Raw genomic sequence first — 142,219 nt, 5'->3', positions numbered from 1 at the left:
AAAACATAACACATAGGTTAGCTCGCCTCCTGGGCGGGACCCTGGACCGACTGGGCCGTCAACAAGACGATAACCACGCCCCGGTCGGTCACAGGGCCCTCACGCCCTAACTGGCCTTAGGCCGCTTAAGCCCCACCGCTGTGTGCGGACCGGGAGCACATGGCCCAACATACGTCATAGGTGTGGATGTGTGCAGGCCGCCACACTGGGGTGCGGCCACGGCTTCCACAAACACCTCCCGAACCTACCTCCTTGCTCGGAGCTGACCCCTGCCCTTTTCGCTAGGGGTCACCCCAGACTCCTGGGGAGTGAACCCATCCCGGGGCCCCTCATCTCAAGGTGGACTCCTCCACCCAACCCAGGAGCGCCAGAGACCAGAGCCCTGGCAATGCGCATCAGGGACACGCTGGTCACCCCGAGCTCGAAGGAGAGGGTCTCCTCCTGGAGACCCCACTAGGTCCGGGAGTGCCGCAGTTCACCACCAGGAGCGACCTGCAACACATCACACACACACACACACACAGATGACACACAACACATAACGCGCACTGCTCTGCCTGTTAAACCCCCTTTACCCAGGGGGGAGGAGACCCCTTCTTAGCCTGAGGAGACACCCTGCCGCTAACACCCCAGGCATCCTCTGCCTACTTAAAGGGGTACAGGGGCTCCTACCTGCTCAGGGGTCCCTCCCAACAGGACAGGTCTCCCAACGGAGCAGTGCCTTCTGAGCCACATTCTGTGGCTCAGGAACCCCATAGCTCCCCCCCAAAAACATATTTAGGGGGGGCCCCTCCGGGGAATAACAAAACAAAAACACAGACAACATATACGCACCTTAAGATGCCCTCCGTGCCACACCCAGTGGCACGGGACCTCTAATGGGCCCCTCCCCACACACAGTGAAGTGCAAGAGAGGAATTACATAAAACAAAGCACGCTACACTCTAGGACAAAATGAACACGCAAAGACAGAACACAAACAAACGGACAGGACCCACCGATGCGCGCGCTCTGCGGAGTGCGACGCGCCCACTCCAGCTCTCTCTCTCACCGTTTTCACCACGGGATCCGTAGATCTTTGGAGAGAGAGAGCTATGCGCGAGCGGCTTGCGCGCCACGCCCACAGCGACGCGTCCCTCTGGCTCGCAGTCGCTCACCCCCGTCACCGCTGGATATCGGGTGAGCGAGGCGACAGGAGCAGAGAGAATCGCGTCTCACGCGTTCTAGCGCGCAGCACGCATCGGTGGACCCGTCTACATACACACACAAAAACCACCAGCGAAACACACACCACGGCATACTCACACACTCGCTCACGTCCGCGTCGTTAATAAAACACAACACAACGTACATACACACACACATACAGACGATAACGAACAACGGACGTGCGCAATGTGAGGCACCGATAGTTTCGCTGGGCGAGAGCGGAGTCTACCTGTGCCCAGCTCAAGTCACCGCCGTGTGACTTACGGGTTTAAACACAAACATTTAAACACGGCGGGACGAGTGGGGACAGACTCAACACTCTCTCAGACAATACACGACAAACACACAGCACGTAGACAAACACTTACCACGAGACATGACCACGAACGAAGGAGAAAGCAAAGGAGACTGGCGGCTTCCAAAGGGTGGCTGGTTATTCTGTGACGGGCAGGTGTGAGCAACTAAAAAGGAAGCGATCACGCCAAGTCTCAGGGAAAGAGGATGGTTTAATAGAAAGTGTGCAAACCCAAACCCGTGCATGGTTCCAGATTAAGGAAATAATAACCAGCAGTCAACTGGTACAAAGACAAGACATATATAGACGAACAAACGACCCTCAGGTGAGACGGATCACGGGTCCCGCCCACCTGAGGGACGAACATCACGTGACCAAAAACAGGACCGCTGCCGCTGTAACCGGGGGCGACCGGTAGGGGGCCCCCCCACAACGTGACAAATATTAAATGCTAAAAATTTGTAAGACCTGTTTTGTTGTTTATATGGATTTCTGTTCATCCAGTAAACTAGTTTTTTTTTCACCTCCATATTTTGCATTAACATCAGCATAAAAGGATTTTCCTCTGACTAAACCATTAATCACATTATTTCTGGTACACCACCAAAACAATAACAAGCAGATATTAATACTGGACTGTGGAGCAGTACTTAAAATTTTGAGTTCTGTAGATAAAATTTATTGTCATCTATATATTTAAAGAGTACAGCTGAAGTCGTTTTGCCTCTGAAATTCAAATTCAGCAAATTGTAGCCAGATCAAAAAGACATTTATATTAATTGCAAAATAAAGTTTGAAGTTAAAATACAATTTAAAGCACTGGACTAATCAATTTTTCAAACCAAATAATATTTCCCAGAAGCGCAGAAGGTTTAAAGGATTACAAATTGAAATTTAGGTAGCCTAATAATTAATTTAAATGAAATAGTTATGAGAAACTGGATTAGCACTTGGATAATAATGTAGAATAATAAATGTAAAAATAACAAACACTGTAGACGTGAGAAAAAGCTGTAAAACAACAATAAAGGCATGAATTGGGAAAGCTTTGGGTGATCCAGCTGATCACAGCTCACCACAAATGTAGGAAAGCTATAGATGGATTTTCACAAATTTCTATAGCTTAAATTTGTCACAATTGAAGCTGAAATTATGTTTGACAAAACGAGAGATCCATGACGTGAATTTGTGTAAAAAAATGACTAAGTATGCTGGAAGCACCATTATGTTTCTTATATGCAAAAAGTTAAAACCCCAACACAATGTATTACCGTACGGTTTTACCAAAGCAGGCTCCTCCGTATTTCTTTGTAATATTTTTATGATACTGTAGAAAAGCTTTGGCCATGATGAACTTGCAGTTTTACAAAGTGCACTTATGGAACCCCACTGATACTGAAAATTAATGGGGTTAATGGTAATACTCTTAACCCTGCCTGATCTTTTATTCTCTGCTCTTTTGCAGTGCTGTCTGCTGGTTTGTGTGGCCAGTGAGAACAAGAAAAGAGCAAGAAAAGACATGCTGATTCCAGATAACCATGTGTGCCTTTTTTGTTTTAAGAGCAGGTGACATCATACTAACAGTGCTAGTTTTCTTTCATTGCAACTAAAAGCTTACCTGGAAGAGTCCAGCAGTTATATAAAAGAACCAAGAACCATATAAAATAAACAGAATTATTATACAAACTATGTATATATTTATTGTAACAAAATACTATTGATATATAAAGTCAAGTTTAAGATGTTGCTTAACACAAAAAACAATTTAAAAATGAACATGTTATATGTGAGTCTCAGAAGCAATGTTAATGACAAAAAACTTTGAGACTTTTATTTGTTTACTTTTATTATTAAAATGATTTTAATATGTTCAATTACATAAATACATATGTTTAAATACATAGTTTAAATACCGCATAACCCTATGATGATATATGTGAGATGCTTTGCTTTCCACACCAAGGTCAAATTTAGTTCAGCTCACACACCTCCATATCTCCATGCAGTTGTCATATGTTGGGAAGAATCCAGCTTCGTCACCAGGGGGCGCACTATCTATACATTATAGCGATTAACCGTTAAGTTCATGACACTTTCTCTCCATGTGCCTCAATACATTAATGTTGCAAAGAACGTGTGAAAAATACTGCACACGTAATAAAATGAATACACACTAACATTGGTCATATGAAAATATATAGCCAATATTCTACCTAGCAAAAAGCTAATGTATAAGATATGCATGTATTGTCTATTCACATTTTTCTCACCAAGAAATTTGGATAAATAAAGATAAATAAATCAACATTTGTTGATGAATACTTCAATTCAACTCTGTGTTGAACAGAGATGGGCAGTATTGTAATTACATGTAAAATGTTTTAAATTAGATTTTGAGCATTTGGTATTTGTAAAAAAAAAAAAAAGTAAACGTGCCGTATTTGTCAATTGTGATTTTTACACCGCAATCGAAATTTGTCCTCTGCTTTTAACCCATCTGTGCAGTTAGAACACACACACACACACACTAATGATTACTAGGGGGCTGTGGATCACACGTGCCCAGAGCGGTGGGCAGCCCTAGCCTGGCGCCCGGGGAGCAGTTGGGGTTAGGTGCCTTGCTCAAGGGCACCTCAGTCACATTTGTATTGAACTGGAATGAAAAATAATATCAAGATACTTTTGATATCAATCCATTTGTATTTAAAATACTAAATATATAAACATGCATTGATACATGGTTTATAGTTCTAATGATTCTGTTCTAAAACCTTCTGAGTCCAAACCTAAAATGGCTGATACTAACCGTATTTTCAGTTATCACACAATTGTTTTACTTGTGCATTGAATGTAAAAAACAACAATGTATTTTGCTGTAATCAAATTAAAAATCAGTGTTTCACTATTTATTTTTATTTATCTGTTAAGGATGAATTTGTAATTCGTATCAATGGCACTGAATACAAGCATTCTGGCTGTACTGTTTTGACAAGCTGCCATATACAACCATTATGTTTTTTTAATTATTAAATAGGAGCTATTGTGGGAAGGGCAGGATGTATCGCCTCTCATTACCTGCAACCACACTTAGCCACCTTCATCTCCTCATAAAAGTGTCTCACGGTGATGATGCCGTTCTCTTGGTACATGACAGTTAAGGGGTCCAGCTTTGTTGGAACACAACATGCTTTGTTTGCCTTTTTGGGGTTGCTCAGGTTCACCAGGGTTTGGATGATTGCATGTTTGGATGGGCTGACATCATCTGTTAGGGGGTAATCACACACCCCTTTGCATTCATAGGCTTCGTACTCAGGTGGTGCCACAAACCACTGGTCCCATCCAATATCCTTGAAATTCACCCTCAGCGAGGTTCTTTGGCAGAAGTTCTTCTGTGTGTTCCTCCTCTTCCTGGAATGCAGGTCCAGCTCTTCCTCACTGTCATAGTCCTCCGTAGGACCTGTCCTCAACAAAAACGTCTCCTCTTCATGGGAGATAATTTCCTTTAACTCATTCTTGGCTTTCGACTTCCTGCTCTCAAGGTCATCCGAAAAGACGATAAGAACAGGAGAGGTGTCATCTTCCAAATTCAGGCTAATGTCATAAAACCCTCCTTTTGATGACCCACAGCCCCAACTTTCTATCTCAACCTCGAGCTCACCTGCTCCGTACCTTGACTGAAGCCATTTTAGGACTGCACCTGTAACTTTGAAGGCTTCCCAAGTGCTTCCTGTGTTATTCATGTCCTTTCTGTCCAGGAAGAGTCGTCTCTTTGGGTTCTGTATCTGTTCTACATCAAAAATGTAAATGGAAGTGAAAATGTCTTCACAGGCTGTCTGCCCTCTGTCCAACAGTACAAAGAGCCGCAGTTGCACCATGGTGATTTCCTCATAGTTAGGGATGGAGACATTGAATTGCAGCCTGTGTTTAGTTTTGTTGACGCTAACAAAGGACTGGGTTGCTTCTGCAAACAAAAGAGGAAAGATTTTTCCAGTTTCAGTTTAATTTAACCAATTCTAATTGATTCTGTTTTCAAAGTGTAAGGAACTAAGAAATGTGTGTTAGTGAGGTGAGAGAATGTAAAACTGTGAATAAATTGACTGTGAATAAATTGGAGATGGATGGAGACACTGGCCTAAGTAACTTTTTTTCAAGTCAGTACCATAATGATTTTAAGATTTTAAGACTTTTAGAATCAAAGTTAGCTTGTTTTCTCCCAAATGCACTTCATGGTGTGTGCTTAAGATGCTACTGAAGTGGCCTTACCTTGTATGATGAAACTTCGAATGACATTGGAGCGTGGAACAGAAGACTTGTCCGAAGCATATTTGTTATACAGCTCCATCATAAAAGGAGAAGGCTGAACTTTCCTCTGTTCCTGTGGAACCGCTGACAAGTTCAGCATCTTCAGAAGGTCTTCCTTCATGGAGCCCACAAAGCCCTCCAACCTGGACCCCAAGCTGTTCTCATCCTCCAGGTCATCCATGCTTTCCTGCTTACTAACCTTACGTATTGATTTCCCCTCACTAGAACTAGCCACCCAGAGGCATAGGTGAAGCAGCAAACACTGAAATCCCTGCATTGTGTTATGGTCTCTCACAATATTATGTGACTGTTCCACGTTTTGGTTGAGATTGGGATTCTGAGAGCACTCAGTTCACTCCCATACACTAGAGTAAACAGCACACACTGTCGACAACCAAAATAGTAGCTTGACTATTCTTATCGGGGCCATTGATGTCAGGCTTCAAGCTTTGTTATCATTAGGGCGCTTGCAGTTAATGAAGTTTCTGTAAACAGTTGACTGACTGTGGGGGCTAATGAGTGAGACTCTGAGAATGCAAGGGCACCCAAGAATGTGCATCTTTCTGCGGGGTGGGGTCAGATTTTTAGGCTGTTAGCTGTAGACTCTAGGATTTGAACCTTAGCAAGTTCTCCGTGGTGACCTTTACACTGCAGGGCACGTTCATATTGACAGAAAAAGAAAAAAAATTACTGAGGCTCAAGTTGTAATTACATTAATATCAAATTGATAAAAAATAAATGTTGTGAATATTGAGATTTTTTTCCCTGTTTGGTTGATTTCACGGTTGGGGTTAACAGTAGGGTCAGTGGGTTTAAGGACATTGGCCCATGCACTGTCACTCTGCTTTGTGGTTTGTCTCTCAAACAACTCATTAGGTTTTGACTAGGAGAGGAATGCTGCAGTGGGGACGTCCAAATGTAGGAACTGCACCAATAAACTGAACTGGTCACAGTGAAACACACTGCTGCAGTGGAACACAGGACACTCCACAGGACACACTGTACTTTTCTTATAATGGTACAGCATGTATGGGATGAGGAAAATACTCTTTATTTGTATTAGGCTACTGTTAAACGAGAATTAGAAATGGAAGATAAAAATCTATGGAGTTCATGATATTTAGCTTACTTTTGGTCTGACAAACTGCTGCCTTTGGCCCTTCAGTGTCTTTTAAGAGGCAAAAGCAAATACTAGAACATTGTACTAGAGCGGCTGGGGCTTTCACAAAAGAAAAGGTGAACGTGTTCTGCCTGCTGGAGGACTAGCTCTGAAGAGTTCATGGAAAATGCTGTAGGGGGCAGCAAAGCTTCATGAGCTTGGTAATTCATGAACTCCAGGTAATCTGAACGTGTTGAATGTGTTTACCATTAGACCCAGCCCTTGGTATATCTGTTATCTTTGCATTCAGTTTTTAATGATCTCTTAACTATCTATAATATTTTGCCAAATAAAAACTTGCAAAATGTTGGGTTATTTACATGTATTCATTTGAATATTGCTTTTCATTCTATAACAATATTAGAGAAACAGATTAAGATGCTAAATAATGTTTGATTTACAACCTTTAACAGATATTTCCTGCTTCTAATCAGACACTGCTGCAATTCCTATATGTTTTTGGACTACAGGAACACATTGTAGTCCAAAACTATTTGCTATACAATTTTAAACTATTACGAAATTGTATAGCATATTATAGTGTTGTCTGTTATTAAACTCATTTCCAATAGGAGTTTGGAGGAGTACTCAACTGTTGAGCATACTACACGACTTTATACAACACGATAAAAACACAGGCTGTGGTCTCTCATCCGAAGCTTCATTAAAGTTTGAGGTTCTGAGGTCTTGATGGAGGGTGCTGAGTGTGACATTAAGTGCTGCATTCCACGATCCTTCCAGACTGAATTATGTCTCTGAATTATGTCTCTGAAACCATGCAGCTGACTGCATATCTTGTCTTTATGCCTTAGGCCTGCATTTCCATCCTCTCTTGGACAAAATCTATATGGGCCTGTCTTAAGTGCCTTATCGACAAGCACAGGTTTCCACAGCCATGCTGGGGTAGACTTTCAGCACCATGTTCCTGCTGGTGTCCAGAAACAGCACAGCCAATGGACTCATCTTGTCAGCAACACAGCATGGCTCAGGGACTCCAGGAACTATCCCCACCGCCCTCACAATGCTCTGTATGGTGGCGTGATTGGAGGGATGAACAACCTGGAGAGGCCATAGAAAGGGATAAGAGACAGGGGATTATTCACAGAGAAGAAGGTTTACTAGCATAAACCTTGAACAGGAAAAAAGAAGGAAAGTATAAGCATTGTTTCAAATGTAGGACTGTAGGACAGTAATGGTGACAGTTGTTATGTACATTTATTCCCTGCGTTTCCCACCAAGTTTTCCACTTTTGTTGAATGGTATGGATTTCTGGACAAAGGTTAAGCTCAGCTGCAGATTAAGTTACGCTAATAGTGAGAAATTTGCCTTCACTGAGGCCTACACTCAGAACCCCTGGCCACATATTTGACAGGAAATCATTATTCGCTGCATGCTTAGTCCATAGTCTGACCTTGGACATGGGAAATCCACATGTTCCTCCACAGTAGAAGGCATCAAACGCTTTTGGGGCCAGTATCCACTCACTCCAGCCTATGTCAGCAAAGTCCACTCTCAGGTAGCGTCTGGCGCACGCTCGAGGCTCACTCCACTGCTTACGCCTGGCCTTCTTCATGGTCCTCTCGTCAAAGCTCAGTTCTTGAGACCTGCTCCATTTTATCTCCTGACCCTGCCTCTCACCCTGATTCTTGGATGAGGGTTTGGCTTTCAGCGCAAAATACGTATTGTACCAAAGCTCCTTGTTTTTCAGATCGCCATGCTGGACATCAGGGAGAAGGTTATTCTGTAAGGGGTCTGTGTTTCTTCTGATCCTGGAGCTTGGGGTGGGAATAGGTGGTTTGGTTATCCTCTCCTCTCCCACAGGAAAAGGGCTGTACCTCTGCAAGCCCATGGCAATGCTGTTTGGCTCAGTGATGGCTAAGTCATTGGCATACACAAGAATGTAGGGTAAACCGTGGAGAAAGAAGTGCTCGTGCCGCCACTGGTGACGTTCGCTGATATGAAGCTCTGCAGAAATAAAGAGCTCATTTCGAGTGCGGGCCTGCTGGACAAATGAGGACACATCTATAACCTGCCAAGGCCCTTTTCTGTGTGGAGATAATGTGATATTGCCCAAATAAAAGGGGGAAGCCATGTTTTGTGATGCTCCTTGAAGAACGAGCTGAAGGTGTTGGATGCGACATGAGGATCCTCGGGCACGTCGACAGCTCCAGGGCCGCTGACGGCCATGTTGGTCAAGGAAGTGAAGGCTTGCTGATAGGATCACCTCTGACTCAGGGATGGAAGTTAGGTTGAAATAAAACAGGACCTTGTTGTTAAAGAACTCTGCAGGGAAACATTTAAAAAGTAGAAAGATGGTTTGAGGCAAAATGATCAAGCAAACCAATCAATTTAGTTTACACATAGGTTTCACAGTTCACAGGAGTTTATGGAAGAAAGTTAACTTTACAATAATACCTCCTCCAGGCAATAGACATCTGAATACCATCTCATTCCATTCCCTTGTGTGTAATTAAAGGTGAAATGTTTTTTTTTCTATGTTGTATAATGATTATATTATATTATTATAATGACTTGTTTAGTTGTGTTTTTTTCTAAATGTCACATATTTACATCATGTTAACGTCTTGAAGAAAATATATTGCTCATATTAAGTAAAACTTGAAAGAATAAACACGTCTTGCGTCAGTATCAAAGAGTATGACAAATTATGCCTGCAGATTCTATGTGCATTTATATGAGGCTTACCCTCAGCACTTGATGTCATGTTTTTCCCATAATTTTACATTGCATCCAACATTACAGCCAGCTCAAATATATTAATTTAACTCAGATTTATCTGAAAATGTTAACATCAAAACATACTTTAAGGAAAACATATAGCTAAACCATTTTTTTAATCCAGCGACAATTCACAATTAACATCTGGTTGCTGAAAATTCTGTCAAAATGTTTTTTAAATATACATTTTTAAATTTAAGTAATTTGCTATGAAATATTACCCGAGACAGCTTTGAAGCTCCTGACGGTATTTTCATCCACGTGACCGTACTTCTCTTTGCTGAATTTTTCATAAATTTTAAACATATTAATTGACATCATGTTCTGTACAGCGGTATCTGAGTTCCGATGAACCGACATCCGTGTGAGACCTTGTTTAAACGAGTCCACCGCTTTAATTTGATCGATATCCAATAGTAGAAGAACTTGTATCGCATAAATGAGGAAAAGTGCCATGTTACAGTTCCATCAGATGTTTCCAGTGAAATAGAAAAAAGTGAAGAAAATATTTTTAAAGTACCTAGGTAAGCGAATCCTTTGCGTATTATTGCTCAGTCTCGCGCGTAATGTTGTAGACGTAACTGCTTACACTTGTTTCTTCATACTACTGCAGACCAGGACGTAAAACATCTACAGCAATGACAGATGGTGACGTTCACGGCGACCAGCCAACAAGAGGATAGACCGTGTTTCTTCCCGAGACCACAATGGTAATTCAGTTAAGATCTCCTCAAATATCACTTCAGTAACGGTTACTGTAACGTTTGGCTAATAAAAAATAAAAATGAGGACTTTAAGAAGACTTTAATTTTTTGTGAGACGGTGTTTTACGCAACTTTATGGTTAGGATGAAGAAAGGTAGATTCTCCTACAAATTAGCGTGGTGAGAAAGGTCATAACATACGGAATAAAATAAGGAATAATGACCAAAGAAACATCAAAGCACCAACCGCTTACCACACGTGCTATAACGTCCTGATTCTGTGGTTTTTTTCCATCGAAGACTACAATCTTTATCCAAGGCAAACACGCAAAACTCACTGACGTTATCTGCCTTGTGACTTAGTTGGCATAAACAAACACAGAGACAAGAGAAAAACATCCATCTAACCGTGAAAGAAAAGTCAGCAGGTTAGATAAAAAAGGATAGTAAACATTTACACAGTTCAACAAACACAGTTCATAATCGTTTCTTTCTTTGACATGTTGATGACAGTCTTGTGATGACTGCTGAATGAGTCAGGGATGCTTTGCAGTAGACTCAGGATTAGTTACATGTTTTTAATCGGGAACTTGTGGTGCATCAAATCATAACTAATTACATTCAATAATGAAGAGACAGTTCTGGGTTAAGCATGGTGCTTCCACCAGCTGATCTAGTTTCCTCTGTTCTCCCATTGAGAACTTCCAGTCACTTACAGAAATGTCATTTCATTTATTTTGTTTTGCCTTACCCAGCGCTAACATGTGATTCTTAATGGCACCAAGTCTCAAAGCGAGAATGAGCTATGGTGCCAAGAGAGTTTTGTTGATGTCAGTTCTACATTTACAAATGTAAAGATTAAATGCTCTGAACCTAATTAAATTCAAAACTTATTTTATAGCACTGCTCACAACAGATGTCACAAAGCAATTTTACAGAAAGTAGCTTTACAGAGAATCCGCATCCAGTCCCCTGTGTGCAAACCAATGGTGACAGTGATGAGGAAAAACTCCAAATTAATGTGTACCATGAGACTCTAGGGTTCTATGATCCATATTACTTCAAATGCAAATGAATCCAGATACATGTGCCATAGACCAAAACAGATGCTAAAACCAGGAATACACATTCACATCTTTGTTCCATATGCTCAGTCAAGGCAACTAAAAGCATTCAGCTTGTAAAAACTAAATCTCAGGTATCTATTCCAGTGGTCATTCTTACCCAGCCTTATACAAGGCTCTGTTTATCTTGGTAAAGTAATCGTGGGGAGGAATGCGGGAATGGAAAGATGACAAGCCTGATTTTGGATTTAGATATTTACAGTAATAAATCCCTGACAAAATAAGATAAACCAGTCAGTCTTGTCTGCTTTGTCTGAAAATGACAAATATATCATATTCCTTCAGATCAGAATCTATTTGAGTTCCAAACCAAGACCATTTTGCTTCTTTCATCCCTTGTGACATTATTATATCAGTCATTTTTAGTGTGCAGGCGAGGACTTTGACCTTTTCTTCATTCTCCAGATATTTTTGCCTGGGGTGTTCATCTGAACCCAAAGACAGTGTGGACCATGTTGCTTTTGGATACTTACCAACCTCCGTCTTGACTGGTTTTCTTATTGCTGGCTCTGATTAAATGACCATTTTGACTGATTCGGTCATGGATATCCAAGGCCCATGAAAACCACTGTTAACTATGTTGTCCATGCCAAAATGTCCATACGCAGCTCACACAACGCTTGTCAGGGTTTGGCTCTCACCTCACACTCTCCGTGCAGTTCGCGTCAGGGTCTGGCTGGGAGATGGTCGCTTCTGACAGCTCTCATCTGCCAGAAATATCCGGCTGTCTGTCGCATTTGAATATGGCGGTTGGCCATGCCAACAGTGTAGTGAACTGACCAGAAAAGAAGCTGAAAAAGAATGATTTTTTGTCTCTAAGTTGGCATTAACGAAGGTCACAGAGCCATTTCAGGTACTGACTCTTGAGATTAGCTCTTTAGCTCTTTAGTTGAGAGGCAACACATTTTGAGTATTTTTTTTACTGGTTTGCTTGCTGAGATTGCTCAGCTCCGCATGCTATCAGCACTGGAGAGGAAAAGTGGATCATCCATCATCAGGATTTAGACGTTTGGGCTCCATAACAAAGGTACGGAGGTGCACTCAGCAGTCAAAGCCTCGTGGCACACTATGCGCAACATGCATATACAGAAACCCAACAAAATTCCCAACCATTTTCAAGCCATCTTTAAAATTCCCACTTTCCTAAATTGCATTTCCAAACACTTTTTTTACCTACTACAGGAAAGTAGCAATTATTCTGTCATACTCACAATTTTGCACATTACTGACAAAGTTTAACTACACATACCTTGAGGTAAATGTTGGATCCATTCAAGAAGGTTTTCCATTGACATGATTGTGATTTATGTGTTGCAGATGTCAGAAGATTTAAATTGTTTGGGTTCTGCATATCTTCAAAACCAGCTGAGGAGAAGACTAGTGAAGGAGATGTACATTTACGTGACTAACATTAGAACCTTCTCACATATCTCCTAGTCCGACTTCAACCAAGAAACCTGATTTAATCATGGAAAACAATAATGAATGCTTTCCAGATTTCTCAAAACACCAAATCTGTATTTAAATCAAACCTGAACATCACTATATTCTCATTGTTTTGGATTGCTTTTTGAGAACAAATTTTATGTTAAGCTTGAAAGTTGGTGAGCTTTACCTTAGATCCAACATCTCTGATCTGATTTAAACAGTAGTATCCAAACAGAGGCATTATTACCATTAGAGTAGCGTGCTCTACAGACGTGGTGTGTTTAGTTATGAAACAGCTGCATCTTCAAGCCCATCTGGCTCTGTTTCTTGTGAGCCATGGCAAATTAGAGGCCTTCAGCTTACTGGCTGCTCATATGTTTATCTGTGTGCTGACTAGAGGGGAGAAGAATTGGTCATAGGCTGCTGTACTCCATCCTCACAGTTATCAATCACTTCAAGGGCTCCTGAACAGGAGAGCCATTTCCCCATCATCGTTCCTTCAGCTACACCATTACCATCTACATAATGTACCAAATGTCCTGACAACTGGCACCACTCTCCCCCTCAGTGCAGCTCTGAACATAAATCAACCCTCTCTGGGCCAAAGCGAGAAGTGATTTCTTCCTTTATCCCTATCGCTAGTCATTCAGTCTTGGCAGGATACTATAATACTCACCATCAGGGAACTACACAGGTGATGTGAGGTTTTAATGTACCAAAATTAACATTTGGTATTTTTCATTTTCATTATTCGTCATCTGTAAGACAGACTGTCAGACCATGGGAATTGTCAGAAAGAGTAAATTGTCAAAATTATGTAATTATATAAACAAATTATGTAAACAATTTCACTTGTGCTTCAACCAGTATATTTGCTGGGATGAAAGTCAATAAAGGTCAGGGCTGTGGATGGCGTTGTGTCTCAAATGCTAACTTTCTTTCATCTTTGCTGGAAATAATATTTACATGCTCATGCACCGATGCTAAGCCTACAATTTACTGTATAAACCATACAATATTTTTAGTTTTGCCCCTCCATTCAGCTTCTGAATTTTATATATTCATGGTATATTAAAATAATACAATTATTTCAACTTGCTTTTAACATGTTCAGATTTGCCTAGGGAAGCAGTAATGTACGGTTTATGATGCAACTGTTCTAGCGATTAGAGAGTACCTCCAACAAGAATCAAAAGTGTCTCACTTCCTGTCTCTCTGACTTCACCTCAGACAGCTGAAGGCAGTCAGACACACAGAAGCAGGCCACTTTGATCTCTGGTCTACTGCCATTCAGCATGAGTTTCCATTAGTTTCTTTCTACAAAGCTGACATCTGATTCTGCTTCTTTACATCATACACAGTCCCACAACTGCAACTAATTCAGTTTTTATTGATCAGTATATCTGTGTATAACAGCAGCAAAAGACATGTGGATTTGTCATTTCTGGCAAGAGTTGTAAATTCCTTACTATTCTTGCATAATGCACACCTTGATTGAAATAACTTTTGGGCAAGCTTTTAAAGAAATACTTGGGAATGGGAATACATTTCTATTTTAATATTTTATAAATCATTTAATATTTTTGTTGTTTTGTTGATGTGACGGCAGCTGATCATTGATGGCTTGACTTCTTTATGATTTTTGAATTGAACTTACATTTAAGTTGAAGAAGTGCACAAATATGTTTGTGGGGCCTCATATCTGTGGCTCATATCTGTGGCTTAGACTGTGCATGTGTGCACACGGCTTTATTCACGTCCTTCTTCATCCTGCTTTACCTCAAACTCATTTCTGGCTTAAAATGAATTGTTATTGCCAGGAATGACTGTGTCATCTGTGGACGAATCCTTAACATAAAATCTGTGGAAACAGAGTGTACGGACTCACTGCTGTATTTGCCATTAGACCGAAATGTCTAATATATTGCCTGTATAAGCCTGTATCCTTCACATTTAACAAAAGACTCAAGGCTGCAGCACAACTGACTCAACTAACACAAAACTGTATTAGTCAACGGAGACATTTTTATAAACTACACTTCAATACTCATCATTATCCAGCTGACTATTGTCAAAACCAGGAGGCCTCAATTTAGTACTTATAGGCCACCTTATTTTTATTGGTTGTGCTGGGATTACATTTTAAAAAACTGCATTTTCATCGGTCCCACAGATCAACCCTGAAGTGTTTACCTAGGTAATGAAATATGATGGTTCAGTGCAGAAAAATAAGGCTTTGCAAGTGTTGGGGAGGGCTGTTGTTGATAAAGGCTTGGACGTGTGTCTGTGTGGCAAACTGTAATCACGCTGGCGCTGTTACACAGCAGGGAGTAACTGTGTGGATTTAAATACTACAAAATCTACTCACTTAAAGGGAAACTATAAGAGGGAAAGAAGTAATGTAAATGTGTATTGCCTGAGATGGCCTTACCAGCAATCATAATGAACGTAATGAATGTAATTTAATATATAAGTTGTATTAAGATAAGTTCTAATGGATCATATCTAGGGTTGGGTATCTTTTGGCAGAACCAAACCTGTTCTCTGTGTCCTTGCGAAGCACATTAAACTGTAGGTGAAGCTAATGTTGTAAAGAACAAGTGCAAAGCTGTTTGGAGACTCTGGTCAGCTGTGATGGAGCCATATGCTGTTCCCACACATTGGGTCAGTAAAATCTGATCTGCAGCAGGTTGAGTCTCTGCAGCTGATATATTTGATTATCAGTACATCAGGGATTAAGCAGACATAAGGGTCAGGTTCCCAAAGCCAGGGTTGGTCATTTGACTGCAAATGAAATACAGTCCTAGTCTTTATTTGCACATGGATACCCCCCTCCCCCCAGGAAGATATTATCTTATTTTCAAAGATTTCCATTCTTGTCTGTATGGGGGTAACGTGCCATGCCTGTGATTATTTAAACAGTGCTAGTGTTTCATCAGTATGATGATGATAATGTTTGTGCTTATGCAGTCGTTAGGTTCATTGACTTTATAAGCCAAAGTCTAGTAAGTTGTCCATTCCCTGAAACAACCATGGGCTGCTTTATTTCATCATGAAATTTTTATGTCTGGAAAAATAACAAAATGGTAACCTGAGTGCTTCATTTTGTTTTTTAGGAGGGGTGGTATTTTAACAAAAGGCTTGTTGTTACTAAATCAACGTTAATTTGTGACTTGGCACAGGTCCGCTTTAAGGAAGTTTGTAGTTAAAGGATATTTCACATAGCTGTCTAGTGTCCCTTACAGATCCTATACATACAGTCGAAATGACCTCATAGATAGCAGAGAAAGCTGGAAGAACTCATTGAGAAGGACGGCACAGTGTGCACTTTCAGTGTTTAGCTTTTTTAAGGAGATTGGCGCAAAGCTAATGGTGAAGTATAGTCAGCCCTTTGTCCAGACATTATTGCATCCAGTAAGTTGCTCTGAACCCAAAGTCCTGATGAATCGTTCAGAGAATTCCTCAGCCAACTAAGGTACAGCACGTTTATATTGGGGGTAGAGTCTGACTCCAGCAAATCCCCAGAAAGACCAAGAATAAGACGAAAAATTCTGACAACCGGTGGTCGCAAGGAAATGTTATTCCAAGACGTTTACCGCACAGGCACCCTTTGTTGGAATGGAGAATGGAGAAAATTTTAACCATGTGGGGAACTGGAATGGGCTTTTACTTCTGATCAAGCATTACATCTATGGTAGTTTGGCATATTAATATACTAAGTTACTCAAATATAACCATTTATTGTTAGAAGGTGACTGAATAACAATTCTTCAGTAGGGTTTGTCTGCTACAGAGATATGTGATAAGTGAATCACAGGATCAATTATTTCACTCTGTTCAGCACTATAAAGATTCTTAATTGAGGCAGACACAGAGAGAGAGAAAGACCCATAAATGCTTACAGCACAGCTGGCTTTGAACCTTAATCATTGCAGTGGTAAACCTGGGTACTACTGGGACATACCCTGCATTTTTATAAGATTCCAGATCCCTTGAAAATGACCCTTAAAAATGTCAGAAATGTTCTATTTTTTGTTAGGCTTTCAGATGAATTGAATATTATTACCCCTGTCTCGATAAAAAAAAAGTCACTTTTAATGGATGATTGTTATGTTATGTTACTAAATTGTAGTAAAGGAAATTCAGTTTGAAAGGTTTTAAAATTCAATCTAGTTAGAATTAGAGCAGTTGTTGTTATTGCAGATTTCCCAATACCTGACAAGTTTTCAATGGAGAGTGAGAAACTAAGGATGACAGGTCCAAAAGCAGAAGGACTGTGTGGGATACCCAACAGAACCAAATTTCAAATGCATGACTACACATGCTTTTTAGGCCAAGCCACCAATCCTCTCCTTTCATCCTGTAGAGCAATGGAGCTGGATGTTCATTGTTTATTGTGAAAGTTGGTCATGTATAACAAAAAAGAGCCACATACTCTGTCAAGAAGCATGCATGAACAAAGTTCCTCAAACATCTCAGCTCCTGGGAGTTAGAGTGACAATAATATGCCCACATTTACCTTTTCTTTACTTGATCTCTCTGGACCCTATCTTCAGCTAAAGTATTAGCATTCACTGTGTTTTTAAATGGTTCTGACAGTCATGGATCCAAAGGTGAAACATCTTGCCCAAATTTCAAAATATGGACGAGGTGGGCTTGTCACCGACTGAAGACTAAAATGAGATACACTAGGGTGACCATATTTTCATTTAGGAAAACAAGGAGTGGTGGGGGGGGGGGGGGGGGGGGTGCGTCCGACACATATACCATGGCATACACTCACTTAACATAGGCCCACGCAATCCTACAATAACATGATATTTACAGTTGGTTTATTGAAAATGCTTATCAGTGAAAGTCAACAACAAAAACTCAAATAACAAATGATAGTCCAATGAAGGTAATTTAAAAACCAGGACATTTCCTCACTTTAAAAAATGTGAAATGTGAAATATGGACATGTCCTGGGAAACACGGACGTTTGGTCACCCTAAGATACGCAAAAGAACTGCAGCTGGTGAAACCTTGGTGTAAACAAATGACTTCACTCATTTGATAAATTGGGGTAAAAGGCGATCCACATTACTTTCAGTGTTAGGACTCACAATGGCTGGCGGCTAGACTACGAAGTCTATATTCGGCGAGACTCAAGATTGTTTTAGTAGTTAAAACAATTACTGGCATCACATAATGGCACAGATTTTTATGATGTGTTTTAGGCTAGAATACATTATTCAGATACAAAGCAGCCTTTTAAATTAAATCAAAATGAACAAAAATGTGATGGACAAATATACCTTATAAGATATTTAAGACCATTGCCTATAGACCTTTAATTGTGCATGACTGGACAATCAGTTGCTCCAAGTTGTGAGTGATGCCTTTAACCTTGAGCCCCCTCCCCACCCCTTACATCTCACTGCTGATTTGTCTTTGTCAATGGGATTTTATGTTTATGATACCCGAACAAATGTTTCTTTGTTGCTTTGTTTGCAGTAAATGTCGTCTATGCAGACTGTTCTGCACACTATACTGGCACTATAAAATGTGAAATTAATTAATTTGGGCAGGAGTGGATTTCAGGAGTGTGAAATCCTTAAGAAGCAGGCCAGAAAGACTGCAGAGGTCAAAAAGGTGAGTGATGATTAGATCTAGGAAGGTGAGTGATGATTAGATCTAGTAAGGACATACAATGTAACCATATATGTAACCATGTAACCATGTGCATATATAGAAATAGAAATGTTGAATTTGCAGACCTCTCCAGTAACCTAATGGTGTGATACTAAAATACTAATCAGGGGTCACCAACCTTTTTGAAACTGGAAGCTACTTCTTGGGTACCAATTATTGCGGAGGGCTACCAGATTAATACGCATCAATCGAACGAAAAGTTGTTGAGCAGGGAAGGGGGGGTGACGGAGTGGCGAACGAAAGTTGTTGACGGTTTGCATGTGCGAGTGTCAATTGCTAAGTGGGAAGACCGCTAGCAACCGCGGACGATATATAATAGTAGCAAAAACATAAACGATGCAGGGCTTTGGTGCATGGCGCTATAGTGAGCTATTTTTAAAACAAGCTCGCAGGTGACTCATGACGTCCTCGCGGGCGACATAGTGCCCGCGGGCACCACGTTGGTGACCCCTGTACTAAATAGATACTGATCTTGAAAATGGTTTTGTGTTCACTTATCAGATCAATGTGAATAACTTTGGATAAATGGAACTGATTAGCTTTCGGCTAACACACCCTTCTGTGTGCTTGAACATATGCAGGAACAGTGGACCTTTGTTTGCTCACAGAATGGTGGCTCGTATGGGGTCACCACAGGAAGTCGACTTCCAGAGACAGAGGGAAGCCATAAAGTGGAATTCCTGTCCTCCTATGAATGTTTTATTATCCAGGCAAATAGGTTGGTAGGGTCAGAACAACAACCTTCCCCACCACAAGGCTCAGAACAACACCATGTTACAGGCTAGTATAAATGTGTGGTTAACGAGCTTGTGGCTAGCGCGTCAAATACTGACTATCAACATGTGTGAGGAATGTATTAGTGACTTGGGCTTGAAAACAGTTGTAGCTGCAGACACAAGAAATGGAGAAACCAGGCACACTTTGTATGAATTACCTTCCTATATGTGTCTTGTGTAAGACATTCCCTACCTTATTGTTATATATTTTGGCTGAAACTATTGAAGTCATGTTTTCATATATCTCAGGGCATTCCTATAAAAATATTTTGAATGGCACTTTTTATTTTTTCAGAAGGAATGGAAATTCTGGTGACTGATTATTTTAGATGCATGGCAGAAGTGTTTTGCCAGTTATATATTGGTTGCAGGCCAAAGTGTAATTAGAGATTGAAGAGGTGCACAGGTGTAAGTTTGGCTTAAAGTTGGTAGGGTAAAACTTGTGGGGTGGATTTTCTAAGGGAGGACCTCACCGTACTGCGTCCAACCAAGACCGGTGACTCAACGCCTCACTGAGCACTAAAATACGCACATACATTTTTACAAACAAAACATAAGCTTTTTTGTCTTATTTCTGCCAAAACTTTCATTTGTTAGTATTCTTCTACATTAACTTCTATCTATGTCTGCATGAGGATGTGGAGACCACAAAGCACTTCTGTAAGTCTCTCGGGACAAAGGTATCTGCCAAAATGTAAATGTAAATGCTCACAAGCCTAAAAACACTATGCACAATGCCAAGTGTCAACTAGAGCAGTGTAAAGAATATTGCCACTGGACTCTTGAACAGTGGAAACATTCTCTGAAGTACTGAATCATGCTTCACTATCTGGCAGATTGATGGATGAATCTGGGTTTAGTGGATGACAGGAGAACGCTGCTTACTGGAATGCAAAGTGCCAGCAGTAAAGTTTGGTTGAGGAGGGATAATGATCTTGGGCTGTTTCTCAGGGTTTGGGCTGGGCTCAATGAATCAGTATCAGTGAAGAGAAGTCATTTTAAACAATAATACGATGCTTCCAACATAGTGGCAAAAGTTTGGGAAAGGCTCTTTCCTGTTCCAGCATGACTGAGCTTCTGTGCACAGGGTGATGTTCACAAAGGCATGGTCTAAGAAGTTTGATGTGGAGAAACGCAAGTGGCCTGCATTTTGGGATGAACAGGAATGTGGACTGAAAGCAACATCAGTGCCTAACCTCACGAAGGCTCTTTTTGGCACAAATCCCCATTGCAAATCTTGTGGAAAGCATTCTCAAAACAGCAGAGGCTGTTAAAGCCACAAGGGGGTGTGGGTGGGTGTGTGTGACTGAATTTGCACATTCTAGTGATTTGAACCTCTTTAATTGCAGGCTAAAACATTATTTGGTTATTTCACACTACTCATCATAAATATCTTAACATGGTACATATATAAACTCCACTTTAAACCAGAGAAAACCAAACGAATTAAGAATAAATATAATACTTTTTAATCATTTGGAAAAGTGTATATTTTTTGGTCGAGAGTCTGGATGCCAGATATGCCTGTGGAGTAAAATACTGTCAACATGTGTTAATAAAATAATGTTCCTAAACTGCACTGTATATCTTTAGAAAATAATGTGTTCAGTTATGTGATAATAAATGTAATGAATGGGATAAAGGCAAGGAATTAGAATGAAGACACTTTACCAACATTCCCAAAACTTATATTTTCATCAAAACCATTTGGCCGTTACAAAGTATTACAAATGATGAATACTTTTCGTGCTGTTTGCTTGAAGGGTGGTGATGTGCTTTTTCCACCACCATTTTGATATGTCTTCTGTAGCTAGTGGAGATAGCTAGCTGGCTATGAGCTACTACAAGAAAAGAAAAGAAATTTCTTCTTTGCTAACAAAATAAATAAATAAATAAATACTTCAGATATCATGAGTACAAAATGTGTAAATATAAACTGAACTGTTTTGCTGTGAAGCTCTCACCATAGCTAATGGCTAAAGACTAGCACAAGTGAATGCAGAATGGCACAATCTATGTTATCCACCCAACAATGATCTAGCAACTATACAGTAAGCTTCAGCCTCTGGAAACACTTCCAAGTTATCAAAAAAATCTTATCAGGTAATCACAGACACTAGAGTGCTGTCATTGCACATTCTAGAGCACATATAGTCTACCTGGAAATGGGTTGCATTTTCATCTGAGTAGGTGAGCAAGCTACTGAAATAAAGTACCCATCAACTCAGATGTCCTTTGAAGGGGTTTTTGTTGGTACTTTCAGATGTACTTCACAGCTCTGTTAAGATTGTTTAAATGAGCACACAGGGGTGTGACCTGTGCTTGAAAACAATAGCTGCTGAAATAAGTAAGTCTTTTTGTCTTTATTGTAGTAGTAGCATGCAGAAAAATATAACCAATTTCACCATTACTAAAGCATCCCAAAATCCCAATAAAATGTTGTTTTTTATTTTCTATCTAATTTTATCTTTGGTGTTGAAATATTTCTGGTTAGAAAAGGTCCTGTCGACATAATAGACCACTAGGTGGCATGGTGAATTAGAACAAGGATTAGAACATCAGCGGCATTCACCTTTAATGGCAGCACTATACAGGCAGGGCTTCTTTACATGTGGGTGGCATTTGGAGAAAAATGTCTTATGTCCACTTTTTTTTTTACTTCTTTAAGTCTTGGAAACACAGGCACCCAAAAGCACATTAGGCAAGATTTAGACTATTTGGTATGAGAAGAAGACCCTAGATAGGAAACAGAAAGCCAATTCTGGCTTTCATCTGACAGTGTTGGTTGATTTCCGGGTAGAATTTAGGCATGTGAGACAGAAGAGAGCCAGATGTCTGACAGCTGTGTACAGTTTTGCTTTGTGTCTCTATTTGTAGGCTGATACCATCATCAATTATTCAGCCCAGCATTGGGACTGATGGAAGAATGCCATAGCACTATTAAGTCACAGCAAATTAAGTGCTCAGTTTATTCATGGCCTAAGTCTGATATGTCATAAGTGGCCCTCTCCCAAAGATATGGGTGGGGCATGGGACATCTGGTATACTGTCGGACTCGGGTGAGTTCATCCAGGCCAAGCATGGGTTGATACCTGCATAACTGAACTCATGTCACATTACATACATGGTCCACATCTAGCAAAAAGAAAAAGCAAAAATTGAAATTGTCTGAAATTGAACCACATTTACTGTTTAGTCTTTTCTTTGTAGTATTCTTATTGTCTGAATGGTTCATGCTACTCATATAGGTTTGACCTCTCATCAGGAGAGGAAGTCTCTCCACTATGAGCTCTATCTATGATTGTTTTACCTCCTGTAGTACTAGCACAGGCTAAGAAGATGAAGCTGGGTTGGGACAATGTAGTTTTGCCCATCAATGACAGGATTGCTCAAGACCCTCCATCTGATAGAGAACTATGAGGCTGAAAGGTGCTTCAAGCTTAAAGACGGTGCAGAAACACAGCACTGAGTATGGGTGATGGTGTAGAATCACAGCACTGAGTATGGGTGATGGTGCAGAATCACAGCACTGAGTATGGGTGATGGTGTAGAATCACAGCACTGAGTATGGGTGATGGTGCAGAATCACAGCTCTGAGTATGGGTGATGGTGTAGAATCACAGCACTGAGTATGGGTGATGGTGTAGAATCACAGCACTGAGTATGGGTGATGGTGCAGAATCACAGCACTGAGTATGGGTGATGGTGTAGAATCACAGCACTGAGTATGGGTGATGGTGTAGAATCACAGCACTGAGTATGGGTGATGGTGTAGAATCACAGCACTGAGTATGGGTGATGGTGCAGAATCACAGCACTGAGTATGGGTGATGGTGTAGAATCACAGCACTGAGTATGGGTGATGGTGCAGAATCACAGCACTGAGTATGGGTGATGGTGCAGAATCACAGCACTGAGTATGGGTGATGGTGCAGAATCACAGCTCTGAGTATGGGTGATGGTGCAGAATCACAGCACTGAGTATGGGTGATGGTGCAGAATCACAGCACTGAGTATGGGTGATGGTGCAGAATCACAGCTCTGAGTATGGGTGATGGTGCAGAATCACAGCTCTGAGTATGGGTGATGGTGCAGAATCACAGCACTGAGTATGGGTGATGGTGCAGAATCACAGCTCTGAGTATGGGTGATGGTGCAGAATCACAGCTCTGAGTATGGGTGATGGTGCAGAATCACAGCTCTGAGTATGGGTGATGGTGCAGAATCACAGCACTGAGTATGGGTGATGGTGCAGAATCACAGCTCTGAGTATGGGTGATGGCTGGAAACCAGTGCCCTTCAACAACCTCAAGCTGTCCACACACACATCAAGCTCTATGTCCACATACACATTGTTATTATGAGTTTTTGTCTTGTATGTTTCTGTGGGTGTTCGTACCTTGTTCCCTGTTTAATTCGAGACATTGCTCCGTTCTCCTGAAATCCCTGTGTTTCCTTAGATTTGTTGTTTTAACTGGTATTTTTCTTTGTTGCTATGTCATTATACTTCAGTTTTGGATTGGCCTTCTGTACCACTGCTTGTGTGTAAAGTAAAGTAAGTAAAGTAAAATACATTTATATAGCACTTTTCACAGGCACAAGCCACAAAGTGCTTTACAACGGAAAATAAAATAAAATAAATCAAAGACACAAAAACACACACTATAAAACAGAAATAAAATACAGTGTACAAGGTCAACGGCTGCAACCTCCACCACTAACCAAACGCCTGCGTAAAAAGGAAAGTCTTTAGCTGTAGATTAATCTGTGTAGATTCTTATATAGTTTCTGTGTTCAGTATACATCCTCCTCTGTGTTCTTTCTAGCCTCAGTGTGACTGGCTCTGCTTGGAAATGGTTCCAGTCATATCTTGAAGACCGTTCCTATCAGGTAACATGGAGAGGATCCACATCCAATCCATGTTGTCACGTTACGGTCCCCGAACCCTCCCTTTGGGGCGTGTGTTAACATCGTCTGCGTCTACTCGTCTGCGTCAGTGTATCTCCGTGGGTGCGGGTGTGTCTCGTGATTATCCGTTTCACCTGTGACTCGTATCGTCATCACGTGGGCCTTATGTGGTCTGTCTATTTAATGTGCGTTCGCGCAGTGTCTTGTGCTCGTCGTTGTCTAAGTCTACACGTTCTATGTATGTGTTTGATGTTCCTCGTGAGCAATACGTGTTTGAATTAAAAGTTACGTTTGCTCTGGATTCTGTGTCTCGTCCCTGGCTGCGCCCGAACGTCACACATGTAAACTTTCCACTAGTGTCCCCCAAGGCTCGGTCCTAGGCCCTCTTCTCTTCTCTTTATATACTTGTTCCCTTGGTGACATTATTTTATCTCATGGTTTCTCTTATCATTGCTATGCTGATGACACCCAGCTAATTCTTTCCTTCCCTCATTCTGACATCCAGGTTTCTAGGCGTATCTCGGCATGCTTGCTTCATGGATGACTGCTCACCACTTGAAGCTCAATCCTAGCAAAAACGAGCTTCTGTACATTCCAAGAACCCCAACCCCACACAACAACCTCACAGTTTCCTTTGAGAACACCTTGTTAACACCATCAGAAACTGCACAAAGCCTGGGTGTAACGTTGGACAACGAGTTGTCCTTCTCAACACATGTTTCAAATCTGACCAGATCCTGCAGATTTCTCCTCTGCAACATACAGAGAATATGACCCTTCCTTTCACAGGAAGCTACACAAGTGCTTGTGCAGTTTCTAGTAATCTCTAAGCTGGACTACTGCAATTCCCTACTTGCAGGTCTTCCTCTATGGGTCATCAGACCTCTACAACTAATTCAGAATGCTACAGCACAACGGGTCTTCAATCTCCCCAAGTTCTCACATGTTACTCCTTTGCTACGCTCTCTTCACTGGCTTCCAGTAGCGGCATGCATCAGATATAAAACCTTGATGCTTGCTTACAAAGCCAAAAATGGACTGGCCCCTCCCTACATGATGTCAATGGTCAAAAGCCGATCCGAACGACCAACACTCAGAACCTCAAGCTTGGCTCGACTCGAACTCCATGCTTAAAGTCTCATGGAAGACAAAGTTCCAGACTATTCTCCATCCTGGCTCCAAGATGGTGGAACGATCTTCCATTAGCTGCTAGGACTGCAGAGTCTATTGCTATCTTCAAGCGTAGACTGAAGACCCACATGTTTGTTGAGTTCTTACCAAAGCACTAACTCAGCTGATAACACTTGCTGTTGTTCTTAAATTGTATGTCTGTCTATGGTTATTTGTACTTCTTGGCAAATGTCTAACTTGCAAAACACTAGGTAATGACATTGACCCCTGTAGTTTAGTAGTAGTCTGACTCAATGTTATCTTGAATTCTGGCCAATCCATACTATTTCCTAGGATGAATTCTGTGATCGGATGCCAAGCACTTTGTAAGTCGCTCTGGATAAGAGCGTCTGCTAAATGCCGTAAATGTATGTCACACCAGGTGTAGGGTTGGCTGCTGTTTGTTTTGGGAGTTTTGGGGTTTGTTATTGTTTATGTGTGGGTATTAGAGCTTTAATATTTGTTTTATTTTCAATGTGGGATATCCTGAAGTCTGTCTGGTGTGTCCATCTCTATTATTTTGTTATTTATATCACAGATTACAATCAAGCAATATATCTATCCATTTTACATCCGTCTACATGCAGTTTGCAGGTTATTTCTTGGTCCTTGACTCTTCATTGCTTATACAGGCTCAGGGTCAGACAGGGTCGTAAGACACAAATCAAGGATATATGTTAGGCATGTGCTGGTATGTGTTAAAACAGTACATTGCAATATTGAAAATGAATGACATCATTGTTATGGACAGTTAAATTTTTAAAAGCTGCTTATTTCACCAGAGAGATATTGAAGCCTGCCCTGCTGTAAGAGCCTCTCACATGCACAGTGGGGTGGTCCTCTGAGCACCGGACCGTCCTCCCTGCTGTGAGAGAGGTGAAAAGGTAGGGAAAGCCCAGAGTTTGGTGGAAGGCACGGTAGAGCAGCTGTGTGAACATGCAGTAAGGGCCATCCAAGACCGTCCCTAGTTATAGCCTCGATTTAAGCCCTAAATATTGAGCACTCTCCTGACATTTGCTCCTGACATACAGGACATGTATGTGCACAGTATTATCACAGGCACCATCTCTTGATGTGAGATTAAGAGAGGGTTACTGTGAGGTCTTGTAAGGTATTGTGTCATGGTCGTCTTCAAACACCACTAAAATTTTTCACAATATTTTGAAATGAAAGGGCTCGCTGTGAAGAGCTGCACATTAATGTGGTTTGGATTTTCCATGCCAATATGTCACTGTCTGTATGCAGCTTTGCCTGAATGTGTAGTTGATCAGTGAGTGGTGAGAATCTAGATCACAACAGAATCTCTTGGTGGAGATTCACCTGCATTTCAAAGCTACGACCACCAACCTAAGAAATGTGAGAACCAGCTGTGAGATGTAACATCTGGACACCTTCTAGTTAGCTTTGTCCCTCTGTCTCATTCTCTGTGTAGTTTCACTTGCTCCAACTCAGTTTATAAGATCAAACAATTTTGACAAGTTTTTGCTTCCACTGGTTCATTCTGATCTTTGTGGTCATTTTTCAGCATCATTTACACTGACATTTTCAGTGTCAGTGTCCAGTCGGCATACAGAAATGCACACGCACATATGCACACACACACACACACGTGGACACACACATGTGCACGCACAGACATACGCACAGTCTGACTATCCTTCTCATAGTCAGACTATTAATCATAATCACTCACACCTGTCCGTTTCACCTTAATCATCCACAGGCCCTCCTCCAATGCTTTACATTTTGCCTCTGGCCAATACAGAAGCTCATGGATAATACGAACCCAACGAGACTTGAAATGTATCTTGCATTTACTTTGCCACTCTGTTTCTGGCCTGTTGTAACACTACTAAAGCTATTGTTTTATTAACACTAATGCTTCGCTCTCTCCTTGATGTCAAACATTAAATTTTATTCACAGCTTTTATTGTCTCTTATTAGAGATTGTCTTCCTTTAACAAAAAAACTCAAAGCTAAGAAACACAAAGGATGTATTGCATTCCATATGCCCAATGGGCTATTGGTGATTGATATTTAGCCAGTTTAGAATGGGGACTTTTTGTTTTTGGACTGTCTGTGCTTTCGTGTGTCATGTTTTAAGTTTAATTGACTGCCAGTGACTGAAAACACCCAGCGTAAACAAGAGCCAGAGGAGCCCTACACGAAAGGCAAAGACACAAGCAAGAAGGAAAACATGTCTGTCCTGTTCTGCAGGTCATACCGAGAGCTTTTGCTCTGGTCTTGAAAACAATTACCAGCTGCTTCAACCACAGAGCTGACCAGAGCAAACCACAAGACTCCTGTCCTGCTACTGGTTGCACAAATGCGTAGTTAAATCGGTCAGAGCTACAGGCAGACATTGGAAACTGCTTTGAAGAATTTGTCACCACATCATCATGTCCAAATGTGGAGGCGCCTTCTGAGCCTGATTTATCTATTTGGTCTTCGCTGGGTTTTTGGGTGAAAAGTACCTCAAGGCTCCTGAGTGTAGCTCTGTGGGTGTGCTTCTGGGATGATTCTTGGGTTTGTGTATTGAGCAAGGCTGTCGGGACAGCGAAATCTCTGTTGCCTAGACAAAGCCACTCATTGCCTGCTGAGAGGTTGTCTGGGCGAGAGCAGGAATCTGTCCCGATCGCTCTGTCATGCTGTCGCTTTTGTTTCCTCTCATGATCTAAAGGAAATCAACATGTCAACATCACACAATGCAGTATCTGCAAAACGTCAACATTTAGATAACTTCCCACTACATTAACCAATGGGAATCACTTTTCTATGTAGACTTGTTAATGCCACATAGTTCTGGATGGATGACAGAAAAAATACTTTAAAAAAAGAATTAAATACTCTGAAAAATCCAACGCATTCTGACATGAACTCCAAGGCAACAGCAGTGATCCGAACTTTTTGTACTATAATAAAACATTGCGGGGTCCTTTTTATGTATCACAATGTACATGATCCAAAATAAACAAAAGGGCAGCACATATTGCTGGGAGTGAAGCAGCACCAAAGTTCACATGTCCAGCGTTTGCTCCCCGTTGTTCAAACCACCCTGTCGTTCTGACCATCCAGGGCCTAAAGTCTTGCTCTCTCATCTCAGGCTGTTCTTCCTTCTTCCCATTAGAATTCGTTTTGCGTGCCTTTGGACAGTTGAACACTGGACTGCCACGGAGGTGGCCGTGACCCCACCCCCTTATTCATTCAGCTGCTGAAAGGTGGACTCGCACCCTTATCGAGGTTACAGTCTGCAGACGCAGCTTGTGCAGCGATGGTGATGAGAGTAAATTAGCAGGAGGGGAAACTAGTCTGCTCCACTTTACACAGACATTTTCCAGACTGTTTTTACTGTGGCTCGTTGTGAAAGCAGCTGTGCAGGTGCCAAGGGGATCTACTGTGTTAAGTACATCTGAGAATTGTACACGTGTACATATGTAGACAGTTTATTTAAGGGACATTGTGAGCTAATGGCTTATTTCTGTTTGAAGTCCTTAGTAAAAAATGTTATGCAGCAAATGAGGGTTCATAAATTTCACATGCTGTAATACTGAAATGCGTATTTGGGTTGTAAGCAAGGTGTAAAGTTGTAAAGCAGTTTATCATAGTAACCTACATTATCTACTTATTTGTGTAAACTTATAAGTTCTATTGTTTGTTTCAAACTGCCAATACCCCAACTCAAAACAGTTTGTAATAAGCCATACTTGTGAATTTCCCCATTGCGGGACTAATAAAGGCTTATCTTATACTTCACATTCTTCTAAACATATATACTATATATACTATATATACTATATACTATATACATATATACTATACTTCACATACCTTCTAAACATAATTGGCAAAATGATACTTTACTTGATATGTTACTTATCTGATTAGTGCTAATGATTTTTCACTGGGAACATTGCCAACGAATGTCAGATTTCTGTATGCTGCACTATGGATATGGAGACGGTCAGGTAATTGTGCAGACGTCTGCAGGCTGACTTACTAATGGTGTTCAAATGGAACAGAAAGCACTAGAACGATGGCTGTTTTCGTCAAGCAGTTGATTTCCCATGTGAAAAATGCTGCATGAATTTTGTGGATTTCATTGAATTGACACTGGTCCAGAAGCATTGTAACTGGGAGCTTAGAAATGGCCACAAGTGCACTCACCACAAACACTGCTTCTACATTTGAACCCATTGCACTACGACAAACACCACAGTGGCCGAATCAATATTTGACATCAGTTCCTTGTAACTTATCACTGTAGAGCAAACGATGAACTGCATGAAAGTGATTTTCCCTTTAACAAAAGATGTAACATGCTTTACAAATGTCAGAATCTATATGACGTTTTGTTACCAAGCCTCCATGGCCCATCTTTGTGGAATGGGGAGCATGTAATTTAAAGACAAAGCCCATTTTGGAGTCCTTCGTTGTTGGGGAGCAGTAGGGTATATATGTGGGTTGGGACGTTTGCCAGCATGGAGGCCTGTGTTTGTCTTCTTGACCACCCATGCCGGAGAGCTGTAGGTTGCTGTGCTGTTCTCCAATAACCCAGGCCCACCACAGCCAAACCCCATCCAGACTCATGGGCCCACAAAAGCCACATGACGGCAGGATTTCCTTGTTTCAAAGATGCAGAGTGCATAGACATTATGAATAAGATGCTGTTTCTGTGTGTTTTGTTATCTACATTAGGCAGTGATTGTTACATGGGGCAGGGAAGGGGGGAAGGGGGGGGATCTATCACAGTTAATGACAGTAGGCCCACAGTAAACCCTTGACAAAAATGTAAAAACATACAAACATTTGAAAGAGTTCAATACATTTCATGAGGGTGCTTTTATATAAATGCCTCAGTAGAATGTGTATATATGTTTACAGGATTCAACAGGTATTCAACATGTAAACAAAAGAAAGTGAATAACAAAATAAAATGACACATGATCAAGACACTACTGGGACTGCAACCAATGTAGAAAGCACGTTATGCTTCACTTAAAGCATTTGAAATTAAAAATGATTTAGACTAATTAAAAACATGATTCAAAACACGTAAATACATATGCCTGTATTATCCCCTTCTATCCACGTTCATTATGATAGGACAACCATGCTTTCAATCAACGTTCTTATTAAATACAAAACATATTTTATTTAAGCCAGATGGATTGGATCCACTGAATCACAACTAGAAGCAACACTGATACCCTCCAACTGTCCATGAAAACAAAAACAGAATATGCAGGGGACTCTATATTTTTGCATGGTTACTTTAATATTTCAATGTGGAATCTTTACCTGACGTTTTGTAGACAATACAGTGGAGGATAAGTAAACCACACAAGAGGCCAGTTGTACAGCTGTTGGCATTTTTAGGCAAATTTCTGTGTCAGCAGCTGAGGTAAGAGAAGACGAAATGTTTAACTGATGGACACCTGAGCATCTCTCTCCCTGACTGGCATACATTTAAGTTTAAAATAGCTTTTTTCTGTTCTGGAAAAAAAGACATAAGATAAATCTCTGTGTTGGAAAGGGGGCATATACGTTTAGCAAGCTAAACAACTTTCACTTACTCAAATTCTTAAGGTTACCACAACAAAAATAACCCTGGATAAACAGTATACTCTCTTTATCATGTAAGCAAAGCATTACAAATGTGCACTAACCAACAGTGCTGAGTACAGAATAAAACACTGTAAAGTCCACTTTTCTCTTCTGTTAAGGAGGAAAACGCACCTAACCAAGCAGATGGCAAATGTAGCTTAACCAGTATGTTATTCTGGCTACTCTAACGATTTCAAGCTAAATGATATGTGGATTAGTCAATGAATGGAGACTGGAAGCACCGTTGTGGATCACAGTTGGAGAGGGTGATGAAGATGATGATCTCATGACTCTTAATGAAGCCTAAACTTCTACAATGAAACAAAACTCTGACCACTGCCTCTGGAACAACTTAATGGCTAATTTGCACCATCTGCTGGTAATTGACTTATGTGAATAAACGTGTGCTCCAGGAATGGAAGTAAACACAGCTCCTTGTAGCAGTGTTTGCTAGCTACTCTGAATCGCATTTTTGTGGATTCCCAAGAAGGCAAGAGTATTGAAATCATGAGTTGCTTTTACAAACGAAAATAAAATATTAATGCCATGTTTACATGTGTGGGTTATTAATATTAGGTGCATTTGAAATGGACCGCAAAATGGAGCCAGTCTGACATAGTTTTAATGAGAAACAAGACCACAGAGGAATCTCGAGAGTCTCTTCAACAACACACCAGATGGAAATGCCCCCTCACACTAACGTCCTCTAGTCATGGTGTAACAACATGGGGGCTCAAAATGACAGTGTACATGTAAACTAAATAGCATGTAGGCCATGCTAAAATAGCACACAACGTTTTTGTTCCTGCTATACACAGTACATTACACAATGTAGCCTATACATTCAATAGTCACCTAATAAAAAAAACACAAATTTTCTGAAGATAAAAATTAGTTTTCAGTAGTATTTCCAATCTTGACTGCTTTTCACCTCCTGACAATCACAGAAAACAATCACAGAAACAGCTCATTCGTGACGATGATTTGTCGTCAGTGACATCTGGTGGACGGACAGCAGCACAAAAAGTGCGGTTTCAGAGGGATCCAGCGTTGATGGTCTACTAAACACGGTAATGGTCAAGAGTCAAGACTGAGTTGTTCAGTGTAGTAGCTTCGCTGTCCCTACACAGCTATTAATTTAAAGGGGAATCCGTCGTACAAAACACCACAATCTACCTCCATTCAGAACCATTAATTACTTCTTCTTTTTTTAAAGAAATGACTGACAACTGTGCAGCTAACGTGCTCCCCTGTGCAGGCCCGTTGACAGTCTTGCTGGGGCCCGGGACGAGAAAGTTTCATGTACCCCCCCCCCCCCCCCCCCCCCCCCCCCCCCCCCCCGGCGCACGTCATTTGAATTTTCTCTGTAGCAGACAATCCTTGAGTTAGGTCATATAGTATATAATATAGCCACACATCAAAGCTGTTTCTGACAGCTGACTGTTTTATATTTGACGCGTCGCGAGCGGAGCGAGGGTTCGCGCGAAAATGACGTAATCGCAGTCGCACCGCCCGTGCGCGAGGGCCTCACGCGCTGTTGATTCGCGAGATCGTGCACCTCTCGAATTTTGTAACTTCGCGCGCGCCGCGACTCAGTACTTTAGCCTAAATTCCAGCCCTTTTCAAACCTGGAACACAATGCAACATTAAAATTCGTCAGGTAAATATTTTTCCTTTCTTTTCTGCACTCCAGATTTTTGTTTACTTTAACTATCTATCACTGTATTTCCCGCTGTTGGGCGGGTACCAGCCGGTTACGGTCGGTGCTGGATCAAACCATTTTCAGTGGGAGGCGGGGGTGTATGCACTTAATGGAAAATATTCAGATAGGTAAAAAAAAACATATATATTTTAGCCATTGAGCTTATTTTGAGTACAGAATTTTATAATAATGAAAGATTTCAAGATTATTTAAAAATTATAGACTTTAAATAAAAAATAAATTGCTGGGCTCTTTGATGGGCCCCCCTGGCCCTGGACAACAGACCCGGTTGCCCCCCCCCTGTCGACGGGGCTGCCCCTGTGTGAGGTATTGGTGAACATAGAATGACACTGTATAAAGTGTATGGGTGTTTATGTCATTACTGATGGTGTATGAAACTGCGCAGTGTGCCGTGGCACCATAAACCTTTGCTTGCGCTGAGGGAGCGCCCTGGGTTTATGGTAGAGGAGGCGACGTCTTTAAATCGCGTTTTCCCTCCGTGGGGTGTGTGGCGTGAAGCGAGGCGTGAGAAGGTCACGGTCGAGCACGGGAGGCTGGCTAGGATTCTCAGTCTAGTTTTTATGCCTCACCGCTTCCCCCGGTGACGGATGCTGTCGAGAATCTAGTGGTTGTTATGCTGCTATGGCGTATTTCATTACAACGGTTAGTTCTTACCATTGGGTTTTAAACAGCGCTGTTTAGTCTTGAAATCGCTCTTCCAAATCCACAGTCTCCTCTTAAGGTTTCTACTGTGACCCCAGCCCTTCTGCAGCTCACAAAGTAGTTCACACTTTTTTACTTTCCTAATCCGGAAGGCGAATGAAAGCTACGCCCCATATGGAAGCAATGGACTGTGCTTTATATAATTGCTTGACTTGCTCCATTAAATGTAGTATTTAAGGTCATAGTTCTGCTTGTCATTTCCTGTGGCTCTTTCAGTTTGCAGTTACAACTCATGTGTGACACAGCCACTGTAAATCCTAAGAAGTCTCTGAACTGAAACACAGATCTTTCTAACTCTTTAGGATGAGTCTTGCTGAGCTGTACAATTTGTTGTATGAATTTTTCAAATATTAATTACAGCTATGATTACATAGTCACTGCTGTGATTGCATAGTCGCTGCTGTGATTACATAGTCACTGTTGTGAATACAAAGTCACTGTTGTGATTACACAGTGTCATGATTGCATGACAGTGTAGTTACTGATCTACTCCAGTATGGAATGTCAGAACATTCCCAGTGATACTGACGATTGTTACTTCAGTAACGTTGCTGTAGCTTTCACACAACTGCAGGCCCTAATCCCCTGCACTGTCCATGGAGCAGGTCACACCTTAAGTAAAATCAGGTCAGTTGGGGTTCAGAAATTGACCCGTGATGAATAGGGTAGGGGCTGGTGGACAAATTTGTCCTCCACTTTTTACCCATCTGTGCAGTTAGAACACACACTCACACATACTAGTGATTACTAGGGGGCTGTGGATCACACATTTACATTTACATTTACATTTATGGCATTTAGCAGACGCTCTTATACAGAGCGACTTACAAAAGTGCTACGTAGTTGCTTGGAATCTCCAAGGTAATATAGATAGTCCTGAACACAAGGTACTCTAAGCTGGAAAAACCACTAGACGAAAGTCAAATGATACCTAACAATTTTACCTGAATATACACATCACCTGAGGAAAAAGACAGTAAACAATTCCTATAACCCAATTATGCACAATACCTGAGAAAAAGACAGTAAGCAATAACAGTAACAAACACCTGAGGAAAGAGACGATAAAGCACAATAGACGAAGCATAATTATGCAAAGTGCACTTGAAAGAGGTGGGTCTTCAGTCGGCGTTTGAAGACAGCAAGTGACTCCGATGTTCGGACACACAAAGGAAGTTCATTTCGCCACCTTGGAGCCAGGACAGAGAAAAGTCTGGATGCTTGTCTCCCATGTGTCCTGGATGATGGAGGGTCAAGACGAGACATACTTGAGGCGGGGAGGACTCTAGGTATGCATCTGGGTTTTACCATGGCCATCAAGTAAGGAGGAGCTGGACCATTCTTTGCTTTGTAGGCCAGCACCAGGGTTTTATATTTGATGCGGGCAGCTACCGGAAGCCAGTGGAGGGAGCACAGCAAGGGAGTGACATGGCTGAACTTGGGAAGGTTGAAGACCAGCGTTCTGGATCAGTTGCAGGGGTTTGATGGCATGCATAGAAAGACCAGCCAGGAGGGAGTTGCAGTAGTCCATTCTTGAGATGACAAGGGACTGGACAAGGACCTGAGTGGCCTCCCTAGAGAGAAATGGCCGAATCCTCCGAATGTTGTGAAGGGTGAATCTTCATGATCGTGTTGTGTTAGCAACGTGGGCCGCGAAGGAGAGTTGATTGTCGACAACTACACCAAGGCTACGCGCTTCCATGGATGGAGTGATCACGGTGTTCTCGAATGAGATAGAAAGATCACGATGAGGACTGGCTCTTGCAGGGATGTACAGCATCTCTGTCTTGCTTGGGTTAAGCTTTAGGTGGTGAGCTGCCATCCAAGAGGCAATGTCTTTTAGACATGCAGAGATTCGAGCTGAAACCTGTGTGTCAGAAGGTGGGAAGGAAAAGAAGAGCTGGGTGTCATCCGCATAACAGTGATAAGAGAAGCCATGTGCAGAGATAGACTCACCCAGTGAGTGGGTATAAAGGGAAAAAAGAAGTGGACCCAGCACTGAGCCTTGTGGAACACCGGTGGAGAGTTTGCATGGCGTGGATGTTGATCCTCCCCATGTTACTTGGTAGGAACGACCCTCCAGGTAGGATGCAAACCACGTCCATGCATTGTCAGTGATACCAAGACCTGAGAGGATGGACAGGAGGATCTTGTGATTGACTGTGTCAAAGGCCGCCGAAAGGTCAAGCAGAAACAGAACTGATGATAGTCCAGTTGCTCTAGCCGCATGGAGTTTCTCAGTTACTGCAATGAGTGCAGTTTCCGTAGAATGTGCTGGCTTGAAGCCAGATTGGTTGGGGTCCTGAAGCTGGTTCTGTGAGAGAAAAGAGGATAGCTGGTTGTGTACAGCCCGTTCAAGGATCTTAGAAAGGAATGAGAGGAGAGATACCGGTCTGTAGTTGCTGATGTTGGTGGCGTCAAGGTTGGGTTTCTTTAGGATTGGCACCACCCTAGCCGCCTTGAATGATGATGGCACAATTCCTGAGGATAAGGAGTTGTTGATGACGGTCGAAATGAAAGGGAGGAGTTCGTGGGAGATTGTCTGGAGGAGTGTGGATGGGATGGGGTCCAGAGGGCATGTGGTGGGACTGCTGGATGTCAGCAGCTGAAGCACCATCTCAGCTGAGAGAGGAGAGAAGGAGGTTAGAGAAAAGGGAGGAGTAGGAGGGGACACAGTGGGCACAGGGACTAGGGAAAAGGTGCTGCGAATCGTATTGACCTTCTCTTCAAAGAAGGTGACAAAATCATCTGCAGTAAGAGAAGTGGGAGTTGGAGGGGGGAGGGTTTGAGGAGAGAAGAGAAGATTTTGAACATCTTGCGTGGATCTGATGTAGATGCCTCCAGCTTCTCTCTTTAGAATGATGTCTTGGCAGCAGTTAGTTCCATGGAGAATAGGGACAGGAGAGACTGATACAAGTGAAGATCAGCAGTAAGCTTCGATTTCCTCCATCGCCTCTCAACCATCCTCAGTTCTCGTCGGTTGTTACGTAGGGTGTCCAAGAGCCAAGGAGCAAGTGGGGAGGATCTTGTGGGTTTGGAAGAGAGGGGACATAAGAGGTCAATAGAGGAAGAGAGGGAGGACAATAAAGTGTCAGTGGCGGTGTCTGTGGAGAGACAAGAGAAAGAGTCATGGGACGGGAGGGCTGTGGTGATAGTAGAGGCAAGTACTGATGGAGAGATGGAATGAAGGTTACGACGGATGGTGGTAGTGCCTGTAGCAGTAAGGGTGTGACGGTGGGGAGGAAGAGATAAGGAAAAAGATACAAGGTGATGATCTGAACAGTGGAGAGGAGTTACTGCAATGTCCATCACTGTAGGTGGTCTGGTGAAGACCAGGTCCAAGACATTGCCTACTCTGTGTGTTGGAGAAGACTGGGTGAGGTTGAGGTTGAATGATGACAGCAGAGGAAGAACGCCAGATGATTGTAGTTTATCTGTTGGAAGGTTGAAGTCACCAAGCAGAAGAAAAGGAGTTTCATCTGGGCTGCCCACACGTGCCCAGAACGGTGGGCAGCCCTAGCCCGGCGCCCGGGGAGCAGTTGGGGTTAGGTGCCTTGCTCAAGGGCACCTCAGTCATGGCCTCAGGTCTGGGAATCGAACCCACAACCCTTCGGTCACAAGACCAGTTCCCTACCACCAGACCATGACTGCCCCACAAAAGTATGGCAGCGGTGGGATTCGAACCCATGCCATCAAAATGACTGGAGCCTAAATCCAGCGCCTTAGACCACTCGGCCTCGCTACCATTATTGCAATTATGTGGTTGATGATTGTGATTAGTTAGTTTTCAATATTATTTATACAATTATTTTATATAGTTTGTTTATATATTTATGTAATTTAACAGTGTTATCTCAAAAACATAAAATTAGTGTATGTAATAATAAGACTATAACAAGCTGTTGTTAAAGCCTTTTGCAGGTAACAGCAGGGAGGATCCCATGGATTTAAATCTGAAACTACAATGAAAATCCAAAAAACATTTTAAGTAGTGCTACTAGATAATTACATCATTATTATTACAGCAAAGTTGTGACCTGTGAAAATCAGGTTTGGAATTCACATTTTCTTATACATAGAGTCCAAATACATCTGTTATATTCAGGGTAATTTATGCGACTTTGGGCAGACTCTGAAGGCTTGAACAATACATTGAAAGTGATGGCAATATCACATAAGTCACCAGTACACCACCAGACCTTTTCATTCAGAGAACACAAGACTAGATACTGTAGAAATCTGTTGAATTATTAATCTAAGACACGTGGTCCATAAAATCACAATTTAAAGAGAGAAACAAGACAATTCAATATAAATAAAATGATAAAATCACAATCCCTTCATGACAACCACCATCGTTTTGGTACAGAGGTTCCTGGCTTGAAATTTATGCATAATACTCAAAGAAGTCCTGCAGGCAAAGAGTATCTGTTTTCCTCTGGGCGGTTTTCTTTTCCTGAAGCGGAGAGGCTCATGATATGTATTTCCGCTCAGGCGGGTCATACGGGCCTCTGGTGTGTTCAAGGGCTGTCACTGAAGGTAACCACACACCGACAGAGATGTCAACACACTTACACACTTACGTCTCACGCCAGCTGTGCGCCAGCTTGCTCTGTTACGCACCCAAAACCTCCTCATGATGTCCTTCCAACTCACTGCTTGTGTGCTCAGAAGCAGAGATTAAAGTGATGTGTGTGAAGACTTCCTTAGAGACACAGACCCTTTCCTACTTTAATCATGCCAGGCCTCTTGAACCATTAACATGCTGTCTTTAATAAGCTGCCGACTGGACTGAAAACTTCACAGGCAGCATACCTGTAAAGAGTATGCTTGACTACCTAAATGACACATTATAGCAGTGGAAAATGTGAACAGTTTTTCTCTTGGTATATGGACCCAACGTATTTGCAGCTGACTGATTATGTTTTTTGCAGTTTTTGGGGTCTCATATTGTATACAAAGAAATGCCAATGTATTTTATTTTTGAATGATGTATATATTTTATAGGTTATGTTTTTAATTAATTATTTAATTAATTAATAGTGTAGAAGTTCTGCACTTAAATTTGTAGAACCCCTACCATACTGAGCTTATTGAAGTTTTCGTTTAGATTGGCTTCTGGCCAATCTTTGTTGGGACTACTTTATCCTTCCCGACAACACAGATCCTGCACAAGTCGAATGCTAGTTAGCATAGGCAAACTGCGTGGGACTTTTACAGGCAGTCCATCAATACACAAAATGGTCACCTGATCACCTTAGTGGAGTTCCAGAGTGACACTTTGTAATGGCAAGGCTAGGGAGTACATAACCTGCTGCAGTTGGTGCTCCTTAGCTAAAACCATTCAGGTTCATTTATATCATTTATGAGGAAATGTGCTCGCAAATGGGATCCAGATGCACAGGCCAATCTCAGCAGCATGCAGAAACTTATTTATGAGTGAAGGTGAGGGGTTCCCTTTATAGCAACAAAGGAGTCATCTCCGTGCAGGCTCCCAAATGACAATGGACCCACACTACAGCCCTGGGGAACATGGCTGCAGTTTTATGGGGTCAAAAAAGAGTTTCGGGGCATTTGAACTTTTTCAGAGCCAGTTTCCCTGTTGTTTATACAGTGTTCAACATTTGCTGCTTTAAGTTAACATATTTGGCCTATAATTTATTTAGGCTCAATTTTGTTAATCTACATTTAAAATCTGAGAAAATATTGAGAAGACTAAAACTAAGCAGAATATTAAAATAATGAAAATGTTAAAAGGAAAATAAGAAAACAGCAAATTAGCTTTGTCAAACCATTGTAAATCTGCCTCAGACCTGCAATGTGAAGAATAATTTCAGAATTATTTTTCTGCATTACAGAATGTCATCTTGCCATAAGTACAGATAACTACCACAAATGAAAACTGACAGGATTTTTGATTAAAGTAACTTTGAAACCTTTTTTGTATAGGATGGGCACGTAAACCTAAATGCTGAAGACAAGCAGCTCTTATGCGTTGTGTATTGATTCAAATAAACGTTTTTAAGGATTTGTTTCCCCCTAGTGGCCAACCTGCATTCTAACGGCTTTGTAAGAGTATTCTGAACATTCTAGTTGTAGATTTTAAATGCATAAAAATACACCAATTTGTTTGCTGCATCAAGATTTTTGACTTTGTCAGGAACTTCAATTTAAATCAAATTAACATAAGAGATAGTAACAAAGCTAACACAAGAGGAAGCTTAAAAATGCTGTTCTTTGTGCATTTAGGCTGGTAAAATATTTCGGTCTGATGAATGTGCATACATACAAAATACCTTAAAACCTGTTTTAACAAGGATTTTAAAATTTTTATTTAAGTTAGACTTGATATCCTTAGACTTGATATCCTTAGTGATCTCCACCGCTATACAAATGCTTATAGCCTACACAAACTATTCAAGTTCAGGAGCCTTATGTAAGTATAATATTTGAAAATTATGAGCATAAAGTAGAATGTTACTGACAATTCAATGTTTTTTGCAGTCGGGAAAAGTTTACGGCTTACACAACAGGATAGTGATCAGTAACGATGTTCATTATTTAGTTAATGCTACATTTAGTTAACAACATTTACGATTTAGCATTCCTGAATTTGAGTATTTATTAATATTAACTAATGGCATAAATAACACTAGATGAAAAATTATTGTAAAGTTTCCAGCTGAATTCAGTTCCTGACTGTTATTTTTAAATTATCCATGATAAATGGCTCAACCCATAAACCTGCTGGTTAAGTCTCAGTACTGTGATGAAAACCAGATTATTGAAATAATTCGGGGAAATATAAGAGGTTAGTATACTTCTCCTTATGCCATTTTTCAAGATTTTGCACTCTAAATGGGGTAAAAACCAGTCTCCTCGTTGTCTCATCTGGCCCTCTAGTGACTCCCCATTACCAGCTAGGATCTCCCTCCTGGATCAAACCCCTTTGATGTGCTGCCTGGCCCTAGTGTCTTCATCCGCACCACAGTGCTGCACTCCACCTGGAAGCTGAAGAGCCTTTAGCCTCTGCTGCAAGGTGGCCTCTGTGGTGCCCTCTAGAGGTGAGGTTAGCCAAAACACCACTGGGCCAAGTGGAGGGAGTCCTGGAGACAGGGTGTTTGGTCAGTTCTGGCTGATCTCAGTCAAAAAAGCAAGATGGACCACCCGAACTCTGGGAGTTGGTCATCTTAACCATAGAACGCTAACGCCGGGTGATTTTTCCCCCATGCAATTTTTGTCATGTAATTGTCGTTGTTTTGCTGCTGTCTGAGTTGCATGGAACTTTGGGTAACTTTAGGGGACTATTTGATGTCATTAATGGTATGGTTGATTCCCTCCTCCCATCTGTGCTTTCTTCAAGATGCATGCTTTTGGGTGATTTTCACCCAATATTTTTATGGGTGGAGTTTACATGATGTTAGTGACAGGACCTTTACCAGACAGGGCTCACATGTCCCAGGAATAGGGGGATCAAAGACCAAGTTCCCAGCAGCATTATTTTTTTGTTAGGACATTACCTGTTAAGGGTTCTGTTTTTTTATAGGGTCATCCATGGTACCTTTTTTTGTGATGTTGTATGTTGTAAAATTAAATAAGGGTTCCAAAGCTTGTCATATTGTGTACTTTTAAAATAAATTGATGAAAACCATATATTATCTGTAATTTTATACCGGGTAAAATTTGCTCAATGTTAGTGATGGTGTTACTAATTTTAACATTAGTGTTCTAGGATTAACAACATAAAGAACTCAAAACAGCCTTATTTTCCCCAGGGCACATACCTGCTTTGACATTTTTTCCTTCCCCCTTGTCAATTGAATATTGGTTGTAGTTAATTTAATGGTTTTCAGGACATGTTGTTACGACCCGGGACGCCACAAAGGTGAACTCAGGGGTCGCACATATGCTGTTACTATGTTCTGTGTTGTGCTGGCCAGAGAACCCACATAAGAATAGTAAGACACGGAAGCCAAGGTTGGAGGGATCAAGACTCAGTGTATTGCACATATGCAAGTAACAGCTCAAAGCGCAATACACAACCCTTCAGCCCTGGGCAATGGGCTAGGAGCGGTGATGAAATAAACCAAACCAAACAAAACACCTATACTAAACCTTATCTCCCAACAACCCATCACATACAACATACAAAACCACTCTACACTAACCTGCTATACACATACAATAAACACATCACCGCCGCTTACCTGAGGTGTCTAGACAAGAGTTCAACTACGTGATGTTAAATGTAGGAGTGCACTCATCTACTCTTGCCCAGCCCAGAGCAGACAAAAGAGTAACAATCAATCACCTTTTCTCAATGCAACAAAACCAAGGAAAGAGACTAACAAACGAAGGTCGTGTGCATAAAATCAAACAAAAACACAGCAGCATGGCTCTCCTCCTGCTCTCCTGGTCTTCGTCTGCTTTTATCCATTAGTCCTGATTGTAAGCCCCGCCTCCACTCAGGCAAGCCTGCAAAATAAGAGTCCTGCATGCAAAGCAAACAACCCTTACCAGAAGGGCATACCAGATCTTGGCACGTAACACGCCCCCCCTAAAAAAGAAAACACAAACAAGAAAAGAGAAACAAAGCACAAACAGAGGGAGTGTTACAGAACGTCTCACAGCCTCATCGTGACAAGGCATCAGCTACTTTGTTGTCCGCGCCCTTCTTGTGTCTCATCTCAAGGTTGTATTCCTGCATAATTAAAAACCACCTCATCAATCGTTGGTTCTGGTTATACATCCTGGAGAGGAACACCAAAGGGTTATGGTCCGTGTACACCACCACCGGTGACGTACTGGAACCCACATAAACCTCAAAATGCCTGAGGGCTAACAACAGAGCTAGTGCTTCCCGCTCAATAGTAGAGTACCGGGTCTGACACTCACTAAACTTATGGGAATAATAACAAACGGGATGATCAAGTCCCTTGTCTTCCTGTAGGAGGACAGCTCCTGCTCCCACTCCACTGGCGTCAACCTCTAACTTAAACGGTTTCGCGAAATCGGGAGCCTTCAGAACAGGAGCAGAACATAACAGACTTTTCACACTGTTAAACGCCGCCTGAGCATCAGGAGGCCATCGGAACGTCGCTTTAGGACTTAACAAAGCCGTCAATGGCTCAGCAACGGTGGAAAAGTTCTTGCAGAATCCCCTGTAATATCCCATCATGCCTAAGAATCGCCGCAGTTCCCGGCGGGTAGTAGGACGAGGAAAGTCCAGAATCGCCTTTACTTTCTGAGCAAGTGGACACACATGACCGTGGCCGACTTGCAAACCTAAGTAAGTAACGGTTGCCCGCGCAAAATCACACTTCGCCAGATTTACTGTTAAGGAGGCACGTGCCAACCTTGCGAATACTTCTCGCAGCAACTGTAAGTGGCTGGTCCAATCCCAGGAATACACAACCACATCATCTAGGTAGGCTGTGCACCCCGGTAGATTAGCAAAAACTCCGTTTACGAGTCTCTGGAATGTAGCCGGAGCGTTCTTTAGGCCAAAAGGCATCACGGTGTACTGTAAGAACGCATCCGGCGTAACAAACGCGGATAACTCAGATGCTCTAGGGGTCAGCGGCACTTGCCAGTACCCCTTCAGCAAGTCCAGCTTGGTCACAAAACGAGCATCTCCTATAGCGTCCACACAATCGTCTATGCGTGGCAACGGAAAGGAATCAGTCACTGTTATGGCATTTAAACGCCTGTAATCCGTGCATAACCTAAAGCTGCCGTCAGGCTTCGGAACCAGTACACACGGAGAACTCCAAGGGCTTTTGCTATGGATAGCTAATCCATGCTCCAGTAAATATGACACCTCATTGCGGAGTACTTCTCTTTTCTGGGCGTTCACCCTATATGGATGTTGCTTAAGCGGGATCTCCCGCGTCACCTTGATGTCATGCGCCAACTCTGCAGTACGCGTAGGCACGTCACCAAAGACGATAGTAAAGTCCTTAATTACCGCTATTAATTCGGCTCTCTGTTCTTCCGTGAGATCATGCAACATAGACGTTTTCCCTTGCTCCAGAGCTTGTAACAGCCGCGAATTAACAAGACGCACACCGATATTGGTTGTCGATGTGTCTGCGTCCAACAACAACTCTTCGTGGTCCCTCTCAACAGTAGCCACCACGGCTACGTCCTTCACCACCTCGGGTGTTTTGGGGATCACAACCGGTTCCGCTACCGCTCCACGAAACGGCTTAAGCATGTTGATGTGACAAACGCGAAACCGCCGTTTTCTATCAGGCATGTCTATTAAATAGTCTGTCTCACTCAATCGCTTCTTTATCTGATAGGGACCCATAAAACGGGAGGACAAACTCGCACCCTTAACAGGTAGTAACACTAGTACTTGCATTCCAGCTGTAAATTCTCGTGACACAGCTTTCATGTCATACCGGGACTTCATAGCCAACTGAGACTTAGTTAACATGTCCGCCGCAAACTTACAGGCTTTATGCCACCTTTCACGGAACGTGCTGGCGTAATCCAACACATTCATCGGTGCACTCGGCGTTGATGACAAAGCATCACGCAACAGTTTCAAGGGACCCCTAACAACGTGTCCGAACACCAATTGTGCCGGACTAAACCGTAATGACTCTTGTACTGCCTCTCGAGACGCGAAAAGCACGAACGGTACACCCTCATCCCAGTCTTTTCCGCTGTTCAGACAGTAGGCTTTTAGCATAGTTTTCAGTGACTGGTGGAATCGCTCCAAAGCCCCTTGTGACTGAGGATGGTAAGGGCTGGATGTCCTATGCTGGATACCCAGATCCCGAATCACTTTCTGGAAGATTCTAGACATGAAGTTGGTTCCCTGATCGGTCTGGATAACCCGCGGAAGACCGAACGTGGTAAAAAACTTCGTGAAGGCTTTAAGCACAGTCACAGCTGTTATACGTCTCAACGGAATCGCTTCTGGGAATCGAGTTGACATACACATAATTGTTAACAGATATTGATTGCCGGCCTTTGTTTTAGGCAAAGGCCCAACACAGTCCATTAATATTGTGTCGAAAGGCTCCCCCACAACAGGAATAGGGCGTAGAGGTACAGGGGGAATCACCTGGTTCGGTTTTCCCACCTTCTGACATGTTTCACAACTAGAGCAATACTCCTTCACATCAGCCTTCAAACCAGGCCAAAAGAAATTCTGAAGGACCCGATGATAAGTCTTCCGAATGCCCATATGACCGGACCAAGGAACATCGTGCGCTGTCTGTAATACCAAGCGCCGAAAAACCAGCGGAACAACAATCTGTACTATGGCCTCGTAAGCAGTTCCCTGGGCCGTCCACTTACGCACCAACATACCATCTTCCAGAAAATATTGGGCACCTCTACGTCCCGACATGGAACACACTCGAACCGCGTCATAACACGCTTGCAAACTTTTGTCAGTTCTCTGTGCCTCAATCAACTGATCTCTTGTCACGTGTCGCTCACCTGAGAATCCCATAACCATATCCGTCAACCGTTTGGTTTTCGAATCATCCCCGACGTCCAGCTGCGCCATAAAAGAGTCCGCAAGAGCGACATTCCCCTCTTGTTGTTTCTTCCGCTCCTGTGACCGCGTAACCACACACGCAGCAAACACGTCGGGGTGACGGACGGCGAGACCGTCTGATTGGCAGCTGTCACATTCCTCTCCCACTTCAATCGTCGGCACTACATTGCCGCCAGCCACGTCATTCCCAAGCAAAACATCCACGCCTTTGAGAGGCAACACCGAACGAACACCAACTTTAATTCTGCCTGTAACCAAACCTGATCGCAAATACACATAGTGCAACGGTATCTGGACATATGACAAATCCAAGCCCTGACAAAGGGCATAAGTTCCAGTAAATGTCTTGTCAGACAAAGGCAAAACACTTTCGCGTACCAATGACAAGGACGCTCCCGTATCACGCAAAATTACGACCTCGTTTGCAGATTGATCTCCCTCACCTACCGACAACGAGCCTGAAGACAGAAATGGTTTGTAACAGCCCCCACTCTGAGGTGCGTCTTCGGAGGTTGACAACACTCCCACAGATTTGACGTGTAACTTCTCCTGACGCTCATGTTTCCGCTTCAAAACCGGACAATCAGCTACCACATGGCCCTGTTTGTGACAGTAATAACATTCAACATGAGCAGCAGGACCCGCACTATTCACCCGTTTATGTGGATCTGGTTTGGGCCTCTGCTCCACAGGTACAGGTCTCATGGTAGACCGCGGCACAAACAGAGGTCGATGTGTCAGTACAAACTCATCCGCCAACACAGCAGCGTGATTTACCGTAGTGGCTTTACACTCGTTTAAATGCACTACCACTGGTGCAGGAAGACAATCTTTAAACTCTTCCAACAACATAAGTTCTCGTAACGAATCCAAACTGCTCACGTGGCTAGCCACCAACCATTTCGCAAACAACTGGGCTTTCTCCCTAGCGAACTCCACATAAGTCTGGGAGTCTGATTTCCTACAGGACCTAAATCGTTGTCGATACGCCTCAGGGACTAACTCGTATGCACGCAGAATGGCCGTCTTAACCACATCGTAGTCCATACTTTCCTGTAAGGATAAGGCTGAATACGCTTCTTGAGCCTTCCCAACCAGCTTGCTTTGCAACAAGAGCGTCCACAAACCCTTCGGCCAACTAAGTGACGTAGCTATACGTTCAAACAGGGAGAAGTAGGTATCCACTTCTGCCTCACGAAACGACGGCACCAACGCTATATGTTTCGTTACCTGGAAATCCGAACAGTCCCGAGACGCAGAAACAGGCGTCGAGGGAAACACCACACTAGGATCATGACTCCGGACAGGAACTTCCACTGCTGAGGCGTTGTCTGCTTTCAGCTGTAGTTCACGCAAACGGACCTCCCTGTCCACCTCCAACTCCAAACGCCGAACAGCGATGCGTAAGTCGAAGTCTGCCTGTCTCTGCTGAGCGCGTTCTTGTCGCTCCATCTCTAATCGCGCCACCCGCACACGCACACGCGCATCCTCTCGAGAACCCGTTCCCGTGTAAGGCGAAAGCGGGTCAAACCGTGGTAGCGTGGCTTTGCTGCCTTGAACCTCGCTACTCACCAATTTTTCCTCGCTCTTCGCCAGAACCGGAGGTTCCGCCCCCGTGACGTCACCAGGCGCAAGCACCTGCTGACCCAACAGCCGTAACCCCGTCAGGTGTTCGATAACATTTCGTTTTATCTCGGATTTTAACAATTGGCGAGACAAAGACAGACCCACAGCCTCAGCTATTTCCAACAACTGATCCTTTTTGCATGTGTCCAAACACTCGACTGAGGGACAACTCAAAAACGCCTGTATGTCAAAGGCAGCCATGTGCAGTACTAATACACCTCACCACACCCGTCTCATACACACTGTAAGCCCCTAAAACAGCACAAAACAATCCCGGACGAGCCCCCACTTGTTACGACCCGGGACGCCACAAAGGTGAACTCAGGGGTCGCACATATGCTGTTACTATGTTCTGTGTTGTGCTGGCCAGAGAACCCACATAAGAATAGTAAGACACGGAAGCCAAGGTTGGAGGGATCAAGACTCAGTGTATTGCACATATGCAAGTAACAGCTCAAAGCGCAATACACAACCCTTCAGCCCTGGGCAATGGGCTAGGAGCGGTGATGAAATAAACCAAACCAAACAAAACACCTATACTAAACCTTATCTCCCAACAACCCATCACATACAACATACAAAACCACTCTACACTAACCTGCTATACACATACAATAAACACATCACCGCCGCTTACCTGAGGTGTCTAGACAAGAGTTCAACTACGTGATGTTAAATGTAGGAGTGCACTCATCTACTCTTGCCCAGCCCAGAGCAGACAAAAGAGTAACAATCAATCACCTTTTCTCAATGCAACAAAACCAAGGAAAGAGACTAACAAACGAAGGTCGTGTGCATAAAATCAAACAAAAACACAGCAGCATGGCTCTCCTCCTGCTCTCCTGGTCTTCGTCTGCTTTTATCCATTAGTCCTGATTGTAAGCCCCGCCTCCACTCAGGCAAGCCTGCAAAATAAGAGTCCTGCATGCAAAGCAAACAACCCTTACCAGAAGGGCATACCAGATCTTGGCACGTAACAATGTAATAATGGCTACTTCCACTCGTACATTTACACTATCTAATCAGCACTTCCAGCGTAGCTTGACCGAAACCTTCATTCTCATATCCCGCTACATCATGACAGACGACACACAGCAATGGATGTTTCCTACCTTCGCACACAGTAATAATCTTTGTGCCCAACACCAAAGGGTTTAGACATGGACATAGTGGATATAGATCTTCCTGTAGATTGTCACACCACATGAACCACCATTCTCTAGACTAGGTGTTGACTTTTGGACCACAAGGACCAGAGACGGTTAGTTTAAAACTTTATGAGGGGATGTGCTTCCTGTAATTGTGGCTGTAGTCTTTCACAGCAAGGGAATGGAATATCTTCTTCTTTCTTCACTTAAAGGGGTATGAGCCTGCCTGGTTTGCTGAGTGTAGTTGCAACCTAAAGTATTGTGGGGCAAGACCATTTAGTGTTTGTAGGTAATTTCAAATTTCAAACCTTCTCTACTTCCTCCCTTTCTTACTCATTCTCAACTTTCACTCCTGTAGATTTTGCCACCCATTGTGGAAAACCCATGACTTCTCCATTGGATCCTGTTCCCATCTCACTGCTTAGGCATTATGTATTCTGTCCTATCTACTGCTCTGTCATCTTGTCAACCTTTCCCTCTCTTTTATGTTCCTTCTGCACCAGTAACCTCTACCCTGAAGAAACCAGGCCATGATAGTTGGTTAACTTCAGACCTCTATCTCCAACATCCCTTTCATTTCTAAAGTACTGGGAAGAGTGGTGGCCTCCCAGCTGCTTGACTATGAGAAATCCAATGATCTTTTATTTCAATATTTCAGTCTGATTTCCATTTTCATCACAGCACTGAGACTTCGTTATGGTATTCCACCCAAAACACTCTGTCTTTTATATTCAGATATTATTATCCTTTATATTCAGAATGCTGCTGCAAGAGTGCTGACTCAAACCAATAAGTATAATCCAGTTACACCTGTACCACTGCACTCGATGTGACCCTGTGTCCAATATTGGGATTCACAGCCCGCTGACCTCTCTCTTGCATCACTTCCTTCATGTGTGAAACTGAAACAATAAAAAAATACATAAACTTTCTCAGTATACAAATCATAATATGTCCACAATCAAATAAACAGTTCATTTTATGTACATGGTGCATTAAGTGGTTAAAATGAACTCTGATTGGATTTACTATATTGACACATACAACATATGTAAACATCTCAAACCTAATTTAATGATCACATGTATAATATCTGCCAATCACGTGTGATTTGAAATATACTTGTATTGTCACTCAAAAGCATATAAAGGAGTAGATGGCTTTAGGTTGGCGGAGACAAACTATGGCTGAATCCAAAATAGCATACTTGAGCAGGACGCTCTACATTTCAATGTAGTACATTCTGCTAAACCGTTAAAGCAGTACTTTCCTACAGTAGGCGACTGGGCAGTATGCAGACAACCTCGGACAGACCGCCATTTTACCTATGTTAAATATTCCAGTTGAATCATGAGATAGGACAGTGTGCTGCAATCACATACTTCAAAATGGCTCGCGATTCAGTAAGCCACCCAGGTACGTTTCACTTACTGTTTAATGCATACAGTGTTTTCGGACACACATACCCTTTATTGCATTCTACTTTGCCGTACTGCATAGGAGGGAAGTACGGTATTTCAGAGCCCATGTTTTGCTTCATGAGAAAACGCAATACTTCCTATTAATTTCCTCTCTTTACTAATTGGCTCAGCATGAACTGCGCAAACCTACACCCTCTATATGCCTGCAGAAACAACCTGCTAACGGAAGTTCCAGTACCACACCTATACTAGAATGATTTCACTGGTTACCCATAAACAGATGGATCAAATACAAGATTGTAGTTTTACATTTAAATTATTTCATGGCATGGGCCCTATTTATTTGGCTAATCTCATTAAACTGTGTGCTCCCTCTCACAGATGAAGGATGTCCCCAGGTGTAGGCTGTCTACCCTGGGTGGTTGATCTTTTAGTGCTGCTGCCCTCTTGCTCTGGAAGTCTCTCTTCTCTACGTTTTGCTTCCTCTCTCTCCAAGTTTAAAACTCTCCTTAAAACCCATCTTATCTATCAGCATTATAGAAAGATTATTTACAAGCGCTTTGAACATGAGATTGGGATCAATAATTACACCAAGATTTCTAACTGATAAAGAAGGTTAAAGAACTGTCTGAGGTTCAACAATAACCCTCTCAAGTGTCTGAATTTATTGGTCTGTAATGTTCCCAGAGCACTTCTGCTTTTTCACCAAACATTCTCTTCCAATACATTTTCTTCAGTCTGATTTAACAAATGAAAATGTGCAGGTTACAGAGGCTATGTTTTTACCTCATGAGCATTATTCTGAGAACTTGGCTGTAAAAACTAAACTAAGAAGTTGGTTTTCCAGAGCATTTTGACAAGCATGCAACCAATCAGGAAAGCCATGCATACTTATCTGTATAAATATTTTGCTAATCTGGTCTAATAGGAGAGTGTGACACCTCATTTTCACATCACTACTGTAGATTATTATTTATATGGATAAACAACGTCTATCAGAGTTATGCAGACGACAATGTCTGGCATTGTTTGGCATGAATGAATTTGAACATTTAACCTGGTCACACCAATTCTCTCTCATGTATTAGACAATCATCAATAGAGGCCCACAATCAGATAAGACATATCTTGAACACCCCATCATGTGAAGACCTCTTAGGATTCTGTAGATACAATGGTGTTAGCTGTCTCTCTTTAAACTCAAACCTAAGAGAAATTCTCCTTGAATACAAACGAATACCCTTTTTTTGTGACAGGTCTCACAAGGATAGAACTTAGCTCTTAGATGTCTAGCCAGTGTGGGACTGTAGTTGTTCACAATTCTGACCAACTCTCCTTCTGGCAAATTGTAGGCCTACTTCCAAATCAGGGACAGTGCTCTGTGATCATAAATCAAGTCTCCAATGCATCGGCTGTGTTCTTTGACTTGTCCTCAGACAATATTTGTTATATAGTATTTGTTATATAGTCTAAAGAAAATCTGCAAAAGAAGCTCTTTTGAAACCATGGAATTTGTTATTCCCAGCCATTCCCTTATTTCTTGCAGGTCCTATTAAAGCAGCAGTGAGGATAACTGCAAGCGCCAATTCTGCTGGAAAGAGAGATTCCCTGGTAAAAGGGGTACTGTTTGCTATCTTTATATATGTTATATGTTTGCTGCAATTTTCACCTCTAGGTCTGTTGTACTGCACTTCAAAAATCCACTTGTATAAAATGGGTCACTTTTTAAGGTTTGAATATCTCAATGTCAAGATTGCTCATTATGTTCCTCACAGGATGTTTCTCTCCCCACCACGTTCTTTGGCTTCACCATTATTGTGAAGTTTATTATGTACATAGCTTATTTCAGCCATGGGAACTGGATTTTGATAGATAATGCCCAAGGACAAATCTGACAATTTGCACCCCCCCCCCCCATTGTCTGGGCTATGGCTTGTTTCAGGTGACAAGTATGGTCCATAATGATCAGGTATATTTACTGGAAAACAAAAACCCAACCGTTTTGTTGGGGGCAGCCATGGCCTGAAGGTTCCATGTGGGCTTGGGCCCAAAAGCTTGGCAGTTCAGGTCCCTGCAATAACTATGGCAGAAGTTCACTTGAGCAAAGCATATCCTATGACCCCAGGTGTGCCTTGGGCACCACAGAAGGTGACTGCCTACTGCTCTGAGTATGTCTGTGCTAATTGCCCCTTGTATGCTGTGCTAACTGGTGTGTGTCAAATCAGATGCAGAAAGGAATTAATAAAAAAAATAAATAGTACCTCTTCTTCTAAACCCATCTGTTATATGCTGAAGCTTCAAATAGGTGCAACCATCTAGCTTAAACCCAGAAGTTAATTTAAACATACTGACACTAGACTGGTTGAAATAATTCAGTGAGCACAGTGTAAAATGGCCGCAGCTAAAAAATTGCAAAAATCACAATAACGACAGAAATTTACTTTACCTATACCTTCACCAGAACAGGCAACGAACAATAAATAAACAATAAACAGTCCAACTCTCACTGGAGAAAAAGAGGTAAGGTACTCTTGTAAAGTCTCCTGTGCCTTGGTTTCCCACAAGATGGCCACCACTTTTCTTCACCTTCTCCATCCCAACCAAGGTTATTATTATAAAACAAGAGTCCTTGGCTGGATTAGCAAAAAGAAGCTGTAGAACAATATACCGCAAATAAACATGTATCAGTGTAAATGAACAATTAGTCACACATGTTTTTCTTTCCTTTGAAAAAATATGAATAGAAATTAGGATTTTATATTGCTATCCTAGGTAACACTTCCGAAAATAGTGCAAGTGTACTCTGCAGGTGCTGAATATGGTAGTGTTGCAATATTTTTATATTTATTTATTTAAAGCAATCTGATTTACCTGTGTATATGACATGAACCATAAAAATGCTTATGCGTGTTTTGCTATTCATAGCCACCATAATGCTATTTAGTTTCCATTTCTCTATTTTACCACAACAAACACAAATAGTCCACCAAAGTGCACTATAACAACGGAGTTAACGACCACAGTTATTAGTGTGAAATCCAGTGCTAAAAATCGCAGGAACTGCCCATATCACAGAGTCGCATCACGTGACGCGTTGCACGCGCCTCAGATCCTGGCCTGCCAGGGAAGGAAACGGCAGTGCGCTCGAGCGTTTTGTCTCGAAGAGGAAAAGAGCTGGAACATTAAATATCCTCTCGTGTTCGTTTAAGAAAAAAATAACGTAACACTTTGTGTCCGCGGACACAAATATATTTTAGAGGGTAAGGAAACGTCACTCATTGTACGTGTTTTGTTACTGCTGGTCGTGGGAAGGGTATAAATATTAAGCTAGCTAGCGTTAACTAGCTACTGATTACAGATAGGCTAAGTACGCTAGCCTACAGTTATTAGCGAGAGGGCTAACAGAGAATGTGGCGCTATTGTTTAGCTAGCGTTACCCTGCTAGCTAGCTACCGTTTGTGCCTAACGTTAAATCTGTTAGCTAGCTAGCTACCGTTTGTGCCTAATGTTAAATCTGTTAGCTAGCTAGCTACCGTTTGTGCCTAATGTTAAATCTGTTAGCTAGCTAGCTACCGTTTGTGCCTAATGTTAATTAAGTCTGCTAGCTAGCTACCGTTTGTGCCTAACGTTAAATCTGTTAGCTAGCTAGCTGTCGACCTTTGCGGTGTTTCGCCACCACCGTTAACTACATGTTCGTGCTTACATCATTTCTGCGGTTTGGCCCGTTTAGCCGATCGCCAGCGAAGCAGCTTTTAATGAATAATCGTCCATGGTCATTTATGTATCTGGAGCCCCGGCGCTGCTCTACGGTCTCCGAGGCTGCTGCTGGATTTGGTCACAACACAGCTAGCATGTTCCGTGTTAGCCACGATATTGACAGGAAATGTGACCCTAGCTAGCTCAGAATCGGCAGGGACCCAGATTGTGTCTGAAGTCTCACTATTTTGATATATTTATCAAAATAGATATATTTAGCAGTTTGCTTTTATTTTAGATTTCGCATTTCTTGTAGATATGTGCGATTTCTCGTACCGTGGAACACCTGCCAGTGTATTAGAACATTTATTTAGGATTGAGTGTATGCTTTTTCCAAAATGCGATGTGGCCGGGGATATATGTGATAAGTGGAACCATAGAAAAAGCGAGCAGTCCACACCATGCTCTGTGGCCGGGGTCTGTTCTGCATTTAGGCCGATACGAAATGGTTCGTGGTCTGTGCTGGTGGAAAAACGCACGAGTTTTGCTTAGGATGAAACTGGCCGGATGCGCAGGGGACAGATTGGGGTTGCATTGACGATGTTGTCTTGCCTTGAGGTTGTGCAGTATTGACACTGCACGGCGGCCACGGTGTTTCTGCTGAGAGTCTGTATTGGTGAGATGCATTTTCTATGACCGGTGACACTAGGTCCTGTGTCCAGAGGCGCATTACACACTTTGGGTCAGCGACGATGTACTGTTCAGTGTTCTGTTAGTGATAAGACTGTAACAAATGTTTTGTTAGTCTTTGTTACAGCATTGTCACAGATATACACGTACATACAGCTCGAAAAAATTGAGACCACTGCGAAGTTTAAAAAAAAATCAGCATCTCCATATGTATGACAGCCATTCCATTATGGTGTCAGTTGAATTTTAACCAAAGTACACCTCATTCTACTTAATGTGCTTCTGATTAGGTGATCACCTGAGCCAAATCTTATTTACAGAGGAAAAGTAAAAAAAAAAACACTCAAAAGTAATTGAAATAAAAAACAATAACTATTGACCATGCCAGAGGAGTTGAAAAGAAAAGTCTTGAGTGAGGAAAAGAAGGGCTCAATTCTGGCTTTACTTGCAGAAGGATACAGTGAGCGTCATGTTGTTTCTATCCTTAAAATTTCTAAGACAGCAGTTAATTACAAGGTCAAGCAGCAACCACAGGATAACATCAAGTGACCTACAAAAGCAATGGCAAGCGCACAGCAACAACAGATCTCGGGATGCTTCAGCAAGGCTCGAATTGGGCAGGTTCATCTTTGCAACGTATAAATCAAGCCACGTGCAAGCCATATGTTATCCTGAAAAAACACTTGCTTCCTTCTGCTCTGGCAATGTTCCCCAACTCTGAGGACTGGCTTTTCCAGCAGGACAATGCTCCATGCTATGCAGTGAGGTCAATCTGTGGATGAAGGACCACCAGATCAAGACCCTGTCATGGCCAGCCCAATCTCCAGACCTCAACCCCATTGAAAACCTTTGTAATGTAATCAAGAGGAAAATGGAAAGTCACAAGCCATCAAACAAAGCAGAACTGTTAGAATTGTTTTGCACCAGGAGTGGCATAAGGTGATCCAAAAGCAGTGTGAAAGACTGGTGGAAAGCATGCCAAGATACATGAAAGCTATGATGAAAAAATCATAGTTATGCCACCAAATATTGATTTCTGAAATCCTCCTGAGTTAAAACATTAGTATTGTTGTTTCCAAATGAATATAAACTTGTTTTCTTTGCATTATTTGAGGTCTGAAAGCACTGCATCCTTTTTGTTATTTTGATCATTTCTCAATTTCTACAAATAAATGCTACATTTTTGTTTGGAATTTCGGAGACATGACAGTAGTTTATAAAATAAAAGAACAATTATTTTACTCAAACATATACATATAAAGAGTAAAATCAGAGAATCTGAATTTTGCAGTGTTCTCTTAAATTTTTTGCAGAGCTGTGTGTGTATATATAATTTAGTTTTCCCCCCAGTTACATTAGTGCTTGTCTAAGGTTGTCAGGAGCATAATGTACTGGCACTGCTGAACCATGTGGATGCCTGTATATGTTCTCCAAGTATATACTGTTGACAGCTGATGTTGAGACAGCAGTGAGAGTCATGTACTTTTTAACAGCTGGATATTGTCTCAATAAGGCAGATTTTTTTGATGAGGCATTGGGGTACATCTTGAATGACCTTTCATTCTGTAACTCCAGATGAGTGCACGAAATGAATACAGCGTGAATGCCTTAGGAATTAATGTAGTACGAGTTCATTGATTTTTGGTTTGGTTGCTTGGTCTGTTTTGATTGTTACACAAGTCCCACAACTTACAGCTAATGAAACAGGACTGCTTGTCCTCAAAATGATGGACAGCCCTTATGAAAAGTCCTGATTCTGCTGGCCACACACATGTATGCATGTATTGCTTTCTCGTTATTATACTTTGGGTAAAGGAAGCATGTAGTGAAAGCTTTGAAATCTTCCCTTTGGCTTTGCAACTCGCACAAGAGTCTCCGGCTTTTGACGTAACTTTTATTCTGGGGGTGCAGGGATTATTTTGCATGGAAAGATGGAGAGGAAATTTCAGAGGGAGGGGTGTGTCTTTGTGCGCACACGCATGCATGCTGATTGGTGTGCACTCATGCAGGTTCTCATGCTGGTGTCTGTGCTTGGGCCTGTGTGTGTGTGTGTGCATGCGTGTTGATTGGTGCGCACTCATGCAGGTTCTTATGTTATGCTGGCGCCTGTGTGTGTGTGTGTGTGTGTGCGCACACACTTGGTGGGGCTTCCAGCCATATGTGATGTTAGAGAGGCCAAGTTCTTATCTGTAGGCAGCACAAGGAAAATGGCTCATCACAATATGCTAAATATGAATAACCACATTTTTATTAGGAAGACCTTGTATGTATACAATTAGAGTCTATGGCCTAGCATGTATAACTCAAGTTGGTGGTGTTTCTAAATTTACATTTTGGCAGAGCACTCATGAGGTTTTTAAATGGTGTTTGATATCCCAGACAGACTGTACCCTAAGAAATTCCTAAATATTTTCCTTTTGAATGTGTGCTGTTCCTTTTGCATGACATGGCCACAGGACCACTGCTGACTACATAGAATTTGGCTGACTGGCTGTTTTAAATAAAGTTTGAGTAATCCACCCCTCTTAGAATCATGTGGAGTAGCTTGCGCTGTATAGATTTAGTTCCTACCACGGCTCTTTTGTGATAATTTGAGTAATTAGGTACTGTGTTGATACACTCAATGTCTTATGTCAGTCCTATGTATATGTTCATATATGTTGAGCCCTTTTTACATGCTTTTCAGTGCTAATCTCCAACAGTGACTTCAATCAGTCAATCAAATTTTATTTATATAGCACTTTTTACAACAGTTGTTGTCACAAAGCAGCTTTACAAGTGCCGAGTCCTAGCCCCCAGTGAGCAAGCCAAGACTTCATCTTTTGTTGTATATATTTGGAAGAACTGTCAACATCACTGTGTTCTTTCTTGTCTTTCAGATCTTGCGTCACAAGTTCCATTTGAATGCCCAAGATACAATTAATGCGAATATCACCATGAATAGGAACAAGCGTGAGAAAGAGTATTATAGTATAGATGTAGGAGATTCAACGTTCACTGTACTGAAACGCTATCAGAATTTAAGACCCATTGGATCTGGTGCTCAAGGCATTGTATGGTATGTTATTGGAGTTCTGCTGTCAGTTCTGTGCACAGGATGAAATACTAGTTTGCATTCCTTGTGCAACCAAAATATTTATAAAAGTATTTTTCCTTTTTAGCTCGGCATATGACCACATCTCAGAGAGAAATGTCGCGATTAAGAAACTGAGTCGTCCCTTTCAGAACCAAACTCACGCCAAACGGGCCTACAGAGAACTGGTGCTCATGAAGTGTGTCAACCACAAGAACGTAAGCAGCATTGCTGTGTGTGTTCATGTGTGTTCTTGTGTGTGTAGCTCACGTGGTAAGTCAGGTAGAGCATGGTGCTAGTAGCACCAGGGTCAGGGAGCACATGTACTGTCATGCTGGTAAATATGTCTGTCACTGGATAATTGTGAATGTGTGTGTATGTCGGTAGGGTTGCAGCGGTAACCGGTTTCACGGTATACCACGGTATTAAAATACACGGTTATCATACCGTGTGCGTTTGCTTATTACCGGTAAAAAGCAAGCCAGCGGAGAAACTGACCCGCACATGCGCAACTCCGCTCTGGTTCAGCTACTCAGCACAGCGGTGAGAATGGCAGAAAGTGTATCAGACTTAACAATTTTTTAACAAAAAAAAAAAGCTAAACTAAAGTCAGCAGCGAAAATGACGTAATCGTGGTGGCTCCGCCCGTGCGCGAGGGTCTCACGCGCTGTCGATTAGCACCTCTCGAATTTTGTAACTTTGCGCGCGCCGCGACTCAGCGCAATGAACAAAGTCATGTTTGCAGGATTCATACACCTTTACAAGGTGGAATTAAAGCACTTGTACGTAACTTTAAAGGTCCGTTTCAATATTTCCCAGCACCTTAAACTTAATAAAGTTAAATATTTATACATATACTCGAAATAATTCGCTTTTTCATCACATTATTTAATGGTTGTTTATTTTCAAAACGCCCAATCTTAATGTCTTCACGTTCTCTCATGTTTCATCCTGGAATTACAAGAGGCTCGTATTTGTTAACGTAATACGAGAGAACTGTGCGGAGTCGCACTACGGTCACTCGTTAAGTATAATCCTAGCTTTTTATGGTCCTTGCTTTCACTGGATGTGAAAGACGCCATTAATTTACATGCGTTCATTTTCAAATTCTAACGTGCCTGTTTTTCATATGTTAAAACCAGACTCGGTGTGAAAGCCTTAAAATAGAAATCTCTATTGTGAGGATCATGTCAGAAATAAATCATCTCTTTCTGCAGTATCTGGTTATATTCCAACTTGGCAGTAAAACGGACGTTTACAACAGTTGTTGATCAGACACTGACCCAGGCTGAGTTTATCAGAGATTAAATAATTTAAACTTAAATAATTGTACTGAAATCCATGATTTAGGTTTCTCTAATTTTGCAGTATTTATATAAACATGTTTACAGCTTATTTTTTAAAGGAGGCATTTTGTATACAATAGTTCCAGGTTTCTACAATAAATAGTAAAAAAAACTTGTTGTAATTTCTTTAAGGGTCAGTGTATCTTTTAATAATATACAAACTAACTGTGATACCGTGATAACTGTGATACCGCAGTATTTTCTGAGACGGTTATCATACCGTGAAAATCTCATACTGTTGCAACCCTATATGTCGGAGTGTGTGCGGAGACAGTCTCTGCATGTGAATGCATTTGTATACTTGTCCATGCATGCCTGCATGTACAAAATATGTGCTTGTCACTCAATTATGCCTGTGATATTAGGCACTTTATTCCTGCTAATAAGTGTGTGTGGGCATTTAATATGTATGGGGGCTTGAACGAACATCACTGGTCCATTAGCCAAGTCAGAGATTATTGTATATAAAAAAAGAATTGCATGCAGCGGTGTGACGTCACGTAGGGCACGTTGCTAAAGCCATTTCATTGTCTTTCACAGATCATTGGCCTATTAAACGTCTTCACACCACAGAAGACACTTGAAGAGTTTCAAGATGTGTGAGTTTTGTGCTGTTTTTGGCTGTGGCTTTGAGGTTATTTCCCAGTGTTAGAATTGTTCTCCTCCCTGAGCACAGTGTAAAGGTCTAGAAACAGAATTGGCTTTGGGTGAATCTGCTTGTCTCTAGATGGACAATATAATTAACTGATTTGTTCATTCATTAACAAATCAGTTAACTTGTGATGCAGTGTTGATGCACAATCTGCAGTTGAAATCAGTGCCTGATTGCCATTTTAAAGGAGACTATTAAATAGATGGTACCTGTTTTTTTTTTTCTTCATTTGTTCTCTGCATATTTTTTCCTTCCGTTTCTGTATAATGATTTTGCCATTGATTCCGTCTTGTGCTGCAACGGCATGTGCAGGTATCTGGTGATGGAGCTGATGGATGCCAACCTCTGCCAGGTGATCCAGATGGAGCTGGACCATGAGAGACTGTCTTATCTGCTCTACCAGATGCTCTGTGGTATCAAACATCTACACGCTGCTGGCATCATACACAGGGTGAGCCCTGAGTGTTTATTACAGTTGAGGGTGTGTGTGTGTGTGTGTGTGTGTGTGTGTGTGTGTGTGTGTGTATATATATATATATATATATATATATATATATATAAATATCTCCAACCCTTGTGAGTTTTGTATGTGAATGAGTTTGGTTCAAATGGACTGATGTATCTCGCTCATGTCTGTCCTGCAACCTTTTAAATTCCATCTAACCCACCAGGACCTGAAACCCAGCAACATCGTGGTGAAGTCTGACTGCACATTGAAGATCCTGGACTTTGGCCTGGCCCGGACGGCTGCCACTGGCCTCCTCATGACTCCCTACGTGGTGACACGCTACTACCGGGCCCCCGAGGTCATCTTGGGCATGGGCTACCAAGCGAATGGTGAGTGCCAGGCTGGCTTAATGCCATAGCCTCTTCATACCTTGCGGCATGCCCAGACATGCCCACTTTCCCACCCCCTTTCCTGCTCCCGCCTCCAGTGCCACACCTCCACAAGCACCCCACTCTCCTTCCTAACAGTGCGGGACAGAATGGTGGCATGCCTGGTTAGTGCATTTTGGCAGCCAAGGCCTCTCTGCAGGTGCCTTGATCTGAGCTGGGCTGTCTCATTTGGTTTATGCATGGCTTCCTCTCACTTGGATACGCCTGCTGCTAGCACTTAACATTCTCCAGCCAGAAATGCCCGTGAGCACATGCAAGGAGCCATGATTTTCAGACCCCATCTTCTAACATGAATTTGGCCTGAAGGTGGATCGGGTTTGGCAGAGTGTTTGGGACAAAATTAGACACTACAGTTACACAGAGTTGGAATCACGGAGTAAGAATCATAACCCATGGCGGTGCACTTGATGTTTTGCTCATTCAGTATCTTCTCTTCTTCCTCCTATGCTACACACGTTTAGTGGATATATGGGCTGTGGGCTGCATAATGGCAGAAATGGTTCGCCACAAAATCCTTTTTCCAGGGAGAGATTGTATCCTTGTAATGGCTGTCTGGCGTTGGGTTCCCAGCTTATATCTTTCGGGTCTCATAAACAGCTTTATAAACACTTCATAAACACATCTCATACTTGCCTCCATCCCATTATATTAGATAAAAAGATATTTTTAAAGATAAATGTAGGCTGTTAACACTGTATTGCAAACATGTACAGAATGAAAAATGTCTCCATCCAACTCAAGAGGCTTGTAAAGGATCACCGATCTTGTGCACATTTTGCAGTAATAGTATATTTCCTGTTCCTTTGATCATATTTAAGCAGTCTGTGTTTTGTGATTGAACATCAGCATGTGCCATGTCTTCACCAAAAACATTCCTGCATTTTCTACCATTTTACTGCAATTTCTGCAGGCCTTGCGTGTCGGTATTGGGACCTGGTTGGCCTAAGGAATGGTCCTCCCTCTTCATCTGCATGTCTTTTTATGTTCCATCCACATCACTCTATTTTGGTTTGTTTGCATTTAAGCATGTGGTTTTGTTTGAGATCTGCATTTATAATTTGGGTTGTCATCTCATTTTTTCAGTTGATGTCTGGTCTATTGGCTGCATCATGGCCGAAATGGTCAGAGGCAGCGTGCTGTTTCCAGGCACAGATCGTATCCTTACCTGTACTTCATCGTTCTTCCCTGTGTGTTGTCCCCCCCTTCAACATGTCACTGTCAGTGAGTGGAATGGATGTTTTTTGTGTGAGTGTCATACCGTTGTAATCTAGCTCTTAATCTGTGTCATGACAACATGCTGATTCCCTGCAAGTTCACATTAGCCCCTTAATTTATAATCATGAATTAGTCTCATAGTGAACACTCTTTCAGATTAGTATAGCTGAAAAGATTCCATCATCATTTTCTGCAGAAATATATACATTCTGAAAACAGTTCCCATGAGAATTCCTCAGACTAATGTCCTCCTTTCCCCTCGAGCTCATCCTACCCTGCGAGGTCTCAAGTGTTCACCTTGATAGGAGCTTACTTTGGGGTAACAGTGACGCATACAGAATGATCCAGCATGATTCAGCATTGGCCTCAGTTTGCTTACCCTGCTGACGTTGCCAAATGCTGAGTATGTTAATGTGGTTTTGTTCTGACTGCGTCTGTCCTTGCTGCCGGTTTCTTTGGGTTGTCTTTTTCCTTATTCTTTTCCTGAGCTGATTGAACTCTAGACATTGATCAGTGGAATAAGGTGATCGAGCAGCTGGGCACACCGTCTCAGGAGTTCATGATGAAGCTCAATCAGTCCGTGAGGACGTACGTGGAGAACAGGCCGCGCTACGCAGGCTACAGCTTCGAGAAGCTCTTCCCAGACGTGCTCTTCCCCGCTGACTCTGACCACAACAAGCTGAAGGGTGAGGGTGTGCACATCTGTGCATTTATCTAGGAGAGTTCCCTTGTTTCAAAACTTGTTCTTACATTTTAATGCTGCTTATAGGGAAAGAAAACTACAGGAAGCCATGATCTACTTTGCTTTCTCTTTACAATAGTACAGGTTAATTTTGTATAATGGTGTAATTGGCTATGGTATGTTTACAAAGAAGCAAATGTCTCTGGAACAAATGGGTACTGAAAATAGTGCTTTGTTTAGCCTTCCTCCAATGATGGATCTCAAGGACTTGGAGGTAATTTCTCAGCAGCCTGAGTGTCTGAAGGGACAAAGAAGACACAGACTGCCCTTTCATTGCCTTCCTCAACTGCCCTCCATTTTGCCTGCAGCGAGCCAGGCCAGAGACCTCCTCTCTAAAATGCTGGTAATAGACGCCTCCAAACGGATCTCTGTAGATGAGGCCCTTCAGCACCCCTACATCAACGTGTGGTACGATCCATCCGAAGTGGAAGCGGTAAGCCTATGGGGGAGCTGATGGGTTGAGGGAGGGGGGAGTGGGTGGTTGTAGCACATGCAGTGGCAGGGCCAGCGTTATTGTGTTCAGTGTGGAGTAGGATGCCCATTGGTTTTGGAGGCTCTGAGCTTGGCGTGCTTGCTCTGCTATACCACTTGTCAGGTTGCTGGGCCAATGTAGGCAACGGTGAGTGCCGCCTCTCCTGACATCAGAGCTCACACACTGGGCCTCTGGACCAGGCAGGCCTACAGCAGAGGGCGCTAGAAATGGGCTTTTTGAAGAGTTGTCATGTTTCTGAGCATGAAGTTATATTTTGTTTTTTTGTAATTAATAATAAAATTGCTGTAATTGAAAATTGCTTTAGATTTTAAATGTTACATCAGAAAGAAATAATTCTGTTCCTTAGAGAGAACAAAGCATTGATTTGGCATTTTGCAGATAAGTCCCTTGATTAACGCAGTCGTTATTCCCACACCAGTCAACTGCTGAATTGATCAAACGGGTGTGTTTGTGTGGTGAAGTAGATTCACTGGAGAATGTGTGCGAATGATGACTGGCCTTCTGTTGTAGCCCCCACCGCTGATCACAGACAAGCAGCTGGATGAGAGGGAGCACACTGTGGAGGAGTGGAAAGGTGGTGTACCTCATTAACATCTCCATTATGGGTGGGGCAGGACAGCATGGGTTCCTCCTACAGACGTGTTTCCTGTGGCAATGAGTAGATGAAACCATGAAGTATCGGCATTGACGGGTTTTGGGGTTTTTTTGGTCCTCACAGCATGCACAGTAAGGAAGCAGCTGTTATATTTGAGGAATTGCAAAATCACAGCACTTGGTCTCGCTACTGAAATGAGAACAGGTCTTAAGGGAATAACTGCTACTTGCTCATGATAACAATCTGAGGACCCAGAGAGATGGTTATCGATTTAGTGCTTGTATAGTCTAGAAGGTCCAGTGGATTTTCTGAGGCTCTTCTAACTCCATCATTTTGCTCCCTAATCAGAGTTAATATATAAGGAGGTTCTGGACTGGGAGGAACGCTCAAAAAATGGGGTGATCCGAGGACAGCCTGCCTCACTAGGTTAGTTTTAAGAAGTGTTTTTATTTACCTTTTGTATAGTTTACTGGGGTTTAAATTTTAAAATCTATAACTGTGTAGTAATGTGCTGTCTTATTATATATAATGCCACGTAAACCTGTGGGGGTGTGTGTGTGTGTGTGTGTGTAAAGATTTAGGTTTTGGAATCGGAATGGTCAGTGATGGCTATTTCTTGGTACAGTTTCCTGGGCTGAGATTCTCGTCTCTTTTGTTTGCCATAGCACAGGTGCAGCAGTGATGGGCAGCTCCCGGCACCCCTCTGCGTCCCGCACATCCTCAAATGACGTGTCATCCATGTCCACTGACCCCGCGCTGGCCTCAGAGACGGACAGCAGTCTGGAGACCCCCGCCGTGCCCCTGGGCTGCTGCAGATGACCATCGTCCTGTCCCCCTGTCCCCGCTTAAAACTGTCGACTGGTAGAGTGTTTCGACCAGTTCAGAACGACGCTCCCTCTTCCGTTTCAGACGAACAGCTTCTTTATTCGTCAGTAGGGGGAAAACAAAATAAGGTGAGAGTTTTTGAGGGGACCTTAAAAGCTTTTACACCAAACCAGCATTACTTTGATTACGTTAATTTCAGGTCATTTGACTGGGTGTCCGATTGAAGCTACCACTACATCACCTTCCCATGTAGTTGCAGACGGCTCCGAGATAATTTCTAAAGACTGTATTCTGTAAATCTCATTTTAAGGTGGTTTTTAATTTCATGCTTTGCAGTGAGCACTGTTCATTGCAATTTAGCTGAACATCAGCAGAGCTGAGATTTATTTGATTGACTCCGCCCTCCCAGTGCTGGGAGCTTGAGCGCTCATACATTCTGTTAACGTGTCAGCGCTGATGATGTACAAAACACATTGGTTTGTATGACTGAAGTTCTTGCTTCATCATTTGTCTACTAAATAAATATTAGATCTTTGTCTGTCGCATATCTTCATGCTTCAGAGAGATCAGGCTCATTCAGTATCATTGTATAAAAGATCTCTTCAGAGAGATCAGGCTCATTTAGTATCATCGTATCAAGGATATCTTCAGATGCTTTTAATGCTTTGCTTTAAGCTACTGATTTTTTGTCCTCACTTGTTTTTGATAATTTTTCAGACTCAGTACTTCACAAATGTTGCTGTATATTGTCTGGATTGTAAATTATTTTAAAGTTAACATTTACTTTGTTAAAGCAAAGTAGGGTGCAACATAAATGTTTTATAAGGTTATCAAGGTTAACTGATCATTTTATCTGGTTTAGTGTAATGTACAGCCCACCACTGGAATACAACGATGGGTGTTTTGAGGTTCTTGGGCTGGCAGTGTGTCTACAGATGGAAAAAGGTTTTGACTTAAGGGAGAAATGTCTGAATGAACATCAGTAGAAATGTGGGGGGGTTGGGGGGGGGGGGGGGGTAAGCAATGTTTTGGCATTGTTTGAGAAAAGAATAAAATGGATGGATACATATCTAAGCCTGTACTGAAAGGACTACCTTCACCCAGACGATTTTATTTTCTGATGTAGCACAACACCGTGACATATTTTGAGCAACAGGCTTACTAATAACATTTTAATAACTACAGAAAAATATAGCCTCATTATAATGCTTCTTTACACTGCTCCCAGCAAAGCTGTGACTAGACTTGTATGCATGCATGCCCTTGACTGTCTTCTCCCCCCCCCACACCTCCAAATTACTTTGAATGCAAAAGTATCACAACCAAATGAAGCAAGTTTGTGCTAAATTCTAACCGCGTATGCAATAGTGGCTTTTTTTTTTAAGAGGTATTATTATTTTGCTTATAAAAGGATGAAGTGCCTGGGTGAAATATTCATTTGCAAATAACTCACAAAAGGAGAAGCTGAACACTTTCAGGTAGCCTGATTAATTCCTCAAGACTGGATCACAAATTTAACAGTTCATATTGTGTATGGATTGTGTTTTTTATTTTTTATTTTTAGTATGACGAATGTAAAGGTTGTTGGAATGAGAGAAAATATTTGGATATCGTGACTTTTAACATGACATCTGTAATTCTTTCATTTCAACAGGGCAGTGTTTAGCAGGGTCTTTCATCAAAGTAACTGAATTTTAAATGTTTGGGAGTGATAGTTGTATGTGGTTCACGGTTTTCTTATTGAAAACGTGTGAAACTGCACCATATGGTAATGCTGAACGGTGGTGTGGGAATCTTCCTAGAATGTAAAATGACAGGTTATTGAAAGTTTGTGCATGTTGCGATTGGTGGAGAATGTTGGAAAGGTAAATGGGAACTGAATGCGGAACAGTTGGCCAACAAAGTCTATTCATCTTTAAATGAGAGAACATGGGTTTGTAGTTTCTGTTGTTGTTAGCTTTAACTTTTCTCATTTTAGTTCTAAGTGCTCTTATTGTTCTTTGGCCTCCGTAACCACAGCATTGGACTTACACTGAGTTTGCTTTTCTATCACTTCTTAGAATGTGGTGTCACAGTTCTATCACATTCTAATTACATTATGATTCTAATTATGTAGACTTTGATGAACTACCTCAGTCTAAATTTCTACAAGTTCTTGAATATTTAGCTGCCCGTGTATTAAATGTTGAGGACATGTTAATACAGATTCCATTATTTATTTATTTGAAAGTAAACTATTGTCAATAGTAGGAAACGTCTAGTTTTGTACAGTATGTATATTTCATCTAGAATTAAAATGTCTGTAATGTAAATTTAAGGAGTTTGTTTTTTTTTTTTTTTTTTTACTTTACAGATCATGTGCAATACTATCTGCTATCTGTGCTTAGTTGTCGGAGATTTATCTAGCTACAGTGTATTAGCTGTATGTAGAATTATTTGGTACTGTTTCATTAATTTTCATCCAATTAAATTCATTTCATGATTTTTATGTTTTAAGTATTTAGATGATTTTATTTTCTGTTTCAACTTGTCTTATCAAAACCGACGATCTGGGGCGAGGGTTCAGCACATTGGGTCATTCTATTAAGGCAAAAACACTGGGGGTGGGTGTGAAGGATCTTATATTATGCCTGAAGCCAACTTGTATAAGCTGGACTGTATTTTTGCTAGCAATACTGGCCCTGCAAGCTCTGTGTGCACCTTACTGCATACACACAAAGAGAAGTGCACTAATAAAACACATGCACTGGGATCTCACGATGCCAATGTTACATGTACTGCAAATAAACACTTCTGTTTCAGTCGTGCCTGTTGTCATCTGATTTTTGGCATTTATTTTAAGTTATGGCTTTTTATAACAGCTAACATGCAGCAACGTTAAGTAGCAAACGTGTTTATGTATCTGAAAGAGCAGAGCTGAAGTAAGAATAGGTCTAGCTAAAATTCGATCAGTTTATTAATATATGAAGCATTTGCAACATCAGTTATTGGTTGTGAATAAACACACGAGGCACCACAATTAGCATTTTTCTACATCCCATCTTTCAAGTGTATTACTTCCAGTTTAATACAGATTCATAAACATGTGACATCTTTATCAAGCATAATGAAACAGGGTATTATGCAATTTTTACATTTTTTTCTTGGGTGTTACAAAAAAAAAATTAGCAAGTATGGGAATCTACCACGAAACATGAAATATTCACAGGGACTCCCCATAATTTGCAAAGTATAAAATAAAATTAGGGTCAAACAACACAGTGATCATTTTACTAAACATCTTGTAGCATTATATTAACTTTACTAAATTGTTTCTTAAATTCTGAGAACAGTACCATCCCATGTATAATATGTGATTCATAAGTCTTTCCATAATAAATATGAATTTCAAGAGTCATTCCAGTTTAATAGAATATGCCATAATGTCAAGAATTGTTTCAAACACCAATTAATATTCCAAAACTGGGAACTATTCTAATCAAACAAGTCATACAGCACAAGACCTCCACAAAGTTGTTATTACAGTTCATAGATTTTCAGGGCAGAAATCTGAAGAATGCTTAATGTTCCCAAACCCATTATGGCAGTAATTGTCTATGTAGGCTTTGGTTTTTTGCATGGTCCTTTAAGGTTGCCTTTGTTGGCAAATAATTCTCTTGGCTAGACTAAAAGATGCAGATGAAAACATTTCATGTACAGCAAAGTTACCACAATCCTGCTAGTGACATCTGGAAAAAGTGTTTAAAAAGCCTGGCATGACTGTTAGGAATTGGCTGCCTTACATCCACAGTGATATGTTAACTGAAGTCCTGGAGTTAATGCAGCCTAATGTACAGTCATCTTTAAAGTACTGGTCGAAACAATCAAGTAGTATGAAGGTAGAGAAACTGCCATGGAACTTATCCCTCCACCCTTCTGGAGAGACCTGAGGAGACGGCTGCTGTCCACAGTTACTACAGATACATTCATGGCTAGTTTCCACCACTTCCTTAAGACGGAGAAACTTGCTAGATATCACTTGTCCGAGCTCCAAGAGCCAGGTCCCCCAGTGTGGAGAAGAAGTCCTCCATTTCTTTTTCCAGGAGCCGGTTGCGGTTTTCTGCATCTTCGCGGGCCCTCTCAGAGTTCCGTAATTTGATCTCCAACATCCTTTTCATCTTTCGCTCCTGTTCCATCTCATGTTCTAATCTCTCCATCTGAGCACAGAGTACTGCACTAGACTCCTCCAGCCTGGAGAAGAAAAAGATCTCTTTGCTTTCCATACAGACATTTTCATTTTCATTGGAATAGAGCAGAAAAGTTTGAAACTATGTTTAAGCAAGAAATGCTAGCCTTATTTGTCTGTAAATGGGAAAAGCAATGAATTACTTTTTTATATAAAGTAACATTCAGTTCTAATTAAGGATTCCATCATTAACATTGCTATATGACTGAATGACAGCACTTACTTTTGTATTCTTGATTCATATGCCTGTTTCTGCTTCCTTAGGTTCTCTCTCAGTTCTGTCACCAAGCTGGCCAGTGATGTGGGGCTTTCATTGTCATCTTCAGCCATAACTGTGATGACTGGCACCATGTTGATGTTGTCACTGCTCACACAGGCCTCTGCTGAGATGCTAGCATCCTCTTGCTCTGCCAACTTCACTTCTTCTGCACTTTGTGCAATATCTGCAGGGCTCTCCTCTGGCTCTAACCAGTGGTCCTTCTGGGAATCTGAATCCAATGGGTCACTGCCCGATTCTGGGACGGAGAGCTCGCATGATGAGGTGGACCATGGCGCGCTGTCTATGCTCAGCACGCTCCCCGGGCTTGAAGACGTGACGTTGTCATAGGTGGACAGCCTCTGGGATGATGCAGGGTCTTTGGCACGTTCACCTGTGGAGGTGCGGCGGTGTCCTCTCAGTGAGGACAGCCCATTCATGAGCCAATTCCCACTAGAGACACCACCCCCATCTGCCAACGTGCCTCCAGTTTTGGCTGGCTGTGGTCGTGGTGAGGAGCCTTTGAAAGTATACTTCCATGAAGGCAGGTTCTTGGCCTGCTTGCTAGGGCTGACGGCTGTCTCGCCTTTTCCCTGAGAACCTGATTTAGGAGAAGGGCCTGCTGTGCTGCCATCCATGGATGAGGCACCACTGCTGGTAGGGTTATCACTAGGGTTGGAGTTCCCTGTAGGTGCAAGGCTTTGGAGGTCTTCCTCAGAGATCCAGCCAACCAGACTGGACTGCTGAGGCTGTTGGCCCTGACATCTCACCTCCAGGCAGCCCTCGGGAATCTCAGAGTCCCGATCAGGATACAGCCGGTCATGCTTACTGATGAGCACTGTCATGAGATGCTGGACAAGAGAGGTCCCTGTATAAGACAATAAGATTACTGCAGAAGCTTCACTGCAATCCCATCACTGCATTTATAATATACCGGAATCTGTGGATCAAACTGATTGCGTCAAATCACATGAGCAGCATATTCAAGGAGCATTCATTCACACATAGGAGAGGTATTGAATTCACTTGCAGCCTTTCTGAGAAACATACCTTCCATTATAGCTACTGGGTCCTCCATTTTAGGACGGAGAATATTTGGTCCAAAGACAGTAGCCAGGTTCTGTACACTCATTTTGTTCTCAGCCGAGTGTGACTGTACTTCATCCAGAAATCTGACAAATGATCATGTTTACTAGATTAAAGAAAATTGGATTTCATGTTCTGCTGCCTCTTCACACCTTCACTGTGGACATATGTGCATATATATTTTGACATACTTGCATATGTATTTCAGGAGGTTGAAGTTAGCAGGAGGAAGAGTCTTAACTTGGTGCCCTAATTCTCGCAATCCCTGTGCAACAAAAGCACATGCAATATGAAATCATGGATCTCTCTAAAGCCACTTTACATTGCAAATGTATTGCTCATTATCATTGAGGGGCAACATAAAATATTGTGTTAATAACTCTGAGAAGTTAAACAAACCTTCATTTCAAATATACACAATATCAGTAAAACCCTTCCCCTGGGTTCAAAAACATAGACAAAGTGGAACATTACTTGATCACATCCAGCATAGTAGTTTGTGTCTGAAAGTCACTGCTAGTGTGTGTGTGTGAGCTAAAACCTCAGCTCAGCTGAGGGACATAGCACTGGGTGGAAGTTACTAAGAGGTACTTACCTCCTCCTCGTCTTTGGCCAGAAGCTTAGCGCAATTAAGGAAATCTTCATACTTGCCGAATGGGATGACTGGTTCTGGCAGCTCCCTGAGGTACAGCTTCAGCAGGGAAGCCACAGTGTGGACATCAGTGTTGCTACAAATAGCCAATATCGGGTTAGTTAATCAATTTTAAATGGGCAAGTCATTTAGCAGCTTCAACTCACAAACTCACACACACACACACACACACACACACACACACACACACACACACACACACACACACACACACACACACACACACACACACAAACACCTACCTGTCAAACTGAGGTTTATCCCCACAGTCAAAAGCATCCTGAAGCTCCCTCACAAGGTTAGCCTGACCCGGCATCCTAAAAAGACCCTCCTCACCCAGTCCCCGCTCCCTAATGAAGTCCACACACTGTTCAACTAAGAGAGGAGCGAGGCGATGACCAAATCTCTTTTCGTGCTGAACTGTGTCCTCCAGACGTTGTCCAAAAATTCCTGTAAAGTTGTAAGGAAGAAAAGTTTACCTTTGCAATTATACGATTAGATGATGCAAACGTCAGTATTAGAATATATTATTCTATATTTTTAAAAGCAATGATGTAGGCTATTCAATACGCACAAATCATTTAACTTAATGCTGTAATACCTAAGGTTTGAGGGCAGTGTCTGATTATGTGAAAATACCAAAGTCCTCCGCGCACCTGTAATTTTCCAACCAACGTCCGGACCACATTTCTCTGGGCAAACACGGAGCGCAGTGCAATCACAATGATCATACACTGAGCAGTAATCATTATACTTAACATGGGAACAGGAACTACAAAGAAACACCCTTTTCTCGGGTAGCAAAAAGTCTAATTTTCGATTTCCCTCAACGTGCGGTCGCCGCTGTCTCATTCTGTGCGTCCAGTCAAGCGCAGGGCACCAGCTACGGCATGGCACGACGAATTTGCTTGTATCAAGTCTAACGTAGTTGAAATTGAGAAGACAAATACTCCTAAATATACTTTATACACGTTAAAAAGTCACAGTTAAACAGTCGATATGTCATAGTTTAGCTTAACGTGGAGGATTGTTCACGTCCAGTAGTCTTGGTAGCCATGTCCGTCTTGACGTCTGGTCTATTTCTGACAGGGAGTAGGAACTCGGAAACATTCCTGTGACCCTTAAAACCAGAACATGGTAAGATAATACTTCTCTCGTGTTGCTGAAAATGTCAGCTATGTAATATTAGGTCTAATAGTTAAAGTCCTCTCGCACGACATTCAAGTCAATAACTTGACATTCATTTTGCCTAAGGACACACATTTCACCAGGGAGGACAATAGCTTACTCCACGTGCGTTTCGTCTCCATGGTTCATAAATCCCAACTTTAACAGCTAGCTTTGCATTTCATGATCTTACTATTAATAACATACTGTTTGAAACTTAATTCCAGTGACAGCTACGCTACCACCCAAGTGTATCGTGTGATATTTTTATGTGAAACGATGATGTCTGACACTGTACATACCAGGATTAAAACGGCGTCAAGATGAAATGTAAAGAGAGACGCAAATGTATGCGTGATTATTAACACTTGTTTAGTAATCCACGTAAACCAACGTTAAGACGAAGACATCCTACAAATATTTTTACACGTTTTCACATTCCCCGTCATTTCATGATGGCATGTGTGTCATTTCATCGATTCACACTGGAACGAGGATTTAAATAGGAGGTGTGTGTGGTGCTCTCGTCTAAGGTTTGACCGGTGTGTTTGTATGACTTCAGATAAAATTTGCAACAATAATTTAAGGGCATATAATCACAGGTAAGGAGGACACGTGGAAACTCCACACGGGTGGAGCCGTGGAGACACCACTCCAGACCCGTTAAACTCCTCCGATGTGGCGATGTGTCTGGCACTCGGAAGAGGTAGGAGGGAAACACTAAACACTTTCCATACATTTCACAATGAATATTGGGAGATCAAGAAGAGAGTTGTAGGGTTTCTGCAGCATTGGTGAAGTATCATATGTGGGTGGTGGGGGCCCTTTTATGACAGCTTCAACGTTGAAACTGAATATTAAATAACTCAAGGAACTGGATAAATGTCGACTGAAGGATAATTGTCTAATATTTGCTGATTTCCCTTAAATTGTATTTCGTAATACGCTAATAGACGGGTTCATTTTTTACTTTAGCATAAATGAAAGTATCCCTGCACCCTGTCGTGATTAGAATCCCGCAAACACTCTGCATAAATTTGTACCCGTGTCTGTCCTATCTCTTAAAAAACGTTTAAGAATCATTACCACATCATTTCATCAGGTAAACCGGCATCTATAAACTATGTGAATCAGCTGAAACAGCTAAAGGAATATGTCGGCTTTACCTCCTCCAAGTGGAGCCCAGATGACCCGCCTGATAGCCTTGACCCAGTCATCCATGTCGGTCTGGGAGTTGGCCATGAGCAGGATGGCTTCATGGCTAACGGCTGTCCGGTCTTTCTCTCCAGCTGCACCTGAGGAGACGAGCGAAAAAGACGTTTACAGTCATACCGGTTGTGAGGTCTTTATTCGCTCCGTTCTAGCTTGTGTCTGCTAGGTGGGAACGAAAGAGTTCACAGACCCGGCCCTGTGTTACATTAGACTGCTTAAGGTAGGCGTTTACATTTGATTAATTAATTGCTTGAATAAAACATTATTTTCATCATACAATCAAATATGGGTTTGCAGTTCACTCACAAAAACAATTAGAAAAAAAAACTAAGTCAATTTTCATGTATACCATGTCAGAACATTTTAAACTTATCTATAGTAAAATAATTAGAATAACAAGAATCAAAATAACAGGAGCTGTCTATCTGTAGCATAAAAATTGCCTCACATCACATGCAAATGCAAAAGTATCACCTCTGTGAGTGCACTACAGACAATTAGCATGTTTAGATATTAAAAAATGATTTATGAGCCGTGAATGAAAAGACAAAAAATATCATCAAATATAGTCAGCTTTACCAAGGCTGTCAGCAATGTACAATGCACATGACTGTGGCATTTGTGGACACAGCTAAACATTTGAAGCTAACATGTTTGCACGGCGCAGACGCAGAGAGACCGGTGGGTCGTTTCCCAGTGTTTTGAGGAATTCTGATACCTTCACCATGAGTGTCCCAGTACCCACTTCCCTGAGGAGGAATGTTTCAAATGAACACTGGTGCTATGCCTGTATGACTGATCAAATGTAAGGCCCCATTGGCATTCAAGTAAAGGCCCCTGTGGCCCCATATGTGACTGTGAATGTGTGCACACACAAGCACTGTTCCTGTTATGAGTGCTGACAGCATGTTGTTCAATTTGCTCTTTAATGATGGTCTTATAAGAAGAGGCCACATCAAGGATTCCAAGTGCATTATGTTTGACACCACTTGGAATTTAAACATTCAAACAGGATTATCTTCAAGCTTCTCAGGATTTCTAAGCAAATGTCCAAACAAACAACAATAGCCAACGTAAATCCTTGTTACTCTTACTAGCAAATCAAAATCCTTTAATCATAGAAGCTGTACAAATCTGTTGTAGTTGGGCAAAGGGTGAGATAAAAACAACACTGGAACATAACAGCATGTTTGGCCCATATTAGAATGTCTCCTTAAATGTGATCAGGAGCGCTGTACCTCGTGGGGGTCTGCCCCTCCTCCACCTGGTGAAGCCCCATTCTGTCCTCTGGGGTGACCAGCCAGAGCTCTAGGGCAGGGCAGTGCCACACATCCCAGCTGGTAGCCCCCACATGGCGACCCCGGTCAGGCACTTGTGTCCACTGCCAAGGAACTTGACACTGGTGAGGCCATTAAGGCGCAGCATTGCTGCTCAGAACTTGAAGAACAACTCTGTTTCTTGTCATTCTTCCGTTTACTGACCGAACAACTTTTGGTTTATCCACCGTGTACAGGATATAGCTCATTGTGCAAGCTCCATTTTGGCTTTGTGCACAGCGTTCTGTGGACTGACTGAGGAGGCTGAGGAGTCTGAACTGTCCTTCCTTGTCAAACAAGCTCCCCCAACTGAAACAAACAAACACTCAAACAGACAAACAAACAAAAGCGAGACCAGTCTTCCCAGGCGCACTTGCTAAACCTGTGCTGGACCTCATAGCTCTCATTTTCTGGTGATCTCCTTTCCTGATGGAAACCAGCAAGAGTGCTTGAAAAAGCAGAGAATGGGCTCTGGATCCAAAGCTTGTGTTTTGAGGGCCCGGTGAACACAGGTGCATGAAATTCCAGCAAGCCAGCCAGTCAGCCAGCAGGCTTTTCCCACTGGTTTTAAGTCTGAAGATCTCGCCACCCTCCGTGGGAGAAGCAGTTCTCGTGTATGCCCTAGTACATGAACGCAGCTATTGCTGTTGTTACTGTGCATATGAAGTAGAGACCTCGCAACCTGGGGCACAGATAATCCATTTTGAGCCTCCCGTCCATGAAATGAATGTTGTTTAAGAGAGTACCACGTCTCAGCGGGATTTGTTGAAATAAAAGTTTTGAACTGGAAAAGGAGTTTGAGTCTTCTCGCACTGATATTTTATAAGTTTTACTGCACGTGTGCCATCATGGAATTTCACATCATTCAAGGGAAATCTGAGACTATGGAGGTTCTCTGAGGTTTTCATTTCCCTGCTAGCAACAGAACCTGTGCATACCTGTATGAGAAGAGACCTGGTCTAATGGCAGTTCTTTCAGAACATAGAGCGTGCCAGTTTGACTGTGGTTAAGGATGCTCTTAATGGGAGAAGATTATCCTGCCTGAACTGTAATGAGAGTGTGACACTGGAGACTGGGCACTTGGTGCTAATATTGTATACTAGGGGGTTAAAAAGAATGTGTGTGTGTGTGTGTGTGTGTGTGTGGGTGTGTGTCTGTCTGTTACAGTAGAGGGGAGAGGTTGAGTAAATGGTTGAGGTTGAGTCTAAATTTACTTGGTTTCTGGGTGTTCTGTGGAGAGTGATATGATCTGAAAGAATAGGCCTATAAAGGTAACACATTCTCACCCAGACACATCAGTACAGGAGCTTAAATTGTTCTACGAGGAGTTCACATGCTCCATGCATAAGCACCTCAAGTACCTTTCACGGCACTGCTGAGTTTACTTTTTCTCCTTCTACATAAGAAAGCTAATTTATCTACTCACTGGCAACATTAAACATTCAGAACATTTGTCAGCCTCCTCTCAGATTATCATATATCCAGGGAATGGGAACTCCACTACCCAGAATTCCACAACTTGACTCCTAAGATCCTCCTCCCCTCGTTACTGATCTCAGTCGTGTTCGCTATTATCGCACACACATTTAAGCCTGGATCCTACCTTGGGACTTTGACTGAGTGGTTTTAGATTGTCTTTCCTCATTGTCTTATATTATTTCTGCCCCTGCCTGTTTGTTACCTCTCTTTGGATTTGCCCTTTGGTTTGGTTGCCCTGGTTTCAGTTTGATATTGGACAGTTTTTTGAATCTGCATTTGGATTATGTTTTTCTGGATTATCTGCTCTCTTTGACCCCTCATCTCGTCTGATTGCCATCTTATTTAAAACCTGCTGTATCTGCACACGTCTGCGCTCCATGTCATGTCTCATACATCACACAGATCTTTGTCTGCTCACTTTCCATTTAGGTGGTGGACTTTGCTTCAGTTCCTGACCTGAATGGCATTATTTTCAGACAGGGCTAAGAAACTAATAATTTCATCCTAACCTGATTACTGAAATAAAAGAAAGAAACACAGGGCGTCGTCTTAAGGGGTTCGAGAGAGTTTAATATCTGGCATCGAGCTGTAGCATGTTGACGTGAGCTTCCTCTCCGGTTGCAGTGTACAACTGTAATCTGATCTTTGTCTTTTCATCTCTGACAGTGTGTTCTATTGTGAGGGCTTTTAGTCCCAGTGAGGTGAAGGCTTTTAGGCTTCTGTGTCTCCGAATTCATGCTCATCCTCTCAACATGGCTGTCATACCATTTTCCATGTTTACTTACTTAATTATAAATAAAAACACATGGACGGACAGTAATCAGCTACCGAAGGCACTGGAGCCACATTTGTTTGGTGATTGCCTTCAATTCTCAGGACATGGTCTAAAATACATACATCGACTCACTGATAGACTGATTAGTGCATATGAATACTGCTGTCTGTTAATGCCTTGCATGTAGAGCTGTAGGATTTGAATGAACGCTAGCACGTTTGCACTGTTTATCAATCATTTTTGGTCATGTGAAGGTCAGGCTGCTTTAGCAGCAGGAGAGCGATGATGCGATGATTTTTGCTTACCTGGAACAATCTCAAACAGATGTCTACCGGGCTCCTCAGGGTTGGTGGTCATCTCATTTACATGGCTCCCCTTGAGTGGTATACAGCCCTGTGTCCAATTAAGCAGGACAGAAATCATTACGCCTTTAGGATTTCCTGTTCAACAATCATCAGTTATCTTTCAAATGAAATGTAACTGGATCACTCATGAACATTTGTGCAGAAGCTGATGATAATTTGTGCAAGACTTGGTCATCTGTCTGACTGTTGGATTAGTTTGACATCTTCCCTAGTAAGCAGAAGCGCCAAGTAAAATAAATGTTCAGATTATTCACCATGACAACAAATTAGCACCTCAGCCAGGCGAGTGTCAGGCCATTATTATTTCATCAGCTCCAAATCCTTTATATTAACATCAGCCCACTGAGTGTGGCATAGTGCACTATTTACACTTCATTTACATTTACAGCATGTGACAGCTGCCCTTGTCCAGAGTGACTTCGTGGTCTTACCCAATTCACATTCTGATTTGACAGAAGATTAAGAAGACCGTAAGGCTAAAGCCCTGGCCAGGGTGTGAAACGCGTCTCCTTTTAGTGCATATTTATGTGCTTAGTGACTTAGTAAGACAAATTTAAATTTAACTCCCTGACCTGCTGAGCATCTCATTTTCATTTATATGCACTCTTCTAGTTAATGTTACAGGCCATTACATACAAATCCTGGTACTCAGGAAAATCACTCCAGAGTGGCTCAAAGATCTGCACCCCGCTCAGCTCTCCATCTCGGCCTCCACCGTGTCCTATTAGCCCACCGTGAGAATTACTGTGTGATTTGCCCATACAGCTTGTCACCCTGAATTCGGTTGATTAAAGGCGGGAAAAGGAGGCAGGATTGACATTTTCCCAGGTTCCCTGGTGAGAGACTTGAAGATAGATCAATTTTGACTGGTACAGTATTGACAGGCTCTGATGAGAGAAACTGTCCATCACACTGTTCAGCCTGGATGAAAGGCGTACTATAACGGAATGGCATTGATTGGCAGAGCAGAACACAGTCAGTATCTAGTTACAATTAGTGCCTGCATTTCTATTCTGCCAAAAATGTCAAGCAATCAGCAGCAAATGGTGGAAGAGTCGATGCTAAACTGTCTAATGCTAAACTATGATTCATAATCAGTAATTATGCATAGTTTCAAAGCCATGGTGTCACATAATTAAGATAACAGCTTCAACAACTCAATTTTTTAAACTCTTAAAGTGTAATATGTTTAAGTCCATTGTTGATTTCACCTAATTGCATTGAGGCATTTGCGGGTATATTTATTGTACCTGAGGTTTGGTCTCCTCTTCATCCTTATAGAAGTAAAGGAAGTCTGAGCGTAGCACAAACCAGCGCAGCTGCCAGTTCTTCATTATGCTTCTCTGTTTCTTAAGCCAGCCAGCTTTTAGCACCCCCTCCTGGAGGCCTGGGGAAGTACACTGAGTTGATCCATGGGACACCTCGCCCATCACCATACTCTTGGACCTGGCTGTATAAAAGGACAGCAGACATATGTTTGAATGTCAGCCACAGCTAAATGACAAAATAAAATAACTAGATGGGTGGAATGACTCAAATTTGGGTATTAATTTTAAATGCCATATCATTAAAGGCACATGCATGTTTTACAAGGTTAAAAGGCATTTCAGATATTAGTATCGACCCCTCCATTAGAAGAAGACCAGGCAAAAAGAAGCTAATGAGTGGGCATCTTATGTTGAAATTATGGATCCTAATCTTTGTGCCTTGTCTTGCTATGAACAGCAACTTGTTGATTACATTTCTCTTTATCCTCTTTCACGTTTGATGAACCTGACATGTGATTCTGCTGAACATCACGCAGCTTCTCCATGGTGTGCAGTGTTCGGTTATGGCTCATTGTGCCTGTTGAGCCTCAAAGTCGAGGTGTTGAAGGCCAAAATATCACCTCAGTCGTTTACTGCAGGTGTGATGACGCTGCACGTTGGCCATTTTTGTGTTCTACTGTTTAATTTCCATGTGCTGTATGCGTCCTGCTCTCCTTTAACATTACACAGTTTGAGTGTTTATGACCGTATATCAAAGTATAATCCACAGTATAAATGATTGAAGAAGAAATATTCAGATTTGATCAAGTGTAATATAATATGAATATAATGTAAAAAATACCTAATTGAAATTTGCAGCGTAGCTTGACTTAAAAGCTACACCCCCATGAATGACAGCGGCTTTGAGGACAGTCTCATCATGTATAATTTATAGAAATCAATTCTGCACACACAGCATGCCTTGTGCCTTCAGGCTGTCGACACTCAATCAATGTGTGAGGGTCTTTCCGATAGAAAATGGGTGTTTTTCTTTTTTCAACCTTCCTTTATTTTACGCCCTTGTTCACAGGGTTCAGGGAGCTTAGAAGGAGCTCTGGTTTACACAGAATCCTGGTTCTTGGACCAGTCAGAGACCACACTGCCTTCAGTATTTTTGTTCTGTATTGACTGCAAAAGGGCCAGATTAGAGTGGGATTTCATCCCTGTGCTCCCTGCATTGTAGCGTCATAGTGGCAGCAGGGCAGGGGCAGTAGGACAGGGTCAGCAGGACAGGGGCAGTAGGATGGGGGCAGCAGGACGGGGGCAGCAGGGCAGGGGCAGCAGGGCAGGGGCAGCAGGACAGGGGCAGCAGGGCAGGGGTAGCAGGACAGGGGCAGCAGGACGGGGGCAGCAGGACGGGGGCAGCAGGACGGGGGTAGCAGGGCGGTGGCAATGTCAGGTTGTCCTGCTGCCTCCATGGCCTGCACAGACGTCTCTGTGTCATTAATCTTGTGAAGGTGCCGTGCGATGTGCCTGTAGCAGCACCTCCTTCTTCTCCACAGGCAGCACAGGAAATGAGTGGGCCGTGTCAGTGGAGTTGAAGAATCCGAGCTGCACCCTTAAGGCAGTATTAGCTCAGTGTTTGACATGTCACAAGAACGCTTTACACTTTACACTAACTGCGTAATGGTAACTAGTGTGATTAATATGTCATGTTTGACCTGGCTTGGTTAGGTGGGTAGGAATATATTAGTTTTGAGGTATTTTTAATGCATTTGGCTTGTGAAAAAAGGGTTTTGGATTTTTTACACCTTGCATAATTACCTATGTATGGTTGGGCCCAGGAAATGTAGGTATCTCAAAGACACTATTATTACTATTATGTTTTGTAATTGTAAAAGATTTGAATTGCTTTAAATGGGGTTCTTTGTGTATGTCACATCAAAATTGTGCTAATGTTGGTGGTTTTACTCCTATCATAGGTGACTACTCTTGGCCAGCAGTGAAGAACCTCCTGCTGTTCTCTACTGGTTGGTTTCCTGAACCATGTGTCACTAGTCATGCTACTATGACAGCAGTATTTTATGAAAAAAAAAACACTGTAACACAAATAATGGCCATGTAGATGTTTATATAAAGCTTTGGTATTATTCTGGGTTCGGTCACAGTTTTGCCTTGTGGTGTAATTGCTGTTGTCACTGCGGTTCTTTCTTTCTTTCTTTCTTTTGGGCCCAGTATCAGTGAGCAGTAACCCAATTCCACATGCAAGCCAAGTGGTGCACGTCACGGTACCCCAGTTTGGAGCTGTTTTCACGTGGTGATTCATACCTTCCCCCTTTTGTCCGGGCGTTTCTGGGATGTGGTTGGTAAAATATCTACTTCTGCACACACTAGCTCAGCTTTAATATCATGTGCTTTTCAAATTCTGGATGTTTATTTATCATCATAGTTTTAAACCCTTTGATTTAACATACTTTAATCATCTATTCAGGTTTCAGCAGATTTTGGTGTTAAAACACATATTAGCAATTCATCAGAAATTCAGTTTCGCAATGTTTTATGAAATACTGATTTTCTCATAAAAGTTTAAAATCTTAGTCTAAATTTTAATGTAAAATATTTTTAGGATTATTTCTTCTTCACACTGTCATGGCTACCTAGCAGATATTAGTACTTGTGCAGAGTGTAATATCTAAACATCGCCTGTTCCATCTAAATTAATAGAAATACTGAACATTTATGGAGATCAAGTCGCTATCAAGTCACAAGTAGTTCGGAAAGGATGCAGGACGTCATGTAGCATACTAGCACAACCACGATCCCACTCACCCTGGCTACCTCTTCTAGCCCTTTCCATCAGGAGACTTATGGTCATCAAAACCAGCAGAACCAGACCAGAGGACAGTGTTCCCCAGGGCTGTGGGTATGTTACACTCGAGCCAATACCCCATAATCTAGCATCCCCCTTCAAGTCAAGCACATATTGTGTATCATCCCAGCTAGAATCTATCAATGCCTGTTCTCAGATGTCTCCACAGATCTCACACATATTCACTATATACATATTTAAAGCTATTCTAATTGAATATTATTATAAAACATATATTTAGTTTGATCTTTATATTGTTTCTCTGTTTTGTGCACAAGTAAATAATCCAATGTTCCAGTTTGGTATGTTACATATACACTCACTAAGACAAATTCCTCATACATGTAATACACCTGGTAAATAAAACTGATTCTGCTTCTGATCCTGATACTGATATAAAGATAATATGCTCCAGAAAGTAGATGTTTGCTTAGATTATTTCCATCATGCAAGAATTATACCTTCATCTTTTCCATATTATACTGTCACCGTCCTCAAGTACAACATCCGCCTGAAATCACCTGAAGCACAGGCCGTTTGATCGGCGCTATTCTGATGTGTTTGCCTGAGCCTGGGGTGCTGCTGCTTAATGAAGATGGACCAGTGGGTGTGTCAGAGTGTGTGTGTCCAGCCATAACTGATGCAGGACTGGCGTGTGTGTGTGTGTGGTGCCGAGAGCCGGGACCTGTAGTGATCTGCCCTCACGCTCAGCCACAACACAATGAGAGCCAGGCGTGTGGATTTGAATTCAGGACTTGTTGCGGGTTCTTTCCCCACTGCTGAGTGTAATTACAGCGTCGTTAGAGTCAGTTCGTCTCCGTCAGAGGAGTGTGACGGCTGGAACCGTGGTTAGCTATTGTTTTATGCCTTTTTAAAAATGATTGTGTTTTATAGATAAGAAATATAAATTGTTTGGCTATTTTTACAATGCCAATTAAAATCAGACTGTAATGACACAGCAATGAAAATAATAGTAATATCTATAGTAATTACCAATAGTAATACATATAGTAATTCCTATTATACATATAGTATTCCTAATACCTTTAGTAATTACCTATAGTAATACTGAAAATTATGTATTACACATATTACACAAGATGATATTCTACACATCATATCTATTAGAGTCCATAAGCAATTTATGAGAAGTGTAGTGCCTAGGATGAAGCAGCAGGCACACAAACAGCTGCTGTGGTGATGGTGAGGCTCTCGCACGGCTGCCCTCTCTACACAAGCAAAAGTGGAGGTGCTGAGAGATGAAGGCGTGAGTGATGAACGCGAGCGGAGCTGGAGAAGGAGAACGGGAACATTACCGTACCTCTCCTGGTCTGCTTGATCTTAGGACTCAGCATGGCTGTCATCACCGCACGCCGCTCGCTCTGCTCCGCATATCCGTCCTCCGCCCTGCGTGCGCCGCTCCGCTCTCCCTCCCTCCGTCCCTCTTTCTCCTCCTCTCTCCTCTCCTCCTCCTCCTCTCCGCCACGACTCCCTCTCTCTTCCTCTCCGGCCGTTTTTCTCCCGCCGACCTCACCGAGCAGGCACCGGCTCTCCGAGGGGGCGGGGGAAGGTTTCCCTCGCGCGCCTCCAGGCGCATGCTCGCGCGGGATCACGCGTGTGTAAGCGCTCGTGCCGATCGGCGGTCCACGCCCACCGTTGGTGCATTACTCACCACTGACCGCTCATTGTCTGGGTGATTAGGATTGGGAGGTGCTGGCCACGACTCAAACAGAGGAGCACGGCCACTCGCCTCTTAATTGGCCACCGGCATGTGGGCTCAGGGTCTTCAGGGATCACCCCCTCTCTTTCTCCTGCCTTCGTTTTCTCTCTCTCTCTCTATTCTCTCCTTCTCAACCTCTGTTTTTTCTTCATTCGCACATAAATCTCTGCTCACCTCCCCCCACACCCCTTTTTCTCCTCATCCTCTGGACCCCCCCCCCCCCCCCCCCTCCCTTCAACCCCCTCCTCCGAGACTCTGCCCTCATTACACCACCCCCAGTTTGGTAGATAATAGCTCCTGCAATGCCACTTCAATTGAATCAGCCCTGCGGACCACAGCTGGTCCTCGTGTAAACAAGGTGGGGGAGGGAGCTGCCAATAGCAGCCTCACCAGTGCTGGAACTGGGAGCTCTGGTTCAGCCCGACGCTAATTGCGGCATTCACGCCGGCTCCCATAGTCTACATCCTCAAGGAACGCTCTTTCTCTTTGATGGTTGTTATCTCCTTCTTGCGATTTTCTCATGGCCTTTCAACATTCAATGAAAATCACATTCATCACTCATGAGACACGTTAAACACAGAGAGCAGTGTTGAACTGCGGCTCTGTTAATGCATGGACTGCCTGTTTGATTTCAGGGTGCTTGTTTTCCTGAACTGTTTACATTTCCCATGAGCATTGTGTTTTCAGTCGCACACTCAGAGATGTAGGTCTGTTTAAGTTGGATGTTTTTGGGGATGCAGTTTGAATTTTGTGTATAAGCTAGAGGCGTCTCTGCTGAACCCAAACATGCAATTTTGTTGCCGAGTTCATATTTTTAGTTACATTTTAAACTGTTCGAAATGCATGGCACCACAAGCTGTAGTGGACTGTGGTGTGTTCAGGAGGTGGCTTATTTGTTGGGATTGCTTCCCAAATGTTATCTGTTCAACTCCTACTGCAAGCACTGTCTGGTAAACAATGTGGTTGTCGAGGAACTGAAATGAACTGAATGTAACATTCTTCACACAAACATGAAAAGGATCATGGCCTTTTTTAGTCTATAAAATGGTGTAACAGAGAAGAAAGATTAAATAATGTCATCTTTATGTGACAAAGAAACTATTTCTTCATTTTAAATACTTTGATATAAAGATTTCTGCTATAAAGATTTTCTGGTCTGTACATATCAGGTGTCTGTTTCAAGAATCGTCTCCATTTTGGGTCGTTACTGGCTTATTAAATCACCTCAAAATGGATATCTTTGTTTAAGTTCTATGCTCAGTTTCATAGATGATGCTTAGGTCGGCTTTAAGATAACAGCTCAATACCTTTTTAAAATACACATTTTTAATTTAATTCCAGTATATTGGTTTCAATAAACCTTTAATAGGCACACAGTCATCAGTCTGATTTCATTTCCTAATGCACATGGGCTAGTGTTTTCAACACACATGCTAGGTATCATATTACAATGACACGGAAAGATGAAGAACACTGATCCTATGTGAAAGCTGATAGGTGAGAGCTATATTTAAAGAGATTTTAATCATATTCCTGATATTACCTTTGGGTCATTATTCATACATGGATTCAACCATGTGGATAATGGCACAAAGCCTAGGCCTGGACTCAACAGCTCTAACAGAGGGAGCATGAATGTTCAAGTAATATCTTGGTTTTGTTCATTTACCAAAGGAGAATATGTGAACCATCATTATAATTGTTATGTTAGTAGCACTGGACATTCCCTCTCTCATTTCACAGATCTAATTGTCTGTGTCTTTTCAAGCATTTGAACGTTCAAGTAACTGCAAAACATGGAAGGGGTTAAGTCACTTCTACATATGTGACAATGATAGTATCATGTTTCTAGATTTGGTGGACGCGGCAAAAATGGGCAGGATTTCACGTCAAAGCCCAGAGCTTCCCAAATCTGTCCTGCTTCCCTGTACTGCTGGATATAGGCCATAGCGGGACTTAATATTCAGAGAAGGCTGGCCTTAAAACATGCTTTCGAGGAACTGAGTATTGGAAATGATAATGAAATCTTTTGCACACAGTGATAGCAACAAAGGACAACATGCTGGTGCTTCAGTGCATTATTGGAGATTTGAGCTATGAGCAAAGGCTGCACTGGTCTGATTAGCTCAGCAATATGAATGTGGATTTATTGGCTCACTAGTGAATGTCATTAATCCTCCGGACACACCAGCAGCTTATCAGTGACATTATGCAGGCACCTTTACATCATCTGTTGATGAGCCGTAAATAGGGGTGGGCGATATGGGAAAAAAATTTCAGCACGATTTTTTTGCATAAAATCACGATTTTCCATCCAAAAAAATGGGGGCTACGTTTTCTTTCTAAGCAGATTTTAATGAGTAACACTGATAAAGTGCACTATTGCACTAAATATACAATATATCCCAACATGTTAAACTTAATTAAGTTAAATATTTATACATATAGTTGAAATGATTCGAAATAATTCGCTTTTTTAAATCACATTATTTAATGGATGTTTATTTTCAAAACGCCCAATCAATGTCTTCACGTTCTCTCATGTTTCGTCCTGGAATTACAAGAGGCTCGTATTTGTTAACGTAATACAAGAGAACTGTTCAGTCCAGTGTTGCCAACTTAGCGACTTTGTCGCTATATTTAGTGAGTTTTCAGACCCTCTAGCGACTTTTTGTAGTAAAAAGCGACTAGCGACAAATCTAGCGACTTTTTGTGGTGTTATTGGAGACTTTTGTAGACTCTGAACAAACACGCTCTTTAGTTGCTGTCCTCTGGGCCGTGAGCCCCAGCGGGTGCTGGCGTGAGCCCCACAACACTCAGTGCAGTAGTGATGGGAATTTCGGCTCTTTTTAGGGAGCCGGTTCTTTTGGCTCAGCTCCTCATAAAGAGTCGGCGGGAGTGGGGTGGTGGATGATGGGGATGTCTGGGGTGGGCCGGGAGGTAGGGTTCCGGACTCCGACCAGCATGTCCTCAACACTGTTGATGTCTGTCATCGTTTGATCACTGTGCGACTGGTATGGTTGTGGGTGCATACACAGGGGTGTGGTGTATATGGGACAAGCGTGTGTGGGTGTATATGTATGTGTAGATATATATGAATATATGTATGTATGTGTATGTATATATTTATATATATGGATGGATGTATGTATGTATATATGTATATATGTATATATTTATGGGTTAAATGTGTGTGAGTGCATACGTGTATGAAGGAAAGGTGTGTCTAGGTGTATGTGGATGTGCGGACCGGCTGATCTCTGTGGTGGGGGTGGTGTGGATCCGGGCTTGGATGTGGTGGTGGGGAGGGTTGCCGCCCTGGTCTCCCCGGGTCGACCGCTCCCTGCCCTGAGCTGGGGGGGCAGTGAAGTTCGGTGCTCAATGAGCCAGCTAGCAAGCTGGCTCTCCTCTTCCAGTGGACCCTTTCCTCTGGACCTAAGCATTCCCCCCCCCCCCCCCCCCACACACACACACACACACACACATCCTTGCTCATTTAGGATTCTGGGGACAGGCATGTACCCAGAGGTTGACGAGGTGGGCCTGCTACCATGGCTCACCCGTCTCCTCACCACTGTCTGTCCCTCAGTTTTTACTGCACTTTAGACATTGAGGGCCTTTGAGGGGACGGTGTGGACATGCACTCACGTTTGTCCTAGCACCTATCCCCTCAATTTTAACTGCACCATAGTGTCACACACTACTACACATGCATATACACCAACACCTACACACAACACTGGGGGTGGAGGGGTGGGAAGGCCTTCCTTCACCCGCTTCCTGCTCCCTGCCGGGGCGGGGGGGGGGGGGGGGGGGGGTTGCTGGCACGGGACTGGGCTGGTGGCTTCCTAGGACCACTACCGGTCCTTGCTGGTCCAGCCATTTGCCCCTGCCGCAGAGGGTGTGCCGGTCTGGATAAGTGTGTGTCTATGTCTTTGTTTTCTTCTTGTCCTTGTTTTCTTCTTGTTTCTGGATGGGTGGATGAATGAGTGCCTGTTGGAGGGAGGGGACATATGGCCAGGTTTGGAGGTGTGAGGGTGAATTTGAGTGTATGTGTGTGTGTATGGGGGTGGGTGTGTGCATGGTGGGGGTGTATAGGGGTGAATGTAGTGTGGGTTTGGGTGTGTGGGTGAGGACGGCTGGTTCTGGGTCGGGGCTGGTCGTGCCCGGTTCACTCCCGGACGCTCCCCTGAGACTACTGCACCACTCCAGAGGGGGGGCGCCTTGGGGCTCCGGAGTCCGGCTTGGCCCCCCGGCGGGGGGGCGGTTGGCCCGCTCCACCTGGGCGGTGGTGGTATGGGGCGGCCGGGTGCTCCTCGGCGGGAGGTGGGCCCTGCCGGGTGGTGGGTGGCTTTCCGGGCGCGTGGCGCCGTGGCTTTGCCGCTGGCCCCTGGGGGGGGGGGGGGGGGGGGGGGGGGGCATCCTGGGGGGGAGGCGCTCTGTTCCCGCCCGCCTCTGGCCTCTGGGGGAATGTTGTCGCAGCTACCCACCCTTGCTGGTGAGTACATTCCATACATCTATCCTATGTTGCACTTCTAGGTTGCACATAAACACACACTCACACACACCCATACATCGCACTCATCTGTACTATATGTATTTGGTTTACTTTCTGTACTTCTTTGCAGTGGTCATTTGAGCTGGTTGCGTGTTTTATTTTATTATTATTATTATTATTATTATTTTATTATTATTTTTTTTCTTCTTTTCTTTTTCTTCTTCTTTCTTCTCCTACCTCTTTGTCTTTTCCCTTTTTATTATTTCTCTCCCCCTCTTTTCTTGGTCCACCTAACCCCAATAATTATCACTTTGCATATTGTTATCACTATATATTGTTATCACTATACTATATATTATACAGAATTGTTTTTTGTAATTGTAATTTTGTAATTTGTAATTGCCATTTAAATCTGTACATAAAAACAAAGTTGTCCTCCAAAGATGGGGGGGTGGAGGTGGGCCAAAAAAAAAAAAAAAAAAAAAGAGTCGGCTCTTTCGGCTCCCAAATGGCTCCTTATTGGGGGGGGGGGGGGGGGGGGGGGTGGCGAACGTACTTTGTTGACGGGGTAACTGTGCATGTAACTGTGCGTTACTATTTTTATTTTCCCTAGTAAAATATATATTTTTCTTTCTTTTTGGCTCAGTTCTACTTTTGCGTCTGACCGTAGCGCTCGACTCCGCACGCTGCGTGCGACCCTGTGAGAGCGCGAGCACGGTTTACAAGTCATTTTTTGCAGTGTCCTCCTGTAACGATATGTGGTAGTATAAAGAAATACCCCTCAAAAACGGGAATGCACATTTACCTGACGAACTTTAATGTTGCTTTGATTGAAAAGGGCTGGAATTTTGACTAACGTAGCCTACTTTAAAATGCTTTAAATTGTAATTGTATTTAGTTTCACAACAAGTAGCTGTCTGACTGAACAGTTCGCTTGTATTACGTTTACAAATAATTTTACAAATAATACCGCGCAGCTACACAAACGTAATGTCAGGAGATACTGTAGCGACTATTACTGCTCACAGTGAATTCACTAACGGACACTTGGCCACTCAAGGTGTCTGGCCCTTTAAGTGACACTGGGGGGCGGGGCCTCCGCGCCAGGGTTGCGTTATCAATAAAGTTTCCCTCCTCGGGATTTTTGGATTAAGCAGTTTATGGCTCGGTTACCGAACCTGCTTCAATACATTGTTACTGTTAAAAATGCACTTCCAATAAAGTGAGTATTGGAAAAATTTATTTTGCTGCTGAATGTAGAGGGGAACCGGCTCGGTCTTAGAGGGGAACCAGCTCTCGTCGTTCACTTAAAAGAGCCGGCTCTTTGAACCGGTTCGTTCGCGACCGACACATCACTACAGTGCAGTCTCACACTCAGAGCAGACCCTCACCACTCCACCACCACACTGCAAATGAACTGCGCATGCCCAAAGCTGCTGCCGACGGGGGATGTAAATATAAATGCTTTAGTCTTTAGTGAGACACGAAAAGAAATCACTGCATTTAACTCACAGTCTCAGTCATTCTTCACCTCATTCACCACGTAGCCGGTCACTCGACTCGTCCACAGTGCATCTCTGTGAAAGCTAAACATCTAGCTTAAACATTTAGCTAACTCCACAGTATGTGTGTCTCTGTGAAAGCTTTAACATCATGTCTCACTCTAAACTATTCTCAAAAATACAGGAAAGAGTGGGAATCAAATCCTGAATTTAAAGGCTGGCTGAAGCAATGTATTGGAGATAATACACGGACATACTGCCTGTATTGTAAGGTTGATTTCTATGCCAACTAGTTCCTGCTAACTGCTACTCATATACTAACATTTAACACAGCAAAAAAACTATTTATGTAATTTACGTAAAAATTATTTATACAAAGCATTAAAGTCATGTAGTTCTTTTGAGAAGTGACTGCCTATTTCAAATGATTTAAACGAAGTAGTTACAATTTCAAGCATTTTCAAGTACTTTAGCCTAAATTCCAGCACTTTTCAAATCTGAAACACAAAGCAACATTAAAATTCATCAGGTAAATGTTCCTTCCTGTTTTTCAGGGGTGTTTCTTTATACTGCCACATATCGATACGGAAAACACTGCACAGAACGCGGAGTGACGCGGCAAGTTTAAGTACCTGTATGAACGCTTCCGCCGTTCGCGGGGGTTCGCGCGGAGCGCGCTACGGTCACTCGTGAAAGTATAAACCACCAAAGCCGCATCTTGTGATGCGGCTACCCCCGCTGCCCGCATTGTTTCACTTTCGGCGTATTGCTTGGGATGCCTACGTCTCAAGCAGTGACTGTATATATATTGGACGGTATGTCGCCGTTGACTCCCATTGTGAACTTTTGAAGCCACCAAGATGGCCGCATGGAAACCGCCATCTTTGATGCGCTTGCGCAGTAGATGAAAATTGGAGCCAGAGCATGCGCATTAGAACCGGTAGGCAGGACAGTATCTCCGCCAGAGACCGTATCTCCGCCCCAACATTCATTAGGATACGCCCACCAGTATAGACACTTTTGACGTTTTACAAAATAAACAAAGGTAAAGGTTTTAATACTGCTGTCAAGAGTTTTGCTGTAACGCGTTCACGTTTGAGCGTCCGGTATTAGATGTCAACCAACGCAGCTATTAACTGTCAATCACCTTATCACCACACCCCTTTAAATAACACTTAATAACTTCTATAAAATCAGTTTATCGTAGAGAAAAACACTGGGACAGATACTAACGCAATGGGGTGTTATAGAATTGACAAAATATAATTGCTCAAAAAACTTATTTTACGTGTAATAAAAATTCTAAGTTTCTCGTCTGGCCCGTTCACTTACATGGGAATGGGCGGGGTTAAAAGTTGTACTGCAGCCAGCCACTAGAGGGCAGCTGACACACGGAGGCTTCACTTTTCACTCGTGTCGTCCAGTCCACTTATATATACGGTCTCTGGTCTCAAGTGATTTAATAAATTTGTTGTACTGGCATCGGAAGTTTTTACATGTTCTTTGCACACCTTACATATCGCTGAAGTTTGGTCTTGGTCAGGGGAAGAAAATCCGAACCAATTCCATATTACAGAGGTGGATCTCCTCTTCGTTACCAGCTCCTCGATTTGGCTTTCAGCCATGGGTGTCCACTTTTAGATTTTACAAACACAACATGGAGGCGTGGAAGACGCACAGTTCGCAGTGATTGGTCAGTCCTACGTCCTACGTCTGCCGCATCGGCGGGAACCAGCATTAAAAAAAGTCATTGTGCTGATTGGCAAAGGCGATCTATACGATTTCTCTAATTTGGTAGATCGCCTGCGATTCTCCACTCGTTATCGCCATTCACAATTTTATATCCGTGCACCCCTAGCCGTAAAGTAAACGTCCCTCAGTCGTGCGTCTGAATCTCCTCGTACAGCTGAAACTTCTGCCCTAATATACTGTCTCTCTATCCATATCCCTCTCTCCTATGTGCTCTATCTCCCTTTCTCTCTTTACCACTATCCCTCTCCCCATCTCTCCCTCTCTTGACCTCTCTATATCTGTCTGTGTTTTATTGTTTTCTCTTTATTTTTCAAATATATTGTGTTGGATATTTTTTGCATATACTGTAGATAACATGTTTTTGTCTTTTTCCATATGGTTAATTAATAACATTTATTATCTAAAACACAGTTAACATTACTTGGATTTTATTACGAATGCTCACTTTTCACAAAACATTACTCCAAAAAATCTCCTTGACCCTGCAGAACCAGGCTTGCCTGGAGTCTGATGTTGAGTACACCGCACATGGCCCGGTAGTGCCGGCGCTTTCATCAGCACCTTGCTCAATCATTCAGGGCCACGGAGTTGGGCGCAGCCAGCCTGGCGATGATGGCCTTCCTCTGAACTGGGACACAGCCCTGCCTGTTCTCCATCCTGCCTCTCTCCTCCTTACACTTCTCCAGGCAGTCGCTACACAGGCAGGTCTCCCTGACCAGGTAGAGGCAGCCCACCCTCTGAATGGGGTCCAGCTTAGGGGGCGTGTCTGGAGCAAATGGGTTGCACTTGACGTTGAGGGTTTGCATGTTGGGCAGCTGGTGGAGCCACTGCGGGAGGTGCACCAGGAGGTTGTTGAAGAGGCCCAGCTGGCGGAGCTCCTTCAGGGCACCCACGCAGGTCGGGAGGCTCTCGATGCGGTTCAGACCCAGGTTGAGGCTCTGCAGGTTCCCCAGAAGGCCCAGCTCATGCGGGATGCCCCAGGTGGACAGCAGGTTGTTGCACACGTTGAGGCTCTGTAGCTTCTGCAGGCACCCGATGGCTTCGGGCAGCTGCTCCAGCCGGTTGCTGTGGAGGTCCAGCCAGCGCAGGTTGATGAACGTGCCGATGCTGTCCGGAAGCTTCTTCAGGACGTTGCGGCTCAGGTCCAGCTCGTCCACGTCACACAGCTTCAGGATGCACTTGGGGAAGGTGGCGATCTCCATGTTGCTGAGGTCCAGACGCCGCTTCCCATCCACGGTGAGCTTCATGGCGCTCTTGGCCATCTTGAGCGTGACTTTTTTGCCTTTCGGTTCACTTGATTTCTTTTTGCCCTTCGCCATGAGGCCTGTGAACGGGGGAAGAGCAGATCTATAAACTCAGCAGCCTTGTGGACTTAATACTCCCTGTGAAGGCTTCTACCAGCCCTGCCTCTACGCTTGTGTTTGCTGCCAAAGACCCACAGTCCTCGCCTTACTACCGCATGCTCAATTCTGCCATCTGTACACGCAGTATGTACACGCAGTATGTACAGGCAGTGCGGACAAATCAGCTCTCCAGTCCTGCTTCCAGTGCCATGGCTGACAGCTACTGCAGATGGAACCCTTTGAAAACCAGTACACACTGAACAGCTACAAGGGAAGCTGGATTGGAGCAGACTGGAGTGTGTCCCTGAGCCTTTACTGCGGCAGAAGGACCTGCAGCTGAGGTGGAGGAATGAGGAACTGCGAGCTCCAGCCTAATGGGGCAGAGCCGGGGGGGAGGTGGTGGAGTGGGGGTATGGAGGAGGAGGTGGGGGGTACGGAGGAGGAGGTGGGGGGTAAGGAGGTGGAGAGCGAGGCTCTGTAGTCCCTGTTACACATCACTTCCTCTATGGAACGTGCCTGTAGGACACCAGGCAGGATGCTATGAGCAGCTTGTGCATTATTCAGTTTCACCTGGCAGCTGAAGGTATAATCTGACAGATGCACTGTAATCATTACAAGAAGCAGTTTGAGATACAGCAGTGAAACTCTGGTATTGCTAATGTTTCAAAAAAATGCACAAAGGCATTTGATTCAGTAAGGAGACATACTATAAAGCATAATATATGACTGGCTAATCACGCACTTTGTATTCAGAGCTTCAAAATCTGGCAGTAACAGCGCAAACCTGGGAGGCACGGGAGAGACTGATGTGGGTGACATTTTAATCTCACCGACACATCTTTCAATAAGTGCTCGGTAAGCGTCTGTCAAGTTCTAAAGCACCTCTTTGTCAAGCCAGTGGTGTAACAGCAAATTCAAAAAAACACTTATCACATACCAGCCACATCAGCTGTGTTGACGGAAGGTAAAAATCCATATTCTTACCTGCTGCTCTCGACCACAGGCAGGTTACGTGCCAGGCGGCGTCTCCAGCTCTGAGGAGCAGCTCGTTAGACGTGTCCTTGCCTTGTTGAGGATCCCTCTGTGTGAATTATGCATAAACCCTTCTCACATCCCTGTAAATAAAAACCAGTAAAGTTGTGCGGTGACTGATTTCATTTCCTCAGAATGGATCACACTGCTTGCTGCTACCACTTTACCAGGCAGCATTGCACTATTTAAACAGACTCTGTTTTTTTTTGGTCACCAGGCAACAGAACTGCATTTCTCTGTCGTTTTGTTTTCTCAGGCCCATTGTGGGAGGAGGAGGGGGTTGTTATTGTGGGTCTGTATTGAGGTTAATGACTATATTACAGTGCAGTAGTATAACTCAGGAGTGTGCAAGAGAAATAGGTTTTGTGTTTGTAATGTTTTGCTTCGTGATGGGATATAGTTTGCCATCCTCTCAGTGGGAATGTGGCTGAACACATCAGTGTTGACTCCTGACACAGGGTGCAGGGGCACAGGAGTCATTCAAAGCATCACCTCCCTGTTTTAGTTCCAGCCCTGACCTAACACACTCTGCTCTGATACTGTGACCTAACACAGCTCAAATATTATGGCCTAACAAACTCTGCTCTGATACTATGACCTAACACAGCTTGAATATTATGGCCTAACACACTGTGCTCTGATACTATGACCTAACACACTCTTCTCGAATATTATGACCTAACACAGCTTGAATATTATGACCTAACACAATCTGCTCAAATATTATATTATGACTCTCTGCTTAACACCTTCACCTACTGCAGCTAGGTCAGCTATAACAAATCTTTTTATGTTGGACATTTTGGTCAGTGAGGTGTGAAAGAAAACGAATACATAGGTTTTAAATGTCCTAGCTTTAATTGACCCAGTCATCTGAAATAATATGGCCTCTTTTAAAAGTAAGCAGGGTAACTTTTCGTTTAACTAACAGTTATATATTATTTTTATTGCACAGAAAATGGTACTCACATCACTCCTGAATCTCTGCCAAATTATAGTCCATAAATACCTACTCAGCTGTCATGACGTTTTCTCACCAACAGAGGGCACTAAACTAAGACGTTTAATCTAAAAGAGCCGTCTGAAGTGCTGCAAATTCATATTCTGGAAGATGGGAAATGTAAGTTGGAACATTCATGTTTAGAATTAGAACTGTGTACTATGATGTCAGAAGCGTATATTCAAAAAAAGTCCAAAAAAAGCTCAATCAAAATTTAAATTGATGTCCTGAACATATTAAAATATTATAACATGAGTATTTGGTATCACGCTCTTTGTTTTCTCAAAAGCACTTGCTGGTTGGTTTTTTATATGTTCTTTACTGCTGGATAGTTTTATTTTCTAAACTTAATCAAAATGAAGACATAAGTCATCAGACCTCAAATGTTTACCCATAGTCGTCTGAGCAGAATTTTGTAATCCCAGAGCATGAAAGTTTTCCCAATTGCAGGTTACACAATTGCACATGCTGTTCATTTGGATTAAGACTGGGGGCAGAATGGCGTAGATTATCCTATCACTTCATTTGTATGAAATCCAACATAATTGTTTTTACTTAATTTTTGATTTTTATTAATGATGTGAACACTTTTTTGTGGATGTTATTGGAGCTTCATCCAAACACCAAGTGCTTGTGAGTGAATGAATAACATGCCATTTTATGGACTTAATTTATTCATTTATTAGTCCTTCTCATTACTTAATTACAAAAAAAAAATGAAATTTAGATTATAATAACAGCTATCTACAACGAATTGAGAGCTAGATTTGTAAAATTGTTTAATTTTCTCAGGTGCATTTAGAGAGTGGCCACCTGATGCAGTTAAGTTACAGTTAATTTAGGTTGAATAAAGATAATTGTCTTGTAAGGTGTAACATATGTAAATGGCTTAGTGTATGTGACATGTCTGAACTCATTAAAACATTTTACAGTCTATATTTACATTTTTAATTGATACTGTCTATGCATCCTTGCATGGTTTTGAACACAGGGCATGTTTTCCCCAAACAGTACACACAGTTCACACACACCAGAGTAACAGATCATTTCAGATCTTTAGAAGAATGAAGTATGTAATTCAGTACTGTAAACATTCATAAAAAAACAATTTTGTTAATGTGATCTAATTCTGTTTGAACAAGTTACACTGCTGTGCTCTGTCTAAACACCTTTAACATTTCTGCCTTTCTAATGAAATAGTCTGGGTTTGATTCTTTTCATAGATACTGTACATAAAAATCAACCCATCCATACATTTCCAAGTTCCACTGAATGTCAGTGAAACAGCATTTTTTTAAACAGAACACAGTCCATAACCACAATGTTGTTCACATTTGTGGCGACAGAAAGTGAAAAAGAACCTAATTATTTCTTGGCCACAGCCCTTCATCTACATCACAGGCTCCGTCCTCTCTCGCAGGACAGTGAGATGTCACGGGTGATGGCGTCTTGCATCTGCTCTGCATTCATCTGGTCTCCCGCTGGCCCGGGGGTTTCAGAACAGCTCTGTGGCCAGTGATACCTCCCACTCTTCCTGCTTTATCAGGTTAACCCAGCCACATCTGTGAAGCTGAAAACATGCAGGACTGCATCTGTGTCCATTTGCAAAACTTAAAAGAATACTTGTGGATTAATATAGGCCTACAGTAAATCTAATATATATATAATATTAATTTAGACCTACAGTAAATCTAATATATATATAATATTAATATAGACCTACAGGAAACTAATATAGCTATATAATATTGATAGACATACAGTAAATCTAATATATATAATATTGATATAGACATACAGTAAATCTTATAATCTTATATATTAATATACTTATACATATATAATATATTAATATATTAATGTATTATATATATATATATATATATATATATATACATATTAATACAGGCCTACAGTAAATCTAATATACATAATATTAATATATACAGTAAATCTAATATATAATATGAATATAGGCCTAAAATGAACGTAACATTCATATTGAGTCTGAATGTCCAAATTATTATCACCACAGTATGCAGTAGACTGAACTGTACCTCCTTCAGGTCTACCTGTGTCATGTCTGGCCCCACCCCACCCCACCCATCAGTCATGTTGAGTTTAGCCCTGCCTCTGTCTGTCTGTCTGTCTGTTTTGGTATTCCATGTGCTCATGTTTTGGTTTTCCCATGTGTTCTCCTGCCATGCCCCTGTGATCTGTAACTCCGCCCTCTCATTACTGTTCCCAGCTGTCTTGTTTGGTTCCTCGTTTAGTCTTGTATTTAAACCCTGTGTTTTGTCTGCAGTTTTGCTGGTCATTACAAGTCACAATGATGTCTCTGTTAGCTCTTGTATGTACCTGGCTTCCCTTTTCTTCTTGTTGTGCTGTTTGGAATCTGTTTTACAGATTGGTTTTGGTTTTGTCTCTGATTCAGTTGTTTAGTATAAATTTGGTCATGTCTCTTCATGTTGGTTTATCTTCCATCTCTGATTGCCTACCTGCTATTACCCCGGACCAATTAAATGACTCAATTTTGGATTTGTACTTAAAATATCTTGTCTCCGCACTTGTGTCCACCTCCCCATTGCCCAATGCCCAGGGCGTTACAACCTGTGCCTCCTCCAGGTCTAGCTGTGCCTCCATCAGGTCTACCAGTACATCTTCCTCTCTTACATGTCTTCCTCCACAGGCTTCACCTCTCATCCACATTCTCCATGCCTCCTCCTGCAAGGTTGCCTTTCATTTTATATTGAGGATCCATTAACAAACTTGTTTTAGTGCTCATGCTTGATTGGTGATGATGACCATGTTTGATCTGTTGGTTCATTAGTGTTGTTTTGAAATGCCAAAGAAAGAAATTTCTGTGTTTAGTAGTTTGCAAAACACAGTCTAGTTTAATAAGACTCAAAGCGTTAGTCTGGGAATGTTCTTTGCTTGGTCTGGTTTCATTACCTGTGAGTTTTATTTCATATTTTAGTGTGTAAGCAATAAGAAAAGTAATTTATATAAATGTAATATAAAATTTCACTCAACAAAAACCTTTTTACAAACAAATCTTTATTACAAACTGATGTCTTAATTTTTATGCTTAATTTGGAAAAATATTGAAATGTAATTTAGAAAGTGAAGTGCTATTAATCATTTGCTTAATTTGTCCAATAACAATGTACTTCAAATGATGCACTTTAATATTTATGCTTTGAAAGGATATCGTTTGTTTCTGGTTCAAACAGCATGTGTTGTACATGTGTTAGAGATTGTGTGTATGTGTGTGTTAGTGTGTGTGAGTGTGGCATGTCAGTGTACGTTACGGGCGACTCTGTGAAAGCTTTTCAGCCCTGTCATCAGCCTTAGGAACACATGGCCGGCTCTGGTTTCTGGGACTGAGGCCCATGACAATGTCTCCTTGTCTGCCCATGCGCTCCTCTCTGGTCAAAACAGCTCTGATGGAAAGAATGATGGTGAAGGCCTGGTGCTGCGTGAAGGAGGCATTTTTTGCTACTGTGGAACGGAATGATGGCAAATTTAATTGGTTGTGCACACCATGTGTGTTCCAAACCGGATTGACTGAGCTGAATAAATCCAGGCCTGCCTGTTCTGTGCCTGTTTGACTCACTAGAGAAAAATATTTTATTTTACACATGCTAGCACTTCAGTGAAATGGAAAGGCTGATTCCACTTCATAAACATAGATACTGTCACACAGTCCAATACAAAACCTGGCCTAAAACATGCTGCGAGTTACTATGGATATAAAGATTTTTTGTTTTAGAGGAATCTTAGCATTTCTAATTTTTTTTTATTTTAGTCTGTCAATGCTGACCGTAACTATGAACACACACACACACACACACACACACACACACACACACAGGAGTATACAGGACTCCCAGATACTTTGCACCTCTCACATCAGGTTGCATTAGATCCCAGCCACAGCCTCTGAATACCTACTTCACAAAGGTTTACTCGAAGGCTGTTTGGAGGGTGCGGGCATAGTCGTCCATTAGCCTCACGCAAAAATTGTGTTTGTCTAAGCTCACTGCCACCTGTTCAGCCAGATATAATTTCTTAATTTCTTCCTGGAAACATTTCTGTTTCTTGAGTAGGCTGATTTATGACAATGTCTAGCAGAGTTTACTGTTTGTTGAGGTAATAAGGAGATTGACGTCTAAGGACTCTGAAATAGTGATGCCACAGAAAATAGTGATGTACAAGCAGCTTTAATTGGCTATAGATTTAAAGCAGAATGCTGTGAGATCACTGCAGATATCATCTTAAGGATAACTGTGTGACCTAGTGATGAAAACGTTCTGTAACAAGACTTTTTATCAAGCACTGGGAAAAATGTGTACTCTGATAGCTGAAGTCACAAGACCGTTAATAGTTACTTGTAACTTCTAGTACCTATACATTTTCTTTGATGTTACATGGCTTCCCAGTACAAACCAGAAACTTACGTACAACACACATCAGTTACGGCAAACAGGAACCAGCATGTTTACTACAGCAGCACAAATTCAAATCTCTTCATGAACTCTCTCCGACACAGTCACCATTTGCAGTATGCTTGTGAAAGTAAGCAGCGAGGAAAATGTGAAATGCGAGCAGAAGGCAGTGGTGGTGAGGATGGTGTTTCCATGCTGAATTCACAGATGGGTCGTATTAGTGGTAAAGGCCCCCTCCCCACCCTTACGCTCTGTGTGGTTTAGGGGAGGCCTTTCTCATATTTCACAGCTGAAGAACTTTCCTACATGCTGGAGGTTTACAGTCGTGGCAGTTCCCCCTTCTGAGTGTGAGGGGGTTAATGATGCTCTACAGCCTCTGTTCACTGTGGATACATAGCGCTTTCACATTTCACAATACAGGGCCAAACCGTCTCCCTCTGCATTCTGAAGGGCAGCAAACAGTCTTTGGTGCTTTGCTTAGCATTTCCATGGTTAAATCCAAAGAGCCATTGAACTTGAGAAAGAGAAAGAAGGAAAGGAAATAGCCCAGTGATTGTAATTTAATCTAAGGAATGTTAAATGTAGGTTTCTGTGTCTTTTGCTGTTAGAGTTCAAATCTCTGAACTCTGATGCATGTTGATAATTTCATACATTCATTTAACATCTAGTAAACTTGGCATTTGAAGATTTAAGTGGACTTTTCAGGGTGTGCCTACATCTAATTCTCAAACTCAAGCTAGCAATTCAAGTCGACCTTGGACCACTAATTTGGCCATGGTGGGGCAAATGACTTGATCTTGGATCCCTGATGAGAAGGCAACTCTGATAACAGGACTTTTCTGGGAGTGGGAGGCTAAAGATGGCTGCTTCGACAACCCCACAAGCTACGGTTAGCTTATGCATCAGACATAACACATTGGAATGTTTATTACTGATCTTTATCCATATCATCAGTTCGCTCCATGTCTCGAGTCACAGTTTGGAATGTGTTTGAGTGCTACAAAGATAAAAAAGGTAAATATATATACAAAAAGATATGTACAATTTGACATTCTATGTGTACAGATGTGGTTAGCAAGCTATAACCGACTTTGACAATGTTAATGTGCTTATAAATAATTGATTTCCATCAGTGGAATGACTTTATGCTACACCATTTTGTCCTCGAAAAGAATTTGGGCATAAACGGTTCCTGTCTTAGACGTTTTGGCCTCTGGTAGCGGCTTAACCAGCTCCAGCTCTGCGTACGTCAGGTGCTCCTCTGCAATCTTTGGCTGTAAGAGGGAGAACAGGAGAAGATGCCTCAGGTCTTCTGGTGGCTGATCAGCATATGAGACCTACTGTTTAGGGTGTCGCAGGACTCTTACAAAGCCAAAGCACATTTGACTGCCATCAGAACTGAACTACATCAGTGTAGTTAAGCATTTTCAAGAAACTTACCAAAATTAAATTTCTGGGCTGAGGTTTTAAAAGTTTTGGCTTTCGCAGCTTGTCTGCAATGGGTACTAAAAAGGGAAATTAGGATAAAGGAAAGGGATTAGGAAAGGATTAGGATTAGAATAAGGAAAGGTAGCATTCAGTTAAAAGTCACACTGCTGTTTTACACACCTTTTCATTTTCTGAACAGGAATGCACAAAACTCAGATTCGGGCCTTGTAGGAGCAAATTCAGGAAGAGAAAATTCTGGAAGGTTTACCTTTCGCAGGGATCTCTGGTGGCACCTCGGTCTGTTCTATTGTTTTTTTTGACCTGTACTTCCGCTGTTTCTTGGGGAGAGCTGGAGACAGGCTGACTACACTGGTCACCGTCTCGCCAGAGCTGGACACAGACAGATGTCTTTACTCAGACCACATGCCTCATTTTCCTCTGCAGCAAAATTGATTGTTTTGTCACGCAGACTGACCTGTTCTGGGGGTTCTTGACCAAATGATAATTTTCTTAACAGACAGGAAATGAAAAAATTAATCTTTTTTTTTTATGGGGACAAATTAAAACAAAAGCTGATATACAAATCATCACACAGTATTCACAGATTAATAGATACATCCAGAGCTTTTACCTTTCAAATGTCTCTTCCTGTGCAGATACTGGTAGCTCACAGCCACGGTGAACATACACATACACAACAGCCCCAAGCAGCAAATCAGCACGGCACATATATACACATCTGAAACACACACAAAGCACAAACACAGTTTATGTCAATACACACACTAACACCTACTGCCTTTTACATATATGAGGAAGCAGGCCAGGGTGAGCGATCAAATCACTTTTACAACAAGACCACAGCGGTATTTAGCAGCCTCACCGCTGCACGCTTTAGGCTAAAACATCCGCATCTCGTGCTGTGGACTGAGTGAGTAGGTGGTAGTTTATTTTCTTAGACTGGTTTCTGTGCCAAGGTCTGAAAAGGAAGGCGGCTGGTCCTTCCACCCAAGTGGCAGGTTTGGAGTTCTGCCGTGGTGTCGTTTGTGCGCTAGGCATTGTGGGCCGGGAGCAGCCCCTGTGGCTTACCTTCAAACACACTCCAGACGTGCTCCTCACTGCTGGCGGCCGGATGGACGTGCACTGCAGAAGCAGAAGGGAGAAGTGCGCACTCATCACTGCGGCTCTGCCCTGGTAATTGCACCCCGTGCAGGGTTAAATAAAGTTAATTACAGGGGGCCGTGCGCGTGGAATGACAGCGTGGAGGATGGCCCTTTCTCTGGACGGGCCCGCCCTCATCCGGCAGCTGGTGATGGCTGACACCCACTGCGACGCCCTGAAAATACCCATAACCACCGGCAGCGGCAACGACAGTGAGGCTAGACCGTCCCGCAGACGGCAAGAGCTGGCCAAGGGAAGTGTGGAGAGGTTCCCATGGCAATGCTGGGTGTCGTGACAATGTCGCCCCAACGCCTTCAACTCACCATGAACTGGTTCAGAAGCAAGGGTCATTGCATGCCAACTGTTTCAAAATGACATTTTAGACTAAGTGATTGAATGGTATTTTAAGTTTGGTCACATGTCAGTATGACTGGAAATGTTTGTGCATTAAGATGTGCAATTATAACTGCAATGAATATTCATGAACGTAGCAAACTATCTCCAGAAGGATCTGTGCTGAAGCACAGTGTATTACTGTATATGTCACTATTCATGAACTGCATAATAATTCACTTATTTTTGTGGTCTCCTTCTTCTCCTCCTCCTTGGAGCCAGAGAAGGAATAGAGACTCTCTTCTGTTAAATCACGGAACAAATCTGGACAAAGCCCGACAGATACAGCCTAGTCCAGCACAGCTCCCGCTCTCTGTGAAGTTTAAGAGGCTGAGCTACGGCACCAAGAGATGCCCATCTGGGTCATTGTGTGACACACACAGAGGCCCTCAGACTGTGGCCCCAGTGGCCCCAGCTGCTGTATTCAGGCTTTCAGCTTCACTCCTGCACAGAATGTTCTGCAAATGGAATAAACATGGCTGGTCGCTGAAGAGCTTCAGATGACTCGTGATACCAAAGAGATTCTGCTTCTTTAAAGAGATTCTGTTCACCTCACTGATTCTGCTTCTTTAAAGAGATTCTGTTCACCTGTTCTCGCCACATACCGAGCTTCATGCCATAAGGTCCCTGTGATGTGATCAAAAATGTGGATCTCTGACTTAGATCTTCTGTAGATCTTTCCTCGTGAATCCAGCGGTACCTCCTGACATGCAGGACACCTCCATACACTGGCTCCACAAACACTGCTGTTCCCTCTTCTCTCTGTGCTGCTGTATACTTAAATCTGACCACATCCTCCATAGCAAAATCTGGCAGGAAGTCCTAAACAGCTCTCTATTATCTCAGTTGGCTCCACACAAATATAATCCCAGACGAATGATGTTACAGTGTTTTGCTTCATTTTCAAAGGCACAATCTGACTAGGTAAACAACCAGAGCCTAAAGTGTGTCCACTTGTTTCGGTTCTGGCCAAGGTCGGTCTGTCAGGACCTAAATGGAGGGTCCAGTCTGGAGGGTGAATGTACTTGGACATGTCAGAACTTTCAGATTCTGACAGACAGTTTCTGTGTTTTTTATCTGTAGCTAAATATTTTTTAGATAAAAGGTGACCATCCCTCATGAGTTTGGTTGCTAAATCAAATTAATTGTGTACAGAGTGTCTTCCAATTATATCTCCTAACCTTTCTGGAATACACATCTAAGACTCAGTACAGTTTTACCTTGCATGACATCACTAAACACTGGAGTGACTACTGGAGTAGCCAGATGTCTAATCTATTATCCCCCCCCCCCTCCAACACCACACACACACACACACACACACACACATTAGCAAAGGCTAAACTTATTTTGTCAGAGACCCATGGAGCCACTGTCTTTTGGGCCTCTTGATGTTTTTGCGTCTGTGTTGTAAATGAAGAAAGGGAAACTCTTCTGCAGCCAGGGTCAATAATTTACAACTGTAATCACATCAGTAATCCCTGCGTTGTCTCTCTGTACACAACCACAGCTCAGACTGCCAGAAGACAGACGGATCAGTTTTATATCCGAGGTCCATGTTTTTATTTGTACTGGGAAATCTAAAATATAACACAATAATGCTGATTTCACGGGAGAGTGTAACATAAGAGCTCTTCTCTGTGGGGACAGCTAAGGTAGACCTGGTGCATCTTCTTCCTGTGCTGAGTACGTGGTAGAATATGCTCACTGTGCTAAATTGTGGTGAAACATGACCAAGGCCTTTGAAAGGCCTTTGGACATATTTAGGTGGATACTCCACAGTATCCGTGTGAACGGGCCCTCAGCCTACCTCGAAGCTCTGTAGCTGCCGTACAGTTGGTCGACGCCTTCCAGCGGTTGCGATGCTTCTTGAACTCCTGCACCCTGCAGCTGTACACGCCCCTGTCCTGGCTGGTGATGTTGAGGATCAGGAGGTTGTAGGTCTTCCTCTGCTTCACCACCATCAGCTTCATCTTGGGCCTGGGGAAGCTCTTCGTGTAGTTCCCGTAGAACTTGGCCCTCCACATATTCACTTTGACCAGGAGCTGCTCGTCCCCGCCGCCGGCTGGCAGGTACACCCAGCGCACCACGGGCAGGCCGTCCGACCGCCGCTGCTGTGTCACCTGGCACGTCAACGTGACGTTCTCGCCCTCGGCCGCCACCGTGAATGGGGCCGGAGTGACCGTGACGTTGACACTGGCGCTCGCATCTGCAAACGGAAGACAGCATGTCCGTCACAGTCGTTCTTCTGAATGTGAAAACGTAGTGTAAGGACGTGACATTTCTCAGAGCCATTCATTCAACTTAGAGAAACCTTTTATGTCCATCTGGAGAGACTTAGTGGCAAGAACCTCCTACACAGGCACATTAAAAAAATGAGGCAAGTTCCACTCCATTAAAAATAAGTCTCTATTGTGTTATATATGTCATGTTTGCTTCCACATCTGGGTTTCCTGCATCACACACAAAAAACTTTCCACAAAAATTTACTTTTTTTTTAAACAGTAAGAACCCCAACCGTTCAGAAACCTTCTGTGATTGTTAGTGCTGGGTGACAGTGGTGTGCTGGATGTAGCTGCACATATCAAGGCTGCATGCACCCATACGATGTGCCATACTGTTGTGGCAGATTCTGTATTCAAATGAGGGAGGAGCCAGAAACCACAACTATGGCAAATGAATGGCTGCTTTCGGAAAGAAAAAAACAAAAACAGGAAACTCTCCTTGTTCTTTTGCAGTGTTTTATATGTAAATCAGAACATTACTTTTGCTGTTCAGACACTGCATTCCTGAAGTATATATGTCTTGAGGGGTAGAGGTTTTGCTCACTGAGATAGCTTGGTTATATCAGGAACTGAAAAATCAATGCACCTTCTTTTGACAACTTGCCTGCAAGTCATCTCACACACATAACATCCATATCTTAAAAATCTCAAGTGCACAGTAACTCAAAGAGTCAGAAATGCTGTTCTTGATGTCCATTGTGCACATTTCAAGCAGTTCTCTATTTAGAATTCTGCCAGAAAGTTTTGCTTTTAATGTGAATCAGATTTTATACAAGTATTTGTTGACACTGGCTGAGTTTGATCCATTAATTGTTAATTTAACACACATGGACATTTAATAACACTTTTAGCATCATTGCATGCTGTATCGATATATTTACTTTTTACAAAGTTGAAACTCGTGTTTCATAACAGACGTACTTACCCACAAACAGAACACTACTCAGGAAAACTGTTACCACCACAGAGATCTTCATTCTCCACTCTGATGGGCTCCATAAAGCCTCAGATAAATGTCGCCACAGAACGGTGCCTGACAAATCCCTTCTGTTCCCCCTCCTTCTTCTGTGTGAAACTTGAGACAGGACAAGCCCTGTTTCTCCTTAGCAGACCCCCTGACTCCTCCCCCCACTCCTGCACTCCTTGAGCTACGGCACACTTTCAGGAGAGGACAACACCACAGATAAGATTGGAGTTGTTTTTTACATCCTTCATATGTGTTGCAAAGGCTGTAATTTTGCTCTTATAAAATAAAGTTTCATTATAAGTTGCTGAATACAAGCGTGTATTTGGAGACCCCTCAACAGACACAGACACACACACACACATACACACACACACACACACACACACACACACACACACGTCCTGTCCTGAAGGAGCTTTATAACAGTTACCCTGTTCCATTGAACACTTTCTCAGAAGGGTTTACTCTTAATACTCTTCAAACTATTCTTGCTAATAATCTGTTTCTGGAAATGGTCTGTTATTCGTATCATGGTTTGAATCCTGTTGGTTAATCCCTGTTCATTAATCCCTTGTTGATTTGCTGCTGTAAATTCATGGCCATTCTTGAACCTTAGAAGGGCAAACTTGTCAAAACATTACAGCTAATAAATATATTTACAAGACCATTCTATCACTTGAAAGACATCTGGATGACTCCATCAGAAACTCTGAGCAACTAGGCTTCGACTGGAGAGGTCTTATTGCCCTCTTCTGGGTGAAGCATGACATGACGTCCCTCCTCGCTAAGACTGTTAGCTTCTCATGAAGCTGAAGCATTTGAATGATTCAGTGATCTGCTTGAGAGCCTGCACTCAGCATACACCAGGTTTCTTTGGAATGCCAAGAATGCCATGCCATTCCTCTGAAGGAAACGCAAGTGCTCCCAAGAGTGATGTGGCTTAGCATTATAAGCTAATTTTAAACTATACACAATGATCAAAGAATGGGCTAGTTTCATGGCAAAATGTGTGTGTGTGTGTGTGTGTGTGTGTGTGTGTGTGTGTGTGTGTGTGTGTGTGCCTTCCCAAAGGCCCTCCAAGGCCTGTCAATGTGTAATTCATTGCCTCATTAAACCACTCTATGCAAGACATTTTCAGATTGTTTATAGCCTCAGCAATTACACAAGCGCCACGCTGAGAAATGTGTTTCCTCTCTATACATTAGAAAGGTTATTACATTTTCCATGTTACGTAAACAGTCAGAAAGAATATAGGGTATAGAATATATTCAAATATGGGATAACTTGTCCTTGCTATCAATGGTTTTTAAAAATAATCTACAATTATATGACCTTTAATGATCATCTGACTCACATTTCTATAAAAATAGAAAAATAAAAAGGAATGATAACAATGCTGCAGTTTTGACCAACTGTCTCCCAAAATGTGCGCTGTTCCTTCTGAGATTTTGAAGATGTAGGCCTACTGCTTCTTCAGTCAGGACACACTGCTTTTCATGTCAGTAAAAACGGTAGACAGAGACAGTCATGCTTGCCACAAATAACTACTTTTGTTGTGTACATGGTCTTCTTGTGGACTCCTCTAAAAGAAAAGAAGATGTGATATTAGGGTTGAGAATGCGGTGGAAGGGAAATGTGCCTTATGTCACATGTGCGCTCACCTGACGGCTCATTGTCCAGCATGTGTCTTTTGATCATGTAGAGCTTTATTGCAATGAAACACAGTGCGAAGAACAAGCCAATCCCTGTTCCAATGGCCGCATACTTCACCTCAGAGGCTTGGGAACCGTGGTGCACATTAATAATGAAAAAAAATGTCTGAATATGCTTTAGTCATGCCTAATCCCATAATCTCATAATCTCAGTGGAAATCAGTTTGTCTTACCTGGCTCATCTGTGGAGGAGAGATTGTTTGCTGATGCATGCATGAATAGTGAGTCTGTAACAACATTACAAGGTGGTGAAGCATTACAAATATCTTAATGCTGTAACAGAACTGATCAGCTCAAAACTCATGCAAATCTGACTGAATAACATGTTGCCTTTTATTTGCTACTGAACAGACAGTGAATAATCCTACATCTGCATAGCTGCCCCTTGTAGCACATTTTGACTACCACAAGCAGGAAGTGACCTCATTTTGATTTCTAGAGGAAGTGAGATGAGATCAGTTAATCGTTTGTCAGTACAATATGTATTTAACACACTGCTGACAGCCTTGGGAAAGTTTCTAATTGTGCTTCTGAGACCAAGATTCTATTGGAGAATGGATCTCCCTCCAGATGATTTTCCAGAAGTTCAGCAAAGTCTGAATGTGTGCACGTTATAATTTGTATTAGACATTTTATCATTTATTCCTTACTCAGTATGTTACTACACTAATATAGTGTGTAGTCTGTTAGAGCCACAACTGCACATGGTGCTAGTGGACTTTGCACGATATACAATAGTGACCATATTGCAATCACATCCCTTCAACATACTGTGCCCACATATAAAACCTCAGGAAAATGTATATTTATTTTTGAAAATATGGATAATAATAACCACAAATCAAAACAGTGTGCACTTTGTTGTTTGATTTTAAATAATGAAATAATGGATCAGAAAACACAAGCAACAAAAAAAACTTTTTGCTCACTTCATTCATGTAATCATTGCCATTAAGGAGAGCTGCTCGCAGTTTACATGTAGTGTGGATATGCAAACTGTATTTAATTAACTTGTTGCATTTAACTATAACTATCTTCTACATTTAGAAACTCTGATTCATAAAAGGCTAGATAATGACCCCACATCATTTGCTGGACTTAAATTTAGAGCAAGATTATACATTTTAAACATACGCATGCAGCTGTACCACATTTCAAAATTATTAATTAAGAAACAAACAAGACACAGAGTGATGTTTGATAATAATCACTTACCAACAGTGACAAAAAATGTAATGACAAAGGAGGGTCTTACATGTGAAGACACAGTTTGAAAGTCTTGCCCAACCATTGCCTCTAGATTATCTGCTGTTTTGAGAAAAGGAGACCTTGCGTGTGCATGCAATGGTTTCTAAATTAGATCAAGAGATAACAATTCTGTGTCTTTGCAGTTCTCTCTTTTAGCCGTTAGCTATAAACAAGCGACAAAGGAGGTTTGTCACTCCATATAACTGCTTAACAGCCCCACTGTTCTAGCAACAGAACTGAGTTTCTGAGTTGAATTTTGTCTTTTCTAGCATGCAATCTGATTTTTTATTACCAGTTTAAGCTTATAAATTAGCAGAAAAAGGCCTTCGGCCGGTTTCAGGTGCATCAGCAGGAAATGAAGAGAAGTAGACAAGATGTAATCACATTGCTTCACATGTCACAGCTATCACTCTGCACATGTGTGAGTTATGCTATTTGTTGTGAAACACAATGCTGGTTGATGTAGGACATCTGATATGGCCTTGCTCCTGTGCACACTGCTCTGTGGGTAAAGTGAACTCCCACTGATTGCACAACCCTTCCTATTAAATTGGTCCCTCAGCTCCAGTCGAAGCTCCCTGAGCAATAACAGCAACAGCTGAAGCTGTGATCAGGCATAAACATGAATACATTTCATATACTGCAAGCTGATATTTAGTTTATTTACTTGTTTATGGGTTTCAAAGGTATACATCACTTGGAGCTCCACACACCAAAGTTAATATGTATATATATACACACTATATTACTATTCGCTTACCTTCCTTGACTCACATGAGTTTAAGTGACATCCCATTCCTAATCCATAGGGTTCAATATGACATTGATCCACCCTTTGCAGCTAGAATAGCTTCAACCTTTCTGGGAAGGCTGTCCACAATGTTTAGGAGTGTGTTTATGGGGATTTTTGACCATTTTTCCAGAAGCACATTTGTGAGGTCAAATACTGATGTTGGACGAGAATGCCTGGCTCTCAGTCTCCACTATAATTCATCCCAAAGGTGTTCTCACGGGTTGAGGTCAGGACTCTGTGCAGGCCAGTCAAGTTCATCCACACCAGACTCTGCAATTCATGTCTTTATGGACCTTGCTTTGTGCACTGGTGGACAGTCATGTTGGAAGAGGAAGAGGCCAGCTCCAAACTGTTCCCACAAAGTTGGGAGCATGGAATTGTCCAAAATGTCTAAGTATGCTGAAGCATTCAGAGTTCCTTTCACTGGAACTAAGGGGCCAAGCCCAGCTCCAGAATTAATCAGATTGCCAGATGGAGAAGCGCCTTGTGCTTTACACCACTGCATCCGGCGCTTTGCATTGCACTTGGTAATGTATGGCTTGGATGCAACTGCTCGACCATGGAAACCTATTCCATGAAGCTCTCTGTGCACTGTAAATCAGTTTTATCTTCTGGATGCTCTCAGCTTGGTGCCAACAGGATTGTGCCCCACAGCTCATTATTGGAAGTGCGTTGAACATGCGCACAGCGTTTTCAACCACTCACTTGGTTAGACGAATGCTGGCAGGCTGGACTAGTGAAGGGAATTGTGGCCCTTTTTTGAAGGGAACCGAATCTTTTGGCTCCGTTCCTTTAAAAGAACAGTTAAAATGGCTCATTGTTCTCTTTGTCAGGCAGCAGGAGGCACTACTGGGTAAACAATAAGACTGCCACGATATTAATATCAACGAATGAACAATTATGCAAATGTTGCTACCTCGATTTAAATGTAGCAGTAGTGGTTCTAGACCATCTGGACTGGGAGGGCCAGCCTGCGACCAGTATGTCTGTCATAGGGTTTGGGGTGGGGTGGGGGTTACGGATCTGAAATGTTTAGCCTAATTTGCCAAAAATAGAGACAAAATCGCTATGTTGCCAATACTGCTGCCGCTTTATCGCCATTCACAAAATGATGTGTCTCATACCGTGCCTCATTTAGGGGCCATAGGGGGGGCAAGGATGTTGTGACGGGGCACTGGCCCCCCTGTCCCCCCCCTAGAACCGCCACTGAATGTAAGACTAATTCAAACTACAATTAAATGAGAAAAAAAAATTATTTCAAAAGTATTCAAATTGTATACTAATAATTGTAAAGTATATTTTAATAACACTAGTTAAACAAAAATAAGTTTTAAATAACTGTAACTAACTAAAGTTTGTATCATCTGTTGTATAACTTGTATAGCCAAACTGGGCCTTGCTGAATGGTCTCTCTGATGATAGATTGTGTAGGAGGGCAAAACTGAAAGTGTTTTCGGTTTTAACTCTCTATAGGAGTAATTATGAAACAACAGTTTTTAAATTTCAACAAACAGTTATTTTAATTATCTTTGAACCTAAAAACAGTAATCGATTTTATTTTCTGAACTTTGACCTTTATTTTGGTCAGATGTCATTTAGAAATTACTTCGACCCATTAGGGATTTAAGTTTTTTCAGTTTGTAGTTGTGACGGGTAGGGTGAGCGAAAATAAATGGAAGCGATCACGCCAAGTTTCAGGGAAATAGGATGGTTTAATATGTAAAGTGCACAAACCAAAACCCGTGAACTGATCCGAATTAAGGATATAATAACCAGCAGTCAACTGGTACAAAGACAAGACATATATAGACGAACAAACGACCCTCAGGTGAAACGGATCGCGGGCTCCGCCCACCTGAGGGACGAACACAACGCCACACCCACAGGACAAGCTGCTGCTGTAGACGGGGGCGACCAGTAGGGGGCCGCCATACTGTGACAGTAGTATCATTTAAATATAATTTTATGTGAGATATCAACATAACACCTTAAAAACAAAATTAAGCAACACTTTCAACATTTATAGACTTTTTCGTCTGAAATTACTTTTTACATTATGGATGTAAAAAGTATCCGCTCTCAGGACTATGTTGCTGTTGGCTGGCACCAAGGTCAGGCGTCCCATTTGTATCTTGCCTGTATGAAACTCAAAGTTATATGCAATGCCCCTGGAGTCACAGAGCATGTACTCTTTGTAACCTCACTTATGGGGCTTGCTTGGGTTGTACAATTTCAGGTGCCTCTTTCCTTTGTAAGGAATTATTTGCTCATCTAAATTGAGATGTTCATTCATTAGAATATTGTTCATGCTGTCAAGCGCAAAACTGTGAGCAACACCCTCAGCTTAAACAGTAATCTCTGCATAGGTTTGCAGGGCTGAGGTCCAAACTGTTATCACTGAAACGTAGGTTGGCTTTGATTTGCTCCCATCTTATAAGCATTACACTGGCAGTCTTCTCAATGTGTGTGCCAGCCTGCCAGCACATCTGTGCTGCTGGGATCCAACAGACAGACATAGTCAAAGTCAAATTTATTTATATAGTGCTTTTCACAACACATGTTGTCACAAAGCAGCTTTACAATCGTAAAACATGTGATGTGCATATGAAGACATGTGAAAAGCAATCCCAATAAACTGCTCTAACTCCTCAGAACAACTCAGAAGTGAGTCCTTTGGCATAGATGAAAGGTTAGATTACTCAGAATGTGCTGAAGACACTCAGGAGTGAACATCTGCGTGGAATATTCAGTTGGAGTGAATACCAACTGTGACCATCTGACACAGATGGAAGATGACCTAACCAGACTGGGGCATGATAGTGAACACAAGCCTAATTCCTCCATAGCAACCTGCTGCCCCTGACTGACCTTCATCCTGACCCTTATCTTCAGCCTCATTCTCTTCAGACATTTATCATTTATACATATTCATATATATATATATATATATATATATATATATATATATATATATATATATATATATATATATATATATATATATATATATATAATCACTATTGTACTATTGTGGTGACCTGCAATAGTCCTGATTCGACTATTCGATTGGAGGACCCCTAGTTGACTATGAACGGCATAGTCAAATGTACCATTCTGACTGGATGGGGGTGCCCAAGGATGTGCCCATTAGTTGTTATTTGAAATGTCTTTGTTTTCGTTATATATAGCCTTTTGTCAAATAAAATTATCGTAATTTCTATTAATAAATATTTTTAAATTATGTGTGCGCATTAACAATAGGCTTCTTCCTTACTACACATTAATAAATCACACCCTGCAGTTGCACAATCCAACTGAGTGTAGCTGAACATGCTACAGGATAGTCAGCATCTGCCGAGATTATAATGGCTACTAAATAAACTTCAAAAGTGTGGGAGTATTTTGAAAAAGATAAAGATGAATAAAACAAAGTAAAGTGCAAGTTATGTCATCAACGTCTTTCATTTCACACGACAACAACCAACATGGCATACCATTTAAAACGGGTAATGCCAGGTTTTCAAATATTTTTGACATTTTGCACAGTGCCTGTCTGACAAAGTTCGATATGCGCACTGCACAGACTTTTTTTTGATACGTTCCATAAAAAAATAAATACGTAAATAAATAAAAGCTGAATAAAGCCAACCTACCATGTTACCATGTTTTTCCTTTGAAGTGGAAAAAAGTCCTGAATGAAAGCAGGATCCCGTTTAAGGTGCTCTAAAAAAAAACCTGACTCAACTATTAGTCGACTAAAGGGAAAATCGGACGAATCAGATTCGACTATGAAAATCCTTAGTTGATTAGTTGAAGTTGCATTGTGTTCCAGGTTTGAAAAGTGCTGGAATTTAGGCTGAAGTACTTGAAAATGCTTGAAATTGTAACTACTTCATTTCACAGCAAATATCTGTCTGAACAGTTATCTTGTATTACGTTAACAAATACGAGCCTCTTGTAATTCCAGGACGAAACACGAGAGAATGTGAAGACGTTAAGTTTGTGATAAATTATGTCGAATCATTTAGAGTATATGTATAAATATTTAACTTAATTAAGTTTAACGTGCTGGAAAATATTGAAATGGACCTTGAAAGTGACATACAAGTGCTTTAATTCCACCTTATAAAGGTGTATGAACCCTGCAAACAGGACTTTGTTCATTGCGCTGAAGTGCGGCGCACGCGAAGTTACAAAAGTCGAGAGGTGCACGACCTCGCCAATCGACAGCGCGTGAGGCCCTCGCACACGGGCGGTGCCACTGCGATTACGTCATTTTCGCGCGAACCCTCGCGCTGCTCGCGACACGTTAAGTATAAACCAGTGAGCTGTCAGAAACAGCATTGATGTGTGGCTATATTATATACTATATGACCTAACACAAGGATTGTCTGCTACAGAGGAAATTCAAATGACGTGCGGGGGGGGGGGGGGGGGGGGTTCTCCAGGGGGCCTTCTGATTTGAAGGCCGACTGGAATTTATCAAAAACTGAATTTTCCTTCAGGAAATCATTTATTTGGGCAAAAACTGCTTTTTCTAGTATTTTACTTAAGAATGGTAGCATTGAAATTGGTCTAAAATTACTTAAAACTGATGGATCTAAATTGTATTTTTTTAATAACGGCCTAAGCACAGCTATCTTAAGAGCATCTGGAAAAATACCTGTTACTAAAGAACAGTTTATAATTTCTAAAACACTAAAAATAAGATTATCTAATATATGTTTAAAAAATGAGGTAGGAATTGGATCTAAAATGCAGGTTGAAGAAGTAAGCTGTGAGATTATCTTGCGGAGCTCTGTTTCAAATAACTGTATAAATTCACACATTGTAGATTGTGGTTGCAAAGATTCCTGAAGTACAGGGGTGGGTTTCCCGAAATGTTCGTAACACTAAGTACTTCGTAACCTCGTACTTACGAATATTCTTAAATTTACGAGTGTTTCCCGAAACTCTTCGTAACTTACGTCGTTCTTATAGTCGTTCGTAAGTTAAGAATCTCCGGACCCATTCGTAACTCACTAAGTACTTCTTAACTCGAAGCTCTCGTGCAGTTCTACTTCAAAAATGATAGAGGCGCTAATTTCACTCGCGCGGGTTTTAATTACGGCATTACTACATTTGCGTTTATGTGTATAATTAGCCTAGTAGCCTATTTTATTTTGAAGTATTTACATCGCATATACCACAATGTGTCAACAGAAATCAAATGTAATACTTTGAATTATTTAGCATTAGTTTATATCTTCCCAATATTTAATTAAAGTCTCTCCGTTCGTCATCGTGCAGTCAACAGCGTTTCAGACTCAAAATTAATGTATTCTTTGCAAAGAAATGGATACAAGTTGGCCTATTAAGCTTGTTTTAACTTAACCAATAAAATGGATTGATTAATCGGTAGCACATATAAGTAACTTGGATTAAGGCTAGCAATTGTGCTTGTGATAGCAGCTCTTCAGAGTACTGGCTTTGAATAGAAGACATAATTTAAGAAGACGACGTAATCCACGAAGCCATGTAGTTCGCCTGAATACAGAATTTTGCCCTTAGCTCCACGACGCAGTTACTGACCGCCCTCCGATTTTATGCCACAGACTGTTCTGCAGACTGTTGGTGATGCCCACGGACTAAGCAAAGCTGACATAAATGTGTGCATGCTGTTACTAAAGCATTGCTTCGCCATGCAGCAAAAAGATGTGCGCATAAAATATATTATATATATATATATATATATATATATATATATATATATATATATATATATATATATATATATATACTAGCTGACAGTGGGTATCCACTCTGAAGCTTGTATCAAATCCCCTGGTGTCCCTTCAGTAGCTGTGGGGCCCAGTATCCCCAGTGCCTTCTCCTTCTCAACAGTGAAGGCACTTGTGGACATTTGACCTCCACCAGTCTTAGCCCTCTCCTTTCTGAGTCCTGCCCCCTTATTTTTGACTTGACTACAGTTTTTTTTGTTTTTTTTCTGAATTTGATGAACTTCCTCGAGCTATTGAAAACAGTAGGCTATACTTTTGTTTTTGGCTCAGTTCACTCGACAGAAAGTTTAATTTTCTCTGCTTGTTTGCCATGGTTTTGAATAACGTGTGAAAGGTTAATTGTGTGCCCTATTTATAGCCTTGATAAAAGCCTACGATCGGTCAGAATTGCTACTCATTTTTTCCTTATACTTGAAATGTCAACACTTATTAGTTGTTAGTTTTTATGATTGTCATTTTGCCAATGATGCTTTTGCGGCGTAATTATGAAAAAATGTATGTAAATCGGTGGTTCGGTTTTCGACTAGCGGAGATTTTCGAGTGCAGCTGCAGAGGCGGAGTCAACTAAGAACTACTTAGAACTCGTTCGTAAATTTGGAGACTACGAAGGCTTTTGGGAAACACTCGTAAATTTGGCGTTCTTAAAGTTACGTTGTTCTTAAAGTTGTTCGTAACTTTCTAAGATCGTTCGTTATCGGGAAACCCACCCCAGGTCTGTAGTGTATCAGGCTTGATCGAATATCAGTGATTTTATCCTTTAAAATATTGCAAAAGATTCACATTTTGTTGTAGATGGTTCTGATAGCCAGTCGTCCATTGGACTTGGATTTAAAAGGCGATTAATAATTGAAAATGAGACTTTTGGGTTGCTACTGTTTTCATTTATTAATTTTGAAAAATGTAATTGCCTCTCCTTTGGCACCATCTTATTATACGTTTCAATGCAATTTTTAAGAATTTCATGGTGTACAGTTAATTTAGGTTTCCTCCAAACTCTTTCAGCCTTACGGCAGTGCCTTTTTAGTTGCCACAGATGTTTGATTTTCCATGGTGTATTTTTATGCAGATGCGTCTTTTTTTCCTTTTCAGGTGCAACTAAATCTAGAGTTGATCTCATTTTAAAATTAAATCTGTCAACCATTTCATGCACTGATGTGTCTTCAGGAAAGAGAAGTCTATTGTTAAAAATATTAATAAAATCATTAGGGGTTGAGCTATTAAAATACCGTGTCCTTTTAACGTTTGGGTTCCTAGCTCTTTCTTTATTAATTAATCCTGTAAAAAATACACAGTAGTGATCTGAAACCGTAACATCTACAATTTCGTCTATACTTAAAATCAAGTTGCGGGAAATTATTAGGTCTAGAGTGTGTCCTTGGATATGTGTGGGGTTTGTAATGTGCTGGTTAAAACTGAATGTTTTCAGTTCATACACTAGAGCAGTGGTTCCCAAACTTTTTCTGCCGTGCCCCCCTTTAGTAGATGAGAATAAAAAAATAAAAATAAATCAGAAAAAAATAATTTAAAAAAAGTTAAAAAAAAAAAAAAGAGCTATTTTGACTTATCAAAATGCCACTTTTTGCTGTGTGAAAACAATCCTACATTAGTACATAGGAGGCATACTTGAGATGATTTGGAATTATAATTCCAATATTATGTTTGTGTCAATTTCACATTATTTCAACGTTTCACTAATCAAATCTCAAACATATGGTCCTGTAGATGAGGAGACTTCATCACCTCCAGAAAAGAGAGGTCGCGAATGTGGCGTAGCGCACGGGAGAGGAGGAGGAATGGAGTTATCTAATAATTTATTAAAAATCAAATATGAAAGTTATGACCAACTACGCCACCCTGGGAATTACACCCAGAGAATTATCATAGGTCCATGGGTACCTGTAACGACGGGTGCAGCGTGAAGGACGAGACACGGATCCTTGGTTTTAGCAACCGACGTCACTACTTTATTTAAACGTGTTGTGCAAGACAGCGCACGAAGAAACACGTAACACTCACAACGTGTAAACTCAGACAAAGACGAGCACAAGACATTGCGCGAATGCACATTAAATAGGTGGCGAACACCTACCCTCGTGATCTCGAGACAAGGCACAGGTGCGACTACGAACACGCTCACAAACAACCCACACCCACGGAAGTACATACATGGACATAACGACACGCAGACAATGAAACGGCACGCCCATAGGGAAGGGTCCGGAGCTGTGACTGTGACAGAACCCTCCACCAGGGGCTCGCTACTCCCGGAGCGTCCCGCGTAGCCGGAAAGCCCCAAACCAACACTGACGGGCAGGTCCGGAGCCGCTGGAACCACGAGCCTCCGAGAGCCGTCTCCCCCGACGGCGGGAACCGCCACGCACAGCTCTAGTGCACCCTCCCTGGGAAGACAGGGGAAAACACGTTAGACAAGCAAAAACGGAACAGTCATGAACACACACACAGGCACGTTTACACACAGAGGCACGAATGGGAATAGGGGGTTTGGCAGACACACGGGAAGACACACGAAAACAGGAACGGACAAACATAAAACAGGCGCCAGGCTTCGCGCCAAGAGAAGGGCGCTCAGGGGAGAGAGGTTGGGAGCTGCTGGTGCTGCGAGCGGTCTTCCTCCTGCCCTCGCCGCGAACCCTCTGCCGGGTGCGGCGCGGTTGGCTGGCGGACGCGTCGGGCGCAGCGCGGTTGGCTGGCGGACGCGCCGGGTGCAGCGCCTGGAAGTCCCCTGTTGACCTCCATCTCCTCCACCTCCTCACTGCCCAGGCTCCAGCTCATGGGCGTGGCTGAGCTTCTCTCCTGGGAGCAGTCCATCGCGCTCCCCTCGGAGCGGTAAGAGGGGGCGCTTGCTTCTGAGTGGTTTCACCCTTTAACGGTCCAGGCTAACCGCTCCGAGGGGGGCGGACTTCCCTCCTCCCCGGAGCCTGGCTCGCTGTCCGTGCACTCGGAAATGCCCGAGTACACGGACGGAGGGCGGTCTTCTTCGCCCCCACCGTAGTCCACAGTAGGAGCGGTACACCCAGACGGAGGGTAGCGCTCTTCCTCATCTGCCTCCTCCCCCTCCCCACCGTAGTCAATGGTGGGGGCGGAGCACTCGGACGGAGGGTAGTCGTCCTCGTTCCCCTCTCCCCCACCATAGTCCACCGTGGGTGCGGAGCAAACGGACGGGGGTAGTCCTCTTCCTCCCCTCCAACGTAATCCACGGTGGAGGCTTCGTCTAGCAACGGAGAGTAGGTTTCCTCCTCGTCGTCCTGCTCCTCCTCCTCGCTGGGAGAGTAGAACTCCTCCTCTTCCTCCTGCTCCTCCGCCTCACTAGGAGAGTCCCCCTCCCCACTCGCTCTCGGGGGTCTTCTCCATTGCGTAAAGCTCAAAGGAGCCCACCCTCAGGGGTGTGAGATCCCTGGTGGAAGCGCAGTGGTATTTCTTCCACAGCCGCACCGCCTCCTGGCGGACCATCTCCGCTGACTCGGGGTCAGGGTGTACCCGAGCCTGACGCAGCAGGGACGCACACACTGGGTCCTCCTCCAGCTGCGCCAGCGTCGGCAGTACGTCGTGGCGTGCGGGAGAGGATGAAGAGCGGTGATACCGCTTGCTGGGCTTCTTGCCCTTCTTTGACTTGGACTTGTTCTTATAGCCCGGCATTTTCTCGTGTCTCTGGTGGCTCGTCTTTCTGTAATGACGGGTGCAGCATGAAGGACGAGACACGGATCCTTGGTTTTAGCAACCGACATCACTGCTTTATTTAAATGTGTTGTGCAAGACAGTGCACGAAGAAACACGTAACACTCACAACGTGTAAACTCAGACAAAGACGAGCACAAGACATTGCGCGAATGCACATTAAATAGGTGGTGAACACCTACCCTCATGATCTCGAGACAAGGCACAGGTGCGACTACGAACACGCTCACAAACAACCCACACCCACGGAAGTACATACATGGACATAACGACACGCAGACAACGAAACGGCACGCCCACAGGGAAGGGTCCGGAGCTGTGACCGTGACAGTACCACGGAACAAAGAGAGAGATTTAAAAAATGACAATTTTATTCAAGCATAAAGATGAACAATGATAAGTAATAAAATAATTTTAAAAAGACACAAACGACTTGGCTCAGCTTCCAGCAGAAACACTTGGCTGCTAATTGACAAGGACCATAAAAGAAAGAACAGCAAAAGCAGAGGAGCACACTCAGTGAGGCAGCTTAAAGCAAATAAATAAAAATCACTCACACGTGTACATAAAAAGAAGACACAATCACAAATTCCCCACAGCAAAGTGAACAAAAATCAAAAGGCTGACCTCACCTCCTGGAGACCTCTGCAACTCCCTTAGTAATAAAAGAAATAAAATAAGTAAAACGAGTCAATAGTAACCACACAGATATTCACATACACTACTAGCTTGACACGGAGTTTGCTTCACCGTCGTAGATAGCAGCTGTACTCTATTTCCTGCTCTTTACAGCCAAACCGAAAGAAACACATACAACCCATGAAAGACCGTTGTAATCCACCTCGGATCAACTGTGGACAAATACACTGCTAAAATACTTTTCTCGGAGGCAAAACGGCAGCTTATTCCCCCAAAGCTGGATATGGTTGTGCTGGGACAGCCACTGGTATCGCTCACAGTGACAACTACCTCCGCGGAGGCACAAAACAAATGTGCGCAGGCAGGTTTTCGATTGGTCCAAACGCCGGCAGTCCCACTATAATTCGCACGGAAAATCACGAATTAAAGACAAAGTACAACAGTAGTAAAAGGAGGTATTCTCATAGTGTGTTTTTACCTTAACGCCTAAGCCAACCAGGGTCAGATAGTGGCAAACACGGTATGGTGCGGTGACGACAGACTTTCTAAATAGAAATATTTCAGCAGCATTAGCTACTTCCAGCTGTTTGTAAGAACTTTATGGATTTGCAAATAGTATTCCAGCAACCTTGATCAATGACCTACAGATGTCCACCAATACATTTATCTCCAATAACTGCAGTCTTCCAGAGAAAAGTGTGACGCTGGCGCCAGAGAGACGGACGAGACACGAGTCCGGTTCTTCACACACGTTCACTTTAATAAACAACAGGTATTGCGCAATCCGCGCACGATAAACAGTTACACACAGCACACAATGTGCAGACTGTAGACAACGACGAGCACAGGACACTGCGCGAGCGCACATTAAATAGACAAACCACATTAGCCCCACGTGATCACGAGACGATTCACAGGTGAGACTTATTAATCACACTACGGAATCCTAACCATGATTATCCACTGACGCAGACAAAGCACGTGGACGACGTTGACACACGCCCAAAAGGGAGGGGCCGGGGTCCTCAACGTGACAGACGCCCCCTCCAAGGGCACTACCCGTCCCGGGGTGCCAACAGAACCGAGTGCCCCGAACCCACGATGATGGGCGGATCCAACGCGCTCAGTCCTGCATCTGGGAGGTGACCGACCATGGTGAAGCGTCCGCCACGGACCGCTTAGAACACTCTCCCTGGGAAGACGGGGGAAAAGACGGGAGACACATTAAACGGAACATTCACAAACACACACATAGGCACGTTTACACAAAGTGGCACAAGAGGGAAAAACGGGTTAGGTACACAAAGGGGAAGACTGACAAACACGGGAACACACACACACGACATAGGTGCCAGGCTGTGCGCCAGGAGAAGGGCGAGTAGGGAAGAGAGACCGGGAGCTACTGGCGCGGCAGGCGCTGCGGTGGGCGGTGTTCCTCTTGCCCCTGCTGCATACCCTCCACCGGGCGCAGCGCGGCTGGCGGACATGCCCGGCGCAGCGCGGCTGGCGGACGTGCCCGGCTGGCGAACTCTCCCCCCAGCTGGTCGTAGGGGACGTCCTTCTCGCCTCGCGACCGCTCTCCGGAGTCGGCTGTGGGCTCTTCCACCTCCATATCTTCCGCCTCGCTGCCCCGGCTCCAACTCATGGGCTGCTCTGGGCTGCCACCCCGAGAGCAGTCCATGTTCTCTCCTCCGGAGCGACCGGAGGGTGTACTCCACCTCCCCTTTACCGTCCCAACAGAACACTCAGAGGGGGGCGGACTGACCTCTTCCTCTGAGTACATGTCGCTGTCCGTGCACTCGGAAACGCCCGAGTGCACGGACAGAGGACGATCGTCCTCCTCATACCCCTCCTCCTCCTCCCCGTAAGCAGCGGGGTGTGCAGAGCGCTCTGACGGCGGGTAGTCCTTGTTGTCGTCCTCCTTCCCCTCCTCCACGACGAAAGAGGGACCTACGGGTGGAGGGAGGTAGTCCTCTTCCTCTGACTCCTCCGCCTCCTCTTCCCCGTAGTCAATGGTGGATGCGTCGTCCAGCGAGGGGGGGTAGTCCTCCTCCTCTTCCCCACCGTAGTTTACGGTGGAGGCATCGTACAGCGAAGGAGGGTATGCCTCCTCCTCTTCGTCCTGCTCCTCCTCCTCCTCGGAGTCCCCCTCCCCAAACTCCGCCTCCGGGGTCGAGTCCGCGACGCAGATCTTACCGGGACGTCTCTCCGTCGGCGCGAGGGCGCGGAATGGAGGGGAGTGTCGCGGAAGAGCTCCGCCAACTTGGGGTCTCTTTCCTCAACCTTCTGGGCTGAGGTCAGCTGGAGGGCGCATACCGGGTCCGACAGTAGCTGCTCGCGAGTTGGCGGGGTTATGCGGCGCGGGGGAGAGGAGGAAGAGCGGTGATGCCTCTTGCTGGTGCGTAACGCCTTCTTAGGCCGGGTGGCGTACCCTGGCATCTTCGGGTGTCTCAGGTTGGCTCGTCGTTCTGTGACGCTGGCGCCAGAGAGACGGACGAGACACGAGTCCGGTTCTTCACACACGTTCACTTTAATAAACAACAGGTGTTGCGCAATCCGCGCACAATAAACACACACACAGTTACACACAGCACACAACGTGCAGACTGTAGACAACGTGACAAAAAGGTCATGTTTTTACAAATATATATTTTTAATTTTGCATGTGCCTTGTTTTGGTTTTGTTACAGATTAAACATTGTGATTAAAATTCAGAAGAGTTCTGATATTACTGTCTTAGCTCAAACAGTGATAGACAAAATACCCTAATTAATTGTAAAGGCCAAACAGTGGTAAGGCTTGGTAATCCCAGCTCTTTAGTACACTTTGGCACTTCTGTGTAGTCTAGCTGTGGTCATGCCATTGGTCACACCCCCATAGGGCCAAAAATAGAACAGCACGCTGAGAGCAGGAATGATAAGGGAAGGCAAAGCAGCATTTACACATGATCAGGATATTTATAGGCTGTTACCATAGATTACAGCCATCATGCCACAGGGTGTTTTGGTTTTGCTAAGTACTGTCAAAACCAGATGTTATTGCCACGTGTTATAGCTGTGATGCAAAGACAACATTAAAATCAAAATCAAGCTACAAAGTTTAAGAAAGATCTTTGAGAGAATTACAATGTTAATAACGATGTTTTATTCTTGTATGTCTTTCTGTACATCTTACATAGTTCAGCAGTTGTTTAAACGCCTGCAGACAAAGCCGAAATCTGTTCCAAGTCACATGGCAAATGACCAGCCTACCGATCCATTTGTTCAGCAGTGATCCTGTGTCATTTAGGCTACTTTCACATTACCAGTTACATTAAAAGTGTCTCAAATCTGCTTACATTAAAAGTGTCTCAAATCTGCTTTTACAAAACTTAATATGTTACAGATCGGATTATTTTTCAGAGCTATGTAGACACACAAGTCAGATCTTTCAAATCAGATTTGAATCACTTTTGTATGTGGTCCTAACCCATACAACGTGAATGCGAAAAGTCTGATCTGAAATACATATGGCTTTTAACCAAAATGTGTGTCAGCCCGCACCGTCACGGTAGCAAAACAACAACAGGGCAGAGCAACAGCCGTGACAACAGAAGCTGTGAAAACAGCAGACTCTAGCCAGCTGGCACCTTTTCACCTTCCTGACTTGCGTCCTGCAAAATATGATGCATAATAGAGCATCCATTTTATAACATGAAAGCCCGATTTAATAACATGAATCATGGCACAACTATGATGATTTTTATTGTTGGTGATGTAGGTGACCAAAAAAGGGATCCGTGTGCATATGTTTGCATGCAGTGTGTTCACATTAGAGACAGGTTGTGATTGTGAACTGTCAAATCGAAATTGTTTTTGGTTGAAATTGTTTTCTCACAGCGTATCAAATATTGTCTCAAGGTACAGCTGCAATCGGCATTAATCCCATTATGCAAGATGCAAATATTCAGACAAGCAACACACGCAATAGAAATGGATATGATTAAGCCTGGTGGTCCATCAGTATTGGTGGTTTCACTACCAGGTGGTTTCACTACTATGAGTACACCAGAGTGTATTTTGGTTGCCAGTCATAAGACGGTTTCTTAATGTCTAGAGCTCACTGGGGCTCATGTTTTGAGCTCACCAGTGATGACATTGAAGCTGACTGTGACGAGCTCCAATCTGGCCACCTGACAAAACAAAAGGATGTCTCCATCAGTCACAGCACAGCCAAATGGATTTCAGGAATTTAAGTTGAAAGTGTTCAGTACTCGGGGAGGAACATTTATTTAGGATTTTCAAAGATGTTGGAAGTACACTAAAGCAATAGTGAGTTGTGTTTTGCCATAGCATATATAAAGTGAACCACATTTTTATTCTTATGTTTCCATGATTTGCTACTCTTGCTGATAACCCATAAAATATAAAGATGTCATGTAATCCAGTACATTTTTGTTAGATCAATCGCATTCTTGCTTACAACTATCATCTGATCATGCTCTGTGCCACCTGTTCATGTTCATACTGTGAGACATGTTTAAGTGCTCAGTAATAAGACCATCTTCACCTTGTCCTTAGTTCATCTTGGAAGAGAATCAGTGTATCGGTGTTATTTAGCTGTGACCCCATCTCAACTTTTACCTTGGAAGCCAAGGCATTAACCAATATGACAGAAGAAAATGCGCCCCTGCAGCCTGTCACAGGCCGGGCAGGGTGTTTGTGTGAGCTCTGGGTCCTTGTTCCGGGCCAATGGGTCAGACGTGCCTCCGCATGCCCCAGAGTAGCTAGGAGTGAAGCTCTGCCCCTGCTGCTCTGCTGTCGGCCCATGTGTCGACGTCTGTCACCCCGATTGCTCCCTGTGCACAGCACCACTCTGCAGCCCTGGTGGAGGGGGGATGGCTGCGGAGATGCAGTTGTCCTATTATAGCCTTGGCTGCCTGCTTGGAATGACTTGCTGTGGGGACTTGACCCAAGAACCTTTTGGAAATGGCCAGAGTTAGTTGCTAAGGCTAGAGAGCCATCTGCCTGCTCCATCTGACCTTCCTGTCTAGAAGTTGGGCACTGACCCATAGTAAAAACACTCCGGATCCATGCCATGTTCTCACTGCTGACACAGCCGTAGAGGAAGCGTTAGATTCCCAGTGACAGACTGGGGACTTTCCCCAGGGTAAGTGGGTGCAGAAAAAGCACAGAGATTCACTTCATTTTGTAGGATGTTTATATTTTTTTGTTAATGGGTCCATATCATTATCTAGATGTTGCAAATCTCCTACTGAAAATCTGTGTGCATTTTGAGTTCCAAGAATGACTTACTTCACTTGTGAGCTCTTGCTAAATATTTTACTTGTGGTGTTAATGATGTAATCTGTTCATAATCTTTATGGATTAATGGCCTACCTTGACCTAGTGAACCTTAAAATACAATAGGAATATTTCTTACCTGTGTATGCACATTTTATTATTGTACACTTGCCAGATCAGCAGATAACATTTCTGAGCTTCTGGTTAGTGTCTGGACCATGTGACACGTTAGGTAAGATATGGAAGGTGTCACAGGAAGATGGGCAGCCTTTACTGTAAGAAATGCACAGTGCTGGAAATAGAGCAGCATAAATAAACATGGCACGGTACAGTAGAGCTGCAAGTAAGTCAAAGTCTAATGAGTTCAAGTTACAAATTGAAGCATTTGCACCGCTGCAGTGAATTGTTAATATATAAAACATGCAACATCCTGAAGAAATGTTCAGTCGTACATATATATAGTGGTTTATTAACAAGATGAACAGGTTAGTGGCAGGAGTAGAGAAACTTGAAAAGCAGAAATCCTTGAAAACCAGTACAGCCAGTAGGACCCTGAGAGAGGATAGCAATAAGCATGTCTATTGTGAGTGCTAACCGCTCTAAGCCTCTTGTGGTAATCAGATTCCATTCACCTCTCATTCCGCACTTAAAGTTGCATGACACTTGTTCGGGTGATGCAAGGGGCTATATTTGACTCGCCTGTTTGCAAGAGACAAATGAGTCACTCAGCCAGACTCAGCCACCTACGTCCCAACAACCCTAGTGCCCGAGAGGAGAAAGAGGCAGTCGACTCTTGCTGACTGACTGGCTGTTGATGTCTCTACAGGGGGCTGAGACCTAACGAGCAAACGGTAATCGCGGGTATGCTCCCAGAACCAAAATAGCAGATGACCGTTTCCATTTCATCCGCCTGCCACTGGACAGCGGCTGGTTTGGCTGACGTGCGCTCACTAGAGCCATCCCATGTTACTCCTGACTCCGGCCTTAGCCCGTCCTGCATCTATTTAGGTAGGCTGTGCTCTCTCTGTTCTGTCCGCTCTCTCTCTTTCTCCCTCTGCTTTTCATTTGCACATGGATGTCTCAGCACGTCTATGTGACGAGGCCTACCGTGATTTTGCTGTCATTGTTGAGCAGGGGGCTCACCGGGTGGCTTGTGGAAAAGAAGCTTTGTGGATTAATGTGAAAATGGAATATGACAATCCAGTCAAGAGGTAAGGAGCTAGTCAGAAACACTGATATCTCCTTTTGTGTCATTATTATGTTATTTATTATGCTTTTAAACTCAGTCTACCACATTTTTTGTATTTATTTCTATTGGCAGCTTAAGGTATATATATACACTATGGTATACTGTTTTATTATTCTTTTTATTACAAAAATATTTTTTAGATATTTGATGTATTTTAAATAATATATTAATAATATATTATTACAATTCAGTATTGATATACTTGTATGTGTGAAATGTATCTTCAGACTCATTATGAAAGTTTTTCTTTAAAGTTAGTCAGGATTTGTCCTGCTGATAAAGGTGCATGCAAATAACAAATGTGGGGAAATCGTTCAGATGGCAAGTTGATATGAAATCATGACCACTGGAAAAAGTTGCAGCATTCAAATCCTATTGGCTACTGGTTCATGGTTCATAAATTTCACTAGGGGACTGGTAATCACTGAAGATCTATCAAGTTACCTAATGAGCAGAATTCCAGCACAAAAGCAAGAGAATATACAGTCAATGGATGTTCTTAATGCTGTAAATCAGAGTGGTTTACTGCTCTGAGTTGTGTTGGGTTTGGATACAGCACTGTTACTTAGATCTTAGATCAGGAGATAAATATGGATGAATGAGTTATTATCTTACATTACACTTCGAATGATGGCAGAACAGTGTTGACCTTAGAAAGACAATAATGTTTAATTAAGTATATGTTATATATAGGTTTGTTGTACAGATTAGGAAGGAAGATGTTTAACATGAGCTATGATGTTACAACACCAACATGAAATATATAATTTTGCCAATGCTGACATCTAGTGTCAAAAAACTAGTGTTTCTGATCACAATACTGAAGCAACATATTAAGAGAGATTTTTCATTGTCAAACACTATGTGAGTTTTGAATTCAATCAATCAAATTTTATTTATATAGTGCTTTTTACAACAGTTGTTGTAAACAAATTCCTTTGGCGAAGCCACATAATTGAAGTTCCTTCAATCTTCATGTTTGGGGTCAGGGAAGGAGTACATGGACTGTGTGTTGGGAAAGGAAGAAAGGCATCTGCCCCCTTCTAAAAATAGATCTGTTTGGCTTAGTGTACTTCTCTCTACTCTGCATGGCCACCAAAACATGGCTAATGTCACGTAGGGCAACGCCCCCTCTCGTAGCTGTCACTCTGGGTTCCCTCATGTCCGTGTTCCCTGCCTGTTTGTCCCGCCCTGCTCATTGGTTTTGATGGATTCCTTGTTTGTTACCACGCCCCTGTGTCATTGTCATCACCTGTCCCTAGTTTAGTCCTGTGTATATTAATCCCTGTGTCTCCCAGGTCTAGTTGTCGGTCTTTTTGTTTTTCGCTGTGTTTTGCCTGTTCGCCCTAGTGCTGCTGTTTAGTGAGTCCTCCTTTTTGTTTTCTTTGTCCGTGTTCATGCCTTTGTACATTTCATGTCAGGATTGCCAACCCGTTATGACCTATGCCCGTTACATCGACTCTGCCTATGGAATTTCCTGTAATAAATCTCGCTCTCCTCAGCGTTTGTGTCCGTCTACCTGTTCTGCCCCGCGCAGATCGTTACATAAAGACCGACCCTACAAGGACACAGCGAGGGAGCGAGACTCTGGTGAGTTTAATCGCTGTGATGAGATGTTGGCTGGTTCGGTCCAGTTCAACTCTCCGATATCGCAGCGTGAACGAACCAGAGACAGAAATTCCCCTGGCGCTGTGGGAACACGGAAGTCTCGACGCGCACCAACGAAAGCCCAGTCACTTTCGGTTTCGACTGGCTTTCGCGTCGAGACTCCTGTTGAGCGCTACGTGTCTGCCCGGCTTGATCACTATAGGGAGGAGAAACCTGTAGTACAAGTCGCGGGCAGACGGATAGAGTGCACAGACTGGCGTTTGCTTAACCCTCGGTTGGCTCTCGATGGCTTCTGCGAGCTCCCGACGCCTCAGAGGAGGCGGAGCCGTCGCAGAGAGAGCCACCGAGGGGCTTCTGTGTCTGTGTATTCTTCCAGGCTCACCCAGGACCCTGAGGAGGAGGACCTACCGCCGCTGATCCAGCCAGCTACACACCACGACACCCCCAAGTATTTTTTGGGGGGGAGTACAAACCACGTCGGCTTGGCGGACACGCCCCCCGATGACGTCAGTATAGTGGCTCCGCCCCCCGAGGACGTCGGCTTGGCGGACACGCCCCCGATGACGTCAGTATAGTGGCTCCGCCCCCCGAGGACGTCGGCTTGACGGACACGCCCCCCGATGACGTCAGTATAGTGGCTCCGCCCCCCGAGGACGTCGGCTTGGCGGACACGCCCCCCGATGACGTCAGTATAGTGGCTCCGCCCCCCGAGGACGTCGGCTTGGCGGACACGCCCCCCGATGACGTCAGTGCGGCGACTCCGCCCCCCGAGGACGTCATGTCACGTCTGCGGCCTGTTCCCGCGATCCCGAGGAGGTCGTCCACGCCTGTTCCCGTTCCCGCTGCCCGTCGGCAGTCCACGCCGGTTCCAGTTCCCGCTGCCCGTCGGCAGTCCGCGCCGGTTCCTGTCCCCGCGACCCTGGAGAGGTCGTCCGCGCCGGTTGCTGTCCCCGCGACCCTGGAGAGGTCGTCCACGCCAGCTCCTGTTCCCGCTGCCCGCCAGCGGACCCTGCCTGTTCCCGCTGCCCGCCAGCGGACCCTGCCTGTTCCCGCTGCCCGCCGCCCGGCCGCGCCTGTTCCCGCTGCCCGCCGCCCGGCCGCGCCTGTGTCCCCAGAGACTGTGCTGCCCTCTATTGGGCCTGGACGTTTTGTGCCCTGTGCCCCCGTCTCTTTGCCCATGTTCCCCTTGCTCCCTTGTTCTGTCCCCGGTTTTGTTTTGGTCCCTGTCCCCGTGGTTGTGTCTGTTCGTGTCCATGTTCCTGTTCCTGTGTCTGTTTCCTGTGGTGTCGTCTCTGTCCCGGTCCCCGTGTCTGTTCCCCGAGTTGTTACCCACCTTGTTCCTGTCCCCGTCACCATCGTCCAAGCCGTGTTTGCCTCAGTGTTTACCTCTGCCCTGTCCCCTGGCCCCGCTCCAGTGTCTGTCCCCGGTCCTGTCCTGTCCAGCCCTGCTCCTGTGCCTCGCCCTGGCCCTATCCGGTCTCCCTGTGTCCCGTGTCGTGCCGTGTCCCAGGTCCCTCGTCCTATTTTGTCTGGTCCTGTCCCTCCGGTCTGTCCTGTGTCCGCTGTCCCTGTCCTGTCTGCCCTTGCGTGCCCCGGAGTGGCACGCTTTGAGGGGGGGTTCTGTCACGTAGGGCAACGCCCCCTCTCGTAGCTGTCACTCTGGGTTCCCTCATGTCCGTGTTCCCTGCCTGTTTGTCCCGCCCTGCTCATTGGTTTTGATGGATTCCTTGTTTGTTACCACGCCCCTGTGTCATTGTCATCACCTGTCCCTAGTTTAGTCCTGTGTATATTAATCCCTGTGTCTCCCAGGTCTAGTTGTCGGTCTTTTTGTTTTTCGCTGTGTTTTGCCTGTTCGCCCTAGTGCTGCTGTTTAGTGAGTCCTCCTTTTTGTTTTCTTTGTCCGTGTTCATGCCTTTGTACATTTCATGTCAGGATTGCCAACCCGTTATGACCTATGCCCGTTACATCGACTCTGCCTATGGAATTTCCTGTAATAAATCTCGCTCTCCTCAGCGTTTGTGTCCGTCTACCTGTTCTGCCCCGCGCAGATCGTTACAGCTAACCACATATTATAAAATAGGTTTAGCGCATAAAGAGATGGAGAGAGAACTTGGATAGAGGGAATTAATTATTTCTAACAAACTGAATCTCTTTTTCTTGTAGGAAAATCATCAGGTAGTGGTACAATTCTGGTGAAGGACACTTACTATCACCGACCATCAAACTGAAGAGCAACACTAAGGCATTAACCATGAACTACATGGAAAAGGGACATAAAGCAGGGATGAAGCACCTTACCAACCAGGACAGCTTAATGGATGAGACTGACAGAGAGGTCATGAACCTTACAGACCGTGCCTTTAAGAGCCTCTGCATCGGTGATGAGGCCGTCTATAATGACGCAGAGTTCTCACCGTCCCCAGTAAGTTGCCGCAAGCCACTAGCTGAGGAGATACCGAAAAAGTCTCAAGAGAACTCTTCCTTAGTTGTCAAGAAGCATGGGCCTCATCGCCCTAATGGTGTGAAGGACACGTCCTGGAGAGTGGGTAAAGGCTCGGCAGACATGTTGCCGCTTTTTGCAGCATTCGCAGCTGAAAAAAATGGAGATGGCACCAAGTTGACAAATGGGGAGTCCTGGGACAAATCTGCACTGCTCAGCATCCAAAGAGAGTTGTCAGAGTTTTCAGATTATCAAAACAGCCTTTCAGGTGAACACTTTTCCCATGTACAGAATCATCTTACATTCTCTGGTAAAGAGATTGGCAAGAAGTCAAGCAAGGACACGTCTTCTTCATCTGGGAAATCAACAAAAAACAAACATATCAAATCCAGTAAGCTGAGAAAATTAAATTCTAAAAACTTTTTCCTTCACAGTGAATTCAGCCCATTCCAATCCTGGGTGGACTTGAATAAATTTCCTTTTGGATTTGGAGATATCAAGATTTTACCTAACAATGGCCCACCAGAATGGTATGATTCCCCACTTTACAAAGAACTAACATCACAAAGATTACATGTCCCAGAGTCAAACAGGGGAAAGAAATCTGAAAACATCTCAGCTTCGTCACCTCAACATGGACCTAAACATGAGGCACCACAACACACAACACAGACTTTGAAAACCACATCTCCAAAAGCAAAACAATACACTGAGCTTAAAAAGTTTGAAATGCATATCAAAAAAACACATCAGTCTCACATTCTGCAGGCATCCTCTGGATCTGAACACAGGTGCCAGTCTGAAGGAGACTTTTCTGCTCCTTGGCGGAAAAACCGAAGGAGGGCAAAGAGTACAGTGCCTGCTGGGCAGCCCCTTATAAGTTCTCCTGCTTGTGATAAGTCAAACGCTGAAGAGGAAGGTCTATTAAATAAAAAAGGGGTCAGGACAATGAAAGAACAAACCTCAAATTCAACTCCCTTTAGTATTTTACAGCTGCTAACTCCGGCTATACCATCCAGACAGGAGACTGCAAGCTCAGACACACTTCAAGATGTTCTCTCACCCATTGCCCTTGACCTTCCACGACTTCATGACACGGAAATGTGCCCATCACCTGAGATTAAACGAGAAAGCTACAAATCTATGGCATCAAGTCTGCTGTTTAATCTCAAGGACAACAGGAAACGGGTCAAAGCGAGGTACAGCCCACCAAAGTTCAAAGGTTTTGATACAAAAGACCAAAACAAATCTCTGACTGAAGAGGCTACTACCAAAACTAATCTTGAGCCTCCCGAAACTCTAGATGCTAAAACAATCACACCTACCCATCAAAAAACTCTTGCATCTCCACTGAGTCCTCTCCCAGAGATGATAGACCTACACACTTGTCCCCCCAGTGGACATATAAATGGAGCTTTGCCAGATGACTATTTGGCACTAAGTCTACTGCAAGCTGAAAATAGAAGCCCACCCAATAAACCTCTGAAGTCAAACAGAAGCTCCCTGCTTAAAGCTTTATATCCATCTCTACATTTGTACAGCAAAGCTAGTTTAGTAGATGTTGACACTAAAACATTTGATGTCCCTGGTCCTCATCTTACCACAGACCAAACCAGTAAACAAGAGAAGAGCAAGGCTCATGCACAGGAGGACTGTAAAGAGCTCCAAAGAAAACACAGCACGATTAAACCAGAAATGCATTTGAACAAGCCTACTGAAAATGCTGAGACTAACAAAATTGCGGAAAAACTACTGGCTGAGAATACTGACACTGATGCTCTAAATGAAAATAACCACCACACAGTTCTAAAAAAGAAACACAGTACAAGACAAGATCCATTGATGATTTTGGGTAACAAAAATCAAGACAAGCTGAACATGGAAGGATCAGTCAAAGATAAGGAATGTCTTAGAAAGGAACCAAAACCTAAACATGCATTTTCAGCCAGGCAGAACAACTACATCAAAAGCCAAAGATATGTGAGTGCAGATGATGAGGAGTATTTATGTAATGGAGGGAAAATAGATCCTGCAGAAGGAGAAGTGTCAAGGGATTGCAATGTCACGTCAAGGAATACAGAACATACCAATGTGAGGGAAGGAATGCGATTTGATAAGAATGTAACTGTGCACAGTGCAAAAGAACAGATGCAAGGCAAATTAGATGGAGCATTTAGTGGAGAAAACATTAAAAATTGTGATTCCATCACAAAAGACTGTGTGCAGCCTTCAAAGGATGATTTGGGTATTTGCACTGATCGAAGAACTAAAAATGATGCCCTTTTCATGAAAGGAAACACATCTGCAAAAAGAGCAATGTTTACTTTCAAGGAACAAGTGTCCACGAAGACAGGCTTAGCCTCAAAGAAGGAGAGTGTAGGATTGGATAAGTATGAGCTAGCATCAGCGGCTCTGGAGGAAGTGATTGCTGAGCGAGAAGAAAGAAAAAAGAGATATGATTTTACATGTGCTGATGGAGATTACAAGCAGGAGACTATATCACTGAGTCAGAAAGACGTATTTGGAAAAGTTACAAAAGGCAGGAGCAGTCAGAGGGACACTTCTGGTTTTAAACCTAGTAGCCAAATGGTTCAAAGCATGTCGGACAGGGAGACCACACATGGTAAAAGTCATGTGGCTGAGGTAAATTTAGCGGGGCCTCGTAAGCAGAAAGGAGCTACAGGACAAAGCCAACACGCAGCTGAACAGATAAAACATACAGAGAAGGACAGATCTGGCAGGCCTGATCAACAAAGTGACACAGATCACGTGAAGCCAATGGACAGGATAGATGAATTTAAAGAAAAAGAGCCTGTGGTTAAAAATAGCAGTGTTGAAGAGAGCTCAAGAGGTACTAGTACTGAAAATAAGCTGACCAGGGAAGACAAGGAGCCCTCAGCTCAATCTATGAGCAGCTCCTGTAAACCAGAGGTCCCTCCTAGACGAGGTAAAGAAAGCTCTCAAAGTGAGGACAAAGAAATGTATAAAAAATACAGACCAGAAAATGTTGGGGGAAGACTTGATAGCTCTTTCGTAGTAAAAAATGAAAAATTGATAAGCGGGGATAAGAAAGCAAAATTAAATTTACCAACGGATAGAGGCCATATGTCTGCACTTAAGGAAAATTTTGACAGAGAACAAAGGGTGCAAAACATAATTGGTGAGGGATGTCTGAGTGAAGGGGAGGGTCCTGGGGACTACCATGAAATGGACCCAGAGAAATTAAAGGTTCCAGAGGTCACTGAGAGTACTCCCGAAGGTGAACTTGTCTCAAGAAAACATAACCATGACGGGACAGGTATGGACTTAGACATAAAGAAACTTCACGATGTCGATTTCAAACTAGCATCGAGAGAAGAAGAAGACTCAAGAAGACGTTGTGATAAAACTATAGACATTCAGACTCTTACAGCTGATGTCACAACCAGAAATGAGAGTGAAACAGGCATAAACCAAATGGAAAGTGAATATGCCACTAATCTTGTCAAGGAATATGATGATAATCAGAGCAAATCTAAAGATAACAGGAAAAGCCCTCCCAATAGGATTTCTGAAAAGTCAATAGTGGAAAAGGTAAAATCTGAGAAAATTGTCACCAACCAGACACTAGAAACCTTAGAATCGATACAAACCAATAATACAATAATGAATAATGTTACAGATAATTCTCCACAGTCTGAACCTTCATCAGCTGTAGATGTTAAACAATTAAAGCAAAGCAGTCCACTTTCATATTCATCAAAGGAATTTCCCTTTACCATCAAAACAGATCAGTCATTATCTCAGCATGAAAATAACTTGTCAAATCAAACAAGAAATTGTGAAGAGAATTCGAAACAAATAATAGACAGCCATTCCTTTAGCAACCCTGAAGGTGAATTGGGAATTTCTGGCAGGCTTATTTCTCCTCCAACTGATGGGGACAAAGGTGGGTGGGTCCGCTGTTTGATTGAATCGGCTACCAATCTAACTCCACCATGTCAGTCCAATGTGTCTTCTCCTATAATGGGAAAGCCTGCTTTATTCAAAGTGAAAGATAACACATTTAGTGCCTCCCCTGTTACCAAAGCAGTGAGACCTATTCTGCATAAAACACTCACACAACCATGGTCTCCTAGGGAGAGCTTGAGTGAGTCTGATAGGGGTGATGAGGAACTCTTCAAGGACTGTGTAGAAGTGCAAAGTCCAACAGTGCTATCTCCTGCTCTGCCTTCCACACCTGTCAGAAGCCCCCGGTGTAGCCAGTCATCAGCGCTTCTGTTATCTTCTCCAGCTTCTCAGTTCTCTACATCCACAGAGAAGAAAGGGCTGCCGGATAGACTCACGGTGCCAGAAGACGATGAATGGCGGTCTGCCATCAGCTCCGTTTCTGAGGGAATGGAGAGCAGTGGTACAAGTGCAGTAGATACCGTGGAGGAGATCATGTCCAGGATTGCACCCAGAGAGGATATGGGAGGATCTAAAGAACCAAGTGAGAGATCTGAATCTGTTTGCAGTGTTGGTGAGACTCAGTTTCAGAGCAAACCTCCAGCCGTCCCTCCGAAAACAGAGCAAGCCCTGCGCCGTGCCATGAAGCTGACAACGAGGCGCATCCAGAAGGCCGAGGCGAAGAGTAAACCGGAACGTACGGGCCGGAGCAGCGAGAAGAACGCAAACCGCAAGCTTGAGAGGAGACACCACAGCAGCGACAAAGCGCTCAGTGACAAATCTGACCATAGAGGTCGTGAACACGAAAGATGTGGAGAAAACAGCAGGGACTCACTTGTGCCTAAAACTCACCAAATTGAAAGGCATGGCAGACCGCACAGTAATCAGCAGAGCCACAACAGGGAGAAAGATGGTAGTAGGAAGCTACAACGTGAAAACCATGGCAATTTAACTAGTAACCATGGAGAAGATACCCTCAAAGGTCAGTTTGATATGACGAATGTAAATGCCTGTTGTGAAAGACCAGGCCGTAATAGTCAGAAATACCTACCTGAAAAGCTTGGCCGTAGGGCTCATAGTTTGGATAGATTTTCCTGTAATAAACATGAGCGTATGCTCCTTAGCACTGAGGGTGTTGTCTCTAAAACGAATACCGAGACATCAGAGAAACACTTTGCTGCAAACAGAGCAAATTTACGACAGAATAGCACGGATTGTACTTATGTCTCTCCTGCAGCCAACATTGTAACACAGTCTTTCCCAATGTCCCAGAGGAAAGTGTTGCAGGACCCTGATTCAGGGCAGTATTTTGTGGTTGACATGCCTTTGCAGGTCAGGACAAAAACCTTCTTCGATCCAGAGACGGGAAGTTACGTGCAACTGCCAGTTCAGTCTCCTGAAGCCTTGGTGCCAAAGGCACAGTCCGTGGAAGTCGTGAACGCCCCCACGTTTGTGCTGCTTCATGGCTTCCTTCCTGTGCCTGTCTCTACCTTACCACCCCAGCAACCCACAATCAGCCATGACTCTCTAGTTAGCTTTGGTGATGCGGTGGCTTTTGAGTCCAGTGAACTGGACAAGCATGAGGACGTTTACAGGAAGCAAATGAGAGAGGAAGAGCATTATACCGAACCTGTATGTATTTCCCAGGAGCACTTAGATGAGAGAATTGACAGTTTAAGATGATATTAGGTGAAGTCACGTTTTAGACCAGTGAATGGTCTTGGAACATGATAATGTCTGAATTCAGGCATTAGAATTTTTGTTTTTTTTTTCTTAACAAATTAAGCGGTTTATACAAGCAGTTTTGAACTGGAATAGTGTTAATACTCCATGTATGTTCAGTAATGATCACAGATATATTTGTAAATATTTCACTCTTCTCAAAAGAAGGATATAATTGATTTTTCTTGCTCTGGTTGAGACACTGACTGTTTTGTAAGGTTTGGCTGTTTATTGTGATAATAAACATTCTGCTATTGTGATATTACAAGAATGTTTAATGATAGAGCTTTGGTTATTTTGATACATGTATTTTTGTGTAGCAGTTTCCACACTATGTGACATTTTCTCAGATTAGTGGATGCACTGACTAGTAAAATGACAAGTGACCTTGAGAAGTGAAGTAGGCTCTTAACATCTCTTAACAGGCATATTTAATATGTCTTAACAGGCATCAAGTTAAAATGCCATTAATTTTGGGTGTATTTTTAAAAAGGAATATAATTATACAAGTTGTTAGTTTCATAAATGTAAACCATTCCAATAAAAAAGATTCAATTAATTCAGACTGCTGTTGCTATTACACTTTAGGTATGATCAAGTAACCTTGTTTAGATCTGAGTTGTACTTAAGGCGGTACTCTTAAAAGTGTCCCGGAATGCGCCGGTATCACTGCCTCAGTGATCACACAGACACGATGTCGCGGCTCTCTGGTGCAGTGCACGTTGCCTTTTAATTTACCTAACTTTTGATTTACAGTATGGGACCAAAATAACACAGTTACTAAAAATTAATGGCAACCGCAGTTGCCTGCCACCATGTCGTCGTATTGTTTTAGCACAACATTTTCCTCATCGTCAAAGTACAGTAGACTTATTGGGTACAGTACGTCCGGTACGCAGCATGGACGTTCCACTTTGTTTGAGAGTTTTAATGTGTTCACTATGGATTGCACGATGGCGTGATTAGTCGCTCGTGAACTTCCACTAAGTGGAAATGGACATGTTCCAGCGCAGTGGTATGCGTTGTAGCCTCTTGGTGATATTATCCACCCGGACCAGCCGATCTTGGCGAAGTCTACATAGAGAGGCGTCCTCGTGCATGACTCGCGAGGACTTCTGCGTCTCCGCTTCAGAGCTTGGACGGAAACTCTGGACTCAAGAAAGTCCTGAGATGACCCAGTGTTTTGACCTGAGGAGGCAAACGGTGTGACAGAAGCCAAACACAATTAATTCAGCGAAATATCAAAGTGTCCACACAGTTTAAGTTTAAATATTTAACCATTTAAAGTGATTGTCTGAACAGCCAGGAGTGTTAATAAATGACGCAGATTTTTGTGAATTTTACGAATATTACGGCTTAAGAAAAAAGACAGCAGTTAGCTTACAGAGTGATATGAGATTTTTACCAGAGACCCTTCGACTGTCGTTTGAGTAGATAACCAAATAGGAATAATTTTCCTCATCCTTCGCTATTCTTCCGGCATGTACAGCTCCAAACCAGTGTCCCGATGGCCAAGTTGAAACGATCAGAATGTCGTTATTCATGTCGCTGTTGAGAATCCACCTGGTCACCTATTCATTTGAGACATTAACACACGTTTTTACCAGTAGTCCCGTGTTGCGTAGTCTACTGAGAACCTGTTTCAGAACAAAAGGCACGAACTTACCGTCTGCGTAATGTTGAATACCTCCCATCCTTTGGTGTGCAGAGGCACTAACCTTGAGGTTATAAGGTTTCCTTGCCAGGGTTTCATTCGGTTATCCAGCACTTCATACAAATGAACCTAAAAAGCGACCGCATTATTGTTGTTTGGGTTACCTCAGAAGCAAAGTTACCTGTAGGTAAAGCTTACTTTGTAAAAATGATGATCCAGCAAAAATGGTTGCGCACGCCGAAACCATCGGAATTCCGCCTTGATGATTTTTTCGTACTGGCCAAATGATGTAAGATTAAAAAAGTGAAACACTCCATTAGACTGTCCTGCAAAAATATATATACTATGGGTGAATATTTGGCCGATTTTAGGAATACGATATTGTCATGTTGTCTCGCCAGCTGTGTGCAGATTTCAGGCCGTTTACAATTTTACGCACCTGCAAAACTTCTCACAACATTTACGTCCAGCGCTCTGGTGTTTTTTATGATGCCGTTGGAATCCGCCACAGCATCGTAGAGATCCTTCATAAACTGAGGTACTTTTCTCGACGGCACATTGCGGTGCAGACCTCTTAATGGGAACCGTTCGTTCCAATTACTTTTCTTAAGTGCTCCTGCAATTATACCTGCATCTAGCTCATTTGAAGCAACATCGGAGAACATATGAACAAACAACGCCGATATAAAAACAAACATCCCAAAAAGATACATGTTTAGCAATTTCATAGCTAGCTGTAGAGATGATAACTCTGTATTGGTTAACCATCAAATCAGGCCGTTCACTGATGTGGTGGGTGATGAGGTGATGTTCGATTTCTCCTGTGGTATCACTGGAGCGGACTATTTAAAACGGCTATAAATTTACCTTAGTCGTTAGTCTAATGTTAATTGTTATCTATGGTTGATGTCACATTTGACCTAAAGGTCTAGAAACGTTTCCATCTAACTTTAATTGCTTCTGCTGCAACTATTGCTCTCAAATAATTCCCTATACCAATACTGTTGAATTCAGACTTGTTTCCAGCGATTAATTAAATACAGAGAATTAGTAGCCTATCACACAACTACATTATTATGAGTTTTTTTGTTTGTTTGTCACCAGACATTTGCCGATTTTATTTCACAATGAGCTGCAGAGGGTATGTGAGGAGGACGCGCAAGGGGAGAGTGACGTACAGATGTAACGTGGTGATACGGGATTCATTCTGCTGTATTGTGTAAGTGGGAGTAAGACCGGCGTGGCTTTTACAACCCTGGACAAATGACGTCAGGGGATAATGAACACACAGACGGACGGCTGGGTCGTGTCGATGTTGGTTTTAGCAGTTTGCTGTCTGTTATCTGCGTGCAGCCAGGTCCCCCAACGGTGACTTAGGTAAACGCGGTGACAACGATGACGCAAAGCAAAACGAAGATTTACTCAGTACTCTCCTGCTCGGGGATTTTCCTAGTGGTTCAGATTTCGCTTGCGTCATCTTTAGATGGTAATTCATTCACATGTACTGTTTCACTACCTGGTCACTTAGTAAAATGTAATGCAGAAAGACTATAAATTTTAGCTCTCATGTAATATCTTGTAGGAGTTTAATTTTGTTAGTACACTGTGGAAATTGGTCATATAAAGCTACAATTATTCTCACGACTAAAAATAACTAAAAAGTTATTTCAAGAATCAAGAATTCAAACAACAGAATTAAATATAATAATATTCGAAAACAAAAATAGAGGCTACTGTACAATAGTGGATAACCATTCTTTACATGACCAGGCGTTAAGGTTAACATTAATTTATTTTTTAATGCAGATATTTTGCTTGTTTATGATTACAGAGTCTTGTGTTGTTGTGCTTTTATACTACAAAAGATTAAGGTAAAATTACAGATCTCAATAAAATACCTGCAAAGGTTTTTTTTAAACCTTTTTTTTTCTTAAAACAATTTAAGAGCCATTTTTAAGGGTCGCCCTTGGTATGTAGAGTCCTCCTTGGTAAGGGATTTTGCATAACATTTTGATATAGTTGCCCACACGTAAACTGAAAAAAGCAGAAAAATAACAATCACAACATATATGTAGGCTGTGTCTGAAACGAGGTCTTTTATTCTTTTAGTACTAGTGATAAATTTTGACTGCACATTTACGTTTCACAACTAGGGCTCCAAGGTTTCTGAGTTTCCACTAGAGGGCGGCATTGATCAAGAAAAGTCAGCTCGTTGAGCCGAAAACTCATCACCGACGAACAGTACAACGACGAACTGTATATGAATACAGTGTAAGGAGTATTATGCATTTGATATTTGAGGTCAGCTAACTCCCAAGCCTACAACCTTTCAGGTAATGCTATATTATTGTACTACAGAACGTACTCCAGTCGATACTAACATGTTGCTATCATGAGTAGTAGATGTTAGTGGTCTTCTGAGCTTCTAACCTATTATAGCAATTTACCTCATACCCTATTCCCAGAATCCTTTATTTTCAGAGCAGACATTTGTGCAAAAAAAAATGCAACTCCTACAGTGTGTTCACCAATGTTGTTATAACACAGTAGGCCTACTCAGAGTATTGCGTAGCATCTCACCGACTTCCGTCTCAACGAGCTGCCAACCAGTAACAGGAATAGGCCCTACTGATTGCTAATGTGGGAAAGATACACATTCAGACTGCAGGCCAATGAGATGAATTTGTATCGGTGACCTTCCCTTTCCATTTACCTCCATGTAAAGCTTAGAACACATTAAAAAATGGCATGAGCTGTTGATTTATTATATACGCGAGGGGAAGAATACAATTATTTCTGAAGTGGAAACACCACTCGGTGATTCTGTCAACCCTGGCGTTTTATGTTTTTAGACTTCCAGTGGTTGGATTTTCTTTCACTTTAAGGTTTTTCTTGCTTAGCAGCGTGTTGGGATTAAAAAGTCATGAGGGTTTGGAAGTCACCGTGAGTGCATGCCTTGCGCAGGATACACTGCTTATATCTCATTTCATTGATCATTTTGATAGGCTTTTTACCTTAGGCACAGTGTTTTTACAGGGAACGTGTCGATGAACTCACATATTACATTTCTCGAGTGCACTTTCCTCATTGTGTTATCAGTAACTTCTCCCATACCACCACTGCATATTTAAGTACTGTCTAGTAAGGAAAAGATACGCGAAGTCTCAATGTAAACTAAACAAGATTCACAGACAGCCATTTGACCCAGACAAAAAGAATGCAGCCAAGAACCGGTCGGAGTGAGACGCCGACTCTTGTTACGTCCCTGGCACTGTGCCCGTGGACTACCCGAGCAGACACCGTGCAACTCTCTAACTCCGCTGGCCTATTAAACCGGGCAGAATCAGCGTGTTGCGATATTTTCACTTTAAGTTTTTCAGGACCCTGGAAGCATGCCTGGCATCTAGACGGCTTTCTTCATGTTCGAGGAATACGTGCATCTGAAATCAGAAATGTTTTCGCCTGTGCAGGTCTCTAGTTGTTATAGGTTACAGCTGCACAGTTGTTTGCTTTGATGTCATTGCCTCTGCAGTGTGGTACTTTTTAGCAAGGGTGCTACGATTTGCAAAGCCACTCAACCAACACACAATCTACACCTGAGCAGAAGTGATCTGCATGGCGTTTTTACTCTTTTTATTATTATTTCTATATTTTTTTCTATAGGCTGTCTCTCCAGGTGTTCGTTTTTGCATGCAAATTACTGAGCATTGTAGTTTTATGTGGTTGAGTGTAGAAGGAAGTATTGAAGTATGACTGATGGCATAGAATCATCCCTTCAAGTTATTCAATAAATAAAATAAAAACAACCTCTTTCATAACAGAAAGTGCAGGGAGATATACGTACGCTATGTTTAACAGTCATGCAGTGAAATAATTTTCTGTTTAAACCACAGGATGTCACAGTTTTCCGGGGTTTTCTATGTACATAATTTGGATGCTTGCAAAAGAAATAAAGAAGGAAAAAGAAAGAAGAAAATCTTCCTTTTCCATTCACATTATAAAACCACTGAAGACTACCTCATTAGCCATCTCTTGAAGCCCTGTCTGCATCTTAATACTTGTCTGGATCTAAAGACCTGTCTGGATCTAAAGACCTGTGTTGATCTAAATACCTGTCTGGATCAAAGACCTGTCTGGATCGAAGACCTGTCTGGATCGAAGACCTGCCTGCTTCTAAGACTTGTCTGGATTCACCTCCTGGCCCCACACAGCCCAGCTGTCAGCAGCTTATCTCAGTGTCTTCCCCCGAGTCCTCTTGGGCTGCTGCCTCAGTGTCCCCTGACAGCAGAAAACGCTCCGTAAACTAACCCAGCCGTCTGGCACCTCCTCCTTCTTCTGGCTGGCGTGAAACACACATATACACACATGCGTCACACTGTGTGTTGACTGATAAGACATATTGGCACACGGTAAACAAACAGTAGTGGGTGGGCTTAAAAGCCACGTGCAGAAACATGCCACTAAACCTTGTGCAGAACATTTCTATCTCACATTTTAAATGTGTGGCACTAATACATTTCTCCTTTTTGTTACATTAATGTGGTTAAATATATATTCATAAACAACTCTTAATGAACGATGATACCTAATGGTTATAAAAAGTAAAAGTCTGTGAGGACTTTTTAAGATAATTCATGTTATTAAATGGAGTTTGTAAAAAATAAATTTCTGATGAAAGCAACATGTAGGGGTCACCAGTTTCAAACAAAACATACTGTGTGCTGAATAATCATTGGCTTCTTGGTAAAAATGAGCAAAAACAGTCTACTCACAGAGAAATATATGCTTTTAGCAAAAAAAAACTGCTCAGAGGAAAATAGTTTTTATAAACCCAAACATTTCTGCATGAACATATGGAGTCTATGATTTCTAATGTTGTCATTTATTAGTTCATTTATATGTCATTTATATGTTTCACTGGCTTATAAATATGAGTTGACTTGTAGCCCATCCACCTTTAGTCATCCATAAATATAAAGATCAAATAATTCACACATGAAAAGTTGACTTTCATAAACTAGGCAGTGTATGTTAAAGTAAAGGCCTCACAGTTGGAATAATATCTGCAGCAATATGCAGACAGAACAGAAAGCTGTTAGGAAGATTTAGACCTGTATGTACAGTATGTACCAGTGAACAGCATGCAGCTGCAGGTGTGGAGACAGAGCATGACCACAGTCATCAGCGTGCTCTGACACATCACATCCTACCTGCATCATCACACACCCGAGTCAGTGCAAGTTGCTCAGATATTTTGCAGCCCAAATGTCCGATTTGATATTATGCACAATGCAATTCATCTCCCATTGGAATGTAAATGCAGTCAATCTTGTGAAATCTATTTTGTGAATTGAGTGCTATATTTAGAGTCAGGTGTACATTAGTGCTTCTAGTTACTTTTGAACTGGTCTATTGTGGCCCACACATCTTCCAGGCATGCTGCAGGCTGCTCAGGATAGATTGACTTTTCCAGACTCCATGTCCTTCATACTTTGTTTTGACATGCTTTCACACACACACACACACACACACACACACACACACACACACACACACACACACACACACACACACACACACACACACACACACACGGATTAGACTATCAACATGAGCCTCTGGATGAATAGGACGGGTTGCATAATTCTGTCTATTCAGGTCTATTCTTGGAGCCATTTTAGATGAGATCCTACACCAAAAGTACCTGCATAGATTTGAATATATCACCATATTTCATTCCCATTTTCAAACTATTGTCCATTCTTCAAGTCCTGCTCTCCTTCTGTAACCCATCATCATCATCATTATCTCTCTCTCTCTCTCTCTCTCTCTCTCTCTCTGTCTTTGGAGCTTTGGCTGAAACACTACTGAGGTTTTGAGTCAGAAGAAGTGAGGTGTTGAGTCAGAAGGAGTGAGGTGTTGAGTCAGAAGAAGTGAGGTGTTGAGTCAAGAGGAGTGAGGTGTTGAGTCAGGAGTGAGTCCCATCACAAACACCGTATCATTTGACCCTCAAATATTAGGTCCAGTGGCATTTCCAAGATAAAGGAGATGAACTCATAAGCAGTGTTGCGAATAACGCCGTTAAAAATAACGGCGTTAGGTAATGGCGTCATTTTGTCAGTAACGGGATAATATAATTAATTACTTTTCCTGTCGTTACGTCGTTGACGTTACTGGTCATTAAAAGCGGTGCGTTACTATATATTGATATACTAAAAGTAATCCGAGTGGACCCCTGCCCAGGCTAGTGAGGAGTAACAGATCTCGATAGGTCACAGTTCTCAGTGTAACACCTGTTTAACTTAGCAAGTCAGTACGCGATTGGCTAAGGCAGCGTTATGGTTGCCAATCAGAGCCAGTGTTTTTACACGCATGCCGAAGCACACCAGTGACACACGGCACAAATGGAGAAGAGGCAGAAATGGCGAGTCAGTAGCAAGCCAAAGAAAAAATTGCATTTTCAAGGTGACGATATAAACATTATTTAAGAAAATACTTGAAGTTCCTGAATGTCTACCAGAATGGGTATTTGATTTATTTAATTAAGAATAGAGGTTTTATTGTTAAGTTTACTTCTGTTGTGAACAAACCAGTTGTCTCAGGTTGAGAGAATTTAATTTAATTTGATAGATGTAAATGCACTTTATATAGTGTAACTGTTTACTTGTGCTTTTTTTTTTTTTTTTTTTTTTCAAAGATTTGGGAGTTTGAAGGATTTTATCCTGCACTGGTCTGTTGATGTGCAATAAATATCAAAAGTTAAACACCTTTCTGATCTACTCATTTCAAACTGACTGTGAAAACTGCTTTTTCAAAAA

General features: G+C 42.7%; 9 protein-coding genes, 1 long non-coding RNA gene and 1 other non-coding gene across 20 annotated transcripts; 3 read left to right on the top strand and 8 right to left on the bottom strand.

Annotated features, from left to right (window-relative positions):
• Positions 1-3,422: 3,422 nt before the first annotated feature.
• On the bottom strand, positions 3,423-7,094 carry gdf2 (growth differentiation factor 2). Its single transcript, XM_076987842.1, has 2 exons — positions 5,768-7,094; positions 3,423-5,465 (listed from the first exon to the last, which is right to left on the bottom strand). Exons 1-2 carry the CDS (start codon positions 6,081-6,083, stop codon positions 4,576-4,578), a joined length of 1,206 nt encoding a protein of 401 aa, XP_076843957.1. The 5' UTR covers positions 6,084-7,094; the 3' UTR covers positions 3,423-4,575.
• A 194-nt stretch (positions 7,095-7,288) lies between these two features.
• gdf10b (growth differentiation factor 10b) lies at positions 7,289-10,487 on the bottom strand. The gene is made up of 3 exons (XM_076987841.1): positions 9,926-10,487; positions 8,377-9,248; positions 7,289-8,024 (listed from the first exon to the last, which is right to left on the bottom strand). The coding sequence occupies exons 1-3, from the start codon at positions 10,158-10,160 to the stop codon at positions 7,833-7,835; spliced, it is 1,299 nt and encodes a 432-aa protein (XP_076843956.1). The 5' UTR covers positions 10,161-10,487; the 3' UTR covers positions 7,289-7,832.
• A 26,712-nt stretch (positions 10,488-37,199) lies between these two features.
• trnal-uag (transfer RNA leucine (anticodon UAG)) lies at positions 37,200-37,281 on the bottom strand. Its single transcript has one exon. It is a non-coding gene; the product is annotated as a tRNA-Leu (tRNA).
• Positions 37,282-41,323: 4,042 nt separating this feature from the next.
• LOC143488888 (uncharacterized) lies at positions 41,324-53,198 on the bottom strand. 3 transcript variants are annotated; one of them, XM_076987846.1, is made up of 2 exons: positions 52,953-53,198; positions 41,324-48,730 (listed from the first exon to the last, which is right to left on the bottom strand). In XM_076987846.1, the coding sequence occupies exon 2, from the start codon at positions 46,879-46,881 to the stop codon at positions 42,169-42,171; it is 4,713 nt and encodes a 1,570-aa protein (XP_076843961.1). In that variant the 5' UTR covers positions 46,882-48,730; positions 52,953-53,198; the 3' UTR covers positions 41,324-42,168. The 3 variants fall into 3 exon arrangements, with proteins under 3 accessions (XP_076843961.1, XP_076843964.1, XP_076843962.1); XM_076987849.1 differs by lacking the exon at positions 52,953-53,198 and adding an exon at positions 51,757-51,809; XM_076987847.1 differs by lacking the exon at positions 52,953-53,198 and adding an exon at positions 51,696-51,788.
• Positions 52,350-66,274, top strand: mapk8b (mitogen-activated protein kinase 8b). 4 transcript variants are annotated; one of them, XM_076987850.1, is made up of 12 exons: positions 52,350-52,509; positions 56,515-56,693; positions 56,797-56,926; positions 58,595-58,653; positions 59,019-59,157; positions 59,378-59,543; positions 60,687-60,758; positions 61,322-61,504; positions 61,869-61,993; positions 62,564-62,627; positions 62,997-63,074; positions 63,319-66,274. In XM_076987850.1, the coding sequence occupies exons 2-12, from the start codon at positions 56,572-56,574 to the stop codon at positions 63,465-63,467; spliced, it is 1,287 nt and encodes a 428-aa protein (XP_076843965.1). In that variant the 5' UTR covers positions 52,350-52,509; positions 56,515-56,571; the 3' UTR covers positions 63,468-66,274. The 4 variants fall into 4 exon arrangements, with proteins under 4 accessions (XP_076843965.1, XP_076843966.1, XP_076843967.1 ...); XM_076987851.1 differs by lacking the exon at positions 60,687-60,758 and adding an exon at positions 60,065-60,136; XM_076987852.1 differs by having other exon boundaries at positions 63,314-63,470.
• A 131-nt stretch (positions 66,275-66,405) lies between these two features.
• Positions 66,406-82,011, bottom strand: arhgap22b (Rho GTPase activating protein 22b). 3 transcript variants are annotated; one of them, XM_076987921.1, is made up of 10 exons: positions 81,444-82,001; positions 77,257-77,456; positions 75,947-76,034; positions 72,026-72,154; positions 69,935-70,142; positions 69,636-69,768; positions 69,232-69,305; positions 69,005-69,126; positions 67,922-68,822; positions 66,406-67,703 (listed from the first exon to the last, which is right to left on the bottom strand). In XM_076987921.1, exons 1-10 carry the CDS (start codon positions 81,484-81,486, stop codon positions 67,481-67,483), a joined length of 2,121 nt encoding a protein of 706 aa, XP_076844036.1. In that variant the 5' UTR covers positions 81,487-82,001; the 3' UTR covers positions 66,406-67,480. The 3 variants fall into 3 exon arrangements, 2 of the variants coding, with proteins under 2 accessions (XP_076844036.1, XP_076844037.1); XR_013124579.1 differs by lacking the exon at positions 66,406-67,703 and having other exon boundaries at positions 68,685-68,822; positions 69,005-69,146; positions 81,444-82,011; XM_076987922.1 differs by lacking the exons at positions 72,026-72,154; positions 75,947-76,034; positions 77,257-77,456; positions 81,444-82,001 and adding an exon at positions 70,349-70,607.
• LOC143488927 (uncharacterized) lies at positions 70,694-103,898 on the top strand. 2 transcript variants are annotated; one of them, XR_013124580.1, is made up of 7 exons: positions 70,694-70,829; positions 71,462-71,565; positions 72,149-72,291; positions 79,236-79,283; positions 79,489-79,615; positions 80,101-80,176; positions 103,770-103,898. It is a non-coding gene; the product is annotated as an uncharacterized LOC143488927 (long non-coding RNA). The 2 variants fall into 2 exon arrangements; XR_013124581.1 differs by lacking the exon at positions 72,149-72,291.
• Positions 88,424-93,088, bottom strand: lrrc18b (leucine rich repeat containing 18b). The gene is made up of 3 exons (XM_076987963.1): positions 92,939-93,088; positions 91,922-92,052; positions 88,424-90,918 (listed from the first exon to the last, which is right to left on the bottom strand). The coding sequence occupies exon 3, from the start codon at positions 90,911-90,913 to the stop codon at positions 90,161-90,163; it is 753 nt and encodes a 250-aa protein (XP_076844078.1). The 5' UTR covers positions 90,914-90,918; positions 91,922-92,052; positions 92,939-93,088; the 3' UTR covers positions 88,424-90,160.
• Positions 98,338-103,878, bottom strand: vstm4b (V-set and transmembrane domain containing 4b). Its single transcript, XM_076987923.1, has 8 exons — positions 103,610-103,878; positions 102,210-102,608; positions 99,935-99,988; positions 99,477-99,584; positions 99,321-99,354; positions 99,114-99,235; positions 98,858-98,922; positions 98,338-98,691 (listed from the first exon to the last, which is right to left on the bottom strand). Exons 1-8 carry the CDS (start codon positions 103,659-103,661, stop codon positions 98,566-98,568), a joined length of 960 nt encoding a protein of 319 aa, XP_076844038.1. The 5' UTR covers positions 103,662-103,878; the 3' UTR covers positions 98,338-98,565.
• A 19,623-nt stretch (positions 103,899-123,521) lies between the features above and the next one.
• Positions 123,522-134,310, top strand: LOC143488914 (uncharacterized). 2 transcript variants are annotated; one of them, XM_076987901.1, is made up of 3 exons: positions 123,522-123,809; positions 123,936-124,012; positions 127,822-134,310. In XM_076987901.1, exon 3 carries the CDS (start codon positions 127,910-127,912, stop codon positions 133,706-133,708), a length of 5,799 nt encoding a protein of 1,932 aa, XP_076844016.1. In that variant the 5' UTR covers positions 123,522-123,809; positions 123,936-124,012; positions 127,822-127,909; the 3' UTR covers positions 133,709-134,310. The 2 variants fall into 2 exon arrangements, with proteins under 2 accessions (XP_076844016.1, XP_076844017.1); XM_076987902.1 differs by lacking the exon at positions 123,936-124,012.
• Positions 134,311-134,370: 60 nt separating this feature from the next.
• On the bottom strand, positions 134,371-139,707 carry LOC143488915 (bone morphogenetic protein 2). The gene is made up of 5 exons (XM_076987903.1): positions 135,841-139,707; positions 135,600-135,727; positions 135,414-135,530; positions 135,153-135,318; positions 134,371-134,935 (listed from the first exon to the last, which is right to left on the bottom strand). The coding sequence occupies exons 1-5, from the start codon at positions 136,127-136,129 to the stop codon at positions 134,535-134,537; spliced, it is 1,101 nt and encodes a 366-aa protein (XP_076844018.1). The 5' UTR covers positions 136,130-139,707; the 3' UTR covers positions 134,371-134,534.
• Positions 139,708-142,219: the final 2,512 nt, after the last annotated feature.

The sequence above is a fragment of the Brachyhypopomus gauderio genome, unplaced genomic scaffold (assembly GCF_052324685.1).
Source record: "Brachyhypopomus gauderio isolate BG-103 unplaced genomic scaffold, BGAUD_0.2 sc57, whole genome shotgun sequence".
Taxonomy (NCBI): Eukaryota; Metazoa; Chordata; class Actinopteri; order Gymnotiformes; family Hypopomidae; genus Brachyhypopomus; species Brachyhypopomus gauderio.
Note: the sequence above shows the minus strand (reverse complement) of the source record. Positions and strands in the feature narration are given on the sequence as shown.

What these genes read in the sequence shown, in the direction of transcription:
- gdf2 (XM_076987842.1), bottom strand. Translation starts at nt 6,083, where the DNA reads ATGCAGGGATTTCAGTGTTTGCTGCTTCACCTATGCCTCTGGGTGGCT. An exon ending in TCGAAGTTTCATCATACAAG is followed by an intron (nt 5,466 to 5,767) that starts GTAAGGCCACTT and finishes TTTTGTTTGCAG; the next exon opens with AAGCAACCCAGTCCTTTGTT.
- gdf10b (XM_076987841.1), bottom strand. Translation starts at nt 10,160, where the DNA reads ATGGCACTTTTCCTCATTTATGCGATACAAGTTCTTCTACTATTGGAT. An exon ending in GAGCTTCAAAGCTGTCTCGG is followed by an intron (nt 9,249 to 9,925) that starts GTAATATTTCAT and finishes GTTTCCCTGCAG; the next exon opens with AGTTCTTTAACAACAAGGTC. An exon ending in GTGGATTTCCCATGTCCAAG is followed by an intron (nt 8,025 to 8,376) that starts GTCAGACTATGG and finishes TGGCCTCTCCAG; the next exon opens with GTTGTTCATCCCTCCAATCA.
- LOC143488888 (XM_076987846.1), bottom strand. Translation starts at nt 46,881, where the DNA reads ATGGCTGCCTTTGACATACAGGCGTTTTTGAGTTGTCCCTCAGTCGAG.
- mapk8b (XM_076987850.1), top strand. Translation starts at nt 56,572, where the DNA reads ATGAATAGGAACAAGCGTGAGAAAGAGTATTATAGTATAGATGTAGGA. An exon ending in GCTGTTTCCAGGCACAGATC is followed by an intron (nt 60,759 to 61,321) that starts GTATCCTTACCT and finishes ATTGAACTCTAG; the next exon opens with ACATTGATCAGTGGAATAAG. An exon ending in ATCCATCCGAAGTGGAAGCG is followed by an intron (nt 61,994 to 62,563) that starts GTAAGCCTATGG and finishes CTTCTGTTGTAG; the next exon opens with CCCCCACCGCTGATCACAGA.
- arhgap22b (XM_076987921.1), bottom strand. Translation starts at nt 81,486, where the DNA reads ATGACAGCCATGCTGAGTCCTAAGATCAAGCAGACCAGGAGAG. An exon ending in AAGAGGAGACCAAACCTCAG is followed by an intron (nt 76,035 to 77,256) that starts GTACAATAAATA and finishes AATTGGACACAG; the next exon opens with GGCTGTATACCACTCAAGGG. An exon ending in TCTGTTTGAGATTGTTCCAG is followed by an intron (nt 72,155 to 75,946) that starts GTAAGCAAAAAT and finishes TCGTCTCCTCAG; the next exon opens with GTGCAGCTGGAGAGAAAGAC.
- lrrc18b (XM_076987963.1), bottom strand. Translation starts at nt 90,913, where the DNA reads ATGGCGAAGGGCAAAAAGAAATCAAGTGAACCGAAAGGCAAAAAAGTC.
- vstm4b (XM_076987923.1), bottom strand. Translation starts at nt 103,661, where the DNA reads ATGAAGATCTCTGTGGTGGTAACAGTTTTCCTGAGTAGTGTTCTGTTT. An exon ending in CGTCTGGAGTGTGTTTGAAG is followed by an intron (nt 99,585 to 99,934) that starts GTAAGCCACAGG and finishes TGTGTGTTTCAG; the next exon opens with ATGTGTATATATGTGCCGTG. An exon ending in CAGGAAGAGACATTTGAAAG is followed by an intron (nt 99,355 to 99,476) that starts GTAAAAGCTCTG and finishes CTGTCTGTTAAG; the next exon opens with AAAATTATCATTTGGTCAAG.
- LOC143488914 (XM_076987902.1), top strand. Translation starts at nt 127,910, where the DNA reads ATGAACTACATGGAAAAGGGACATAAAGCAGGGATGAAGCACCTTACC.
- LOC143488915 (XM_076987903.1), bottom strand. Translation starts at nt 136,129, where the DNA reads ATGAAATTGCTAAACATGTATCTTTTTGGGATGTTTGTTTTTATATCG. An exon ending in TGTTGTGAGAAGTTTTGCAG is followed by an intron (nt 135,728 to 135,840) that starts GTGCGTAAAATT and finishes ATATTTTTGCAG; the next exon opens with GACAGTCTAATGGAGTGTTT. An exon ending in CGACAGTCGAAGGGTCTCTG is followed by an intron (nt 134,936 to 135,152) that starts GTAAAAATCTCA and finishes TTGCCTCCTCAG; the next exon opens with GTCAAAACACTGGGTCATCT.